At 43.1% G+C, this 144,179-nt stretch overlaps 6 protein-coding genes across 6 annotated transcripts; 2 read left to right on the top strand and 4 right to left on the bottom strand.

Annotated features, from left to right (window-relative positions):
- Nucleotides 1-33,251: 33,251 nt before the first annotated feature.
- On the bottom strand, nt 33,252-61,820 carry tent4a (terminal nucleotidyltransferase 4A). The gene is made up of 13 exons (XM_070556206.1): nt 60,821-61,820; nt 54,387-54,510; nt 49,801-49,847; nt 49,586-49,706; nt 47,334-47,441; nt 43,150-43,278; nt 42,739-42,952; nt 37,628-37,754; nt 37,442-37,545; nt 35,952-36,136; nt 35,672-35,833; nt 35,348-35,515; nt 33,252-33,575 (listed from the first exon to the last, which is right to left on the bottom strand). The coding sequence occupies exons 1-13, from the start codon at nt 61,600-61,602 to the stop codon at nt 33,429-33,431; spliced, it is 2,418 nt and encodes an 805-aa protein (XP_070412307.1). The 5' UTR covers nt 61,603-61,820; the 3' UTR covers nt 33,252-33,428.
- Nucleotides 61,821-65,983: 4,163 nt separating this feature from the next.
- srd5a1 (steroid-5-alpha-reductase, alpha polypeptide 1 (3-oxo-5 alpha-steroid delta 4-dehydrogenase alpha 1)) lies at nt 65,984-75,610 on the bottom strand. Its single transcript, XM_070556207.1, has 5 exons — nt 75,151-75,610; nt 74,553-74,719; nt 71,311-71,412; nt 66,262-66,412; nt 65,984-66,182 (listed from the first exon to the last, which is right to left on the bottom strand). The coding sequence occupies exons 1-5, from the start codon at nt 75,459-75,461 to the stop codon at nt 66,116-66,118; spliced, it is 798 nt and encodes a 265-aa protein (XP_070412308.1). The 5' UTR covers nt 75,462-75,610; the 3' UTR covers nt 65,984-66,115.
- A 689-nt stretch (nt 75,611-76,299) lies between these two features.
- nsun2 (NOP2/Sun RNA methyltransferase 2) lies at nt 76,300-88,122 on the top strand. The gene is made up of 19 exons (XM_070556034.1): nt 76,300-76,501; nt 76,901-77,058; nt 77,145-77,249; nt 77,330-77,435; nt 77,887-77,958; nt 78,059-78,143; nt 78,244-78,436; nt 78,740-78,814; nt 79,010-79,140; nt 80,728-80,801; nt 80,880-81,010; nt 81,493-81,589; nt 81,770-81,981; nt 82,070-82,162; nt 82,236-82,371; nt 86,182-86,262; nt 86,642-86,780; nt 86,986-87,025; nt 87,115-88,122. Exons 1-19 carry the CDS (start codon nt 76,433-76,435, stop codon nt 87,398-87,400), a joined length of 2,283 nt encoding a protein of 760 aa, XP_070412135.1. The 5' UTR covers nt 76,300-76,432; the 3' UTR covers nt 87,401-88,122.
- A 27,142-nt stretch (nt 88,123-115,264) lies between these two features.
- Nucleotides 115,265-130,234, bottom strand: ube2ql1 (ubiquitin conjugating enzyme E2 QL1). The gene is made up of 2 exons (XM_015955651.3): nt 129,548-130,234; nt 115,265-115,608 (listed from the first exon to the last, which is right to left on the bottom strand). Exons 1-2 carry the CDS (start codon nt 130,232-130,234, stop codon nt 115,477-115,479), a joined length of 819 nt encoding a protein of 272 aa, XP_015811137.1. The 3' UTR covers nt 115,265-115,476.
- Nucleotides 130,235-133,788: 3,554 nt separating this feature from the next.
- med10 (mediator complex subunit 10) lies at nt 133,789-135,102 on the top strand. The gene is made up of 4 exons (XM_015955649.3): nt 133,789-134,046; nt 134,133-134,216; nt 134,398-134,500; nt 134,685-135,102. Exons 1-4 carry the CDS (start codon nt 133,925-133,927, stop codon nt 134,778-134,780), a joined length of 405 nt encoding a protein of 134 aa, XP_015811135.1. The 5' UTR covers nt 133,789-133,924; the 3' UTR covers nt 134,781-135,102.
- Nucleotides 135,103-136,499: 1,397 nt separating this feature from the next.
- LOC107383178 (zinc finger protein 853) lies at nt 136,500-138,377 on the bottom strand. The gene is made up of 3 exons (XM_015955647.3): nt 138,103-138,377; nt 137,389-137,676; nt 136,500-137,233 (listed from the first exon to the last, which is right to left on the bottom strand). The coding sequence occupies exons 1-3, from the start codon at nt 138,272-138,274 to the stop codon at nt 136,551-136,553; spliced, it is 1,143 nt and encodes a 380-aa protein (XP_015811133.3). The 5' UTR covers nt 138,275-138,377; the 3' UTR covers nt 136,500-136,550.
- Between the last annotated feature and the right edge of the window lie 5,802 nt (nt 138,378-144,179).

Genomic DNA, 144,179 nt, shown 5'->3' with positions numbered 1-144,179 from the left:
TGAATTCTATCCACACACGCTCAACAGAACTTGTGTGACTTGAAACAGAGAACCGAGCGAGAGCGGACGAAAAATTCATCCCCCTTTTGAGTCGATTCGATTTTGGTCATCAGAGTTATGGGTTGTTATTTCTCGACCAGAGAGAGTTTTTCAGTTATCAGGTATGGACCTGACCACTTCGGCAAAAGTTTCTTAGCCAGTTTACCAGAGGTGGCTTTCTTGTGACCGGAATTAGGAGCAAAGATGTAGAACCAGGCCTCATCACCCATGTTGAGAGCAGAATGTGAGGCCTTCTGATCATGATAAGCCTTCTTGCATCCGCTGATTTCTCCAGATTTGTCTGTGCAAAAGAAAACGCTGCAGGCAGATGGTTCTTCAGGTCCTGCAAATACTGCTCGTTAGTGTGAAGCCTGATTTATGCTTCTCCGTCTGCGTCAGTGCGGGGACACGCAACGCCATTATCCGTCCTTGCGTAGGGCTCCGGCAGGCACGCAAGTACGTACGAAGTCGAGCCCACTTTTTTAAACATCCGTCGAACAAGACGGATTACGCAAGCTTGTGATTGGTCAGGACGCCACTGTTGTTTACAGCGCCGCCATTGCAAAGAGAGCCGAGGATAACTAGCGGCAGACACGGAGAAGCTTGAAGAATACCTCGCGAAAAAACTCTAAAAACATGAACGTTTCATCCTCCCGTGACTGGAGGAGTGAAAAGATGCGCAGCAAGCGTTTTATTTGTGGACGGAAATGACAGGAAACGTGGGTTTAGAGGTGGGGAGCGCATGAAGAGGTGGGAGAATGAGAGACAAATATGTCCGTGTTAAAATTCTCTTACATACACAAAAAACACAATATAAACACACGATCTTGGACCGATACATGACAGGATACCACAGAACAGCGCTACGCCCTCTGCTGTCCTGGCGGGGAATTGCTTTGCAACACTCTCCAGGAGACGGAGAAGTATGAGAGCAAAACGCTTCCATCAATCCGTGCGTGTCTGTACCTTGTGGAGATGACGGAGAAGCATGAACCAGGCTTAAGACGGAGCGGCACTGGGCTGAACGGACTGATACAGCAGGTGAAGAGGCAGGGTCATTTGTCTACCTGTCATCATTTCAAACGGGGAGACACCTGTAGACTCATGAGGAGTGGCCCGTATGGCCATAAGGACCCACGGAAGCTTCATACCCCTGTCTCTGTGATTAGAGGACACGTATTTCCTTAACATGCTGACAGCAGTCCGGTTTATTCTTTCCACCTGGCCGGAAGACTGGGGCCGGTAACCAGTGTGGAATTTGGCCTTGACACCCAACATCTGCTGTCATGGATTGTATCAATATGTTAATCAATAACCCATTTCCTATAGTCGGAGAGAGAAAGGAGACAATGATCAACAAGTCAAACAGTTATAACTGTGGCAGATGCACGAGGCAAAATGCACCGAACTTACGGTCACAGAGTTTATTTATAGAGAGGGAGAGATTGTGTGTGTGTGTGTGTGTGTGTGTGTGTGTGTGTGTGTGTGTGTGTGTGTGTGTGTGTGGGAAGTCAAGAATGCGTGTGTGTGTGTGTGTGTGTGTGTGTGTGTGTGTGTGTGTGTGTGTGTGTGTGTGTGTGTGTGTGGGAAGTCAAGAATGCGTGTGTGTGTGTGTGTGTGTGTGTGTGTGTGTGTGTGTGTGTGTGTGTGTGTGTGTGTGAGTGGCTTGTGTGGGTGTGTCTGAATGAGTGAGCATGCAGAGAGGCATAGAGCAATACATTTACATTCAGTTGATTGAGTCCATCATCAAGAATTAATAAACATAAGTTTTTCCATAACATCCGCCAAAGATGTCCCATCACTTCAGAGGTGAAGTGAGTTCCTCTATCCGAGTTAACACGTGCGGGGAAACCGAACCAGGAGAAGATGTGCTTCATCAAAAGGACAGCAGTTGTTTGAGCCGTGTCGTTAGGTGCCGGCAAACATTCAACCCATTTGGTGAATGCACAGGTCACGGTCAAGAAGTACTTGTTACCTCTGCTGGACTTGGTCAGGGGCCCCACCCAATCAAATTGCAGGTCTGACCACGGTGTGGACGGCCCCCTGCACAGAAGAGGAGCTTTGTGGATGGGGTTAGATGGCTGAAATTGACAGCAAACCAAACAGCTCTGGATGTAGTCCGAGATGTCTCAACGCATCCCCGGCCAATAAGCAACCTGGCTCAGGGTACTGAACGTGGCCTTGACACCTTTGTGCCCAGCGGAAGGAGAATCGTGAGCTTGCGCGATCAAACCCCCCTTAAGGACTCTGGTGCCACAAGAACAGGCGACGACGGAGGCTTGGAGACATGCATCAGCAACCCTTCAACCATTCTTAGCATGACACGAACGCGAAAGAGAGCACGGAGCTCAGGCATGGAGTCAATCTCGACAGAAGAAGGCAGATGAGCTGTCGGATCAGAAAGGTACAGGGCCATCCTGCTGATAGCAGGGTCCTGAGACTGAAGGCTGACAAGGTCGTTTTCAGAAAAGACAGGTTGAACAGACACATAACCATCGGATGGTCGAGGGGTGAACGCGTCAGCAGCCTGAGCTTGAGTCACGACACACACATTGGGTGAGTCTGACTGAGAAGACACATTGTCAGGGAGCCACAAGGGGTTGAAGGACCATGGGGTACCAACAGCTGCACCTTCTTTGGCAAAGTGGGCTGTCCTCTCACCTGAAGCAAAGCTTAAAAAGCAACTGCAAGCACTTTCAAACAGACTTCAATCTGCACCGAAGGGCCTTGAGTGTCTGTTAGTGCTTGTTTTTGTCTTCTTAAACTTTTGCTTTGCTTTTGTGAGTAATCCTGTTGTCTAGTAGCTCCGGTTTGGGCCAACTGAAAACAATAAGTGCAATCAGGGGCTGTGAACGAGCTGTTTCTCCCCTCCCTGAAAACACTCATCAGGTGATCTAGGTCTCAACCATTGCAATCAGCTGCTGCATGAACACCTGTTTCCAACTAGTAGAACAGCATAAGTTTGGTGGCATAACTGAAGCGTCAGCCCTTGTGTCTCAGCCCCTCTGGTGTGAAGACACTCCGGGGTAAAGACATACGTGTCTACCTGAGCGTGTCCACAGAGCAGGTGCACAGAGCAAACAAACTCGACCCAGACGCTACTCTATCGACACCTTGCAAAATGCGCCATTATCCTGTACCTGTGATCACTGGCGTCAGAGGAAGGTCACACACAGCAAACCACTTTCGCAACCTTCAAAATCTCCGCTCGCGAGTGCCGAGTGCCGGTGCCCACTTCCAATTTTAACCTGCACTTAGACACCGAGGGCTGTGGGTGTAAGTGGGGTGGTGCGGTGGCATCAGCTGGAATAGGCCAGACAATGCCCGCACTGCCCGCTCACCACAGCCATGGAATACACATCATGAAAACACAACACTATATTGGAGCAGGCGGAGGGAGACTAGGGGTCTTAGAACACCTCTGTTGTTGCTTGGCTTCTTGGGGCTGGAGGCTAGGAGGGAGATCTGGCCGTCTGGTTGGGGTCTGGGGTGGTGGGTTGCTGTGCTCAGCGTTGGGCGGGGGAGCCTGGTCATCAGCACCCCAGCGGAAAGGGTCAAACTCTGGTAACCGGTGATGGTTGTACCCAATGTGCAGCAGTACTGGGACCAGAGTGAATAGGGTGTGTATGGGGAGCATGAGTGGGTGTCCGGCATATATTTTTGTAAGTCTTGGGTTGTATGTGCATGTGTGAGCACGAGGGAGGGAGTGTGTGACTGTGTTTGTGTATGACTGTATATGTCAGGTGGGGCCTTTGACTCCTCCCCTCCAAAAGAAGTCCTGGGACTTCTTTTGATGATATAGATCTTCGTCCCCCCTCCCCCTGCCACACCTGGTGTGGAGTGTGGTGCCTTGGTCTGCCTGAGTGTTCGTGACTCCCGGGTCAGTGAGTTTAAGATTTTTGGCGTCTGCCTGATCAATCCCGGTGGGTGCCTGGTGGGGTCTGGGTCCCTGGGCTCTGCTGGGTTCCCGGCGGTGGTGGTCGCCCCTGGGTCCCGGGTCGCTGGGTCCCGGGCTCGGCTGGCTGGGGGGTGGGAGGCTGCGGGCGGGCCTGTGGGCTTGCCTCTGATATCTCCCGGGACTCTGCCGGCTGCTGGTTGTGGCCCCCCCGGGCGATACTCTGTGCCTCTCGAGGGGGGCGGGGGCCTTTCTGATTGCAGTCTCCCTGGGGTTCCTGTGTTCTGGGGCAGCGCCTGGATCTCTGGGACTTGGAGCTCCCCCCGTCTCCTACACATCTTTGGGGGGCAGATCTGTGGTCCCTCACACTCTCTATTGGACGCTCCTATAGAGAAGCCTTACATAAACAAGCGCGTGTACACACACAGGTGCTCACATGGTGCTCTCAAAAGTATGGGCTTGGGCACGTTAAACACAGGTCTTAAGACTATGGTGGGCACTTAATGCACTGTGATTTATTATCGTGATTCTTCAGTTAAACAATGTTGATTATATATTTCTTCATCAAGTTGACAAAGTGATAGCTTGATCTTGTTGTATTGTTGTTGTGTCCCTTTTTTTTTGTTCTTTTGCTTTTTTTTCTTGTCTCTTTCTACAGGTCTAGAAGCAGACTCTGGTTCATTATTGTTTATTTTTGTGGAACCCCCCCAACCCCTCTCTCTCTCCCCACCTTTTGTCTTTTCCTTTCTCTTTCACCTCTGACTCTGTGTCTGGTCGGAATTACAAAGCATTCAAAAACAATAACAATAAAGTTTTAAGTATCAGGCGTGACATTAAAAGCAGACGCTTTGATGCTCCACCTGAGAGTAAATCTGTAAGGCTTGTTACCAGCATTCAGACATTAATTCTGTTTGCTTCACAGCCAGACAGGACACGGTAAAGCTCGCTAAAACCAATTCCCCCCGAAGACATCCACCTGTCTATGGGACTTTGGAACTGCCAATCAGCTGTAAACAAAGCAGACTTATTTACCGCATATGCAAACCACCTGTCACTCGATGCACTGGCCCTCACTGAGACCTGGATCAAACCATGTGACAATGCTACCCCATCTGCTCTCTCAATTAACCACACTTTCTCCCACACTTCACGTGCATCTGGCCGAGGTGGTGGAACGGGCATGTTAATTTCCAACAAATGGATATACAGTCAGTTGCTACCCATCACTAAATACAACTCCTTTGAATACCATGCCATCCAGGTGACTGTACCGAAAAAAATCTTGTTGGTTGTCATATATCGCCAACCAGGTCAACTCAAAGACTTTCTCGACACCCTGCTCTCCTCTATTCCTGAGCACGACTGTCCCACAGTGGTCCTTGGAGACATGAATATTCACCTGGACAATCCCAGCTCATCAGGCTTCCTGTCACTAATGTCATCATTTGATTTAAAACTAGTACAAAGTCCTCCAACTCACAAAGCTGGAAAAGCACTCGACCTCATTTTCACCAGAAACTGTGTCATAGACACAATCTCTGTCACACCGCTGCATCTCTCCGATCATTACTTCATCTGTTTCAGCACAACTCTACAAGGGAGGTCCACTGCTTCCTCCTCAGTGGTCTCATTCCGCCGCAACCTCCGCAATCTGGCACCCAACCACTTCTCCTCTCTTGTTGCGTCCACTCTTCCATCTCCCAGCACATTCTCTGCTTATGAAGTGAATGAAGCCACCAAGTCACTCTGCTCCACACTCGGCTCTTGTCTTAATAACTTGTGTCCTTTAGCCACTAGACCTGCTAGATCCTCTCAGTCGCACCCTTGGCTAAATGATACCCTCCGGTCTCTACGCACCAATCTTAGAGCTGCGGAACGGAAATGGCGCAAAACAAAAGATCCTGGTGATCAACTGAAATGTCATGAATTACTGTCCTCATTCTCTGCCAGCATCACTGATGCAAAGAAAGCTTTCTACACTGACAAAATTCTCAGCTCTACTGACTCTCAGAAACTATTTTCAACATTCAAAACTCTGCTCAAGCCTCCTTCTCCACCTCCTACCAACAGTCTATCAGCTGACACCTTTGCCTCATTCTTCACTGACAAAGTGGCAGCTATAGAGCTCCGGGAGTTGACGTCACTTCTCCCGGCATGCAACAGTTCAAATCCAAACGGCGCCATATTGGCAGGCAGAAGCCCGCAGCTGGACTATTTTTTATTGTCAGAAAATTCAATCAAACGGGAAATATGGTAGATTCCTGTTGTGCCCCAGGATGCAGAACAGATGCGGACGACATAAGGAATGAGCCATCTACAGGATTCCCCAACATCCAGAGTGCCGCAAACGTTGGATCATTATAATAAAACGCGCTAGTGACCGGGCTAAAATGAAGCTGTGGGATCCCGAGAGTAAAGGTTTTCGCTTATGCAGCGACCGCTTCATATCAGGTACTTAAACCAACGTTTCCTCAACTGTGTATGGTATTTATTTTAAATGCTTTTATTATGATTCTTAGTGGGCTTCCTAAACTTATTTTGGCGTGGCTTTTTCTGTCTTATTACTCATAGCAGCAAGTAAACATCACGTAGAACGTTGCCTCGTGAGTTCTGCGTGCTGCCGTTTACGTGTTTTATGATCACAGCAATTAACCGGCTAAGCCGTATTTAATTTTTAAGCAATGGTTGATCAATTGACATAAAAAGCACTTTGGATTGCTATTATCTGTCTCACCGAGACGGATCTCAGACAGATCCTGAGACGCTCCTGCCTGACATATTTATTTTATTCACGGAAAAACAATCAAACTAGTGATTTCTCTTGGCGTTCAGTTTATACATTCAAACAGCACAGCACTCTATTTAAACTACTTACGTGTACAGTATATCTGTTATTTGTCCATCCATCCATTTTCATCCGCTTATCCAGAGTCGGGTTACGGGGGCCCACACATCTGGTTCTCACACACACCGAACAGTCTGGACTTTGCTTAAGCATAGTTGCACTACAAAGTCACTAAAATGTGGATTGCACAACTCTGGACATTATACATATATATATATATTTTTTTTTTTCTTTTTTCATTTCCATTTAATAGTTGTTCAGCTGCTGTTTTGTTTGATATTTCTATTTCTTCATACATTCTTATACATTTACATACTGTGTATTTTGTTGTACAGTAACTTTATTCTCAACTTCAACTTATATATATTTTATCTTATTCCTTATTGGAGTTATTGGAGAGAGGGAAAACTGGCTAAAGAAGAACCAACTTGTTGTTGATCTAGATCACTTATCTGAGGAGATTGTGAGTAAGTACTTGGGTGTGTAGACCCCATTTTATCATTGCTGCTGTCATGGAGATTCCAGAAACCCTTCTGGCTCATCAGATGATTACCAACCATATGCATCAGTAGCTTATCGGTTCTCACCCTACTTATTAATTGATTATCAAATTAAAACAACCATTAAATCGCAGGATTTGCTTTGATTAGACCTACTTTTCACAGTCTATTCCTGTTCAGCACATCTTGATTACTGAGCCAAGTTGATTATGTGAGGAAAAAAATAAAACATGAAAGCAAAAATTTGACTCACATGTGCTTTATGGTTGATTTAAAGTATCTTGAGGCAAAACTTGATGTTTTGGTTTAGACTCAGAAGACATCTTGTGTTGCTTTTGCTCTTGTTTCATAATCAAATGAATAGTTGTGACGCATGCTAGCCTGCTGGGTGGAATCTGTTGCTCGTCAAGACCATCGACATATAAATACTGGACAATTCATTTCCATAGGCTCCAATAACACGTTTTTGAGGCCAAATGGGAGATGACCACCACCACCATTTTGACCGTGTCACAGGTTCCGTCAAGCCCAGACAATTAATAATAATAATAATAATAATAATAATAATAATAATAATACATTTTATTTAAAAGTGCCTTTCTGGTCACTCAAGGACACTGTACATAAAAAAAACACAAATCATTCAGTAAGTAAACATACGTAAACATGAACAAACAAGGTACTCTAAAATTCAAAGCTGATATGTGTTTATGAAGAGGTGAGTTTTGAGTTGCTTTTTGAATTCTGTGAATGAGTTAATGTTCTTGATGAGAGGGGGAAGGGAGTTCCAGAGTTTGGGAGCGGTGCAGCTGAAGGCTCTACTCCCCATGGTGCTGAGAAGAAAGGAGGGCACAGAGAGATGAATGGAGGAGGAGGACCTGAGGGAACGGGACGAGGTGACGATGTGACGATGTGAACGAGATCTGTGAGGTAGTGAGGGGCGAGGTTATGGATGGCCTTGAAGGTGAGGAGAATCTTGTAGTTAATCCTGGTGTGCACTGGTAGCCAATGGAGTTGTTTGAGGATGGGGGTGATGTGATGAGAGATGGGAGTTTTAGTAATGATGCGTGCTGCTGCATTCTGAACCAACTGGAGCTTACGGAGGGTTTTCTGAGGGAGGCCTGAGAGAAGAGAGTTGCAATAATCGATACGTGATGTAACCAGACTATGGACAAGAATAGAAGTAGAGTGGACATCAAGGGAGGGGCGAAGATGATTAATGTTACGAAGATGGAAATAAACTGACCGTGTGATGCTATTGATATGAGATTGGAAGGACAGTGTGCTGCCTAGGATGACACCCAGACTCTTGACCTGGGTGAACTGAAGTAGTATCAACTGTGAGAGAGAAACTGTCAAATTTTGAGAGGGTGTTCTTGGTACCAACCAAAAGAAGTTCTGTTTTGTCTGTATTTAATTTCAGGAAGTTCGAACTGAACCAGGATTTTATTTCTTGAAAGCAGGTGATGAGGGAGGAGGGAGGAAGTGCAGAATTTGGCTTACTGGACAAATAGAGCTGGGTGTCATCTGCGAAGCAGTGAAAATTAATATTGAATCTGTTGAAGATATTGCCAAGGGGAAGGATGTATATAATGAAAAGGAGGGGCCCCAGGACAGAGCCCTGGGGCACACCAGAAGAGACAGAAGAGGGCTGTGAGCGGGAGGATTTGATAGTAATGAACTGAGTACGACCTGATAGGTAGGACTGAAACCACTGAAGTGGGATGTTAGCAATGCTGATGGAAGATAACCTATGGAGGAGAATAGAATGAGATATTGTGTCAAAGGCCACACTCAGATCAAGGAGGACCAGGATGGATAATAGACCGGAATCAGCAGCAACGAGGAGATCGTTAGTTATTTTGAGGAGGGCTGTTTCTGTGCTGTGAAGTGGGCGGAAACCGGAGTGGAAGGGTTCATAGAAGGAGTTTAGTGTCAGATGGGTGTGGAGCTGGGCAGCGACTATTTTTTCTAAAACTTTGGAGACAAAGGGTAGGTTGGAGATGGGGCTGAGATTGGTAAAAATGTTAGGATCCGAACCAGGTTTTTTAAGTATTGGAGTAACTGCAGCAGTTTTGAAGATAGAGGGAACAATACCGGAGGAAAGTGATGTGTGTATGAGAGCGGAGACGAGAGGGAGCAGGGAGGGGAGGCAGGATTTAACCAAGGCCGTGGGAAGGGGGTCGAGAAGGCAGGTAGAAGGCTTTGACTTGTGGATAATATCTGATATCTCAGAATCACTGGGAAGTTGGAAACTGGAAAATAACTGTTGGTTCGGGAGGATCATATGGGGAGGTAGGGAGGATGCTTTGGTTGATTGCACGGTGAATGTTTATTATTTTTTCGTTGAAGAACAGAAGAAGGGCGTTACAAGTAGCAGTAGAGCACATGTGTGGGGGGCAGAGTATCGGATGGCCGGTGAATTTTATTGATAATGGAGTACAATGACTTAGTGTTGCCTCGATTGGAGTTGATTAGACAGGAGTAATACTGTTGTTTGGTTAGTATAATTAAGTCCTTATACTGAGTCATATGATTTTTATATAGTTCTTTGTGAATGGTGAGACCAGTTTTTCTGTAGAGGCGTTCAAGCTGCCTGGATTTGGTTTTCAGCGTCCAGAGTTGAGGGGAAAACCAGGGAGCAGACTGACAGAAAGTAACAGAATGGGTTTTAACTGGAGCAAGGGAGTTTAAAATGTGAGCTAACTGGTCATTGTAGAGAGCAGCCAGGTCATCAGGAGAAGAGAGATTGTCCGGTAGCTGAATAGTCCGGTAGCTGAATATTATCAATATAGGAGGATAAAGTGTCGATATTGATGTCCTTTATATTCCTAAAAGAAATGAGCCGGGTTGGTTTGGTAAAAGAAAGCTGGGTTACAATATTGAAAGAAATAAAATAGTGATCAGTGATGTGGAGATCATCAGCTGCACAGTTAAGAGGGGTGAGACAAGAGCAGCACAGCAGATCCAGGCAGTGTCCTTTGGAGTGAGATGGAAAGTTGATGTGCTGATTAAATCCAAGGCTGTCCAGGCTGGATGAGAAGTCTTTGGTGAGGGGAAGATCGCTGTTGTCCATGTGTATGTTAAAATCTCCCAGCACTATTACATTAGATGAGAGTGTAGATAAATGAGTGAGCAGTTCAGAGACTTCTGACAGAAAGTCTTTGTGAGGTTTAGGGGGGCGGTAGATTAATCCAATGATAGTGGGGGTAGGTCCATTAAGTTTAAAAACCAAATAAAAGGAATTAAAATCAGAGACAGACACTGGCAAAACTTTCCAATTCTCGCGATAGATTATCGCGAGACCTCCTCTGCGAGAACCGCGCAGTTTGGTGAGGTAAACAAACCTGGGAGGAGTAGCGTCGTTGAGCTGGGAGAAATCAGCTGGCTGCTGCCAAGTTTCGCAAAGGCACATGAAGTCGATTCCACGGTCCTTGATGAGATCGTGAATGAGATGACCTTTCCCAGTGAGAGAGCGGATGCTGAGAAGGCCGAAGTTGACGGTGGTGCTGTCGCATCCATGAGCGTTAGCTGTCCTGGCGAGGCTGGCTAACGAGGAGTGATCGGCTGTTCGGCGGTATGAGTTCCTGTGAGGACGATGGCGAGTGGTGGACCAGAAAGAATTGATTGAAGCAGAGTTGTGGTAGTGGAAATTCCTGCGTGAGCCGCGGTGGACACATCTCCGACGGAGAAGATGAGAGATGTCCGGGTCGAGGTGCAGTGAAGCCGGTGGAGATCCAGGGCGGTGGCGAATCCTGAGGAGCTCAGCGGCAGTGTACTGGAGGAAGCCAGCAGCAGGTCGGTGGAAGATGAATGATAAAATCCAGATGAGTGCGGACCACACGTGAATAGCGTTGGTCCACATAATAGAGGTTAGGATTGATATAGATATCCACAGTCCAGTCAACAATCCGATAGTGTCAGTCCAACATCTAAAATCAAAGTTTACCGGTGAGCAGCGGCAGCCAAACGCGCCAGCTTTCACTCAATCCGGTGGGCGTGTTTATAAGGTGATAGTAGTTCCACAAAAGGGAAGAGAGGTGGAGCTGAGGGTGGGGCTGTAAGGCTGGGATCAACTGCCGACACCCGGTCAAACTAGCTACAAGCTAACCTGAAGCTAACCCAAAGCTAATGCGGAGGTGGGAGCTAAGCTAACGGAGGTAGCAACCTAGCTACAACCGGAGTTAACTGTGCACAACACCAGAGCTTCTGAGTCAGAGATACGCCGGGCTGACCGCTGGGTAAAACCGGGTGGAACACAGAGGTCTCCAAGAGCTCCACAAGCCGACAGCCGCACAGCAGACAAGCGCCGCTGCGAACTGAGATGCGCAGAGCTGCCGCTGGGGAGAACTGGGTGGTAAGGTTTCCATCCCAGAGCTCCACTAGCCGGCAGCCCGTGCAGCAGACAGAAGCCGCGATCAGACAGAGATGCGCCGAGCTGCGGGGAGGGGAGAACGGGTGGAAAACATCGGTCTCCCGAGAGCTCCACAAGCCGATAGTCAGAACCCAGCTCCACCAACATGTTATATTTCAACCCATCTTCTAAAGTGCAGCATTATGTTGAATGCACTGGGTTTTACCCTATTACATTTAAATTTCATGGTTAAACAGTACATGTTAAAATCTAAGCTCAGCTCGGCAGTGACCTAAAATGCATAAACATAATTTTACTTACCGACAAAAATGAAGTGGAGACTCCATGGACGCTCTATTAGTGCAATTAATGCCACAGCAAGTCATTTTGTCCAACAATTGCACAAAAAATATCCAAAAAAGAATTCACAAATGGGCCATTCCCATCTGTACCGGGTCGGCCCGGGCCGGGTAGCCCCAGTCGGCCCCAGCCTGGCCCGGTTGATTCCACACATCCTTGTCTTAAGCCCATGTGGGCTGATTCTACCCACCAATCAGAGGCTTGCTCTAATGGAAGGTGTGAATGGGCTGATTCTACCCACCAATCAGAGGCTTGCTCTAATGGAAGGTGTGAATGGGCTGATTCTACCCACCAATCAGAGGCTTGCTCTAATGGAAGGTGTGAATGGGCTGATTCTACCCACCAATCAGAGGCTTGCTCTAATGGAAGGTGTGAATTTCTTGTCAGCAGTGGGCGTGTTGGCCCTGGTCGGCCTGAAGCAGTACCCCTCGGGAAGAGGGCCGAGAATGAGCCTTGGTTGGCCCGGGAAAATTCCAGGCCACCCAGATATGTAAACAACCTACGCTATCCGGCCCGGGCCGACCCGGTACAGGTGGGAATGGGGCTAAACACAGAGACTCAAAATCCCGGAGCAGTTTCCAGGCCAGACCGAGGCTCTACTGAGGCCTTTCCACGGAGCTAGCTCTGTGGTCACGTGGGTCGGATGCTCATTAATTATACAGAATTTTAGGCTTTTAATACACTTAAACACAGCGCTGGCGCTCCGCACACGCACACCACGCATAGCGCGTAGGGCACCACGCCGGGGGAGGGGCACCAAAATGCAAGCTTATGAAAAAATAATATATATATGATAAAGACAGATTTCAATTAGAATTCAAATTCAAAAATACTTTATTAATCCCAGAGGGAAATTGATTAAAGAAGAAGATGTGTAAAGCAAGTTAACAGCATGTTTACAGAGAGAAAACAATACAAAAAGGAAAGGAGATGGACCGTGTCCACTTTTCACTCTGTCCGGGGCGTCCGGACTGGTTCTTGTATTGATGAAAATGCCCGGCTTTTCATCCAGGAGCAGGGATCGAATTATGGGGGAGCTGTATATCCTACACATCCAAGGGAGCCGGAAAAAAGTTTTCTACCTATATTACATCATTCATGGACTCTTTGGAGCAGAGAGCACAGACAGCGACACAGCGCTGTGTTGTTGTGCAGCGATCCAGGCTGCTGCGTCCAGCGCACGGTCCATTCTCAAAGTGGCGCAACCAAAAAACTATAATTAACACACGATCGTTCGTGTCCGCTCATGTTCTCTACTTTCTGTCTTATTTGTGCCTGGCGCTCTGCCGCTGCGGAGCTCATCACCTGTGCTGCGGTGATTTCACCTCACTGACGCAGCATCGAATCGCGCTCTCCGCTTTGTGGTCAGGAGATCCCTTTGATCTGCTCAGAAGTAACTGATGAGGTGAAAAAGTAAGAATCCAGGCAGCAGTTTTTCTGGAGAGTTTAGAGGAGATGCAGGAAGAAGAGAGACAGACAGGACAGGAAATAGTTAAATAAAAAGAAGAAAACAAAACAAAGTGTTGAAAAGTAAAATGTAGGAAGATTCATCTCCATCACACGTTTTTACCTGTATAAAACAATAAGTTATACACATGTAATATTTATACATCTGATACAGTTCAGATCACCTTCAAAACTCAGTCACACACCCAGGGCCGTTTCAAGACATTTTGGGGGCCAAGGCAAAATGACCCCCCCCCCCCCCCCCCCCCCCCACACACACACACACACACTAAATATCAATCCTACTTTTTGGAAAATAATAAGCAGTTTGTGCATACAAGAGAATTAAAGAGAATTTAAGGTGAAGCGCTTGCACATACTGTGTTATTGTGTTGTTTTTTCTGTATGTGTGTGTGTGTGGGGGGGGTACCACGAAGACTTTGTGCTTAGGGCACCAAAATAGCTAGCAACAGCCCTGCTTAAACAGAAGAGTGAGAAAAAAAATTCACCCCTCTCAGAGTTGTCATGAGTGTAAACTAGATCATTTAAACAAAAAACATGTTCTGGTGCCAGCAAGGCCGGATTAACCATATGGGCAACTGGGCAATTGCCCAGGGCCCACAAACTCTAAAGGGCCCAGGGCAGCAAGGGCACGAGCAAATTACTGTATCTGTAATCTCCCGCTTTATATTAAACTAGTGTGACCGTACGTCCTGTTTTCCCCGGACATGTCCGCTTTTCACTCTGTCCGGGATGTCCGGACTGGGGGTTCTTGATGAAAATGTCCGGCTTTTCATCCAGGAGCAGGGATGGGGGAGCTGTATATCCTACACATCCAGGGGAGTCGGAAAAAAGTTTTCTACCTATATTACATCAATTATGGACTCTTTTCAGCAGAGAGCGGCAGAGTGATGATCGGTGCGCAGCGCTCCATGCTGCTGCGTCCAGCGCACGGTCCATTCTCAAAGTGGCGCAACCAAAAAACTATAATTAACACACGATCGTTCATGTCCACACATGTTCTCTATTTTCTGTCTTATTTGTGCCTGAAGCGCTCTGCCGCGGCGGAGCTCATCACCTGTGCTGCGGTGATTTCACCTCACTGACGCATCAAAACGCGCTCTCCACTTTGCGGTCTGGAGATCCCTTTGATCTGCTCAGAAGTAACTGATGAGGTGAAAAAGTAAGAATCCAGGCAGCAGTTTTTCTGGAGAGTTTAGAGGAGATGCAGGAAGATGAGAGACAGACAGGACAGGAAATAGTTAAATAAAAACAAGAAAACAAAACAAGTGTTGAAAAGTAAAATGTACGTAGATTTATCTCCACTACACGTTTTTACCAGTAAAAAACAATAAGTTATACACATGTCATATTTATACATCTGATACAATTCAGATCACCTTCAAAACTCAGTCACACACCCAGGGCCATTTCAAGACATTTTGGGGGCCAAGGCAAAATGACCCCCCCCCCCCCCCCACACACACACACACACACACACACACACCACCACCACCCCACCCCCATAGCTGGGCTCCCCAGAAGCCTCTGTGTAATTCATACCCTCTCCAGCAGTATTAGTTATACAGTGTTTATAAAAGCTCCTCAGACATGACCGACATGTTCTAATATTATCAGATGAAAAACTAAATTATCAGACATGCTGTCTCATCTGCTTCTTTTCTAAACTTGTAAAAAGTAACAAAACCATGTGAAAGCCACTATTTGTGGATTCTCTGAAAGTTTACATGGAGTGTGTGACAACTTATTTTTTCAGTGATCCTATCGTCTAATCTTACAGCTGAAACAAGCATCCTTGATAATCTGTGCACAGGAAGTTTACCGATGCTGTAGTAAAACAAAAGGTATAATAATTTATTATTAATAAAACCTTGTTGCAGCACTAAAGCAGAAAAATGAGATTTTGCAGTAAATATGCTAAGTATTTATTGTTTTAGAGCCCTTTTATTGGCAGAATCTGATATTAATTTAGTTCTTACAAAAAAATGGGTCCAAGCATTGTGTGGCATTGCCATAGTGTGACGTCATAGGCACAGATCCCCTGTCCTCTTTTTTGGAAATGGAAATATGATCACCCTATATTAAACAAACTGTCCACCCAGGCTTTTGCGCTGCACAGAGAAGCTTCGCTGCCTATGACTGAACGTCAGTTGAGAGTCAGTCTCATGCAGACTGACCAATGAGGAGAGGGCCTCAAGTTAAGACCCTCTCCTCATTGGTCAGTCCACACGAGGTGGGTCAAAGGTTACTCTGGGCGGGTTACGTGATGTCAGGCATTCAAGTATTGAGTATATTTACTTCATATTACAGTAAAATATTCTGTATGTGACCATATTATGGTGATCCTTGGGTCGTGATGATGGGGCCCTTGAATATTGTTGCCCAGGGTACAACAAAGTCTTAATCTGGCCCTGGGTACCAGGCTGTAAACATGTTTATTTCTGCTGTGAAATTGGTATTTTGGGAGTGAATGAGGATTTGCTCGCTTCTGACACCAGCCCCTAGTGGATGAGGCTGGAACTGCAATTTTTGGTACTTCCGGGTTGGCCTCAATTTTTGAGCCGCATTGTGGGGGCTTGGTTAAGACTAACATCTAGAATGTGGCACCTTTCATATGCTGCAAGTTTAAAAAGAGCAGAAACCATGAGAATTGGGACGAGTGACTTCAAACAGAACATCTGGATAAATATCAGAACCACATTGAAATTCCTAGAAAAAGAAAAAGAATGTCTTCTGATTCCTATTGATAAATACAACAAGAAGAGCATGAACACTGAAAATTAAAGAAATAATAACCTGCTGAAAATAAAGTAAAATTTCCACCTTGAGAGAAAAAAGGGCTTCATCTCCCAACTGGGTCTCTCTCCTCACCCAGACATGATTAAAACACGCTGATGTGACTCAGATAAGTGACAATCAAGGTAGCGAGGCTTGCAAGAGAAAAAGTGACAAAAAGGGAAATACCAGCGCCAATTCTTCGGATTCCTCATTAACACAGCGGGATTCATTAAACATGATGCACAATGTTTGTCTCAATCAAACATGGCAGTTTGATGCCAAATGCCTTATTTAAATGTCCAAACTCAATTCCAAATCAATCAGGCTTTTAATTTCATTGATTGCTACCAGGCTTGTTAAAATGACGTTCAGCTGGGTTTCCTCGTAAAGGATTGTGAAGAGGACGCTTCCTGTTACTGTGAACCCTCTTGAGTAATCTCTGCAATGAAAATGCGTTACACAGTTGTTCTTGCATCCTAGTTATAAATCCACACTTAGTGGAGATGAGCACACACATCCAGAAAACTACAGAGCAAGATTGCAGTTAAATGCAAATTATGCTTTGGTGGCACAAGTGTCTGGTGGTGATGAAGAGTTACGCTTTGAGAATGAAAAGGCACCTGCAAGTGAGACACAGCTGCACAAACCTGATGGGGAGAAGGATGATGTGTCTGGTTTTCAGCATGGCTCAACTTCTCATTGTGAGGCGAAGTATTGGGCTTGGTGGCGATTTTGTATTAAAAAGAATATTTTGAGAGAAAGTTGCTGACTATAAGTCATTTTGACCCTAGATCCAGCATCCATGAAATATTGGGAATAGACTTCCAATTTAGGCAACACAATCCGTCACTTTCTCATTTATTCTGGAGCTCAGCATGAACAGATCCTGCATGTGTTGTTATCATAGCATTAACAGATTTAGCAACAGCAAGAAATTTGAAAATTACTAGTTTAAAAATCCCATGAATGACTCATGGGACTGCTAATGATTGATCTGCTGATATTCACAATCATTTTCACCAGACTGGGTCATCTGTGAGTGCTTTGGGATGGAGGTGGGGGTTACTTTATCTCCTGATGCTCTTTGAATCCAGTCAGAAAGATACATGATTTAATGTCAGTCTCCAAAAGTCCCCAGTAACACCAGAAACAGTGGCTGGATTTGTCACTCATCACTTGTTTTTTGATAAATATGGAACCTACATGGGCAAGCCGTATGGGTCCCACCAGGGTTTGTCCGCAGTTTCCATGGTGGCCCCACAGGGGTTTGCCCACAAACATTCTAGACCCTCTGAGTCTGGAATTCTTACAGTAAGTATACAAAAAATATGTATAAAACTACAGCCTAGTATTTTATCCAAAATCAGGAATGCAGAACTGTCAAGCACACAGGTGGCAGGAACAGCCAATCACACATTAGCAAGTATCAGCAATGTAGGGAGCCTAAGTTTCCTTCCTTTCCGGTCGCCTCACCGGTCCCTGGAAGAACAAATAAATGAATGCAAGTTAACAAGGCTAAAAGAGCTATTTTCTAATCTGCTTTGCCTTACGCCCTGGATCGCACATACGTTGTACTTCAATTTAATAAAACCTAATGATGGGTGTTTCGACCACGTCTCTAATGTACTTTGAGATTGATCGGCTTGTAAAAGTTTGTAATTAGCATGACTACACACCAGAGATCGGCACGTCGCACATCACCACATAATCTCCTCTGCCCCAGTGTAGCTGCTACTTACCAATCGGCCAAATTTATGGTGGTTCTTTCCTCCTGAAGGAAGGATTTGAAGTTTGCTGAACTTACAGCCATTTTCCCTCTGTTTTCTCCGCGTCTGGTTCGATGACGTCACTTTTGTGAGGCGCATTTGTAGTCCTGGACTTTTTTTCACACAAAACCTAAAATATCGTTCGCCCGTTTGAAAATAAGCACGTTCTTGGTATCAAAATGCTTCTTTAAAATTCACGCATATCATATGTGAAATCCATGGAACATAACAAGCAGAATTAGAAAATAGAGTGTTTAGCCCCGTTGACTCGCATTCATTTTTTCTTTCTTCCGGGGACCCATGGTTCGGAAGTAGATGGGCGTGACTTAGGTTCCCTATAGCTTATAGCTTATGGACGGTTCTAATGGGAAACGGGCTTCAACACAAGCGGTTATTCCCGCTTGATTCTAGTGCTCAACCAGTGTCTATTTAATATATCGTAATATTGTTTTTGGTCGGTGAAAATTTCAGGGGACAAAAATTGACTTTGGAAAAAGTGGGGAGACATGACCCCCCCCCCTCAAAATACTATGTCCATGCTGATATCTCAGTTCTGTTGTATATTCTGTGTCCCTTTTTTCTCCCTCTCTTTCTGCAGGTCTAGAATCTGTTGTGGTATGTCAGGATAACATTGCCACCATGATGTGTCTTTTATGCGTCGTGGAAGAATGGCAAGGTAAGAATATTGCGACATTTGTGGAGCAAAGCTTGATAGTAATATTACTGCAAAGCCAGACTTTTGAATGAAGATCACGTCTTCGTGCAAAGAGGGAGATATCATGATGACATTCAGAATGTCCACCGAGCCACGGCCGGCAACGATATTTAAATGCAAGCAAACATGGGGAGTTAATTTCCCATTTGTAAACAACATAAATTGAGATGGTAAACTGGAGCAATGCAAACTTCCCGAAACGTCTAGTTGTTTGAGCTGAAGCACAGATCACTAGACAGTTCACGGGGGCTGTTAAAGACAGCTAACCTTTGGAGCAGCTTGTGAAAAACCTTAAGGAGCATGGCTTCAATTGGGAACCAAAACAAATAACTCCAAGCTAAAAGGATGTCTGTGACAGCGCGTCGACAATGCAAAGACCACCTCCTTTATACCTTCATCACATAATCCTTTGTGAAAAACACACGATTACGCCACATTACCACCACTAGCTGACCACTTTTGAATGACCAAAGGCTCGCTGATGTCACCTCCGCTTTGTGGCAAAGTGGCGCAATTGTTTTTTGAAACAAGCTAATCACTGACTTGAAAAAAGTGTGTCCATTCAGCCATGCGTGATGATTTGGAGCACTGAATTTGTTTATTACAGCAACGGCATATGAGACACTTTTTAAAAACAGCATCGCTGTTTCCCATGTCCAGATTTATTACATTTATCATTGTGAAAAATTTCCTAAAGTTCACAACTGACTGGCCATTGAGTGCACTAGGAACCTCCCACCCCACTTACTAGAGACAGACGATTCTCTGTGGCAACCCCTGAAGGGAAAAGCCAGTAAGAACAAGAAGTAGAAGAAGATGAAGAAAAATAACCGGACATACACCCTTGAGGGATCCCTGCGACTAGTTTTATGAAATTTAATGCATCACCTGTGGACTAAATGTGTGTGCTGATTTGCACACAAAACCAAATAAAGGGGGTCCAGAGAATGTGGCATGCTAGGTTTAGTGTGTCCTGGGACTTTTCATGCAAAGTCGGACAGAGATCAGCTTCACAAACCATCCATTCAGCCTGGATTGCTGGAGCTCCGTAGACCAAATGTATCCCCTGTTTTCTTTATGTTTGATGTGTAAAAACAAGAATCTTCTAAATGAAAAGGCGTGATCATTATACTGACATAATTACAAAGCAATATTTTCTTCTCTGCATTATTTTTGCTCTTTGAGATTTGTCACCTTGAGTGCACTCAGTCCACCCTGAGCAAGTTTTGATTCTCGTTTCCCTCTCGTCTGTTACTCTGCTTCAGTTTGGCTTTGAGCTCTAAGCCATACGTCTCACCCTCTCTCACAGGCAGCTGGGTCACAGTCCCAAACACACTCTCATTTTGACCCCTTTTCTCACCTCACACAGCCAACACAAACAGAGCTTCAAACAACAGCTTCTATCAACTTCCCTACATTACTGTATTACTGAGAGTTGGGATGGACGTGAAGAACCTTGGGTACATTGTGATTTGACCGGCCGAATCCCCTCCCAGACAGTACAACTAAGCCAGAACAAATCCACCCTTTTAGACAGCAGATATCTCCTGGAGGCCAAGAGTAACTGAATGTGCAGGACGACGACCAAGTCTTGCATCACGTTGACACCTCTGTGTTTAGTTTTAGGCTTTCATCCACTGGAAAGACAAGGGAGCTCAGTCAATTAGAGCAACTGTTTGTTTCAGAGATTCTTAGCAGTGCAGGAGCTCCACCTGGTGTTCATTAGAAAAAACACAATTTTAACCCAGATAATGCCTCACTGGAGTTCAGCAGTTTTCAAAAATGCTTGAACTCTAACCAAAAATATAAATCTGCAACAAAAGCTATCAACGTACCATTTTCGTTAATTACTTCTTCCTTTTATTTCTTCATTGTATTTATTTAGTCCTAAACTTGGTGAATGATATTGTTTTAAAGAACCTGCTTTGTCATGTTTCGTATCAACAGGTCATGCAATTTTCATTCTTAACTGTGTTACACTATATTATGCTACAGCTACAATCTACAACTTAGCCTGGGGTGGTTTTGAACATCCTGCCTTTTTGTAAAAAAAATTCTTAAAATGTTTTGTAATTTAGAGATGTTATTTATTTGGTAACACTTTACAATAAGGGTCCCTTTATTAATGTTACATTATTAAGCAATTAATAAAATAAGTATAGAGACTACATGTTATGAAATCACAATTTTAATTATTTCTTCTGAATGGCAACAACTTTATACATTTTAACAATGGTTATTCTATTACAACAGGCTTTGATTTAACTGCTAAACCGAATTGGCTTAATGAACTAAACTCAATAGTAGGTTCAACTGGAATGCTCACTTCTGTGAAGTGCCTTGAGACGACTCTTGCTGTGATTTGAAACACATTTTTAAGAGTTGTGTTGACCACTCTCATAGTTTTACATGCATGTAATTTGGGACAGGCATGAAGAACTAGATTTGGTCTATTCTGTACCTTACCATTGTATATAGACAAGTGTAAAGTGTTTAAAACCAAGTCCATTGAAATAAACTTAATTCATTCATCATGCTTGATGGTAGAGAACTGATCAACTGAACATTTCGTAGGCCCAGGGCACTGGGACCATTGGTTTTGGGAGGTAACAGAAGACCAGAGCGGCCCCTGCTGGTCTCAGTTATAAGCTCTTCAGTGTTTGGAGAATTTAGTCAGAGTCATCGGCCCAATCCCAATACTCGCACTTCCACCCCTGCGCCCTTTTATTGCGCAATCCCGACCAGGGGTGCAAGTGCATAAGAGTGTCCCAATTTTCAGTTGCTGAAGTTGATCCCCCAAGTCTGCATTGATGCAATATTACCCACAATCCACTGTCACGGGACAAAAGGCTCAAATGCCTTTTCTGAAAATATGTATTTTCAAATGAAAGTAGTTAATTTTAGGATGATTAGTTGATGCTCTGAATGTCTTAGACAAATCAGCAATAATTTGGTTATTTGAAAGGTATTAATAAAGGTTCTTTTTTTAAAGTAGCACAGCGATCAGCAACCCAACAATGCTCCCTGTCCCAATTCGGCATTTGTGTTCCACGCACTCGAAGCCTTACTGTGCGCCTCCTCCAAGTGCACTTTATTGAAGACCATAGGGTGCGAGTACTGGGATTGAGCCATCCTTGTTGGTCTGTTTGGTGCAAAGCACTGGGGCCTGCAGGGCTCAGAGAGAAAAGATGGCCACAAAACACGAGATGAAGATCGTCTTGGCTCAGACATCATGGACACAAAAATATTCATCCTTAGAGTGTTCTGTGATTTAAAGAAGCACTAATTAGCAGGACACTGTTGATCACAGCACCTTAATAAACAGACTGTGTGACTCAGTGGGAATCTCTGAAGCTGTTCTAGACTGGTGTAGATTGTACCTTTCTAACAGAAGTTAGTGTCTGTATAAACCAAATCTACCAATCTGTTTTGTGGGGTACCCCAAGGCTCTGTTTTGGGTCTACTTTTGTTTCTACTATAAATACACCCTCTTAGACAGATAATTGATTCTTTTCATAATGTCTCCCATCGCCTATATTCAGATGACATTCAGCTGCACTGCTCTTTTAAGGATTCTTAGTTCTACAAACTACTACTAGAGTGTCTATTAGCTATCATCAGTTGGCTAGAAGAAAACTTCCTTCAGTTAAACTCTGAAAAAACTGAATGTGTGATCATTGCCCCTGAGAGCATGGTTCCCCTGATTAGTCTAAAACTTGGTCATTTATCCTCTGCCGTCAAGACAAACTTATGGAACTGGGTGTTGTTTTCGACCAATCAATGTCTCTTGAAGGTCACTCAAAAATGCTGGTCTGAAACTGTTTTTATCACTTAAGAAATATCTCCAAACTGCGAAGGTTGGTGTCAAAACATGAATTTAAAATGGTTCTCCATGCCTTTATCTCCTCCTATCTAGATTACTGTAACACACATTTCACATGTTTTAACAATATTCAATTCAATTCAAGTTTATTTATATAGCGCCAAATCATGATAAGAGTCGTCTCAAGGCACTTCACATAATAAACATTCCAATACAGGTCAGTTCATTAAGCCAACCAGAAAAAAAGTTTCCTATATAAGGAACCCAGCAAACTGCATCAAGTCACTGACTAGTGCCAGTGACTTTACAGCAATCCTCATACTAAGTAAGCATTTAGAGACAGTGGAGAGGAAAACTCCCTTTTAACAGGAAGAAACCTCCAGAGAATCCTGGCTCAGTATAAGCAGCCATCCTCCACGACTCACTGGGGATCGAGAAGACACACACACACACACACACACACACACACACACACACGCACGCACGCACGCACGCACGCACGCACGCACACACCAAGTAATGTTTCCGTGGTTACATTGTGATTTCTAAGTAAATATTCTATTTGGTGAGAGATGAACTTTATTGTATTTATCCTAGTGAATCTATAATTAAACGGATAAACTAGTAGTAGCACATTCAACGTCAAGGAAAGCAAAAAGTTATTATCAGGAGAGAGAGAATGTTTAAGTGTTTAGCAGCAGTGTGCTAGACGATGGCCCCCTCCATGAGGCCACCACAGCTCAGCAGAACATCACCGTAGCTTCTTCTGGGGAGAAAAACACTTAGAGAGAAAATAAAGTTAACAGCTGAAATAGCAGGAAATAATACAGTTAAAGAGCAGATTGTAGAAGAAAGTAGTAGAGTGTGGAAAGCGGTCGGTATGTCCTCCAGCAGTCTAAGCCTATAGCAGCATAACTACAGAGATAACTCTGGATAACCTAGCCTTTTAGATGGAGTCATGTTGGAGGCAGTGCAATAAAGCCCATGGCCTCCTTCAGTTGGTCCAGAACTCTGCAGCAATAAGGCTTCTAACTGGAGCCAACAAAAGAGCACACATCACTCCTATTCTAATGTCTCTGCACTGGTTAGCCATAAACTTTAGAGTTCATTTTAGAATCCTGATTCCTGACTATAACTTTCAATGCTCTACATGGTCAAGCTCCTCCCTATATCACTGAACTGTTAAAGCCTTATGCTCCAACCAGGTCCACATACCAGAACCTTCTAGAACGGGGGTGTCAAACTCAAATTCACACGGGGCCAAAATGAAACTCTGGGACGGAGTCGAGGGCCAACCTTGAAAAAGTGACGGCAAATTTGCACATTTTCTTTATCAACATATATGCAATTTTGAACCTTTAAATTTGGAAACAAGCTTATTTCTGCATTAACACTGAATGTGGAATAACCAAATTACACACGAGCAAGTCAGTTTTAAATAAAAGGCATCAGTGGTGTTCATTACTTTTGGTATAATCAGCATTTTTAAAACCTTTAAATATTTTAAATCTTTTCTCACGGGCCAACAACAAACTAAAAATATCATTTTATCTTAAATGAAAATGCAACATCTCATCTGTTAACTTTCATGTTTTGGAGCAGAAAAAGAGCATAAAACCAACATATTTAAAGCTCAGTGTCAAGGGCGTCAGTTTGTTGTCAGAATTGCTGGGGACAATAACCATACACTTGAGTGGGGTTTAAAAATTGCTGGGGACAATATAGGCTAGCACAGGGGTCGGCGGCTCTGTAGCCGCATGCGGCTCTTCCATCCATCTGATGCGGCTCTCTGTGCTTGTAAAATAATGAATGGATATTTAAATAAAAAGCTTTATATTTTACTGCATTAATTTTACACCTGTATGCCAATTCTAAATGTAAAGATTGTCTGCGTAAACCTGAACAGGTCCAACCCGGTCGTACTGTGAGACCGGGTTGACGTGTCACGCTTGTGCGTAATCATAGGCGCTTCCTGAGCTGGAGGATGTCAGATTCTGGGACTCTCCTCAGACGGCTCCTGGATGTGTCGCCACATTGGAGACAGGAACAAGCGCTATTCAGCCAAAGTTTCATCATCAGGGAACATTTTCTAAGTGACAAGTCTCTGAGAGACAGGGTTTGGAAAACACTCGCTTCAGTGGGAGGAACCTTCTCACATGCGCTCTGGTTCTGAGAGCCTGGATTTGTATTCTGAACAGTCTAAACATGTTTTTAAAAGAAACGTATGACAAAAGTGGCACCTGCTCAGTAAAACTACCAACAGGGTGAAAAATATCAAAATATTGTAGGCAGAGACGGGCTACAACTTCTGGATCATCTTTATATAAATCGTTTTATTGATTATCGTCTTATGAAAGATAACGTTGACGTACACGAGCGACCAGGCGTGTTGCAAGATTTTCAAAAGTGTGGGAGATGTTGTCTGTGCCTAAAATAATTTCATGTTATTCATCTTGCTAGTTTAATTTCCATAATAGCAGAGCAGGTGCGAATTTTAGACGCGTCACGCACGTCTCCGTTTTAAACATGTTTAAACTGTTCAGAATACAAATCCAGGCTCTGTCTCGTTAGATTGGTGTAACTAAAGTTTGTACTGAATGAAACTTTACATTAAACCATGTTGAAGAGAAAAGGATCCGATTAAATCGTTTCCCCTCATTTACAGTCAGTACAGTGCAGTACGCATGGCTCTGGGGTTAATCAAGTTTAGTTGTTTCTCTTTGCAACAATCTTCACAAGAAGGCAAAAACAGTTAAATGGCAGGTTACAGATATTTCTATTTGACTGTTTATTTTGACGTATAAACTCAAGGATGTTGGTTGTTTTGAAAGAATTACCCCGACGCACACTGATGCACATGGATGAGCTGACATTTTAATACGCACATCGCAGAGAACTTGATTCCCATCAGAACATCAGAGCTTTATACTGGACACTGTGTTCACCGGGGCTCGGAGCGCCCACGGTGGACAGTGGGCTGAAGATCTGTAGAGGGGTTTGCTGCGCAGCGCAGAACCACGGTGCATACGATAAGATTTCCTCCCACTGAAGCGGTCTGGAAACCCGGTCTCTCTGAGGAATGTGTCACTTAGAAAAATGTTCTTTTTATGAAATTATGAAACTTTGGCTGAACAGCGCTTGTTCCCGTCTCTAATATGGAGATGCATGACGCATCCAGTCTGAGGCAGAATAGCAGCTCAGAAAGCACCTGTAGAGACATTTGATTACGCACAAAGTTCATGTGGAGCAGAAGCGGTCGGGCCACGGCAGGTGAAACGTTCCTAGCCTACATGAAGTGAAACTGTTTAATTGTAACATTAATGTGTTACTGGACACGCTGGTCTGGTTGGTTAGACCAGTGTTGGAAGTGGAAAACACACACACACACACACACACACACACACACCAATTAAAATAATGTTGATAGCGTGGACTAGAAGACAGGTGATGGTTTACGTATTTAGATGATGATCAGGCTGCTGTAAAATGTAATCTCCATCCACATCCAGACACAATTATCCTCTATTCTTTCTCTATTTGCTCTGCTCTTGTCTGGGCTGACGGAGCTGACGGAGCGCGCGGCGCGCCTAACTAGCGGCTGATGCACATTTTACGCATTTGGAGAGGTGGGCTGGATGCTTTTCTTTTACTGGAAGATGGTCCACTTAACGCACGGGTGTAGACTACATATTAATGACAAATGAATGAAAATTAAATTGGGAGTTTTTACTTCATATTTTAGAAATAAAAATGACGGGGGAACACATTTATGACGTCTTTTTAAACTAAATTTTCTAGCGCGACCTGCCTGCTTCACTTAAGTCACTGCTTATTAAGGTCCATCCAGAATTACCGTGGCCCACCCAAAAATGAAAACCTGGCGCCACGCCTGTTCTAAACCTCTGCAGATTGTTGTTCTTCACTTGATCAAACTCAGACTTTGTACAGCTAATGTCAAGATGTAAAATTATGAATTCAGTCGAGCTCTTCCGTCCCTCCCTCTCCTGCTCTCCTGGAAACCCGACATCGGCTGTCAGAAGAGGGAGGTGAAGAAGGAGATGAGGCAAACAGAGAGAGTGCGACATAAAGAAACCAGACTGGAGTGGAGGTGAGCAAAACAGCTGGAAAAGTGTGGGTGTTGAATCCCCCACGGGTGCGACGCCCATGCGAGTGACCGGTACCGGCTGCTGTCACCTGTTGTGAGCAGCTCTCTGCTGTCTAAGGGTAGGCCCCGCCCACAACGCCGCGGCTGCTGCGGTGTTTTCTTTACTGTGGGAAACGGGTAATAATGGCTCTTTGATGGGAACAGGTTGCCGACCCCTGGTGAGCTGGTAAAACAAAAATCCTCATCAGCAGAAAGTGGGGGGGACACAGCTGCCAATCACAAATTTTGCCGGGGACATGTCCCTGGCATCTCCGGTTAAAATGACGCCTATGCTCAGTGTGCTCCACTGGTTTACTGTGATGCTCACCTGTTCCAGCCAGATACCTGCATCATGGGGTTGGTCTGAGCTGAGGAGGAGACTCCTGTTGTTTTGTTCATCTTCATCATAATAATGACAACATTAGATGACAACAGGTGCTCACATAGGTTTGTGCTGATGAACATGTCTGAGCTGCTTGAGCACGTTGTTGTGTGTCGGGGAGGATATGGCGTTTAAAGCGTGCCACAACCCGTGCACGCGCATTGGGTCCACAGCGCGCGTGTGAACGGGACTCGCGAGCGCAAATATACATGGCAGCGCGCGTGTGAACGGGACTCGCGAGCGGAAATATACATGGCGAGAGGTCATTTGTGCACTGAGAGGGAGCAAACTGTGTCTGTGAGCGCACAAGGATGTGCACAAGTGACAAACCTGCGTGCGCGCGTTGTCAACGAGCACACGGCAGAGGAAAACGTGCGCGCTCGGCAGCCTCTGTGCGCGCTCGGCAGCCTCTCTGTGTGCTCGGTTTCTGACTCCTGCTTGCTCGGCTGTAAGGGCTTTTGGCACTCTGGAGGCGTGGCCTGTGGCAGATCTTCTCTGTCCTCTGATTGGTTAGTTTACCCCGCACTTTACCCTCTATCTATATGAAAAAGTCTGATAGTCAGTAGTTGCTGGCATAGCTCAGCTGGGAGAGCGGGTGACTCTCGCCCCGGAGAATCCAGGTTCAAGTCCGAGCAAGGAAAATACAGTAGACGTCATGTTAATTTTTCTTAATTTCAGGTATTTTACAGTTGTGACCGTTCAACTGTCATTAAACGTCCGAATGTTTGCTGGGCAGTGTTTTAAAAAGTGCACATAAGCTAGATGGTTTTAACCATATAAAATTACATTTTTTGTGATACTGGAAAAATACATACTGAAATAAAACTACTGATTGAAAACTTTATGACTGTGGTTGTACAATATATGACTCACTAATACACTGCAAACTCCCTTAGAGTGGGGCTTCCAGAGAGAGAGAGAGAGAGAGAGAGAGAGAGAGAGAGAAAGAGAGAGAGAGAGAAGTTCTTGCCTCATTAATGAATTGTTTATTTTTTTCAGTATTTAATTGACAAATTATCCTTTCAAATAATTAATTGATGAGTTACATAATTGTCCATTTAGAATTGTTGAATGGACTGAGTCAAGTTTGGTGCACTTTATTTATTTCAAAACATGTTTTTTTTATTTTAATGATGCATATAAATAATTTAAATGTTAATTTAATGAAATATTTCTATTTTTTCATTACCTCACCCTTGTTTTGACAAAAACGGGACCTTGCTGGATAATATCATGGAGAAACTATTTGTTCACAGTACATGGCTCAGTGAGGATCTGTGTACCAAAGGAGGAGATACTCAGAAATCTGTCTGCAGATTGTTACAACCCAGACTGGAAGTGGTGGGCTGTAATAAGAAAGGAGACCAAACAGAGGAGTGGGGGTTCAACAACTGATTTATTTAACAAAAGTAAGGATTTACTAAAGCAAGTTAGTGAACAGAAAATGGCCATCTCAAGGTTTTACTCGGATGTCCCTCAGCAGGGTGCAGCACTGTTGAAGGTCATCTGAATGAAAGCTTGATATGCAGTTTCTTTATGAAATGGACAATTATGTAACTCATCAATTAATTATTTGAAAGGATAATTTGTCAATTAAATACTGAAAAAAATAAACAATTCATTAATGAGGCAAGAACTTCTCTCTCTCTCTCTGGAAGCCCCACTCTAAGGGAGTTTGCAGTGTATTAGTGAGTCATATATTGTACAACCACAGTCATAAAGTTTTCAATCAGTAGTTTTATTTCAGTATGTATTTTTCCAGTATCACAAAAAATGTAATTTTATATGGTTAAAACCATCTAGCTTATGTGCACTTTTTAAAACACTGCCCAGCAAACATTCGGACGTTTAATGACAGTTGAACGGTCACAACTGTAAAATACCTGAAATTAAGAAAAGTTAACATGACGTCCCGGACTCGAACCTGGATCCTCCGGGGCAAGAGTCACCCACTCTCCCAGCTGAGCTATGCCAGCAACTACTGAACATCAGACTTTTTTATATAGATAGAGGGTAAAGTGCGGGGTGAACTAACCAATCAGAGGACAGACAAGATCTGCCACAGGCCACGCCTCCAGAGTGCCAAAAGCCCTTACAGCCGAGCGAGCAGGAGTCAGAAACCGAGCGCGCAGAGAGGCTGCCGAGCGCGCACAGAGGCTGCCGCGCGCGCACGTTTTCCTCTGCCGTGTGCTCGTTGACAACGCGCGCACGCAGGTTTGTCACTTGTGCACATCCTTGTGCGCTCACAGACACAGTTTGCTCCCTCTCTGTGCACAAATGACCTCTCGCCATGTATATTTTCGCTCGCGAGTCCCGTTCACACGCGCGCGAGTCCCGTTCACACGCGCGCTGTGGACCCAATGCGCGTGCACGGGTTGTGACACGGGTATGACGCGATAGCGCGCTGTGGACCCAATGCGCGTGCACGGGTTGTGGCACGCTTTAAACGCCATAGAGGAGTGTTTGTCCGAGACAGCGGAGCTGCAAACACCAGCAGCAGACACTGGAAAAAACACAAAGGAGGGGGCGCGTCGGCTCCGCGCAAACGCAGCAAAGCATCATGGGAGTTGTAGTCTTTGCGGTAAAATCGGCCAGCGGGCCAGTTTTAATATTTTTTTATATTTATCTCTCGGGCCACATAAAAATGCTCCACAGGCCGCTTCTGGCCGGCAGGTCTTGTGTCTGACACATGTGTTCTAGAAGTTCCAAAGACCAGAAACAAAAGTCGAGGTGATCACTCCTTCCGTTGCACCCCGACTTTGGAATGATCTTCCTTTATCCTTATGCAGCGTCGACTGTCTGGACACTTTTACAAAACAGCTGAAGCCCGTTTTATTTAAAGCAGATTTTACGTTAATGTTTTTTCTTATTTTCTAACTCTAATTTGTACAAATCTCTCATTTGTTTGATGTTTTATAATTGTATGACTGTTTTTCTGAATTTAATTTATTTCTGTTTTGAGATCATAATGATTTAATGACTTTAGGATTTGTTGTTTTTTATCCATGTGAAGCACTTTGTGACTGTGATGAGTGCTATATAAATACAATTTACTTACTAAATTTACTAATTAAAAACTGAAATTCAGCCAGGTTTCCATGTGATCATGTTGGGAGTTTTTGGGCCAGTTGGGAATTATAGAGCAACACTTGCACCGGGGCCCAGCTTAACCATTCAGTGAGACCGATCTGTTCTGATATCTGAACATGCAGTTGCAGGTTTGGATGAACATCGGTACACCAGCCACTGGCTGAGGAACCTCAAGTCACTGGTCAGACTGGACATAACTATAACGTGAAACTAAGTCCAGCTCTGATGCTGCAAACAAATAATGTGGTGTCATTTTAGTCTCAGAGGTAAACGGGACTTTCAGGGTAACATTAGTCCATGGTTTTAACGATTTTGTAAAAACGAAACTTTTGGCATCATCCGTGGTTTTTCTAAAGACTTGTTTTGGTTTTGTGGTCAAATGAATAACAGCAATCAGGAAATTAAAAATAATTTCATGTCTTTTGAACGTTTACAGAAACATAACCCCAATAACCACACAGTGGCGGGCAGTTTTAGAGGGTTTATTAAAAAATAAAATAGAAAAAAAATATATTTACATAAAAATGTCAAAAAAGAAACAAAAAAAAAAGCTAGGCAGCAGTTCCGTCTGGCCACTGGTAGCCAAGCATCCATGATGAGGGGCCACTGTTCACATAAATCAGCCAGAACAACGGCAGCCACCAGTTTAAAATCCTCACTGGGTTGGTAGTGTTCCTTTGCATGTATATGTGTAAAATCCCAATGGTCCAAGTAGTTCGACATACCTGCTCTCCACTGCTCACATCATCACCAGTGTGATCAAGTAAAGCTAATGAGGCCATGAGCTCAACGGGTCATCATTTTACCATTAACCACAAAAACAGAGAGCAAGCACGGACTGCATCGGACCACTGAGATGTACAAATATCTGGGTCCCTACGGACTTCCAAATATGCAGGCAACTCTAGTCCTTCGCCGATTTCATCGATCACCAATTCAGATCTTAAATGCTGAGTCTCGTAGAATCACTCAAGGTCGCCAATTCCAACCATCTCATTTAAGTTTACTTTGAGCAAGGAATTCTGGGTATTTAATGTAGCATCTCGATCCTTTCCCAACAGGGGAAATAACAGATTGAGATGCCATGGATTTATTTAATTTATGTCATTTTCATGTCATTTTTAACACAATTTGATGATAGAAGGGACTCCGGTTGCAGTTCCGACTGACAGATCAGAGTTGCCGTGCTTCCGAGGAAGAAAAGAAAAATGGTGTAGCAGTGCTGAAAGGGTAAAACTTTAGGAATTGTCGTTGGACACTTTGGCCGCTCAAGTGCACCGGCAGAGTGCAAGTCGCTCTCTGGATGCAGGGGACTGATTAAAACCTGCTCGGGGTTCCTAATTCTCACACACACATTTTACAACATCACACACAATACACCAACCCAATCACATCCCCCCCCCCCACCACCCCCCCCGTTTCGGACATTTCACTGGTAAGATGTAAAAAACTAGACTTCCAAACATCTCGGGGCCTTATAGAAAACACAAAACAGGGTGGGGGGGTTGGACGGGACTGTGGTTCACGTGAGCTGGCTCGAGTTTTACAGTCAGTAACGTAACTCCAGTCCAACAATGGAAAGTAACCCCAAACAAGAAATAATAAGAGTGAACGTGGTAATTAAGAGTACACCAGTTGCATAGTAATACCACCAGCATGTGTAGCGTTCTGGTTGCGTCACAGCCTTCCACAGTCTTGTCTGTGTTTTTATGACACGGTGTGCTCGCGGGAAAATCCACACACACTACGTAAACACAAAGAAAGGCATTGCAAACAATTAGTGGAAGTACCTGGCAATCAAATATAAACAAGATTCCTGAATGGAATCAAAATATAATTCCCTTTCTCCAGGGTCCTTGGTACAGGAAAAACCCCCACCGTCCTCCTCCTCCTCCTCCTTTGCCCGTGACTACTAAAGGAGACCTTATCACTGAGTTGGCTCTGTTGGTCTGCACCGATTCACGTCCCTTCATCTAGACAGAGCTGAGGAGGTCTTAGACATGGAATATGTGGCTTTTAGTCCTTTAAACTCTAATCTTGATCTTTAGCTTTAGAAAAGCTGAAGGATTCTTGGCCCCAGCACTCCCACAACATGTCATGGAAACAGACGAGCACAACAAAACACGTGCATGAAGGATTAAAAGAGCGGGCTCTCCCAGGCCACCACCCAGAAGAGTTCGGAAGTTTTTTTTTAGTTTTTTTTTCCAAAGTGACTTTCAGTGAAGAGAAAGACGGCCAGGGCGAAACCTTTAAGGCTCCCGCCAACCTTCCAGTGCCTGACAAAAATGAAAATAACCTCATTTCTTTCTTTCTCTCTCTCTTTTCTCTTGCCCGTTATTTTTTATTTTCAACGATAAAATGCCAACTAAACATATAAAGAAACATGATCAAGACGTTTTTAACAAAACGGTGTGGAAAACCAAAAATGGACATCCTCAAAAACAAGAAGAGATTTCACACATAAAGGAGTTCCAGGTGGAAATGTAAAGGACGATCTTCTACCTTTTACTCAAACACCGCTACACTCTCCTCTCCTAATGACCTTTTTTAACCGTTATTAAAATCTGTGTCTCCCTCCAGCGTGCCTTCGTCTGACTCGACCGAGGGACTCCAGCTCCACTGGGACTACTATCCGCCCGTTTTCCTTAGATGCAGAAAAAATATTAAGCAAAGTTTTGCTTTTCTTTGCTTAATGAAACAAATCAGCGCATTTAAGGAGGAAAAGAAGGTGGAGGCTTTGATCTGGGGTCCATCTCAACGACATGCAGACGCACACGCCGAGATGCCATCAGCTGGAGAAACGTGATGTAAACAAGAGGTTTAAAACTCTACAAAAATAAAATAACTGTATAAAAGGCCTTTACATAAACACCGAAAATTAAATAAGCACTTCAAAAAAAAAAAAGGAAGAAAAAATACCATTGCACGATCAAAAAAATGGTTTTGTGTTTAATTGTGTTATAAAAAAATACTAAGAGTAACACCGAACCACAAGCAGCTTGGCTGCAGGGGTCAGGACGAGGTCAAGTGAAGTTGGCAACACCACCACCACCGAGTCTGACAAAAACAAACAAATATAAAAACACACAACAATCATGTGAAAACAATATGGACAAAAACATAATACTGAGAACATACAACCCCCCTCCCCTTTCCAAAAGTAAAAACTGCTGGTCTCTGAACCTGGGTCCGCCCTCCTTCAAGGTGAGTGAAGAGCCGCGGTTTGCAGCCAGAGAGGAAAAGGAGAACAGGGGGACAGAGGAGTGGTTTCTATCTGTTCAGGCTAACCGGAGGGCTCTCCCTCTTCCTGCGTCGTGTGTAGGTGCGGTTGTACTGCGCGTGTCCGCGGTTGGCCAGAACAGCACCGCTCACCAGCGGCGGGGTGTGGATGCTCTTCACATTAAACTTTGTTCCATTCTAAGTAAAGAAAACGAAGAGAGATTACAAAGCAATAAAAGATGTAGATTTAGTGATTAAATTATTTAGCAAACATACAGTGGGGCAAAAAAGTATTTAGTCAGCCACCGATTGTGCAAGTTCTCCCACTTAAAATGATGACAGAGGTCAGTAATTTACATCATGGGTACACCAACTGTGAGAGACAGAATTTGAAAAAAAAAAAATGCATGAATTCACATGGCAGGATTTTTAAAGAATTTATTTGTAAATCAGGGTGGAAAATAAGTATCTGGTCACTTCAAACAAGGAAAATCTCTGGCTCTCACAGACCTGTAACATCTTCTTTAAGAAGCTTTTCTGTCCTCCACTCGTTACCTGTATTAATGGCACCTGTTTGAACTCATTATCTATATAAAAGACACCTGTCCACAGCCTCAAACAGTCAGACTCCAAACTCCACTATGGCCAAGACCAAAGAGCTTTCGAAGGACACCAGGAAAAGAATTGTAGACCTGCACCAGACTGGGAAGAGTGAATCTACAATAGGCAAGCAGCTTGGTGTGAAAAAATTAACTGTGGGAGCAATTATCAGAAAATGGAAGACATACAAGACCACTGATAATCTCCCTCGATCTGGGGCTCCACGCAAGATCTCATCCCGTGGGGTCAAAATGATCATGAGAACGGTGAGCAAGAATCCCAGAACCACTCGGGGGGACCTGGTGAATGACCTGCAGAGAGCTGGGACCACAGTAACAAAGGTCACCATCAGTAACACACTACAACGGCAGGGACTCAAATCCTGCAGTGCCAGACGTGTTCCGCTGCTGAAGCCAGTGCATGTCCAGGCCTGTCTGAAGTTTGCCAGAGAGCACATGGATGATACAGCAGAGGATTGGGAGAATGTCATGTGGTCAGATGAAACCAAAGTAGAACTTTTTGGTATAAACTCAACTCGTCGTGTTTGGAGGAAGAAGAATACTGAGTTGCATCCCAAGAACACCATACCTACTGTGAAGCATGGGGGTGGGAACATCATGCTTTGGGGCTGTTTTTCTGCTAAGGGGACAGGACGACTGATCCGTGTTAAGGACAGAATGAATGGGGCCATGTATCGTGAGATTCTGAGCCAAAACCTCCTTCCATCAGTGAGAGCTTTGAAGATGAAACGTGGCTGGGTCTTCCAACACGACAATGATCCCAAACACACCGCCCGGGCAACAAAGGAGTGGCTCCGTAAGAAGCATTTGAAAGTCCTGGAGTGGCCTAGCCAGTCTCCAGACCTCAACCCCATAGAAAATCTGCGGAGGGAGTTGAAAGTCTGCGTTGCTCGGCGACAGCCCCAAAACATCACTGCTCTCGAGAAGATCTGCATGGAGGAATGGGCCAAAATACCAGCTACTGTGTGTGCAAACCTGGTAAAGACCTATAGTAATCGTTTGACCTCTGTTGTTGCCAACAAAGGTTATGTTACAAAGTATTGAGTAGAATTTTTGTTATTGACCAAATACTTATTTTCCACCCTGATTTACAAATAACTTCTTTAAAAATCCTGCCATGTGAATTCATGGATTTTTTTTTACATTCTGTCTCTCACAGTTGAAGTGTACCTATGATGTAAATTACTGACCTCTGTCATCATTTTAAGTGGGAGAACTTGCACAATCGGTGCCCCACTGTATTAATCTGTAATGACTCTTATTTATGATTTCTGTAGCCAATCACATCATAGAAAAAATAAATCAGAGGAACAAACTAAAACAAGTGTGTTCATGGCATCCGGCGCCTACCTTGTGTGTGTGGCTGGAGTGGGGGCTGGGCGGAGGCTGGGGGCTGGAAGGGGCAGGGACATGGGCTGGGGGGGGCAAGTGGAAGAAGGGAGGGAGCCCAGTGTCCATACACACCTGTCTGCCAGGCAGGGAGTGTAAAGTTAGACCACCAGGCAGTGAAACATGAGCCTGTAGGGATGAGAGGACAACGGTTTGAATCAGGATGATTTTATAAAATCTAATTATAAAACATTCCTACATATTTAATTTAGGATCCTACAGCTACCCAATGGACCTCTGTCCCTAAATATCTGCTGAGGCCTGTAGCCTTCACTGTGTACCTACCTGTGAACCTGGAGGAAGGAGCAGATGGTGTGCTCCCATGCTGTGCTTTCCGGTCCCCATGTTCAGCCCTGGTGCTAAAGCTAGGCCAAGCGGAGGGAAGGATGGATATGCTGGCATGGTAGGTGGAGGGAGGGGACATGGTGGCAATGCTGAATCAGAGTCCTGGAACAGCAAAGAGGAAAGATTAACAAAGCACCAAATCCAAACCCTGAATGTGCACAAAGAAAAACGTCATCCGGTTATCTGGAGCGAACAGCTGTAACTGTGTGTGACATCTTACGTTGTCCGATCCAGACAGCGAGGACACAGATGAGGCTGATGAGTGCTGCTGAGGGCTGGAGATGGACATGGGAGAGTCGGCACTGTGAGGAGACACCGAGTCCCTTTGCTGCTCCTCTGGACCCAAGACACCACTGCACTGCTCATAGGTCTCCTGCTCCGATACTGGCTCTTTAGGAGACAGTACTATAGGTGGAGAAATAAGACTGAAATCACAGCTCAACGCAAACTAAAAAAAGGTACAATCTTGAAGAACTCGGCAGAAAATGACTGGCAAACGGGGACTGTTAGCAACAGTAAAATATTTTACCTTAAAGGTGCAATTTGTAAGAATTCTACAGTGAAGTGATCACCAAACAGTCTAATGTCTTGTTGGAAGGACGGTAAAACTGAAACGGATTTCATTCTCAGCCAGCTAGGGGTTGACCATTTTCCTCCAATTGAAGAAACCCAAAGCCGAACGTAGATACTAAAGTGCAGACATTTGTAATTCGACACCGGCAGGCAAAAAGCTTCAGAGTTGTTTAAACAACCAAAGCCAGTAAACAGGAGCAACCCAGAAGTTTTTTCTTGTACCTCTAAATCCTGGGGCACACCGGAGGCGGAGGAGTCAAGTAGTCACACAGGATGTGCCACTGAGTGCTTTTTGGGAAGCTGTGCGATAGTCTCAGCATCACGCGGGACTTGAGAACAGAAAGCAGGAAGTGACTCTATTGTTTATAAGTGATCAGACTTGCTGTCGTGTTTTGAGACTTGAATTCATTAAAAATGGGTAAGTATGCTATTTATTTGAATATTTAACCATCAATAGTTTTTTAAAGTTATCAAAACTGCAGCTGGGTTTGTGCCGTAAAGCCGTTCCGCAACGTAATGTCTGTTGTAAAATACTCCAAAGTGTCGTAAACACAGTGTCGCTTGAGACAGAACCGACGCCTATCCTTGGCGCCTCGGCGCTTCTGTGACGTGGTGACGCTCCCCGTGTGCCCACTATCATTAACTATAATGGCTGCTATTTAAAATGACGGCACGGGCGCGGCGCGTCTGCCTCCGGTGTGCCCCAGGCTTATGACTCTAATATCAGGTAAAGCAGTCTAGAATCGTCGTTCAAAACTATAACAGCGAGCTAACAGCAAGAAGGCAAACAACCACGCTTCATGTAATGTCGGAGACAAACTACGGTAATGAGTGTAATAAGTGCTCTCTACCATAAAACACCAGATATGAAAATGTATTTATCTACTTATAACACCACTGCGTATGACTCGTTTTTGCTTGTCATCTGGAATCGCCTGGCAATGGTCCGTAACTGGAAACAGCCACGAAAGTCACGAGTGAGAGAGGAATATATTTGTCTTCAGTCTTTGCTTCTTGGACTGCAGTAACCACATTTAACCACAGGATGTCATCCTTACAAATTGCACCTTTAATTACACTACTTTAAACTTCTCATTTATATCAATATCATCTGAAAAATGTAGATAGGATTCGTACCTCTGCTGTCTGCTTGTGGTAAATCCTTACACCCCCATTTCTTAATGATCCATTCCCTGTAGTCAATGACCTCCTGGGTCAACCTAATTATCCTCCCCAACGTGCTGCACGAAGAATGGAGAAACCTTTACAAGTCAGTACTGCTCTAACACTCGACGCTCTTTAACAACTAGACTGAGCTCTCACCTTTCACAGTCTTTGTTGGGGTATGAGCTTGCGAGTGGTGTGACGGCATGGCTGAGCACAGTGTAGGCATAATCAAACACCTGCTTGACCTGCATGGCACCATACGAACCCCGCCCCACATCGTTACCTAGACGATTACAATTAGACAAACAGCTAAAATTAATATCTAAAATTCAACCTTTAAAAAAAATCTTAGCCATTTACATGGCAGCCACTTAAAGATGCATACATAATTGTTTTATGAACGAATCACAAGCTTCTGATTCCCACCATTAACGTTAACCACTGTGAAGTTTAGAAGATTGGAGATGTTTTAAGACGGCACCACGGCTCTTTGGGTTTGGCGAAACTTGGACTAGCCTGTTCCAAGATGGCAGCATTTTGGACTAGAGGCCAACAGAGCATGGTTGGTCAGTGGGTCTCCAGGAGTAGCGAATGGCTACTGGAGGCCTATGTGTGGCACAGCAATGGCGGCTGCTGAAGCAAAATCTTTTGCATGAGAAGTTTGACTGATTGGCTCAGAAACCTCTGCTCCAGTGATTAATCAATCAGACCCTGGGCCCCCTGGTACTGGTTCCTGACAAGAATATATGTCATGGCATAGATCAGGTCCTCGCAGTACTCCTTGCACTGCCAAAATATATCCTCTGTTGACATCAGTTCCCTGTCATCACTAAAAACAGAATATCCATGTGCTGTCGTTGGATGGAGAGTGTCGACTTTGGTGGCAGGGGGATCTCATTTCTGTTTTATGTTGATGATGTGGTCCTAGCTCCATCACACCGTGGCCTTCAGCTCTTGCTCGGTAGCGTTCAGGGCCAAATTTGAAATGGCTGAGATGAGAATCAGCGTCTCCAAATGTAAGGTCATGGTTTCAGACCGGAGTTAAGAATCTGTGGGTCTTGTTCGTGAGTGAGGGAGTAGGGGATGGACACGCGGATCAAGGCAGCATCTGCAGTAAATGCTGAACTTGAGGAAAAAAGCAAGAGACAAACGAAGCAGCATTGAGAGGATTCTCTGCTAGGGGTCCATGGGTTGGAGCTGCACTTCCCTAGCCTCACATGTTGCTTCCAATCAGACAGGACGTCTGTAATCCGCGAACGGGCAAATAAGAGAAAAACAGTGGGTCCCAAATGATCCTGCAAGAAGCTGAAGAGTGCAACTGCAGTGAAGACTGAAGAATATGAAACTGAATAGAAGAAAGGAAAATTAGAAATATGGAAGCAACAAAAGTGTGCCACGGTCAGTCAGACTAATTCAACATCGCTTATAAATACGGAGAGAAAGACGACTTGTTATATTCAATTATTTCAGTCCTTTGTGAAATTTAGGGTTCAAGTTGAATTTTTGGGCCTATTTAGAACTAGTATAAACTTTGTATGGAGAGGAGGTGGCGTGCAGCAAAAGAGAGACAATAGGAGGAGGCAGTACAGAGAACATCAGTGGGAGCTGGACTAGGGCTCTACTGCGATAGATCTGATGAGTGGGTGATGCTTACTTCATAAGTACATTTGTCAGAGCAACATGTCATTGAGTTGTTTTTGGTGTTTTTGGGTGGGGATGATGGGGGCTGCCTTTAAGCAGGCTGTCATGTGACAGGTCTTCAGTGAAGTAGGGCTGCAGCTATCGAATATTTTTGTAATCGAGTACTCTATCGAATCTTTTTTTCGATTAATCGAGTACTCTAATAAATTACCCTTTTGTGTTTGTAAACCATTATATCATATATTGATGAGCCAAGATGGCGTCGAGTATGGCTGCCTCGTCGCGAGCTCCACCAAGTTCCAACATTACACACTCCATACTGTACATTAATGCCACTGTTTTGCACATACCAACCTCTGTACATTTTACATCTCTTATCTTATTGTTTACTTTATTCATTTGTATACTTAGATTAGCCATTTTTATATTTTACTTGTTTTTACATTACTGTATTTTTGCACAACTCTGTTGCTGTGAAGCTCGCACACAAGAATTTCACTCGCATGTACTGTACCAGTGTACCTGCAGATGTGACGTGACAATAAAAGTGATTTGATATCAAATAGCATGTTATAATTATGAAAGACCTCTTAAAATGAGCAAGCAATTGCCAGTTATTCTTCAAGTTTTATTCAAAATTAGTTTGCATAACTTCAGCACTTCAACTTTACTTCACAGTAAACAAATGCATGTGCAAAAAATAAGTAAACAACCTGAGCCGATTTTCCCCTCGTGTGAGAATCTACTAGCCTGCAAGCCAGACAAAAACTAGGAGGATAACGCTGCGAGCGGCTGCGGCTTAAACAGAACCAGAACCGCTCACGGCGCAAACAGCTCGCCGGCTGTTTCCCTATTAACACACGTCCGTTTTAATTTCTACACTTTTTTTCTCACACTAACAAGGATTGCCAAAAGCATGTTTGCTGTGGTTTTCTCAAATTATACTGATCACAAAACATGTATTTACTTTCTTTCGTTTTCCTCCGCCACTCATAAATACCCGTGTCCTCCTGCAGAAATCCCGAGGGACAACGGACATCAATAACACAATAGAAAGTCCGACATATTGTGTAAAAACTGCTATTTTTAGCACATTTTAAGTCCGACGTGTTGCTACCAGATGTACGGTGTGAGCTGAAACTGAGTGCTACAAACGAAAAAGTCACAGAGTCCGCAGAATATATAGAAAAACAGGCTAAAATGCATTATCTTGTAGAGGCTCTGAGTCCGCTTGCAGAAGTGACATTTACAGGTGCTGCAGCATCGAGGATGTGGTGTTGTGCTAGGCTAAATCCATTTTACAGTATTTATACTGGACTACGTTTTCCGCCTTACGACGTGAAAGATGGTCCCACAACTTTGACTTTTTCTGTCTTTTTCGCACTCCACCGGGGTCCACGTTGTTAAGAGAAAGTTAAGTTATATTCGCTACTCGCGTGTGCATTCAGTCCAGTGGGCATGTGCGTCACTTATTTCGGTCCGGGTGAAACATGACCCCGGGCGATTGCAAAGCCATGAATTAATTAAATATGAATTAAACGAATCCTCGAGGCAGAGAATTTGACTCGAGGATTTTTTGTACTCGAATTATTCGAGGTACTCGAGGAATCGTTTCAGCTCTACAGTGAAGTATTAAATATGTCTGTGCAGACAGGAGACACGGAGTCTGGTTTGTTTATGTCCCTCTAGCCAGTAGACGAGGGTGCCAAGGTGGTAGGTGTGACATCAGAGGTGGCAGATAACGGACGATGAGGAGGATCAGCCGTGATCTGCTTTTAATCTCATTGTATTCATGTATAGCGAGAGACAGTAAAAGGCATTCTATCCGATGAGGTGGGGGAGCTGAAGGGTTTGATAGTGCAGGGTAGCGTCAGGGGAGGTTAGTTCCATAGTTTGTCAAAGAAGCAGGAGAAGTCGTTCAGGCTGTTGGTTAGGTGTGAACTGTTGGTTTCAGGACAGAAGCAGAGTTGTTTGAGCAGAACTATCGTGGGTTCTAGCTAAACTCGTGCTTCGACTCTGTCTCTGTCTCTGCCCCCACTGTGTAACGCTTCTCCTTTTCCTAATCGTAGCCTTTTGAGTTTGGCTGTGAACCAGTTTGTTATTGTTATTTCTCAGATCTGGTGCGTCTTAGTAAACAGGTATCCTCCACTGGTGTCATCACAGAAACCAAAGCATGGTGTCACGGTATCAGTGTGCCCATTCAGGCTGTTGGTGGCAATTCTGAAGAGCTCCCAGCCGGTGCAGTCCAAACCAGCCCGCTGATCCTCTTTAGCCTCATGGCTCCACTTCTTTAAACTTCTCATGACAGGCTTAGGGAGTTTTAATATCTGTCTCCCTGTGAGAATACGAGGACCGCCACATGGTCCGAGTGCAGCATGGTGAACAGCGTGGTGCGCACCACTTACCGTGGCGTGGCAGTGGTCCAAGGTGGCATCCTCTCTGCTTAGGTAGCTTATTAACTGTATGTTGGGAGATCGTAAGAGAAGTTTCCTTTGTTAAAGTCACTAAGGACAATAACTACGGAGTCCGAGTTTTCCACTCTACACGCTAAATCTGGTTGCCTAGTGACCACAGTGCCGTTAGCATGTTAGCTTGTGGTGGGACGTAAACACAGAAACGAATGCAGCAGAATCCAGTATCGATCCATGAAACCACATCTTGGTGACACAAAAGACGTCAGATGAAGAAAGTTCCCTCTTTCATCACCAGTAGCTAGAGTTTATCATCTCTGTTGTTCAGTGAACACTCGCTGGACAGAAATATATCAGGCAGCGGTGTCCACACACTGTGGCGGCAAAGGTGCACAGGTACTCCAACACATCAATCTCTCCTGTGTTTCAGTGTGAGTTTAAAGGTAAGGGCTAATGTCCAAAATGTTAGCAGTTGTAGCAAGAAAAGAGGAGAACAAGTCCGTTTGCATGATAGTTCTGATGATTATGAGCTCCTCCTTTGGGCAACAGGCTGCCAGAGTTACGGCAAAATGTCAGATTTAAGGGAAAAAACAACAAAAAACAAAATAAAGTACACCATATCACAGAGGCGACGATCAGTGGCACCATCTTTGTGAAAAAGGATGGACACCTTCCAGGGGAGGTTTTCCGGTCATGTGCTGCTGGCAGGAGACTCCTGGGTTCACCCATGACATTCTGGAAGGATTGCATCTCCATTTTGGCTGGGGAACGTCTTTGGGTCCCACGGGTGGAGGTGATGGGGAGACTGCTGGGGAAGCGGTGGTTTAGGCCTCTCTGCTTGGGGTACGCCACAACCCAAACCCAGATAAGTGAATAAAAACGGCCAATTGGACAGCGGAGAGTTTGTCAAGCCTGTTTGATGTTAACTTTTCTCCAGAGGACGATCAGGAATCTATTGACAACAACTAAGATAGTGGAATTCTAACTTTAAAACAGAAAGACACGACCAACACATCCGCTGAGCTGTAATCAAACCATGTAGAAAACACATTTGAGCATAAAGCCATAAAGCATGACTTGTGCAGAAAACCTTCACCCAACACTGAAATTCACTGAAGAGACATTAAACACGTTTAAAAACAACAAGAATTTATGAGCTTTTTAGAAAACCAAAACTGTGACATAAATGTGGTTCCAAACAGTAGCTAGACTGACCTGGATCAAGCGGGTCTTCTATGCAGAGCATAGATGGCCTGTTTCCGTTTGTCAAGGCCTTCATCATCTCCTCTTTGGATACATAGGAACCTCCATTTCTGATACGAATTCCCGTTTTCAAGTAGTTAAACTGGCGACCATACAGCTCAAAGAACTCAATCAGTAACACACCCAGGTTCTGATTAGGGTTCCTAGCATCGATACGTGGATGGAGCTGAAATGAACACAAACAGAGTTTAAATCTATTCAGGATTATTAAAGATGATAATCATTAACGTGATCAACCTACAATGCCAAAAAACAACTGAAAGCCTAACTAATAATCCTAAGAATATTGTCATTATTATAAGTGATTCCTTAATCAATGCTGCTACTTGTGATTATTTCAGTAGAGCAGTTGGATCTCTGTACCTGTAGAAAACTAATGACCATAAGGATGAGGCTGTAGGAGCTGATGCCACCAGTGAAGACTTCATTCAGGTCTCTCTGCAGCAGAAACTGCTTGAGTACAAAGATCAGGTACGGCAGCACTGGATACTTCTGAAAGATGAAGCAGAATAAACGTTAACACATGGCACAAAGGACAAAATACAAACGCTTCAAAACAAAAGACACATAACTGTTCTTAAAAGCAAACAAAGCAAACCTTTCATACTTTAGTTCACTGGTACTTCTGGTCCATCGATTTATAGAACCGAAATATCAGCAGCAGTACCAAAGTGTTAGCCTCGTAAGCCATCCTATATGTCAATATGGCCACCAGCCAAAGAAACAACCCAGTCTTTGAATTGTCTCTGCACACAATTAGACAGTCCTAGGACCCGCTGGAGCAACAACGTGACATACTCATCGTTATGGAAGTCAGTCGATGGGGCAGTCTACTATACACCATCGAAGGAGAAGAAGCAAGCCCCCTTCAGACAGGCCATGAAAAACGGAAATGTTCCGGACTCTGTCCGTAAGACCTTTGTGTCTGAATACAAACATCCGGATAACGTGTTCCGGAATTTATCCGGACGAAGCCCCTAGTAACAGGTCCGGACTTGTCACGGACAGGGTGGCTGCTTCAGACTGGTGAGGTAGAGTTCCAGACAAGAGGGAGGGGGAGGAGGAGGGGACCGGGTGACGCTGTGCGCACCTATATAGCCCGCTGCTGTAGCATGCGGCGAACCACGGCAGCTCGCCTCCTACGGTACCATCTAGACGCGCGACGGAGCGCTTCACACCGCTTCAGTGATTCCTTTAACCATTGAGCTTCCTCATCCAGGTCTCTTATGCGTCTTCGTGTGCGCAGAATTAAGCTTAAGCGCCTCGTGATTTTTATCTTGAGAGGCGCTATAGAAATGATATTTTCTTCTTCTTCTTAACATGAGTCCGATTCTCTCCCCCCACCACCCCCACCCCACCCCACCCCCCGCCGCCGTCAGACATCTGGAACTTTTCCCTGCTGTGTAAACGCAGCCGAAAGGACAAGTTCCGGTACAAAAGTGGTGTGTCTGAAAACACAGTTCCGGTTAAAAACCGGATTCAATTGTCCACAAATGTTCCAGAATGTCTATCTGAAAAGGGCTAAAGAAAAGCCAATGTCTAAATCGTTTAAAGTTGACGTCAAAGTCGTTTCAAAAGAGCGCCATTCCTGAGCCGACGCCATCTTTATAGTTTCTCTCCATTGCAGCTCTGGAGCTAAGCCCGTCCAACAAGCGTAGAGTGCTGTGATCAGCAAGACACGAAGCTGTTTGAGCCAATGATAGACCTGCTGAGGCTACGATGGATCGTGGTTAGACCAACCAGCAGAGTTAAATCTTTAGCTACGGTTGTTCTAGATTTCTGGGTCATCCAAGCGTCATGCTGCTGAAGGTTCTCAGTCATCCAGCTCACATTAATCCAAAAGGGTTCCAATAAAGGCAACTGGACCTCTTGGAGAAGAATTGAAAAAGCTCCTCGGATGAGAAGCGAAACATCCTCAAGAAACCAAACAAGTCCAGCTGCTTTCGTCTGAACCCTTTTGGACTATCAAAGGGTTGCACTTCTGATGCATTCAAGGGTCGAGTCAGTCGTGTTGATGCAGAAATGCACAGAAACACTGACAGCAGAGTTGAGGTTTATAAAATAACATTTGTATAAACTGCCAGTAAAAGTTTGGGAGACGGGCTACACACTTTCAGACCAGCCTTTATCTCACCAGTCGTAGCAAACATAAATTATATGTCTCCAATTAGAGGCTGTAAAGGAACAGTGGTTATTTATAACTTTTACAGAAAAATAGCAAAAAATTAAAAAATAATTCCTTTCAAGTAAATTAAGACAACCGAATGTGTTATTAACTATTCCAAAGGCCGAGGAAAGAACAAAACCTGGATCCAGGTCCAGGACTGAAGAACTCAACACTTTTCAGGCAGCAGCAGCTCCAGGCAGTCTGAACTGTAGAGCTTAGTTTATTTTACAAACACGCTTTAAATATTTAGGATCACATCTGGGACGTGACTAGCTGAAAACCTGACCTTTAGGGTGACCTGTAGGTGACATAAATCTGTCACACTCACATGATCACAACATGAACACTAGATGAAACCATGCTGAGTGATGGTGCCTCCAAGCTCCGACACGTACTCCTGGAGAATCAGATTACAACATGCAAACTAGCAATGGACAAAGGGAATAATCCCACAGCCTGCCGGAACATAAACACCAGGAATTCCTTTCCTGCAGGAACTAAAGCTGTACAGAATCACCTTCAGCAGGAGTTCTGCTGAACAGCTGAACAGATTTGGCAACATGGCATTAAGCAACACAAACACTGGAGATGTTTTAGGTTCTGCTCGTGCACAGTGCTGGGCGTGTTTCAGCTGACGGGGTGAAATAAAGCTGCAAATCTCTAACTCCTCTCAGATATAATGTTAAAACACTTTTAAAATATCTTTTTCATTTAAAACACATGCTGTTTTCCCACTCTCCTCCCAGATTACTCACCTGATCCAATTCAATCTCCTTTAACACAAATTTATGTGAGTCATGTCTTCGGATTATAACGTCCAACCTTTAAAGGTTCCTGAAAAAGCCGCTCATGCAAGCTACGTTTTGGATTTACGCAATTCAAAAGGTGCAACTGCCTTTCTTCAGGATTCATGATCTGACCGTTAGAGCAGAAATCTGGAGTCTTTTGTGAGTGGACACCACCTAGAGGCAGAAAAATGCATTGCAACCTAAGCCTCTCTCCCTACTTATGTGTTTATGGCTGGAAGCAACGCCGCTCGTTTGGGAACGCACGCCTCTAGCCAGCCAACAACTGAGGTCTCTTCTCTATGGGTCGTGGCCAGACTATTTATTTACATATATAACCCTCAGGCGGTACTTTAATTTACGATACTCTTGTGACCTTATAGGATAAAAACGTTCGCTAGTAAAAGTGGCTATAAAAATTCTTTTTACATTCATATTTGTTTTTGCTTTTTTCCCCTCATAGATCCGTTAAACAATTTCAGTCCTGCTCAAATCTATAAAAAAATTCAATTATTTTGAGGATTTAACTCTTCAAATGTCAGTTTGATTACTCTAGGCTGTAATTTATAAAATTATAATGAATAAATAAAAAATATTAAAAATTCATTAAAATAAAAATAAATAATAAAAATACACAAAAAACTCTGCCCCCAGACCCCCCCCCCCCCCCCACACACACACACACACACAAAAAAGTGACATTTTCTGTCAAGGGCATTTATTACAAGTTAGTATTGGTCATGTTATGAAATATAATAGTTTTTGTCTAGCAACAGATTCTAAAGTTACCACCCTCTTACGACTACTGAGGACAAAAACGTCCCATTGACTTCCGTCCAAACCACAGTTCTGATCCTGTAACATCTGCAAAAAATAATCACGCTTTCTGTGATATTAGGGTTTTATTTTGGAGAAAATTAGTAAATTTGTGATTTTTACTGTTCACCACCAAAGCCAGTCATTTCTCCATTAGTGGCACGTGCGAGAAACTCTAATCATTTCTTTAGATCTTCTGCTGTTTGAATAGAAGTCAAAAGGTCAACTTGACCTCAGACAAGTGGATAAAACACAGTTTCATTCTATTACTGAACTTTAAAGAGTAGAAAACTTAAATGTTTAGTATGTTTATGCACCTGGCTGTGGTTTGAATGGAAGTCAGTAAGACGTTTCTGTCCTCTAAGGTCACAAGAGGGTAGTGTTGTTTTCAAAATTCCAAATTGAATTTCTAAATTTGTCAAGAGAAAGGTTTTGTGACAAAATTTTGCACCAAATGCCGAAACATTGCTAAAACGTCATCCAAAGGAAAACAGAAAAACTGCCCAAATGGACTAAAACGTCGCTACTGATGCCTGAGGGTTAAGCTAGTTTGCCAGACTAACATAACTCCTAAATTGGTTAAATTTAATTGCTTCTGTACAAATGGGATGCTCAAAATGATTGGATGAGTTTTTTTTCCAGGAGTGTACATTTCAGAGGTGATTAAAATTATTCATTTTTTTTGACAAAACATTCAATCAACTGATTATTTTGGTTTTGAAGACCATTTTAAGCAATATGAAAAAAAAAATACTCTAAGAAAACATGTCCTAACCCACCTTTAAGTATTCTTTAATGAAGCTTGCTGCCTTGACTCCAGACTCCACGTTAAAACAGATGTCCACTTTCACCTCCGTCTCTCGGTCTGTCAGCTTGATGATCGGCACCTGAAGGGAAAATGGGTGAAAAGTTTCAGTAAGGACTCCAGTTTCCATCTGAAAACCTTCTGTGCAACATCTGCACTAAATTAGGTTGAATTAAGCCAATAACTGTGTTAAAGATCAACTTTACTCATATTTCTAATACATTTGCAGCGGCCTCCATTAGGAATGAATACATTGTAAGTCATTTTCTAGGGAACAAGCGCTCCACTGTGTCTATTTCAGGAACTAGAAGTGAGCCGGGTCAGAGCTGAGCTTCAGACGACAGGATCTGGAGTCTTATCTCCTGATACTTGAACATCTCACCTCTAGCTAACAGCAATGTGATGCTACCACTGACATTGAAGTTTTATATTTACAAATAACACAAGCCTGAGGAGTTCTGCTGTGTTGCCAACTGTTTTTGACTGAAAGTAGCTGAAGTTCCCCCCAAAAGTCACTAGATGTCGCCAGATGACGTCACGTGCTTATTTACATATTGATGACGTCATCACGCCACATTAGCGTTCGTTTTCTCTATGGCATCTAATATATATATATATATATATATATATATATATATATATAATAGGACTAAAAGGGAGGAAAATAAATACTATGTTATATGTTAAAGTTATTAATTAGTATGATTAAAATGGCCCAAATTGCTTTGATATGTACAATAAATTCCAAAACTACCAATAAAGTGGCATTAAAACAGATATGGTGTGGTGATCCAAACAGTTCTGTTGTAGGATATAACTCAGACCTCCTGCTCTCCTCATTCTCACAGACATTTTCCTAAAAAGCTGTTTTTTTACACCTCATAGTTTCTCAACTTCTCTGTTGTGTATTCTCTCCATCGTGATAATAACGGCGCTCAGAGCAAAAGGGAGCGGGTGTCTCATAGTATAACCATCCCTGTGTCACTGAAGGAAATTCAGATGAGCCACAGAGCTGCGTGTGTAAACGGGACGGTAGTTGAAACTCCCGATGACTTTATTTGCCAAATGCAGGAAAAACCAAAGTGTCTGACGGCTGCAGAACCAGAGATGGCAGGTTGACGCCCGCGCCGTCTCTAGTAGAAGCGTGAGCCTGCAGCAATATGAAAGCAGCAGACGTAAATCGGCGGTCTCCAGCTCTGCAGCTGTACTCTGTCTTCAGCGAATCAGACCGGCCGAAAACGGTTTATGATTGGTCAGTCCTCGTGCACATGCGCAGATTATCGTTCTCTTTCCTTACTCCCGGAAGAACGGCTCAGAGTGCAAACGGTTTCTTTGTTGCTAACCTGTAGGGAATATCTACATGAAAGTTCTACAGAAAGTAGCAACGGGTCCTGAGAAATGTCGCTAAGTTTGTCGCTAGGCGCTTTTTGGAAAAAAAGTCGTTGAGGGGGGTCAAAAAGTCGTTAGGAACAGTGACAAAGTCGCCGAGTTGGCAACACTGGGTGGAGTTGCTAATGCTAATGGTTAGCTTAAACTAGTTGAGATGTTCCCTGCTGTTTCCTGGAGGCTAAACAGACAACAGCCTTTCCAGTGGTGAGTCAAGATGGGGGAGTCCATCGATGTTAGTGACGTAGATCTGTCAGGATGTTCAAATCTTCGAGTTTCACCGTCTTTATTTCTATCAGAAGCTAAAGCAGGGGATAGGTGTAGGAGACAATTTTCATGTTCAGCCTGGATGACAAACTCAAAGTGACTATAATCAGAAAATTATAATTAAAAAATGTGTTTTCAGCTAAGTTGACCTTTAATGTGTCCGTCAGGAAGATTGCTGAAGCTCCTGGTGGTTTGCCTGACTGTGTGCACACCCCACAGGATGCAACCGAGTGACCATTTCCATTACTTTCCACTAGAGGATTGTCACTATGAATACTTCCACCAGAGCGGCTGCTCAAATTCCTCCGAGGAATGATAGTTTGACTTCAACACAATGAAGGGAAGCTGTACTTAGTTACTCTTACTTTCCAATTGTTTTCTTTAAAGAACATTTTCTTACCTCTAAGAAATCACATCACTTTCTAGACAAGAAAGTAGAATAAAAAGAAGACAGATTGTTTTTCATTTCACGTGAGCGAGAGCTATTTTTGAAAACTGGTTTGGTTTCAAGACCAGACCGTAGAAAACAAGAGCAGCATCCCACATAGCTACAAAAGCAGAGATTCTACTCACCGTAGCTTTGTCCAACACTTTAATGGATAACGGCTCGGCCACGTTGTGTTTAAGAAAAGCCTGCTCCAGCTCCTGCAGAGGGGGGCGATCCCACTTCCCAAACACAACCAGGTCAATGTCGCTGTGTGCAAACATAAATCAATTAAAGAGTTAACGCTAAACAAGAACTTTTAAAGAGAAGGATTTCTTTGTTTCCTTAATTAGAAAAGTCTTACCTCGTTGGGAGGTACAGCCCTGTGCTGAAGCTGCCAAATATCTGGACCTAATAAAACAACATTAGAGACTGTTCACTGAAGATCATCATATCTGATATGTATCTTTCTCATGAGTTTGACTGCAACCTTAAAAGGTTTGGGAGCATTCTTTTGCGCAACTTAATCAAGTAAATAACTAAATACTCCTCGTAGTGAGAATGACATATGTAGCGTCACGGTGCTCCAGCTATCATCAGCCAGGCATTCCGGGTTTCCGCTGTAAGAGGCCGAGTGCCAGATCGAGTACACAAAGGGTTTAAAAGGGCTGTGCTTCAGGGACTCTGAGTGAAAGGGAAGCAGAGGCTTTCCTTTTCCTCCAGTTAAATACGACAAGGACCAGCCAGGAATAACAAAGTGAAATGAAAAGGAGGCTGGAACAGATGAGAGACTTGATCCATTTACCTGACAATGTGGTTCTTAGTGGAAGTGGCAAACGCTGGCAGCCAATAAATCCCCACTGCTTGTGCTTTACGTGATTAAGTAATGAGCGGGGAATTCTATCGGCCCTGCATCGCTGGATGATTCCCACTCTTCCACTTCCAAATATTTATCACGACAAATTTAGGAACTAACTGATTAGCAATCACCTTGATCACTAAAATGTATAGCGTCAGTCATGAAGTTAGTGTGTAACCCTAGAGGTCTTCACTTTATGTGGGTTAGGGTTAGGTGTTCATGTTTTTATGCCGTTAAGGCCTCCTACGTTTTCCGATTAAAGATGTAAACAATTCTAATCCAGAGAGAAGCAGAATAAAACGTAATCTGAGGGTGTGTAGTGTAATGGTGTGAATATTAATTTAAGATGCTTAAATTAATAACCAAAGTTTATTTATTAAACAGAAGACTCAGTAAGATTCTTTTCATTCGACAAGCAGGAAATGCAACCCTTTTCTGTGTTTCGTTTCAATAGTGAGGCAAGTTTAAAAATGAAGAAATTTATTTACTAACAATTTTAAACTGAACGATTTGAAGCGACAATTATAAAAATGACAATTCATGGATGGCAATTTTAATGACAATCCTCAACAGCTTTGATATGACTTGTTTAAGAGCAAAACTGTGTTGGATGGAGCTAAAATTGAGATTGATGAGTTTTGAATACACACTGACGTTCCATTCCACCACCCTCACCGTACGGTTGGTTGTCAGGGTAATAAAAGCACGATCCATTAGGCTGACCTAATTTATGACAATTCTGTCACTAGAAACTAGAGGTTGACCGATAATGGGTTTTTTTAAATTATCGATACCAATACGTAGGAGACATGGTCAGCCGATGGCCGATTTGTACTGCCAGTTTTTATTTTCCTTGGCCGATACCCAGATATTTTGCAATTCATTTTCATGCTAAAATGCCACCAGTATCATCCATTGATGCTCAAAATGTCTGAAGCTAAATCAGTTTTTGAATTCATCCAACAGTTAAATCTTAACTTTGTGCATCACACAGTGTTAAAGTCAGAAACCTAAATAAAGTTAATTTAGAGTATTTATTAGGGATGTCCCATTCCGATGTCGGAAGTAATTCGATATCGGCCCAAAAACAGTGTATCGGATTATATTGGACGGCATCAAAAATCTGCGATACAAGCAGTCCATTAAGGTTCCCATTTTTACGACCAATGGTTAAGAAAAAATTGCCTTTTTTTTTAATACTTACTGTTATTGGCTCTTGTTCTCCGATTGAGTAATATCACTTGATCAAGTCTTTAATGCGATCCACACTACAAAACAGGCAACAGTATGTGCTGATATCGTATCAGATTGATATCGGTCAATACTGAAGGCTGCAATATCGGTATCGTATCGGAAGTGAAAATGTTGTATCGGGACATTTATCATGCAGATGTTATTAGTGAACATAAAAATACATTCAAATAGAATTCTGTAACAGCACCGGGCTGCCCGAGGATGTGTCTGACTTTAAACTGGCTTTACGAAGGATAGACATTGGCTGATGCATAAAAACTGTAATATCGGCCGACCCATAAATCGGTCTACCCCTACTAGAAACACTTTATTTCTTTTATCAGGCTTTTAAAACCAAATCCAAGCAGCTTAAGACACTGGTAAAAAAAATAAGAAAGGAATTGTGCAAACAAATCAAAGTTCCTGATTTCATTTTAATGCACAACGGTTCCTGCAGACACAGTAATTCAACTACAGGAATAGCAGCAGAGGTGCACAGGAAGTACACGCAACACAATTCACATTTCCACTTGTTTACAAGTGATGGGGATTCAATCAAAAACACGATTTTTAAAGCAGCATCGTTGCTGTTTTTGACCAACTTATCACCCCAATGTGGTCAGTGGTCTTGCCAATATCAGTAGAATTTCATAGAAAACTTCAAAAGAAAGCCCTCTACTCAGTTTTTTTTACTTAAGCCCCACCCTCATTTCCAAATATAGTCATGTGTAGTTTTATATTTAAAGACAAAACCAAGCAATAGACTACAACAGCTCCTATTTGCTGCTAAGACAAGCTGCTGCCATAATGCAGCGCACCTGGTGGGTTAGTAAGTAAGCAAGTAAGTAAGTAAAAGTTTATTTATAAAGCGCCGTTCGCAGATATGAATCACACAGCGCTGTACAACATGAGTAAAATCAGAGCAAATACCTCAAACCGATAAAAACGGATCATAAAAAACAATAGCAGTGACAAAATAGTAAACAAAATCAGGAGTAAAAACAAAGTCGAGGTATGAACAACGACAAAGCCATCTTTCGGAATATTTAGCGGGGGAACGCCTGGATGAAAAGGTGAGTTTTTAAATGTTTTTTGAAGACCTCTACAGTTTTGGAGAGACGGAGTTTTGAAGGCAGACTGTTCTAAAGTCTGGGGGCACTAGTCTGAAAGGCCCTGTCCCCTTTGGTTTTTAGTCTGGTTCGAGGAACCGCCAGGAGGTTTTGAGATGTGGATCTAAGGTTCCGAGAGGTGGTGTGTGGGGATAAAAGCTCAGCTAGGTAGCTTGGAGCCTGGTTGTTAAGAGCTCTATAGGTCAGGACTAAAACTTTAAACTGTATTCTATATTCTACCGGGAGCCAGTGGAGGGACTGTAAAACTGGAGTGATGTGAGCTCGTCTGCTGGATTTGGTTAGGAGTCTGGCTGCTGCATTTTGGATGGCTTGAAGGCGTGAGAGGGAGGTTTTGCTGAGACCAGTAAAAAGAGCGTTACAGTAGTCTAAGCGTGATGACACAAAGGCATGGATGATTTTTTCCAGATCTGCAGTAGAAACCAGTTTACGGACTTTTGAAATGTTTCTCAGTTGAAAGAAACAAGACCGGGAGATGGTTTTGACGTGTGAGTCTAAACTTAATGCTGGATCAAAAATAACTCCCAGGTTTCTAATGTTTGCCTTGGCTGATGGGCAAAAGGAGGCAATATCCTGCTCGATTTTTGGCTGAAGTTTCGGGGGTGCAGAGATCAGGGTCTCTGTCTTGTTGGCATTTAGAACAAGAAAGTTGCTGGACAGCCAGTTACTGATCTGGGTCAGGCAGAGTACAAGTGTGGCCAGCCTGTCCAACTGGTGTGGCATGAAGGACATATAGAGCTGAATATCATCAGCGTAGATGTGGTAGGAGATGTCTGGGAAAGACTGAATGATGCCAGCTAGGGGAAGAATATAGAACGTGAATAGTAGAGGCCCTAGAACTGAATCTTGTGGGACCCCGCATGTTAGAGAGGCAGTATCTGAAGAGAAGGTTTCTGACTTCACTGTGAATGTTCTGTTAGTGAGATAGGAAGAGAGCCAGTCTAGAGCAGAACCTGAGATACCAGCCAGAGCTTTTAACCTGTTTAGTAGAACGTTGTGGTCTACAGTGTCAAAAGCTGCACTGAGGTCTAGCAGGACCATGACAGAGCATTTCCCTGCATCAGCAGCCATCAGGAGGTCATTATGCACCCTTACTAGAGCAGTCTCGGTTGAGTGCTGCTTCAGAAAGCCAGATTGGAAGGGGTCAGAGATCTTTGACTTAGAAAACCAGGATCTGAGTTGGGTTTCAACAACCTTCTCAAGTACTTTGCTGATGAAAGGTAGCTTAGAAATGGGCCTAAAGTTACTGGTGGAGCTGGCGTCAAGGTTGGGTTTCTTTAAGAGAGGAGTCACTACTGCATTTTTAAAGTAAGATGGAACACAGCCTTGGCTCAGTGAGCTGTTGATTATAGTCAACAGAGATGGACTGATAGAGGCAAGGGACCCGACTAAAACAGAGGGAGGTAACACATCTGATGAGCATGATGAGAGTTTCATCTGACTGATTATTGAGGTTAAGTCATTTAGTGTGATTGGGGAGAAGGAGGTGAAAGACTCGGAGCACTGAGAGGCCTCCTCACTGATGGGGGGAGCTGGTGGAATGCTGGGTTCCACCCAGCATTCAGGTAGTTGCTGAAAATGAATGAAACATGAAGTGGTGTTGATTTAAACCACAAAAGTGTGTGTGTGTGTGTGTGTGTGTGTGTGTGTGTGTGTGTGTGTGTGTGTGTGTGTGTGTGTGTGTGTGTGTGTGTGTGTGTGTGTGTGTGTGTGTGTGTGTGAGTGACTTACTTCAGCATTGGGCCACAGCTCCTCAATTATCCTCTTTATTCGCGTCACCACCTCCTGTCTCATTGCTGCCTCCTCGGGCCGCGGCGACATAAAGTTGTAGAAGTCCACCACCTCTTCATGGAGTCTGGAGAGAAGGAGTTAGTGTCACTAAACTGGTGTCTGGACCAAACAGAGAATAGGGAGATCTCTGGACTGGACAAACGGGTACATTTGTTTGGACGATGCTTTCTGATGTTAAATATCAGCGTGTTTGTCATGCGTACTGATGTCATAACAAGTTGTCAAACATTAGTCCTTGACACAACTAGAACCAGATGTGATGAAGTCAGCTATGTGATTGACTCTGGTGTAAGAGCCATCAGGTATGATTTACATAAATAACCATGTCCATAGCATGTCTCAGCTCATCTTTATAAGGATTTGGTTCTACTTCACTACTACCGATTGACGTCTTTCTGCCTTTGCGTTCTGACAGTGTCCAAGTCTATGACATCACTACTGACAAGAGCTTCATAATGACTATGAGCTACGACAGTTAATTGAAAGCTCAGAACAACAAATTGGGCATATATTATGACTTTTTACTTAAGTTATAAAAGTTCTGAGTCTGACCCACAATTTACTCTAGTATAGCCGTGGCCTACGATAACCCACCAGACCATCTTTGAACGGATATATAGAATTAACAAAATAAATACAGAAAAAGGAGAATTTGTGAAGAAATAAAACAGATTTAATGAATGAATAACAACACATGTTCTTAGGGACTTTGTTACATCATCAGATTTATCACAGTGTTTCCCTTACACAGGCGCCCGCCATGGCTGAAATCCCAGCGCCACTACAAGATCCCAAATTTTATTGATTTTTTTTTTTGCGCCGTTTCCCGAAGAAGCAGTGGGAACTACTCCGTTGTTGCTTGTGATCACAGCCGGCAGGCAGCAAGGAGGAGGAGGAGGCAGGGCAGGGTGGTTACAGCCAGGGATGAGCCGGATACTCATTTCAGACGAGTATCCGGTACGCATAAAGCATTTTTGACGAATACGAGCATGAAATGAGCAAAATTCGTAAATATCTGTAATCATGCTGAAGGAAAATCCTCATTGGATAACTGACTGTCTTCATGCTCTGTGATTGGCCAGTCACATAGAGTGCCCGCCCCTCCCTACAAAACTGCAGCCGGGAGCTCAGTCTGTCCGGCCCATCCACGCACGCACGCGCGCGTGCACACACACAGACACGGATCTCTCTGTGCTTGCGTCACTATTGCTCACGTTTCTTCGGTACTCCCTAGGTTTTCTTCAGCTTGCCTCTTTTTCGGTTGAATATTTAAAGTTACTTTTATCATAGCGTACGTGGTGCATTTGACAAGACAGAGCTGAAAACGACTTGTGCATGCGTCGGTCACTGCCTGCGCTCCGGTCGGGTCTTTTTTTTACTATTATTTTAACTCTCTCTCTCTCTCTCTCTCTCTCTCTCTCTCTCTCTCTCTCTCTCTCTCTCTCTCTCTCTCTCTCTCTCTCTCTCTCTCTCTCTCTCTCTCTCTCTCTCTCTCTCTCTCTCTCTCTCTCTCTCTCTCTCTCTCTCTCTCTCTCTCTCTCTCTCTCTCTCTCTCTCTCTCTCTCTCTCTCTCTCTCTCTCTCTCTCTCTCACACACCTCAATCAACATTGTTTTGTTTAACTGTGTGTGGGAAAAATGCCAACAACGTTAGGAAAAAATCTGTTTAATCAAATTAAAATAAAAAAAATTAAAAAGTTTTGTCTGGTTCAAGTATTTTATATTTCCTAGTTCCTACTGCATGAGTTCAGATGTATTAATCCATGCACTTAAATATTAATGTTCTGGTTGAACATCTTAGGTGTGTTCTTGCTGTGTCTTTGTAAATCCATGCTTTCGTTCTTTTTTAAACACAGAAACAGTTTTGTTTACCTGTTTGTAGCTACGGTTTCGCCGACAACTGCCGGCTTCTTCAGGCTGACGCTGATGGTGGCGCGTCACTTCCTTCTCCGTTTATCTGCGGGCAGCAGAGGACGTTGTCGCCCTCTACTGCCCGCTCTCGTAACAGAACATTGCTTAAGAGAAAACCATATAATGGACTGGGACAGCACACGGATCATAACCACTGAACAACAAAAATACAAAAGATGGATCAAGGAAGCAATCGAGATAAGGAGACGTGGATGTGGGACCATGAACAGGGACGACGGAGTTTACACGCTGGACCACGCATGGGACTGCATCGTCGGAGAGGGGAGAGCGGGCAGTAGAGGGCGACAACGTCCTCTGCTGCCCGCAGATAAACGGAGAAGGAAGTGACGCGCCACCATCAGCGTCAGCCTGAAGAAGCCGGCAGTTGTCGGCGAAACCGTAGCTACAAACAGGTAAACAAAACTGTTTCTGTGTTTAAAAAAGAACGAAAGCATGGATTAATGTTCTGGTTTTACTGAAAAACTTGTTCTGTAATAGTTCCTTTACTATTGTCATCAAACATATTTTATCTCAATTCTGAGGCTGCTCTGTAAATAGTTTTCAAATAAACACACATAGCAACTTCTGATCAATCCATATCAATTTCAGATTTAAAATAATGTATTGATGTAAACCACACCCACTCATTTCCAAATAATAAATAAGAGGTGCATTCACCTGTGTATCTCCTTTGATCCGCATTAGTGATGTTTTCAGCACCAGAACAATGAAGCAAAGAAACAGACTCCTGAGTTTATGTTAATAATTTTATTTATTAGGTGCATCTGACCTGTTCTATTTTTCTCTGAAATGAGATCAAATCAGTGCTTCTATGGGTTGGCTCCTCTCTGCACTAGAAAAATTACTTTATTATAATGTTCATTGTAATGCTTCTTGATGTTCTTAACAAATAAATTAAATCAAAGATATTGGTCAATAATGCCAAATATGTAAATTTGTGTTTCAGTCATTTTTATACTGGCTTAAAAATACTTCATTAAGTCTAAGCAGGGGTGTAGAAGGTGTTTAATAGGGCCAGCCCAGTAATGATCCTGGACCAAAATAAAGGGGGCAGAAAGTCAAATAAAGGGGGGCGGAAGGAGATGGTTTTCCAGACGCCAAGAAAAATTAAATTGCCCCCCCCCCCCCCCCCCCCCCAAAGTGTGTCACTGAGAGTTTAAAACAAAAACTTTCTTTTGTACAAATATTGGTGTATTCACCTTTAATACTAGTTATTAAAATGCAACAGTTGCTGGATTGGTGCAAAGTGGAGTGCATCAAATAAAACAATATTAACGTAAAGGTGAGACGTGTCGTAATTCCCACCCCCCACCCACCACCACCACAGCTGGAAAAATTCCTAGGGGAAACACTGCATCATTACTATCTGAAATCTCAGAAATCTCATATTATGTTTGGGTCAAATCACTCACCCCTAATTCCATCAGTGACTTTCTGACAGGCTACAACCTATTTTGGCGGTTGGTGGGTTTGTGCCTTCTGCAGTTTGGACTCTGCCAAAAATTGTTTGCCAACAATCCTTTCTGTGGCATCATTACAACTGTGAGCAGCGAGTGTTTCAGTAACTACAAAGCAGATGGCCTCTTTGATACACCTTTCAATAATATTACTATTATATCAGTGTAAAGAACTGAAGGCAACTGCTGAAAACACTGAGCTCATGGCATTTAGGATGACGATTTACTCTAGTGTTGTCAAAAAAATCGATACCCAGATATAAATCGATACTAAAAGTGGTATCTAAATGAGATATTCCATCCCTGTGGTATCGATATTATGGACTATTATACACAGCCTTCTTCGAGTACACCGACACGCACGACAGCCAGATGCCTAAAGCAGCCTCCGCCTCCCAGACAAACAGAAGAAGACGCCGCATGGCTACATTACAAATTCCCACGCGAGTTGTCTCCGATCCAAGTTTTGTCTGCCAAATAAATAAACAAAAACATAAACAGCGAATTTGCGAGCCGCTTCACAGCCCAACTTAATTAGCATACCAAGTCCGACACGTAGTTGTATATTCACGCTTATGTGCTTAAAGGAAACTCCAGTTTATTGCAACCCGGACTTAATTTCTAGCATGCAGTACGTTTGTTTACTCACGCTGACAACTTTGGTGCTACGTGGATCCCCCGGGGTATTTAGATCCATCGGCGAATCACCGTCTGCGTATATCCATATAACGGGTGCGGACGGGCACCCATGGTGCAGCCTCGAAATAAGACATTATCTGCACCAAAACATCTCAATGTCGAAAGGTTTTGTTAGGAATCATTAACATGATTCCCCTGTTCGTTTGGAGCGAGTCTGGGATTTCTAGGCGTAAACAGACTAGCCGCGGCTAATCTAACCGGCGCTTTTAATGACGTCACTGGCGTGCGCCAATCTGTTTTTATTAAGATTACCGGTAGATGTACCTTTGTCCTACTGTGGAGAAATTCATTTTCTCCCTTTATTGACCAACAGAGTTGTTCAAAAGTACAGAACAAAACATATGGCATTACATCTTATGACAAAAATGCACCTTAAACAGAGTTTAAGCAGCAAAACATCACTCTGCAAATAGTGTATATATAGTGAGACAATTCATGACTTAAAGTGTTAACTTTCACCAGTTTTTGTATGCACATTTTAAAAAATGCTGATACTTGAAAGGTTTAAGCACTTAATACACTTAATTCTTAACATTTAATTTTTGCAATATAAATTGAGGAATGTTATTTTTTGAATAAACTTGTTCGATAAATTGGTGTTTTTAAATAGCATCGAAATCGAGTATCGAGTATTTTTTCAAGTATCGAATCGAGTTTGAAATTTTAGTATCGTGACAATCCTAATTTACTCCTACATGAATTTTCTCGTTATTAAAATCTGTGTAAGGCTTTCAACACCACAGCCAATGATGAGAAGAACAAACCAGAGTTCTTAGGACTGGACCAGCACCTGCCACAATACACTTTACAAGTGTCTAAGTGAAGACATATGGGCCATTCCCATCTGTACCGGGTCGGCCCGGGCCGGGTAGCGTAGGTTGTTTACATATCTGGGTGGCCTGGTATTTTTCCGGGCCAACCAAGGCTCATTCTGAGCCCTCTTCTCGAGGGGGTCTGCTTCAGGCCAACCAGGGCCAACACACCCACTGCTGACAGCAAATTCACACCTTCCATTAGAGCAAGCCTCTGATTGGTGGGTAGAATCAGCCCACATGGGCTTAAGACAAGGATGAGTGGAATCAACCGGGCCAGGCTGGGGCCGACTGGGGCTACCCGGCCCGGGCCGACCCAGTACAGATGGGAATGGCCCAATAGATGTCTGCAGCAAAGAGGCCCAGCAAGGAACTTGTTTAGGAATCAGCCATCTTCCTAAAATGTAACCTGTGTGCCTGGTGCTCTCGCCTGGTTCACGACACAACTGTGGATTCAAACCATATGCAACAAGAAGCATAATTTGCATGCAGCTGCTTTCCAACCAAAACACGCCATATGACAAAACTTCACCTAACCCTGTGCACAAACTTGAATTTGATGTAATCTCCACTTGTAACACATTACCTACTGGCAATATGTAAAAAACTAGTTTATTTTACTCAGCTGCTGATCAATACCTCATTTTGTGGAGCATTTCTTTATAAGAATACCGCTCCTTAAACATATTTATATATTTTACAAAGAATGAGATTTTTTTCCTGCATTTATTTTAGGTGCGCTCACATTTACCTTTACATAAATTTTAAAAGTGTTTTTTACTAGACAGTTTTAATTGCTACTAGTACTGACATTAATTACGGACTCAGAAATCATTGTTTATATGTTTTTATTTTGTTTTTTCCTCCCTTTTCCTCTAAAATGTAGTTATGAACATCGCAGCACTTCCGGTGTTGTACAGAAAAAGGTATCCCCGAAATGGAAACGTGTTTCTATGTTTTAAAAATGATCATATTATAAATAAAACTAGTTAAAGTCAGGATTACCGGTATATACGTCATTTAGGGGTTACTGCGCACTGTAAGGTAATAACAATGTATTACTGTTGTTTAAAGCGTTTCGGGGTCCTTAGTACGGCCATCTGTTTCCTGATCAAAAATAGGAAAAAAGTGCGTTTGCTGAATGCCCAATTTGCCATTAAATGTTCCCAACGTGTCCGTTTACCACAGTTGGGAAATTAAAATAAACACACTTAAAAAAACAGAACATGGTTTGTCACGGTTTTTTCCCCCTTTTACTGAATGATTTGAAATGTGCTGCCCACAACAGGGGTACCGTTTTAGGTACAACACCGGTCCTGTTCTAACACCCAAACGACATCGACCAGAACACGTAAAATGAAATAATACAAACCATCATTCACGTGTGTGTTCTCACGTTCCAAATTCTACTTTCATTCAACATTATTATCATTAAATCTGTAAGAGCCTGACAAAAATCGTAGTAGTTTAACTCACCCGAACAAGCCAGTATTGTATTTCCTCGTCTTCCAAGGTGTCCAAGTGTTCCCGCAGTTATCGTTAGTGCAGTTCGAAAGTAAATAATTGATTCCATAGGTGCTGGCCTTATTGTCACTTTTCCTCCGGCCCGGATGGTGATCGTGTGTCTGGTTAACAGGTACAGAGGGGGGTACCGGATGATGGTGTGTTTGCTCCAAATTTAAAGCTGGATGCTCATCTGGGTTAGGTTGCTGCTGATGGTGAAGGTTTACGTTACTGTCCACGCTGTCCCTCAAGCCCAAGAGCACGTTTCCGACGTTTTTGTTAAAGTTTCCCGTCACATTTCCACCCATAGTCCTTTCTAGTGAGCAGCTAGGACTATCTGTCCCGGATTCCTGGGAAGACGAGGAAGAGCAGGAGCCCGTTGTGGGGAGCAGGATTTTCGGCTCACCTGGATCCGCGATGTTTGCTGTCGTTAAAGAGTTTAAACCCTTTCCACTTGTACTACCACCGCTGTGTGGAGCACCGATCGTGATGCTGCTGTGATGGCCACTGCCCTTACTCAGGCTGCCTGTAACGCTACCGTTGCTGCTGCAAAAGCTCGATGCAACTGCGCTCGCCACATTTTTTAAAACATCCAGCGCAGCGTAGCTACCGACGCACCGGTTGTGGTTTTGATTGTGGAGCTGTTGTTGAGCAGAGAGCGCCCGTATTCCCTGAGAGGTCTCCCAGACGTGCATCCATAAGGCGTTTGCAGGTCCTTTCTGTTCGGGCTGAATCCAAGCTACCCTCGGATCCATTCAACTTCTCTCTGGTAGCCCCCTCCCCAACAAGTACTTCTCTTTAGCGAACCCGTCGTGATTCCGCGTCTTTCCCTGGACCGTTCGAGGTTCGCTACGCTATTCGGGGTTACGAAAATCGGTACAAATTACACATTTAACCGGTTAAGAACCATTAATTTACTGCTTCTCTTTACGCCGCTAGGCTGCAAGAAAGCTAAGGGAATATGGCGTTTCCTCTTCCAAACCACGCGCATGCGCAGTACTGAGGTTGTTTTTTTTAAATGATGACTGCGTCCCCTCACATCCACCCACTCGTTTTCTCCAGAGCCGGGGCACGTTAACGATTTCACACTCGATTAAAGCAAATAACATAAATATAAAACCAGGAAGCACGTAAAAGACCGGGCATCAATAACGAACAAGGAGCTCGATGTTCAGGGATCTTTACGGATAAAATAAGCCTGAAAAATAAAAGAGGATTTGTTCAAAGGGGATCCCCCATCCGCGCACCGTCACAGTCCTCCATCTGTCCAGTGGCATCCTCGCAGCTAGAAGGTACGAGTAGATTTAACCGCAATTAAACGGGCGCAATATGGACATTAACAAAAGTTGTCTTTTTTTCTGTGATTACTTCATTCACTTAAAATAGTAAAACCATGAAAACACTGCCGGTTCTGTTCATATACCAAACAAAAGATTAAAATACATAATGCAGTTTAAAGCACTAGACTAAAACGCATTAATAGAACAAATAATAATAATAATAATAATAATAATAATAATAATAATAATAATAATAAACGACTCTATATGTTTCAGTATATTATTGCAGTGATATTCAAGGAGCCACGTACAGCAGGTGGGATGGATCATTCCAGACTGTTTGCTGCTCCGATCCCAGGAATAGTAATCTCTCAACACTTAAAGCTGAACGATGGAGAAGCGATGGGCTACATGAAGCATAACTGGTCGTTCTGGGATTAAAATGCATGTAAAGAAGAAGGTGAGGAAGATGATGTCTTGCATAATGTTCAGGACCAATCTCTGCTCCTCAAGTACACCATGTGACCAAGGCAAGAAACCCCCTCCAACTGTGTGCCAGACAGGATTTTTACTGCCTTTACAACACAGCTGCCCACTGTTATAATATTAATAACAATAATACGTTCAATCACATTTATCTGTGAAACACCAGATTAGGAATGGTTCTTACATCCTGGTCAGATTTGCTTCTCAGTTAGTTTTACAGACTCATCACACACATTCTGAGAGCACACACACACACACACACACACACACACACACACACACACACACACACACACAGGGACGAAGCTAAATAACTCATCGCCATGCCCACAGGCACAACAGTTACAGCAGAAAGAAGAAGCAGTTGTCTGAGATTGCATGTGGCTTGAATAGCAATGAGGCTGCAGTAGGTTCCAGATGCTTAAACCATGTTAGTCACAAATTATTAACTAATACATACACGTGTGTGTGCTGACACGTTAGCAACTAGTTAACACATTATACAGCTAGTTAGGTATCCAGCATGCAGAACGCTGTTACAGAGCATCAGGAGAACATTCTGAAACTAGAACAGCAGATCTCACTGAATTTGTGTCAGAATGATTTGGCTGCTTCACGCCTGAGCGCAAACAACCAAACAGATGTTCAGACCTGACGATTCAGGCACGCTGATGAGAAAGTGTCATAGGCAGGGAAATATTTTAATTCAATTGATGAGATCATTAAAAACTGCTTAAATATCATTTTCAAAAACTGCTGGACATTTATCTCCATCATCTAATATTAGTTCAGTAACTAATTTCCAAATTTATTATTTTATTTATTTAAACATTTGTGTGTATTTCTTAATATTGAAAGCACCAGACTATGTAGCAATTTATTGCAAATATTTTTTCAAATATTTAATGATGAATACACAGATGAAAAATAGTAAACATTTTGACAAAAAGGACTTTCTCTGGCACCAATTTTGGGAAATTTTGTAACAAACTAAAGACAAATCAATGCAAGAAAAAGGATCAACTGTTGTCTTCATAGGAGAAAAAAAACTATGTACACATTATTTCAGTAAAAATAGGAAACTTTGGTTTATATTTTACCCACTCATATATAACAAATAAATGATAAACCATTTGAACATCTGGTTTTGTAAAGAAAGTTCAGCTCTAACAATAGATTTATTGGCAGATACCAGAGAAAAAACAACCATCACGCAAAAATCTAAATTTTGTTTTTCTCCCTTTTTTATATCATATCTTTCTTCTTGAACATTTTTAGCCCAATTCATCTTCTTCACTTTTATAAACTTGCCTTAAGGAGGCTTTCTAAGCTATTATGCACATTTCTGAACAGATTTTAACAATAAAACATACAGCTGTCAAATGTAAACAACCTCATATTAAAGGTTTGCATTAAATAAATTATATTATGGTGGTTTTTGAGCGACCCATCATCAGTTTAGTTTAGGTGTGAGATGGAAAACTAACTGCCGTTTCTTTACCATTATAGTGGATAAAACTGAATATATTGTTAGTCATTTACAGCCTGAACTATTTTATACAGATTTATAGTGAGAGGTCCCGGGTTCAAATCCCGGACAAGACCCCATTTATGTTACATCCTGACATGAGGTGTTAAAATGTGAAGGAGGGGGTACCAAAATAAACATGACAGTGGGTTTAACTGTCATTGAAAGGTTCTTAAAACAAGTGAGCAAACAGATGGAGGGCATTATAAAATTAATGCCAAACAAAATACTCTCAAAAATGTTAACATTAAAGACAACTTATCAACAATTAAAGCACCTGGTTAAAACTTGGTTAAGTTTTATAAAAACTGAAGGTGTTTCAAAACATGACTGAGTTGATAAAAGTCTTAAAATCAGAACATAGTTAACCTTTAAAATACCAAAACCAGACAGAATTAAGTTCACAAGTCAGTCAACTACATTGACATCAGAGGAATTACCCTCACTACAAGATCCATCTGGATCAGCTCAGAGATTGAACCATTTATATTAAAAACTCAGTTAAACTTAACATAGTTAAACTCATCAAATCGGGGGGGGGGGGGGTAAAACAAACCGAGGCCTGGAGGACAGCAGAACCGCTGCACTACTGCCTCCCAGACACACACAGCCTTTTATCCCAGGTGTGGCTCATTAGAGGGAATCAGGTCAGCTGTGCTCATCAGCAGCCTGGAGGAGAAGAGGAGGAAGGGCGGTGTCTGGCTGATCATCGGGGCTGGGTGATCCTGGCTCCTGGATTACCAGACGCCAGGCTGGTGGCAATAATACTTAGCATTTACAAAAAGGAATCCTTTGCCATCTGCCAGAAGATGAAAAGTATTATAGTCAAGTGGCAGCCTCTGTAAATACTGGTAGTGTAATATAGTGATGCAATTAAATGGGCTGTGGATAGAGAGGATAGAGGTAAGAACACAGACAGCAGGGATTTGGAACATGAAGGATGTTGCTCTACGTAGCCTCCTGTGACACAGCCATCAAGTTAAATCACTCAGACGCAGCACTTATTTTATTTATTGATGACACCACAGCTAAACACACATTTGTTTAAACATAGTACCCTTCTTAAAACAGACAAGACCATGGTTACTGCTGGTGTTGGAAAATAACTGGAAAAGAGAGAAATGAGGAGTCGTATGCAGAAACACCCGAACCTTTGACGTTCTTGGCTCACTGTTATTTAGTGTTGTATGTAAACTCGCTCGGGCTTTATTTCATAATTAATTAAAAAAAAACAATAAAATAATAATAAAAATAAAAAACTGAGAAACATTAAAGTTAAGGCAGTTGATCGCAAAGAAAAAGAAGCCAATATTCAGGAAAAGTCTTTACTCACACTGACATGTCATGACTCATGATAGTTGACCACAAAGCGATCCAACATAAAAAAACAACAAGACACAGATCAATACAAACATTTCTGTCTTTTCAATCATCACCATCCGTTCATTGTTAGTAGTGATACAGCTCGAGGTATGGTCCAAGTTCTCTGTAACACTTTTCCTTAGAGTTTCTCAAAAAGCCAAACAGAAGCGATGGGTTCAGGCAACCCTCTCATCCCTTTGTTTAATGCGTGGCTGAGTTACTGAGCACCGAGCTTGATCGCTGGCTGAGCAGTTTCCGTGTATCTCCTGGGTCAGAGACAGGCCCGATACAACCTCAGGTTTTTTACAGTTCCTCTTTTGTTCCAATATGGTTCCCCTAACAGGTGTTTGAAGATGGTGACTTCAGCAAAAACATCCCAAAAGAGAGCAGGAAATGTGGCCCACCATAATTTAGGGTCCCTTGTCTGTTTTATCTAAACTGCTCAAAGGTTTTCTAGAGTAATGACACACCCTGACTCTAACCATATGAAAATGCTGAATGTAGCATAATTCAATTGTAAATATGTAAGAAAGTGATGAAAAACAGAAAGTGTTTTCATCTTGGGCGCTGTAAACAAAAACAGCACCAGTTCTTTTCTCCTCCCGGGGGTTTCTAGATCACAAACGGAATCAGTGCCTTCCTGCTTTTAGGATAGTCCTCAAACTTATTGATGTACCATCTACAAAACAAGAAAAGCAAAGACAGTTAAAAGTGTACCCTCCCAATGAAAACCAACATGTGTGTGTTGGTATTCTTACTTGTGGTGAGCCATAGCCCTACTGGTGAGGACCACTGTGGTAAAGATGGCGAAAGCTGAACTGTGAATGGAGTGGGCGGCCAGAGCAAAGCCAGCCCACTCCGTTATCTCTCCCAGGAAGTTGGCCCCAGAGACATACTGAAACATTCCACCTATGAGGAGACAGATCAAGACTCAGAACCGGTCTGCTTAGCCCTGCGTGTCTTCAGCAAAGCAGGTGCACCTTGAGATTGTTGATTGAACTTTATTTTAAAAAGCTACCCGGTACAACAAACTTGAAGTTTTCGATGAAGCCTTGTTGATACATGTTATCTAGAAGAATATGAAGAAGAGTTTTGCTTTTATCAGCCAGCAATCTTGTATTTTACATCTCATTAAGTGTATCAGGACTGCTTCATTTTAACGATTACATATAAAAAAAAATAAAAAATTCATTGATCTATCTGTAATAGGGATGTCTAGATACAGACTCGAGTCATGAAAGAACTATCAATACCAAGCCTCTATCGAAGAGTTTTATGAGTTAGCTGTTTTTAAATTAGTGTAGCCATTGCTGTCTATGTATAAGTATGAGGAGTCAACTAAATCCTTTTATTTTAATTTCTGTAAAGAATTACAGTTCAGCGAGGCAGAATATCTTCACAGATTACAGGGTTTGTGTAGTTATGCCTGTAAACAGGTGTTTTCTGATGACCAGACTGCTTTAAAGGTTACAGATCGTGCTATTTTAAACCTTTGAGAGTAAATGTAGGCACAGTATATGATAAAATAGTTATTTTTGTAACCGGAAATGAAACGCTTGGATTCAGTCAAACCCCACCTCCACCCGTGTGAGCTCCACCCATTTATGGCCAATTTACCACAGAGACTTTTAAGATGCTGATGGACATTTCAGATTGGTAATTTAAAAGCTATTATATATTTTTATAGCCTATTGTACAGACAATATAAAAAAATTGTTCAAACATGATTAAACATCACGTCTGATCAACAGTTGTAGAAACAGGATATAAATGTATGTTGTAATAAAGCCCAACTTATACTTCTCCGTCTGTGTCAGCGTAGACACACGCAACGCCATTATGCGTCGGCGCAAGGGCTCTCCGACAGGGCTTTTCACTAGCCATCGAAGGTGACGGAGAACACAAGCTTGTGATTGGTCAGGGCGCTGCTTCCTGTAAATTCATCAACAGCACCATAGGGAGCTTAAGTCACGCCCCTCTACTTTTGGACCATGGGTCCCTGGAAGAACGAAAAATGAATGCAAGTCAACGGGGTTAAAAACACTATTTTCTAATTCTGCTTGTTTTGTGCCATGGATTTCACGTATGTCTGTGAATTTTAAAGACACATTTTGATACCAAGAACGTGCTTATTTTCGAATGGGGGAAACACTATTTTAGGTTTTTTGTGAAAATAAGTCCAGGACTACAAATGCGTTTCACGAAAGTGACGTCATCGAACCAGACACGGAGAAAATAGAGGGAAAAAGGCTGCAAGTTCAGCAAACTTCCCACAGGAGGAAAGAACCACTATAAATCTGGTCATTTGGTAAGTAGCAGCTACGTTAGGGGAGAGATTATGTGGTGACGTCACATATGCGACGTGCCGATTTCTGGTGTGTAGTCATGCTAATTACAAACTTTTACAAGCTGATAAATCTCAAAGTACGTGACAGGCGTGGTTGAAACACCCATCAATACTTTTCATTTATATTGCAGTACAACATATGTGCGATCCAGAGTTTAGGGCAAAGCGGGTTAGAAAATTACGTTTTTAGCCCCGTTGACTTGCATTCTTGTTTTCATTCTTCCGTGGACCCAAGAACCGACCGGAAGAGGAGGAGGCTTAGGCTCCCTATTGCCCCACCAAAAAGTAAAAAGATATTTAGCGGCAGACCCGGAACAATGAAAAAAGTCAGAAAATATGAAAGTTCATTCACCCGTGACTGAAGGATTACAAAATACAGAGCAAACATTTTATTCGTGGACCGAAATGTCGGGAAACATGGGTTTAGCGATGGCGACCGCATGAAGAGGTGGAGGAGAATGAAGGACAAATTCTTGGGCGCCCAGCGACCTCCCTATATCCCGTCTTGGTTTGAGAGGTGCCTGATGGCAGTATATTCTAGCTTCAGCTTTGCTACTATAAATGCCAAAATCCTCCGCAGGGTGCTGTGGCAAATCCCGTTTTGCAAACGCTATGGTCTTAAAAAACAACAACATTAGTTATAGCTTATTTTTTCTTTTGTTGCTGCCAGTTAAAGGAACTGCGCCTCAGCCTCTTGGTTTATTTCATCTTAATATTATACTCTCTAGAACAGGGGTGTCAAACTCATTTTAGCTCAGGGGCCACATTGAGGGAAATCTAGTCCCAAGTGGGCCGGACCGATAAATTAAAAACAACTTCAGATTGTTTTCTTTGTTTTAATACAATCCATATAAAACAAAGCTGGAGCCTGAGGACAGTGTATCCAAAATAGTACAACACCTGAAGTGTACTTGAAAATTTGAAAAACATTAAAAAATCAATAAATGAAAAAAAAAAAAACATTCCTTAGTGATTCAAAGAGCTTACAGATCACATGGCTAGATCAGTTTCATGCAGCACTTAAAGTATATTTGACTCATTTTACTTTACATCTTTTAGCTTTCACCAGCACATCAACATCAGAAGTCACATCCTGAGTGGCGGCCAACTTCAGGATGTGATTCAAGTTCTTGTGTGAGCCTTGAGCGCAGCTTTGTTTTATTTATACTCGTTACAGAGAAAACTTGCTCACAAAGATACGTTTATTTTCACTCTACATTGTAAAGTAGGGCTGTCGCAGTTGAGGAATTCCCCCTGCTGTGAGTCAGGGCAGCTCAATATTGTGGTGTGTGATATTATTGCACCCCGTTTTTATTTATGTACTTAGCAAATTTGTTTGTTAATTACTAAACTCATGGCAACATTTCCTTAGAAACATTGTGCTTACACATTAAAAAAATGTTAAAAAAAATGCATGGCCATTTTTAACACTTTATTGAATGCAGATCAAAGGGCAGTAATGGCACTCTCTGACTGAACTTAAAAACAACATTCAGGAGGTTTAACTTTGAAATGCAAATTTGGCTGCAACATCTAACAGAAATAAAAAAGTGCCCATTTTGTTTTGTAGTTTAAAATAAAGTATACAGAATGAGATGTCCCAGGAACTGTCATTTCACTTTCACACACAAGAATAACTGTGATTTATAACTCGGTCATGTCCTTGTTTTGCGCAAGGAAAACCAGCATGTTAACCTTATGCGGTTTGAGAGAGGATCTGAGAGGGGTGACAACATTTCCAGCGACACTAAAAACCCTCTCGGATGGTGCGCTTGTTGCGCAAATACACATGTACTTACGTGCGACTTTGGAGAGCAATGGAAATCTCCCATGGTTGTTGCGCCGCCATGTCAGAGGGTTTTCATTAGGGTCAATGGGTTCCTCCTGCAGGTAGCGAGTGAGCTCCAGCTCGGCTCTAACTCTCTTCGGGACGTTTGCAGAAGACGTGCTTGTCCGTGACTTCAGCAGGTCTCCAAGTGTTTTTTTTTCTTTGCCGCTGGTGGCAGCACTGCCTGCTCCAAGGTCTCTGGCTGGGCTGCAGCTGACGCACTGACACCGCTCCCTCCATCTTCCATGTGTACTATCTCCTCGATCAGCGCGGACGTTACCTCTCAGCATGCGCTGTCGTGAGATTTAATCAAGTGCGGTAATGGCGGTGGCACGTCATGCAGCGCGGTGGGTTTCTTAGTATCGCGATATGTTCTTCTTGCGGTTACCGCGACAGCCCTATTGTAAAGTATGAAAATAAATTTTACACAACCATCTTGCGGGCCAGATTTAACCCGCTTGCGGGCCGGATCCGGCCCACGGGCCGCAAGTTTGACACCCCTGCTCTAGAAGTAGAGTTTGCTGGGCTGTGTTAGTTTTATTGCTATTAGGATTTCCAGCCCATGATTTTGTTATTTTCAAATGTTGTAATAAAAACCATTTTCTTTACACAAGTTCCTTCTTGCCTTCCTGTTTTGCCCTCCCCGAAGAAGAAGGTAAAACGTAACATCCATTCACCATACTTGTTGCAGAAGATCAATCTGTTACTGATGTTTATTTGCGGAGAGAAGTGGTTCTTTGCTGCCCTTCTTGGCCTCAGGTCATCTTCCAAAAGTCTTCGCCTCACTGTGCGTGCAGATGCGCTCACACCTGCCTGCTGCCATTCCTGAGCAAGCTCTGCACTGGTGGCACTCCGATCCCGCAGCTGAATCCTCGTTAGGAGACGATCCTGGCGCTTGCTGGACTTTCTTGGATGGCTTGAAGCCTTCTTAGCAAGAATTGAACATCTTTCTTTGAAGTTCTTGATGATCCTTTAAATTGTTGATTTAGGTGCAATCCTAGTAGCCACAATACCCTTGCCTGTGGCCATTTTTATGCAACGCAATGATGGCTGCACGCATTTCTTTGCAGGTCACCATGGTTAACAATGGAAGAACACTGATGTCAAGCATCACCCTCCATTTAACATGTCAAGTCTGCCATTCTAACCCAATCAGCCTGACGTAATGATCTCCAGCCTTGCGCTCGTCAACATTCTCACCTGAGTTAACAAGACCATTACTGAATTGATCTCAGCAGGTCCTTTAATGACAGCAATAAAATGCAGTGGTAAGTTTTTTGGGGGCATTAAGTTCATTTCCGTGTCAAAGAAGGACCATGCAATTCATCTGAGCACTCTTCATAACATTCTGGAGTATATGCAAATTGCTACTATAAAAGCTTAAGCAGCAACTTTTCCAATTTCCCATATTTGTTTAATTAAAATTTTTGACCACAACTTTACATCCGGAAGTGTGTTATTAATGTTTTTCTTCCATTGCACAAAATCATCTATTCACTCACCAAGATTTATCTCATTGGTCTCTCAAAACAGTTTGGCTGGAATAAGAAATTCTTAATGAATGTCCTAATTTATGTAAATACAATTCTTATGGGCTGTGGATGTACAGGACAAAGGGAGAAGAAGCCTTACCTCTGGGAATCTTGTAGCCAGTCTCACCGGGCTTCCTCAGGTTCCTCAAGATGTGGTCTGAGTGTATATTCATGAGCCAACCAACCAACCAAAGGCAAGAGCCTGGAGACAGATCCGAGCTTGATTTTACACATTAAAGACAAGTGAAGCTTAAAGAAGGTTCATTTTAATGTTGTGATATTGTGTTTGAGGTTATAACTGACCTACTGCAAAGCTAATTTACCTTCATGTATGAATGATTACTTTAATTAGGGAAACAATACATATCTTCTCACTTGTCTGGGGTTGTGTTCTTTATTTCCACTATTTAACTGTCATAATAATAAGAGGACAGATGCTTTTTAACCTCACATCCACATTTTAAATGGTTCACTTTTGTAACGGTATGAAATGACTGTTTTCCACCAAAAGTCATCTTCCCCCTCTCCTCTGACACAGGACTAGTCTGCATGAGATTTGGCCTCAAGGTCTCATGCATTTGCTATAAACTGCTTCTTTCCAGCCCAACAGAAGAATGAAGAATGGACTCTCTCCTTTTAATAAATCAAAGAACTCTATTTTAATAAAGCTAATCAAACAAGGTGTTAGTCAATAATAAGATGTGACCAATCTGTGAAATCAAAATATTAATTACTTTATTATAATCCTATAGAATACAATAAGTAATATGACTTTAAATGTTTCCACTAGGACTGATCTCACGTAACGTTAAGACATGACACATTACTTCACTGATCCAATCAGAATCTGCCAGATCTGACGGAGGCGTGGTTTTGGTGGTGCTTGGTAAATCTGTCAACTTTTCATTTGACCATAAACCAAAACATCTGAAGTATAAAACTATGCCCACGTCATCTCTAACACCAGTTCAAAGCGTTCTAGAGAAGTTGTCGGAGTGGCCAATCCGTAACTCTCCTCTTCAGCCGAAAGAACCAACGACAAGCAGGATAAACCTGTTGCTGTTCCAACTGCTGTAACGGTTCCTTTCAGAATAAAAGCTGAACCATCACGACCCAGGTTTGGGTCTCACTAGATGCCAACAAAATTGTGGTGACCCGAGAGTATCTCAAGACTTGTGGTCGGCTGCCGTGGCTGTTTCTACAGGCTTCGGCTCCACAAGGTCAAGCTGGACCTCTACACCTCCTGATCTAGACGGGGACTTCCACTAAGGGTATGTAGACCGACAGGATGGTGTCTAATGTGTTTATGAATCTCCTAACCAAAACTTAGAGCAAAAACATCACCTTCAGTTCCCATCAGAACTAATCGCTTCTTCGGATTTGATGGTTCTGAGCAACATTCCACACCACACCATTCTCTGTCTCATTCACCTTAGTTACACCATACAATTAGTGTTAAAGTCAGTCTAGTTTAATTTGTTTAGTAATGAATCTTTAAACTTTTAAACTTGACTCTCTCTCTTCTGTTGTCTCTGAGTGAATATGAAGCTGTTATCTAATCTCTGCAATAAAAAGTTCCAATCTGCTGGTTAAAATAACCCAACAGATCCATAAGGTTGATTTCATATTTGCTATGGAATCTTTTGTCTTATGGCTTATTAATTAACATGTAATTTAAATCATTACACTTTTTAATGTAGATCTTAACACTGGAACCTGTATCCTATGCCTTTGACCTGAGAACTCTTTTAGAGGGCTCACCAACAGATGTAAGAAGGGTCTAGCTTTGCACCATGCAGAAATAAAAGACATTAATTATGAAGACAAATGTGTGGGTTTATGTTCAGGTTACAATAAAAGTCAGTTGCAGTATGTCAGTAGGCCTTTACTTAAGGCACCAAAATCAATATTTAGATTAATATTCACAATTGCTCCTACGCTGTTTATACTGGTTTTTAATGTTGGGCTGCACGATATTAGGAAAACATGCGACGCACGAAAACAGATTAATATTGCAATGACGATATGACTTGCAATAAATAAACAAAAGCTTAACTCAAGAGCAAAAAAATAAATAAAAAAGAAAGGAATTACAAAATTTAGAAATGACTAAAAAACATAAAAGTGGGAAAAGCAAAATTTGTGATCAAAAGATGAGAGGAAAGGGAAAAAGAAAATGAACAAGGAAAGGCTATCAGTGGATCCCGGGAAAAGCAGAATCCGGAGAAAGAGCAGAACGAAGCTAACAGGTGTTTGCTAGCCATCTAGATCAAGTGCTGTCCGCCTAGGGGGTGGGCATCTAACCTATAAGAACCCACCTGATTGGCTAATGGGTGAAGAGCTTCAAGCTTCCATTTGATTAACAAAATGCACCATGTGTAGCAGACCTTTGAGCTGATCATTTGTTGTTGTTTTTTTCTGTTCTTTGAAATTAGCATACTGTGAATGCCGATGTTGCGATGACGATACATTTGCGATGTATTGCGCAGCCCTATTTTAAAGAGTAAAAAATACATTTAAATAGCAGGTCCTGCGTTCTTTAAAGATGTTGAAAATAACATTAGGCATAATCACAAGCAATAATGCAAGCTATTGTCAAAGACTGACACCAAAGCGTTAATTCATTTAGCTAAATCCACTGAGCTATTTTTGGCTTTCCTATGGTCAGCTGACTGTCCTTGAGACTATAAAATGTAATCAGTTCGAACCAATGATTACTTTCACAGATTCTTATTAATATCTTCCCAGTAGTTTTGGTGATACTTTAGACAAACACAAACAGAATATTATGGTGATTAAGAGATATGCACGGTAGCTGCCGCAGACACCCCAAAACACAAATCCCATTCTCAGCCTTGAAAGACAACAATCTGTTATTTTTCATCCATCAGTATTCATTTAGCCTCCAGTCTTGATCTAAAATAACTCTTAATCTAAACTGCGATGTTTATAAAACTTGTGTTGAAATTTGTCTTGGTTTGGTCCTCTAGACGTCCTCAGATATGACAATATCAAATCAAATAAAAATGATTGAAAACATTTAACATGATTTAAAATGATTGAACCATTTAACATAAACCCTGTCTACTTTCTTTCTAACTAGGTGACCATTTTAACATTACATATTTGCACTGGAATTAGCCAAACTAATAATAAATGATGTAAAAATGAAATACTGATGAATTTTGTGCTAATCGCCAGATGAGTGGAGCCAAAGAGTTAGGAACAACTTTTAAAGCAAACCTTTTATTTTAAGAAGCTGATCTTCTTGACACATCAAACGACATAACAACAACAACAACATGAATTCCTAATTTTAGGGAGCAGGTGATGAACACCTACCTGCGATGAAGCATGGATGAGAGACCCAGTAAGCAGGATACTCAGCATAATGGCTCAGGTATCTGATCTGCATGTAGCCATTATAGATGCAGAAAACAAATGCCAAGGCAAAGGAGGCAAACGGAGTCGGTTTTCCTCCTCGAATTAAAAATGGGTAAATGAGGGTTCTGCAAAAGAGTGTTTGATAGATAATCAAAAGCACAATCATGTCAATAATTGCAAATCCTTGTAAAAGTGAAATCAAGATAAAACAAACATAAACAAAAGAATAATATTTTTATAAAACTGTCCAGATACATTTAATCCAGTCTAGGTCAGATTACATCGTGTGTTCATATATTTGTTTACAGGACTGTTCCTAAGGGTGATAGTCAGATCCATATGCAGAGTTAAAGCAGAGAGATTTAGTTCGTCAGGCTACATGCCACTTATGACACATTAATGCACCCGTTTATATATGTTTTATACATTCAGATTATACAATAAAATACTATTTATTCTAATGTCTTGCGTGAATATTTGTGAGAAAAAACGTTAAATAGCCCATCAGTAAGTCAGCTGAGCTATGGAGGACAGACTTGTATCCTTTGGAGTATACCTCTGAAAATAGTGGCACAAAAACATGGCGATGAGGAGCTGGTTTGGTAACAGAGACGTTTTAGCGGAGGATGTCCACAAAACCAAAGCCAAAGGCAGGAAGAGCGACGGCATCTCCTGAATGAACCAGGCGAACTTCACGTTGACGGGAAATCCATATACACTCGAGGCATAACGCCCATACGGGACGTTTTGGAAAAGTAAACTAAAGAAAGTGCAGACTGCCATAAAAACCATAAAGTACGCCATTAAATCCAAAATGTAAAGTTCATCCTCCTGCGAGGAGAAGAGCCGGGAAAGAAGAGAGTCCATAGCGAGTGGACAGGTTTTCCTGTCAAACCGAAAACCTAAATAACGCTAATGGCAGGCAGCTAGCTTATGAAAAAGTACACACAACATCCGGCACGAGGCTGATTTGACCAATCACAGTTTGAACCACTAAACGACAAACCAATCAGAACACTCTATTCCGTATATGTCGGTTTAGGATTTTTTACTCAAATTTGCATATTCAGCCAGTTACGCGTAAAAAAACAAACAAAAAGACATTTCTCTGGTCTTTTGGGGGTTGAAATAGCTTTAAATTTTGTTTGTATTTTCAAGAGTTTCACTACATAAGCTTTACACGTTTAGCCTTCAAACATCGTAAATATACTCCTTTTCTTTGCCATTATTTTTATTACCAGTATTGTTGTTGTTAAAGTTCTACATTTTGAATTAATCTACTTATTTGCATTTAAACTACAAAGAAGAAGAAGAAAAAAATATCATTTCTATTGCGCCTCTCAAGATAAAAATCACGAGGCGCTTCGCAAAAAATAGTAAATATATTAAAAAGCATTTAGAAAATGTTTTAAAAATATATAGGCAATTGGGATTTAAAAGAAAAAATGTTAAGAAAGAGAGAGTGAAGAGGAAAGAGGGAAATCAGTGGATCCTGGGGAAGGTGGAATAGGTGGGGAGAGCAGAATAAAGAAAATCGAATCTCACTCAGAACAAATTCCAGATAATAAAAAATAAAGATTAAATCTGCTTAATTTTTTTTACTAAATTTGTATGAATTTAATTTTGGTTGAACAACTCCAAGAATCTTTTATTTCGTCTCTGGCGAAATCTGTGGCTACCTATGAAAGGTCCTCATTCACGTGCGTCAGAAGAACACGTTCCGCTGCTACACTACAACCACAACATAGCACGTCTTCAGACCAGATTGGCTCTGTTCTCAGCGTCCTGCCACCACGATTTTCCGCAGGTTTTTTTCCAGAGTCGTCTGCTGTTCCAAAATGGGGAAACGAAGCAGGCAGAGGCAGAAAAACCAGAATGCTGGCAGGGACGACAGAGACAGCAACGCTGTAAGAGTCACTGCTGCTGTAGCAAATCATGCTAATGTCGCCTGCTTTGGTGCACATTTGTGTTTAAAGTAAAAATGGATGTTTGAGTCTATTTTCTGCTGTATTTTCGAAAAATGCAAAATGTTTCTCAGTTGTCTACCTGCTGTACTTTACAATTAATTACGATTTATGCATTGATGGCCCACCAGCATCAAACTCTGTCTGGTGATTATTTAATAATGTAGACATTCATTATGTCATGCAAGTTCTCAAATATTGATCAAAGCATTATAATACCATGAAATACACAATAAATAAGGCTGTTTTCAGTATTTTTAAACACGTTTTAGCTCCAGTTTTTCATAAAGCACTTACTAAATGGAGGAAAGACTTGCGTAAACACCTGTCTATGTGTTTCAGGGATGGGGAGCTGGCTATGCTGACATTGTTAAAGAAAACAAGCTGTTTGAGCATTACTACAAAGAGCAGGGTCTCGTACCTGAGGGAGAGTTTGAAGAGTTCATGGAAGCCATGAGAGAACCGCTGCCAGCAACCATCCGCATCACTGGATACAAGAGGTGAGCTGGACAGAGTCAGGATATCACAGGTAAACTATCACGGAGAGTTACTTTATATACATTTCTCCTCCTTGTCCACACTGCAGCCATGCCAAAGAGATCCTCCACTGCTTGAAGGAAAAGTATTTCAGGGATATTCAGGAGCTGGAGATTGACGGCCAGAAGATCGAGGCCCCACAGCCTCTTAGCTGGTAACATTACAGCATGAATTAGCATAAACGCACAGATGTAGCCAGGAAACATTTCTCAGGACTGCCACCATCATCTCCAGGTATCCCGATGAGCAGGCCTGGCACACCAATATGAGCAGGAAGATCATCAGGAAGTCTCCGCTGCTAGAGAAGTTTCACCAGTTCCTGATCAGCGAGACGGAATCTGTAAGTCAAAAGTAAAATGGAAAGGCAAATAACGAGACCTCCAAAAAACCGGTCTGCAGCTCTTTAAATATCTACTTAGACTTTTACCAACTTGTGCAAAAGTGGTCGGTCTCCTTGTGCATGTGTGGGTTTGGCTCTGCTTGCAGAAGACATCATTATCCTTAGCAAAGACTTGATCATCACCAGATTTTCTCCAGTGAAACTGTTTCTGTATTTTATGTTATTTTTTTCTCCAGACCAACAATCAACACCAACTCACTCCCTCTGAACATCTCCACCACTTTACCCATATTTCTTTTTGCTTCTGTGTATTCAGCAACAGCTTGTTGTTGCTTTGAAGCACTTTCAACCGTATTTTCAACAATATTTTAGAAATTATAGACAAATCGGGAAGTTTCAGCATCCAGCAGCACCTAAAAACTCCGCTTTTTCTTCTGTTTTATCTTTGCAGGGTAACATTAGCCGACAGGAAGCTGTCAGCATGATTCCTCCCCTGCTCCTGAAGATCGAGCCCCATCACAAAGTAAAACTTTCCCACTGTTTTCACTTTATACTTATATTTTAATTCTTTATTTTAAAAAATCTTTCATGGTTTTAACAGAGGAAGTTGCTTTTCTGTGCAGATCCTGGACATGTGTGCAGCTCCAGGGTCAAAGACGGCACAGCTGATTGAAATGCTTCACTCTGACATGGAAGTGCCCTTTCCAGGTGTCACATTGATTTCAGACTCCTCTAAATGCTACGATCTGGACCTTGTTCATGCTTAAAACGCAGAATGGCATTTTGATCTCTGCCTCCTCTCATTTAGAGGGCTTTGTGATCGCTAATGATGTGGACAACAAGCGCTGTTACCTGCTGGTGCACCAGGCTAAGCGTCTCAACAGCCCCTGCATCATGGTGGTCAACCACGATGCGTCCTGCATCCCTACTCTTCAGATCAACTCAGACGGCAGGAAGGACATCCTCTTCTATGACCGCATCTTGTGTGACGTGCCCTGCAGGTCAGCGCCCGACTCAAAGGAAATGTTGGATGGGAAAACTTTGTGTGTGTTTGGCTTGTGAGAAGATTTCATGTAACAGATGGTAACGAGGAGTTTATAAACCGTTTCATAAGTAATCAAATGCCTTTCTGTTCATGTTGCATAAAGTAGTCGCCAAAACAAACCGCTGTCTCAGTCTGATCAGCTGTAGAAGCAAACTGGAAGGCCTTTGTCTGGTTTTGAGTCAGTCGGACGTGTCTGTGGACGATCCAGATCCAGAGCATCTGTCTGAGCAGGTGCTGCTCTCTGCTTTGTGTTCTGCAGCGGTGATGGGACTATGAGGAAGAACATAGATGTGTGGAAGAAATGGACAACCAGCAACAGCCTGCACCTCCACGGGTGAGTGAACGGGAGGGAGGGAGGCAGAGCCTGTATAGCACCTGCATGAACAGGAAAAGGAGAGACGAGTGTTCTTGGGGCACAAATGTAGTTAATTTGGCAGGATTACAGTTTGTGTGTGTGTGTGTGTGTGTGTGTGTGTGTGTGTGTGTGTGTGTGTGTGTGTGTGTGTGTGTGTGTGTGTGTGTTCATCAGACTCCAGCTGCGAATTGCGGTGCGTGGTGTTGAGCAGCTGGCTGTGGGAGGAAGGATGGTCTACTCCACCTGCTCGCTCAACCCCATAGAGGACGAAGCAGTCATCGCTGCACTGCTGGAGAAGAGCGAAGGTGACCATCAACCCGCAGAATCACACTTTAGAGCAGACCTGTAGATCCAGATCTTTCTTTCAGTCGTCGCTACACAAATTGTTCTTTATAAACTCCAAAACATGTAAAAAAAACTGGTGAATTATGACAATGAGGTGTTTTAAAAACAGCATCTTTTTGGTATTTTGAGAGAAAAATGTTTGTGAAACTCAGCAAAATTTCTGTGAAAAGGCCAGTTGAAAATTCTGTTTGCTTTTAAGGAAAAATGATACCCAGCTCCTCCTGGGAGATCCTTAGCTGTTCCCAGCCCAGAGAAGATACGCCATTTCTCCCACCAGTTCAGGATATCCTCCCAGTTGGACGTGCTCAGAAATCCTCCAGAGGGAGGTGTCCAGGAGGGATCCTGGTTAGATTCCTGAACCGCTTCCTCCATCTCTTTGATCTGTAGAAGCACCTTTACTCTGAGCTCCTCACCTTAAGCCCAGTTCACACAGCAGGAAATTCAGGCTGACGCTCTTCTCCCCTCACTATAAAGGCTCTAAAGATAATCTTATCAGATTTTCCTGCTGTGTGTGGTGTTAAAGGCGCACTATGCACTTTTGCTTGCTTTTAGCACCTCCTAGTGTCCGTTATTAACTCTGTGGTTAAACTGAAAATGAAACTTATCTTCTCGCTGTGTGTTTGTCTTTTCAACACCTTAATCTAACAGCTAAAACGTTTCCTCAGCCTTCCTTAGTGTCTACAGGAGCAGTTCATCACTAAATCAAAGAAATCAGCTGTTTTCGAGATATAAACATGCGTTTTTCTGGCCACAGGGACCTTTGGGGGTCTGAGTGACTTTCTATTAACTCTGTAAAGAGTCATTTTACAGGCTCAAGAAATGATAAAAAATGTGAAAAAGTTGCATTAACCCCATTTAAGTCAGCTTTGATCTGCTCAGAAGCACACTGGGATCGCTCAGATTAAAAGTCCGTTTTCAAACATGTTGGATTGTCTTGGGCTGATTTGAGGAGCGTGATGCTTGTTGAACAACAACGTTTAGCCAATCAGAAAGCGAGGTAGCAGAAGCGTGTTGCACTCTCCTTTGCCATGTTTAACTCCGAAATCACATGTAGTATTGTGAAATTTGACCGAAGAATGCTAATTTGTGAAAAGGGTACCTGTGCAGTTATTGTCGTGTGGGCGGACACCACACACTGTAGGACCAACACTGTCAAGGTGAGCCCCCCCCACCACAGGAAGGGTCTGTAAATAAAGACCTTGGCCTTTGGGCTCAGTTCTTTCTTCACCTCTACAAACCAGAGCGACGTGCTGATTACCCACTACTCAAAGTTGGGCAGCTCTAGAGACAGAACATTCTCCTCCTTTGGGTCCTTCAGTGGTGGCGGAGCATCCTGTGGGGAGCCACTCAGACCTTGGGAGGAGGCTATAAGGAGTCCTGTAGAATCCTGTGAGCTGCTGATCTGAGAGAAGAAAAAAAGCCCGGGCTTTGATCCTTAGGGTCTCAAACCAAATAGTCCCCTCTACATGGAAACACCCTGAGATCTCCTCATAAACAGGATCTACTCAAAACCTTTCCCTTTTGTTTAACCGTCCCAAACACGCCAGGATCGTTGGAGCTGGCTGATGCATCAGCTGACCTGCCGGGACTGAAGTGGATGCCTGGGGTGACTTCCTGGAAGGTACGGTGGTCTACTCTCTGGCTGTTACTGTCCAGTTTTAGAGTGTTATAACTGTCCAATCTGAACTTTCCTCTGTAGCTGATGACCAAAGAAGGTCAGTGGTACTCTGACTGGTCAGAGGTTCCCAAAAGTCGTCACACACAGATCCGACCCACCATGTTTCCACCAAAAGACCCAGAAAAAGTGGCCAACCTGCATCTACAGAGATGGTATATACACACATGTAAAAGATACTTTAAACTTTGGTCTCTAAACGGCACACGCTGATCTGTTTTTACTTTATTTGCTGCAAAAAAGTATAAATTGGGTTATTTTCTTGGTTCCACATAGAAAAGCCTTGTAATTATTTTAATAAGCCAGTGGAATGGTGGGTTTTTAGGAGTCTGTACCTGCTGATAGCCTTGGCTCATCGTTACACTCCTCCCACTGGCTTGCCTCCTTCCCATAATGCATCAGTGTTATGTTTGGCCCAAGCAGGCATCAGACACAGACTTGGTCATGTTAAAGGAAGCAGATCAGTGGTCCTAATGTTATGGCTGACTGCTGGAGCCTCACATTGTTAAGGATGATGTCATTTCTGTTCTTCGATGCGGGCAGCAGAGGGAGCTGTTGCTCTGTCTACAAGTCTTTCTTTTTGGGTCATTATAAACCATCTTGTGTGTGTGTGTGTGTGTGTGTGTTTTATTGTCAGTATGAGGATTCTGCCGCATCACCAGAACACTGGAGGTTTCTTTGTGGCTGTGCTGGTGAAAAAAGCCCCGATGCCCTGGAACAAAAGATATCCTAAGGTAGTCCTCACAAGCACACGGATTCCTCTGGGTTTAGGGAGATTTATTCCTCCCAGGTGGCTCTGTCTGCGGACCCACAACACAACCCCCATATCCAACTCCCCACTGCATCACTTCACCAACCCCAGCTGGGTCTCTGTCTGTCCTTTATGTCCACCCCCTGCTCCTCTTCGTCTCCAGCTGAGGACGAACCCCTTGTCGAGTTCATCAGCCCAGACCGGAGACCCTTCAGCAGCCTCGTCCCCAGCAGACGCTTCCAGCCTCCTCCCTGAGGGCACCCCGGAGGAGGTGGAAGAAGACGGCCCTGGAGGAAAAACAGAAGTGGAGGCCGAGCACGAGGTGCCCCCAGGAGACTCTCAGGAGGCTGGTGGTAAACAAGATTCAGTGTGTGGGTGAGTCCTGTTTGTCTGATGAGCTAGTAAACAAAATAAATCTGTCAATTCTTTGAGCTCCTAACTGTTGTGTCATTTTGTGTGTCAGACCTCCACCTTCTAAAAAGTTGAGGCTGTTTGGGTATAAAGAAGACCCGTTTGTGTTCCTGACTGAAGACGACCCGGTCTTCAACACTATTCAGTAAGAGTCTGTGTGCCGATGTCTGGTCTTTAACGTTTTGACCCAGCAAACCAAAGTGTCTTCTTCTTTCCAGATCTTTCTATGATCTGTCCCCCAGTTTCCCTAAACTCAACGTGTTGACCAGAACCCACGAAGGCAAGAAGAGGCACTTGTACATGGTGTCCAAAGAGCTCCGGAACGTGCTGCAGAACAACAGCGAGCGTATGAAGGTGTGGAGCTTTTGGTTTTAGGGCGTTGATAAATCACCCCAAAGTTCCACTACCTCCGCGCCGCTCCGGCACGAACTCCGCAGCAAAAACGGTCCCGTTGTAGTCGATCAGAGCTGTCCCACTACTGCGGCCGTGCGGCGCAGTGCACCGCCCGCCACGGCCATCCGGCAAAAATAGGATCGATTCTATTTTTGCCGGACGCCGGAGCACCTCCACAGTCAATGGACAGGAATCACAACGGCCCAACAGGAAAAGGAGCAAGCACAACTTCCGTTTTTCACAATAAATCGATAAACAAAAGGCGTTTTTTGTTTCATATGTACAGGTGTAACAACTTTTAACTATTGATGGCGGTTAAACTTTAAATGCACAAAAGTAAGCCATAAATACAGTTTCCACTATCAAAGTAGTCACACTTTGTTGATCCAAACACTGCTGATCTCTCAACACAAATGATGGGCAGATTAAACAGTTCATGCCGATGCTTCTCCCACACAACGGGTGTTTGGATCTAACTTCCGCGTTTATTGCTCGGACTGTATCGCAAGATCTTGAAAATCCCGCGCATGCCTGTTTGTGCACCTTAGGTCTCCGCACCGGAGCGGAGCCGTTGTAGAGCGGGTACCAAGAAAAATTGAGTTCGGAAGCGAGTGGCTGCGGAGGGCGGGGGCGGAGCGGAGGTAGTGGAATCTTGAGGTTGGTTTGTTTGGTTTCTGCACATGTGAGCAGTGAAGGTAGCATAAACAGGTGGGACCTTCTTGTATCCCAAAATCCCTCTGCTTCTCTGCCAAGGCACACCTGCTCGTGTGTGTGTGTGTGTGTGTGTGTGTGTGTGTGTGTGTGTGTGTGTGTGTGTGTGTGTGTGTGTGTGTGTGTGTGTGTGTGTGTGTGTGTGTGTGTGTGTGTACAATACAGATGCTGGAAGAGAAAAGTGATTATTTGCTGGCTACAGCTTGCTTGGCGTTCTGTCCTTCATAGTTGCTCTAAGGAGATAATTTTGTGGCCAGTAGCCAATAATTCTAGAATAAAAAGGCATTTTTGTATTTTTTATATTCTTCATCTGCATAAAACCTAATCTAAAAGTGACTAAAGCCAAGTGAGGCTCTTGCTTTGGGAGCTTGACGCAGCAGTCTTCTGGAGCTCTTACTACAGCTGTTCATCAAAAGCTTCCAGGTGTCGGATGAGTTGTAGTACAGATGCACCGATGTGAAAACCTGGGTCGATATTCATGTCCAACATTAACACTACTGTTATGAACATTAACCCGTATTTACCTATATTATATGTTAGGATTGTGTGATTGGACGATCTTATCGCCCATCGTCCGAGCCCTTCGCCAATCTTTATTTTCTTTTTGATGACGATGAAGGGTTACCTCCTCCTCAACTACATGCAGCTCAGACCCGTTGTGGTGCAGCACGTTGTTGATTGACACACAAAATAGTCTCTGAAATTTGGAAAGCAATGATTTCTCACATGAGAAACCCTCTTGGTCTGATTCTGCAAACTCATTAAGAATGATTGTTATTGGTGAAGCTCTCATGCATCGTTTGTCAGGCCCACAACATGTCCAAACATCACTTTTGAGAATATATCGCCCAACCTTCATATATGTTTATCTCTTTAAATATTCAACACATTGTTAAAACCACCACATCACTTAAATTATATCTCTGCTTTGGGCACCACATCACGATCACAACAATAGTGAAGTTTGCACCTATTGCACTGAGGCCAAAGGGTAAAAAACGACTAGAGTCGTGTGACGTGTCGTGCATCCCTAATTTAAAACCTAACATATCCAGAGTGCACGTTTTACAGAGGCTGCAGGCACCCGTTTAGATTTGGTGGTCATTAAAACGTGAGAGAAAACTAAAGATAAATTATGTAGCAGGGAAGAAAACAAAGAAAATCAACTCATATTAAAACAGGATTCAAAGATGATGTAGATGAATAAAATGTATTAAAAACAAAAAATAATTATCATACAGCCAATGAGGTCTTATTACAAATGAAAACACACACACACACAAAAGATTTAAAGAAAGTGATTTTAAATAGACTGAAACTGGCATTCTTTACTGATATTAGAATTAAATACATGCTTAAAGTCCCACCTACTCAGATAAGGAATACGTTTAAATATTAGTACATACATTAGTATGTAGACACCAAGAAAAGAACTTCATTTTTCTACTAGATTTGTCACGTGAACAAAATGTTGACAAAGAGCAGAGATGCACTGAAATATCGCGATATTTAGTGTTACAATACCGAAGCAATGTTCTAAAACAGTGTTATGTATAGTTGTTGGATTATTTACTTGCAAACATTTACCGTATTTTGTGTGGTGCATTGGAACAGGTCGCCCAAGCAGTCACTTGGTGCCAAAGCAATAAACTCCAGCTTAACATCAAACACACAGGAACCCATAGTAGACTTCTCACACCCTCCTGCTCATAAAACACCCGTCCTCATTCCCACCCAGCCCGTCACTGTTACAGAGTCGTCTAAATCTCTGGGCACAAATGTTAGGAACTCCTTCAGATGGAGACGGCACTCAGAACAGACTTACAAACAAGTTAATAAGAGTATTTTTTCTTAGACAACTAAAAACATTTAGAGCAATACGCAGCATCCTTGTACAGTTCTATACCGCTATCGTTCAACGTATACTCTCCTCATCCCTACTAGCATGCATGCATGGATGGATGCATGTATGGATGGATGGATGGATGCAATTATGTATGTATGGATGGATGGATGGATGGATGGATGGATGTAAGAAAGCACAACTTGTGTTTTTCAATTTGCAAAATAGCGTGAGGATGATGTGTTCTGAGGTTAAAATGGGACAAATCTGCTCTGAGGAAGACTCATTTGTATTGAAACATTAGTTCTGCTTGCTCTTGTAATAAATGATTAATGATTAGAGTGCTCCAGCCTTGCTCCTGCTGATTACTCTCTTGTCTGGACAAAAGGTTACAGTGCATTTATTACCAGCAGCTACTGTTTATCTGTTGCATAGTTATGACAAACATGTCAGGGTGACCCAGTCTCATTGTAACACTAAGAGCTGTTTCGTTTTCAGAGAATTCCTCCCAGATTTTCCTTTCATATCCGTTGCCACGGTTTCTCCTCTGATAACCCTCTCATTGCTGCTTGATGTAAAACGCATTCCTCTACAGACACCAGATTTAAAACAGTGGTTTGCTACAAAATAGAGATTTTCTGGAAGCTGAAGGCTTTAATCAGCTCTGATCTGTGTGATCTCTTTGGATGAAGGGATTTTCATTTCTGCAGCGAGTTACATTTTTCTGCTTTAATGCAAAGCTTGTTTAATACCTTTGCTTTGACGGCCGCGTTTGACGTAAATTAGCCTAATTTCTCTTTGCTTGTAACTTTGAAGGGTTGAGATTTTCAAATCACAGGAACTGCTGCGTGGAACGCTTCTGCTGCTGTGTTGTGCATCCAGTGAGACGGGGGCTTGTGTTACATACATATTACGCATCTAGAAGTGTGTGTGTGTGTGGGGGGGCGCTCTGGACATGTCTCTGGTCCATCACATGGACACAGACAGGACAGCTTAGAGTCATTCACTAACCTGACACACTTTTGTGACCTGTGGGAGGAAACTGAAGCACCTGGAGGCTTTCTGCAGGGACTTCTTGTGCATCCATGCGGGGAAGTGCCTGCAGAAAGACAGTGCAGACGGGATTTGAACCGTCGATCTTCTGCTGGGAAGCAACAGTTCTTCCAACTGCGCCACCATGCAGCCGAGTTAAATGTTAGATTCACTGTTTTCCTCAGGTCATAAACACGGGGGTGAAGGTGTGGTCTCGTAACAGTGATGGAGCGGAGTTTGGCTGTGCCTTCAGGCTGGCTCAGGAGGTGACACACACACACGCACACACACATGCACACACACACACACACTCACACTCACTCACTCACTCACTCACTCACTCACTCACTCACTCAGAGACAGGCAGAGACAGAGAGAGAGACACAGAGAGATTTGGAAGTGATTTCTTCATAAACCAGCAGTTTTTACACATCGTCTACAGTTCGTTGTTTGCAAACAGAGCGTTAGATCTTCTCTCTAGGATCTTAGCCACCATAGAGCCCGGCTGCGTAGTTCAGGTGCCAGGCTGCAGGATTCACTCTAAAATAAGATGATAAATTCATTTTCATGCTGAGTGAGGCTGTAAAGTTCCTAGCTGTTGCATTTGCCTTTGGGTTGTCATCCACATGCCCTCTGCCTTTCCAGGGTATCTACACTCTTCAGCCCTACATTCGCTCCAGGATAATCAGTGTGAGTGTAGAGGACATCAAAGTGCTGCTGACGCAGGAGAACCCCTTCCTCAGCAAGCTGGAGGACAACGCTCACGCTCAGGCCAAGCAACTGGGTATGTCCCACCAGGCAACAATAGAAACATGGAAATCACATGCCTATGATGCTCAAGCTGCCTTATACAGAAAACAAAGCTTGAACTGGTCATTGTAGGATTCTGTTGAACACGATTGCACATAACAAGCTTCTGTAGAGCAGCCATGGAAGGTTTCAGCCACTTTGAGGTTCTTAACCATCATTATGGAACATTTTTTCCTCAGGAATGGGCAGCATCGTGTTGAAGTACATCCCAAACCCAAAGTAAGCTGTTGAATCATGTTTTATACAATAAGTGGTGATCATGTTCATGGGTAAACCTCACACCTGTTCATCCTCTTGTTTGTCGTCAGCAACCCCTCGGAGCCTCAGTGTGCCATCCAGCTGTGTGGCTGGAGGGGAAAGACGTCCATCCGAGCCTTCGTCCCCCGTAACGAGCGCTATCATTACCTCCGAATGCTGGGCGTGGAGGTCTTCAGGGACAGAGAGGGCTCGGGGCAGAAAAAGAGGGATGGAGAGAAAGAAGGGAAGGAGGAGGAAGAGGTGGCAGTGGAGAATGAGGCAGAGCTGGAGAATGGCGCTGAAAACGAATCATCAGAACCAACGACCGCCTGCAGCAACAAAGAGACTAAAAGCTAAAGATTTCGAGGGAAGAGATGGAACGACGGACTGACGTGAGCTCTGCGTGCTGCTCTCCAGTCAAACGCATGATGCAGTCCAGCAGTATGACCCGCCCAACTTCCTGCTCAGGCGGATCCTCCCAGTCAGGATCGACTCCTTCAGGTTTCCCTTTTTAGCTCCCATCCAGGAGGCAGCGTTTTAGTTAGGCGGCTTGTTTTATTTTATATATTTGTTTGAAGTTTTAACAAATGTTAAATGATTTTCATTCTTTATTTTCTGCCTGTTCATTTGGAGCGTTGCGCCATCTCATTTTCTACACTTGTAACCAAAGTGACGTTGGTGAATTGATTAAAATCATAAGGCTGGCTGCATTCAGACCATTTTATTATCAGTTGTGTAAAAACATGAATGAAGCATTGATCAGAATTAGAAATAGGTGGAGCTCTAGCTGCTGTCTTAAGCAGGATTTTCATTAAAAGATAGGAGAAATAAAAACTAAACCTAAAAACCAGTACAGACCATTTAGATGTGAGTCACAGCAACAGCCAGTGCTAACTGGTTTGTAGTTTCTGCTGGGAAGGAAACTTGTTGTGAGGTGAACTTGTTTGAAGACAAACCTTCACTTGACGAGCTTCTAAACATTCCTGGTGACGACATGCAGAGAAACCTTTGCTTCACGTCTCCAGATGCACTCCTGCTCAGGAAAACTGCACATGGAAATAAAAAAGGTGCTTTTTGAAGTTGTCTTTTTTGTAGTTTTTTTTAATGATGCAAAACGAACACATAACCACAAGACTAGAATGAAAGTATAATAATTCCACCTGTCATAGAAATAAATGTAGCATTAAAGAAGTTATGGAATAAATGAAATCTAACTGATTAAATGACAAATCTGCTTTTTCTTGGCTTCTTGGTTTTTGGTTGGAATAACATTTTAGCTGTACTCAGTTAGTTTTGATTTAGTTTTTTGTAAAAAAAAAAGAAAATACTCATTTGTGGATGGCTTCCTGAATGGCCTCAACCCCAAGACATAACTTACATCTAAAGGATTGACAAGCTAATGGCTAGGCTGAGCACGTCATAGACCCGATTAAATGGTCTGCATTTGATGTACCACCTTCTAAAGTCCTAGAACCCCCCAAGGCACTTTTAACCATAGTCATTCACCTTTGCAGGTATGCATTCACACACTGGTGGTAACGAGCTACAATGAAGCCACAGCTGCCCTGGGGCTCACTGAGAAGCGAGGCTGGCGTCACCGGTCCCCTCTCACCACCTGCAGCCAATGTGTCCAAGGACACAAAAACAGCAACAGAGTGAACGGGACTCAAACCCGCAAACTTATGATTACATGGCAGTCGCTTGACTCCTTTGCCGCCATTGCTCCATGGCATTCATCGGAAAAAGACTCCAACATTTTACTAACCTGACAAGCCATCCTATATGTCAATATATGGTCTGGCCACAACCCATAGAGAGAACCTGATTGTGGGGCGGAATCTATGGTTGTCATTCGAACTACCTGTGCACACAATTGGACAGTGCTAGGACCAATCAGAGCAAAGATCAACATGACATATTCATCGCTATCAGACATTGGGGCAGTCCACCATGCCCTGCCAAAGGAGAAGCAAATACATCATCCTGCTCATGTCTCAAAGCATTGGTGTAAATTTGCTCTTGACATTGGTGGGGACGTCTCACACTGGTAGGAGAGAATGTAATTTACCCCTTTCTGCACCTCTAGGGTAACAAGACACGTAGTGGCTTGTTTGTTAGCATTAGCGGTCAAATTATTGTTGGGGAACAGTTGGTCATCAATTGGTATCGGTGGGGACAGGTCACCTCCATCTACGCCTGTGTCTCTAAGAAAAGCCCAAGTTTAACTCGTCCAAAGTTGATGCCAATGCTGTTCCTGAGCTGATGCCATCTTTGTAGTTTTCCTCTGGTTCTAAGTATGTTCAACGTTTCTCTACAAACACTGAATGCTGTGATTGGACCTAGCTGAAATAGTTTGAGTCAATGGTAGACCTGCTGAGGCTACAACTAGACCAACCTGCAGAGCGGAGTCATTTGCTATGGTTGATCTAAGCCAACATTTTATATCATTTGATTTAAATGTGAATAAATGATTAGATAATGTGAATATTTTGTGGATATTTTGTCGGAAAAGTTGCACTGCTGCCAAATTTGCATCCTGGATGCACCAGAAGAGCTATGTTTTACTACTGTTGGTGATCTTTACACCCTTAAATAATCATGTTATGCATAATTGTTTGTAGGGATGTAAGAAAACATCGATATGGCAATATATCACAATTTTATTTTCCTGCAATTTTATATCGATAAGCAATGAATTGAATTTTTGGAAGAATTTACGTGCAAGCATCTGTGTATTTTCTTTTCTGTTGGTCCAATTTAAACGTCAACCCCTAGTTGGCAGCAGTGTGTCCGACTGGCCGGCTGGATACTGGGAGTTGAGCTGTCTGTCCAGATCGTGAAAGGCTGGGTGGTGCCCAGAAGCCACTGTCTCCATTCTTCCAGCGCCCATTTTATGGCTAGCAGTTCACGATCGCCCACGCCATACTTCTGCTGAGTGGTGGAAAACTTCCTAGAGAAGTAGGCGCAGGGATGGAGTCTGTCGTTGGGCCCGCCTTGAGACAGGATTGCTCCGGCGCCGACGTCCGAGGCATCGATCTCGACCACAAAGGGTACAGTAGTATCTGGATGACGTAGGACAGGGGCAGACATGAACCGGGTAACCAGATGGCGGAAGGCCTGAATGGCGTCTGGCGTTAGACGGAACGGTTGGCCGGGTGGGCTTGGTCGGGTGAGGTGCAACAATGGTGCTGAAGTTCCTTGTAAAACCTCAGTAAAAGTTGCAGAAACCCAGAAAACTCTGTAGTTGTTTCAGGCTCGTTGGAAGGGACCAGTCAGCGACCACCTCGACCTTCTGAGGGTCCATGGTTATGCCTCGATCCGAAATCATGAAGCCCAGGAATGAGATGGTCCGCTGGTGGAAGGAGAATTTCTCGGGCTTACAGAACAGGTTATTGTCCAGGAGCCGGGTCAGGACGGCACGAACGTGGTGGAGGTGTTCGGCCTCGGTCTTGGAATAAATTAGGATGTCATCCAGGTAGGCAAACACCCACTGGCCCATCATGTCACGGAGGACAACATTAATGAGGCATTGAAAAACAGCAGGGCATGACCTGGTACTCCCAATGGCCGGTGGGTGTGATGAACGCGGTCTTCCCCTCATCCCCTGATTTGATGCGGACCAGGTTGTAGGCGCTCCGGAGATCCAGTTTGGTGAAGATCCGCGCTTGGGAGATGGAGTCCAGAGCAGTTGTGAGGAGCGGCAGGGGGTGACGGTCCCGGATGGTGATCTTAATAAGACCCCGGTAATCTATACAGGGACGAAGGTCACCCTCCTTCTTCTTCACAAAGAAGAAGCCTGCGGCACCCGGGGACGAGGAGGGTCGGATGAAGCCCTGCTGGAGGGCCTGGTTGATGTACTCATCCATAGCTCTGGATTCAGAGGGAGAGAGAGAGAAAAGGTGCCCTCTGGGAGGGCTGGTTCCTGGTTGCAGCTTGATTTCCATATCATAAGGGCAGTGAGGCGGCAGTGTGGTAGCGCACTGCTTGTCGAAGACTGTGGCAAGGTCTTGACAGGCCAGCGGCAGATTGGGCGGTGAAGGTCCGAGTCCGCCAGCCGGGCGGTCTGCCATGGGTGGAGGAGAAGAGCGGTGGGCCTGGCACTGGGTCCCCCAGCCTAACAGGTGGTTCTGGGACTAGGAAATCTGGGGGTCGTGGAGACGGAGCCAGGGGAACCCCAGGATTAGAGGAGAGGAGGGAGTGGAGATGATCAGGAAATGGAGGGTCTCCTGGTGGCCTTGGATGATCATCTGGAGTGACTGGGTTCGGTCTTGGACAGGATAGGGCTGGAGAGGTCTGCCGTCCACCGAGATCACCGGAATAACCTGTTCCAGGCGGTTCATGGGCATCCGTAGGCGTTTAGCCAGATCCACATCAATGAAGTTGTCTGCGTCCCCCGAGTCCACCAGTGCGTGCATCTGGTGTGAAGTCTCACCATGAAGAAGGGTAACAGGAAGGAGGAGTCGGTGGGGAGAGACAGGGGCAGAGGATGACCCAGACTGAGCTGCCCCGATACTCAGTGGGTGCCTTTGATTCCCGGCCGTAACGGGCAGTCCAGGCGGCGGTGGTCGGGGAGCCACTATAGGTACAGAGACCCTCGCGCCACCGTCACTCTCTCTCTCCCGGGGGGAGGTGGCCTAGCTGCATTGGCTCCTCGGTTGAGGTGTGTCCTGGGGCTGGCGTTAGTAATGAGGCAGAGGTCCAGGAGTTCTGAGTGGGCGGGCGGAGGACCTGGGTCGAACCAGAACCCGCTGGTCGATGCGCAGCGCAAGATCGGCTACTTCATCCAGGGTCTGAGGCAGTTCTCTTCCCGTCATCTCGTCTCAGATGTAAGTTGCCAGCCCCTCTAAGAAGACAGCCCGAAGGGCTGAGTCATCCCGCTGGAGTTTGGCAGCGATGGTGCGAAACTCTGACACATAGGTGCACATCAAGCGTTCCTGTTGGCTGAGTTTTAGGAGACATTTCTCAGCCCCCACCTCACTACTGGGTGGAACGAAGATCTTCCTGAGGGTGGCCACAAAAGCAGCATAGTCGCTGCAGGCAGGGGATTTAGAATTATAGAGGGCGGCGGTCCACTCCTGAGCACGTCCAGAGAGAAGCGAGGTGAGTTGCGCCACCCGTGGGGAATGAAAGTGGGGAATTTTCCTGGTTGGCACTCATATTGCATGTCGAGGGCGGCAAGCAGGCCATCGGGGCTCCCATCCACCCCATTCCACTTCTCCGGAAGGCTGAGCTCCGGCTCCTCCTTAGGCGGAGTGAGGGCTTGCTGCTGGAGAGCATTGAGGGATGTAGATAACTGAAGGGTGAGGTCGGTAAGAGAATTCACCTTGGTGTTGAGCCGATCGACCAAAGCGTGGAGCTGCGAACCTCATTCTTTAAACGCTCAAACTCTGCGGGGTTAATGGACTCAGTCATCCTGTCAGACTGGCCGGCTGGATACTGGGAGTTGAGCTGTAGCGAGCCTGGCTTTACAGAAACGGAAGTGCTAGCGTCGGCGATACACCGGCTCGCGGTTTGATCTAGAAATCCCCGAGCGTCCGAGCGTCAATGAAGTGACACGGAGATGCTGGGTTTTCCAGAGGTAAGTAGTAGCGCTTACTGTGAGTAGACAGTTCGTCGGATGGATAGGTTGATAGGATACTCTGATCATGGATCTGAAGAAACGATGACTGTGTGTTGAGCTGGAGAGGCGACTTCAGTATATAGTCGCGATTAGTGACAGTGTGATGTGGGGGAATCCCCGCGAGGAGCATGCTGGGAGTTGTGGTCCAGGGTGGAAATCGGCTAGCTGGAAGAGGCTGGTTTGGGGACTTGGGCTCTGACACAGTGTGTAATGGGTTTTGTTTCCACCACTGAAATGTAAATCCTTCCACTATGGTTCAGACACGGTCACGTTAAACATGCTACATATCCGTTTGGACTGTTTATTGAATTTTCCTACAATAATTCAGTCTAAAAAAATCGCTGATGTTGTCTGACTGAATGTATCGCAATATATCGTTTCGTCTCCCCTGTATCGTGATACATATTGTATTGCCAGAATTTCACCAATACACATCCCTAATTTTTTAGAATGTAAAGGTTTATAAAGTAACATGAAATAACTGAAATGTTGCAGACTGGATCTACTTTAGGACAACAATAATACGTGGGTCCCTGCTGTGTTTGGAGTCGTTGTTAACTCCCTTTTGTTCCTACAGCAGGGGATGAATTAATCATTTCTAACTTTTACACAGAAACTTACTTTAGTGCTTTTGCTAGTCCCTGCAGGGATGTGAAACCACTGCAGGACAAGAAGGACAAAGACTCGCCTCTGCAGTAGAGCATAAGCTCATTAGTTACCAGCCTCAGAAATCTTTGCTCATATCAGAGTAATCTAATTACTCAGTGTTCATGAAGCATCAGCAGTCAGGATGTGGCCTTCACAGTCACATATGTGCTGCCACAATGCCTGAAACACCGAGTTCTGAGACTGCAGAAGCCAGAAATGATTTAAAGACGAGCTCACAAATAAAATCTGACTTTTGCTCCTCATATTTCTTCTGGATATTGTTGCCGATTGCCGCAGCAGCTTTTCTGCACAGTATGGATGGACATTCTGTTTCCTCTTGTTTATTAACCAGCCCTACTGCCATGACAACAGCTGTCATGACAACCAGCCCCCTCACCTCTCTCAGAGAGAACAGAGGGACCACAGAGAGCATCCTGTTCATCTTTGCTTTCTTTCTCTTTTCTTCCTTACATTTATACCACATCCTCCTCTGTCCCTTGTTGTCTCAGTTTGTGACCTCTAATGCGCTGCAGCAGCTGTGGAGGTTCAGGAGAGCACCTGTCATGTCCCTTCACGCCACGCAGCCAGTGATACATCCAGTTGAAAAAGGCAGATCTCTATAAAAAGAAGACTGTTGCTGAGGATATACAATAATTCTGGTGTAAAAGTCAGTTTTTCCATTTAGTTCCCAAACTGCTTCCAGTTGATGCAAATGAGCGAGCGAGGACCATGTTGAAGAAGGATGTGAAAATGAATCCAGCACAGCTCAGAATGAGTCAGTGAAGAATGAAGAATGGGAGAAATCGGCTCCATTCTTTCAAGCTGAGGAGAACATAAGACAAAATTGTGAGATGATGGAAATGAAAGCCTGGGAAGCACAAAGGTAGATGAGCAGATGGAGGCTGGGAGAATGTGCAGGGATGAATAAAGTGAATTGGACAGATATGGAGAGGTTTGGAGATAAGGCAGAAGCTGTTTCACACTCAGAGGACTGTGTGTGCGTGTGTGTGTGCGCGTGTGTGTGCGTGTGCGCGTGCGTGTGTGTGTGTGTGCGTGTGTGTGTGTGTGTGTGTGTGTGCGTGTGCGCATGCGTGTGTGTGTGTGTGTGTGTGTGTGTGTAGCTTAGCCTGTCTGGGTGGTGAGTGTGTGTGTTGGAGCTTGAGTGAGTGATGACTTTTGCCTTTTAGCCTGAACGTTAAAAGCCTGACGTCAGGTCAGCTGAACTCATACGTTAACTTTATATGTTCTTCCATTCTTGTGAATCACCAGACCTGCTGTGTTTCTTTACTCTTCCCTTCACATCTTACTGCTCTTTAAACCCCATCTTTGAAAATTCCCATTTGCCAACTCCTTCTGTATATTTGATGTACCATAACAGCTGACGCTGTGCAAATTCAGCCCTTAATATTGTAGCGTGATGAATTGTCCATTTCTGACCTAAAGGCCCTGCTCTATGTGCTCTGCCCAAGCAAAACCATACGTTTCTGGCACAAGCCTAATCTACAAGACACGGGCCAACACCACTCATGCTCTGTGCTCTTATCTAAACTGTTGCTTCCTCGGACAGCACAAGAAAGAAGAAAGAAGAACTCTTTTAGAAACAGAACTTTTCTCTTTAAATAATAATCAAATACCTTTGTTAGTACAAATAATCATGTGAAGCTTAATGTTCAATCAATCTGTGAAATGAGAATATTAATTACTTGATATTATAATCCTATGATAGTATTTTAATAAGTAATATAACTTTAAACTAGACATTAGACTGATCACATGTAATGCTAAAAGTCACATGACACATTTCCTTTTTCTGATCCAATCAGAACCTTCCAGATCTGACACGAGGCATGGTTTTGTTGGTGTTTGTTAAATCCCCATTTGTGTCCAATTCTGATTCAACAGTAAATCAAAACATCCCAATTATAAAACTATGCCCCACGTCATCTTAACTTGAGTTCCAAGCGTTCTAGAGAAGCTATTGGAATGGCCAATCCGTAACTTTCCTCTTGAAGCCAAAAGAACCAAACGACAAGCTGGATTAAATCTGTTGCATGTTCCACCTGCTGCAACGGTTCCTTCAGAATAAAAACTGAACCATCACAGCCCCCTTCAGGGTCTCGCTGATGCCAATAAACTGTCGTGACCTGGGAGTAACTCAAGACTGGAAGGGTCGGCAACTGCTGCATATCTACAGGCGTCGGTTCCAAGAGGATCTAAAGCTGGACCCCCGACATTCCGGATCTAAACGGAGACTTCTGTTGGGGTACGTAGACCGACAGATGGCGTCTCAATGTGTTTAAAGTTAGTCTTGTTTAATTTGTTTAGAAATAAATCTTTTAACTTTTTAAACCTGACTCTCTTTCTTTCTTGGAGTTGATACGAAGTGTTGCTCAATCCCTGCAATAAAAAGATCCGATCTTCTGGTTAAATTTATTCAAAGATCCTTTAAGGTGATATTTCATATTTTATGATATTTCACATTCTATGGTTTCTACTTAAATGTAAGAACATCTTCTCTACAATGTCTTTTCTCATTCTGCAGTTTAACTTATTCGACCTTCAAAGAATGTATGATGTTGATATTTTGATGATATGTTTGGTGTTCATTTTGAATGTAAGCGTAAAAAGGACAGAATAGCGTTTCTGAAAATATTCAGAGACTGAGGAAAGGTCTGATTTTCTGAGGCATCTAGAATAAAGACAGAGAAAAATGGTGACCACTCCCATCAGTCGTGTGATCCTGAGAACATTCATGTTTGTTTCTCAGCCAAGGAGGTAATTCAGCTTAGGCCTGGTTGACTCATTCCTCCCCTTCCAACATTCATAAGGACACACCCGACTTCTGTAATGGCTCTAAAGATAATCTTATTAAATAATCCTACCTTGTGTGGTGTGGTAAGAATATCTGGTCGGCTTGAATGCATGTCAGGACCACTTTGTTCATAAATCAAGAGCAAACCTGTTGGATTGTTTTTGTTTGATTTAAGGACAAACAAATGAACTGCTGAGTGAATGTGATGTGTATCCAATCAGAAGCATGGTGCAAGCACCTCCTCCTTTGCCGTGTTTGTTTATTTTGAAGTCACGGTTGATCTCTAGAGGTTTTGCCTGATTTTGTACGTAGTATTTTCCGTGTGTCCAGATATCACACACTGTGCTAAAACCTATCTCCCTGCCTTTTTGTTGCCATAAATGGAGGTCTCTCATGTTTTGAAAATCATTCAAAAATTTTAAAACCTGCCTTGTGAACTGCAATTTCGTCTCAGAGGACAAGATGGATGATAGAAAACATTTTTACAAGTGTGGAGAAAACTCTCACGGAGCTCTAAATATTGATACGACTGCGGTAGAGGAGTTAAGTGTCTGCCCCGTAACCAGAGGGTTGCAAGTTTGAGCCCTGCAGTTGTTGTGTCTTTAGGCCAGACACTTAACCCACCTTGCCTGCTGATGGTGGTCGGAGGTACTGGTGGAACCAATGCTCAGAGAGTGGTTCTGCCCACTTTGAAGCAAGCAGTTGTCCATCCATTGTTGGAAAAAACTGAACTGGATCCCGTAAATCTAGCAAAATACGTCTCTCAAAACTCTCTCTTCTCTCTAAATTGTTAGAGAAGGTCGTATATTTTCAGCTGATAACTTTTCTGGACATGCATGATTTTTGGGAGACGTTCTAGTAGGGGGCAGCATGGAGCTCTACAGCATGCATCCAACACTACACCATAGTAGAAGTAAAGATTACTGTTGTTTACAACATGGCATTCCAGCATTTTTTAACAGCGTCCTCGTCTTTTCCGACAGTGCGAGCTATTTCTCTCCAAGAATTATTAACAACATGTTGATCACGGTGATCTTTGAGAGCTGAATCATACAAATGTCTGTATTTACGAACCTCTGCCATACTAGTTCTTGCCATTTCGCCACGTTTTTCCGCGTCCGACCGTCCGCGTGGTTAGAAAATTTCCGAGGTGCGCGGTGCGGAAAGTTTGGGCCGTGCGGAGGCGCGGTGGAGGGGCGTGGTTGTTAAAATGACGCAACTTTTACGCGCGGAGCTGTGCGAACCTCGCGTACGCGTCAAGCATAAACCAACCTTTAGAGTGTTGTAGAACTCTAGAGGGCGCTATGTCCATCACAGGCCATTTACCGTGTGTTAATTGACAGCATGCCACAGTGAACTGCAGAGGTCTTGAACGAGAAAGGCCAAAAATATAGCAAATGTAGATTTTTTTTCTTCAAAAATGTAATTAATCATGTTAAATAAAATATTTTAAATCCTATGAACTGTTTACAATTAATACTTGTGTAATTAAACATCTGGCAAAAAGATCTGACAACAATTAAGCATCAAACTCTGAAAACAAACACTTGTTCTGTTCTCCACACCTTTGGTTTCAGCAGTAAAAAACTTTTAAAAAGGTGTTAGTGGATTTCAAAAGCTGCCAACGAACAAGGAATTTGATGTGCAGTTTGTTTCCAGACTTTTGTGATCTCGTCAGATCAGAGAAAGCCATCTTCAAAGTCTAATGGGGGTGAATGTGGCAAAACCATTGATCTGCAGTAGTTCAGACAAAACACTTTACAGATCTGAGAAACTAAAATAATAAGGTCTTTATGGAAGGGTTTAGCTGCCCAGCTTTTCAAGGCTCTGTAATAAAGAGACACTATGTGTGCAAGTCACTATTCGCAGTGTCATCAAAGACTGTCTAGTTTTATTTCTTGTTTTCAACACTTTATTCCACTCTAACACACTATTTCATTTCTATTTGCTGACACAGGCTAGAAAAAAGACCCTTTCATTCATTTTTTTTTGTCTTTTTAAATTGAATCAGACTTTAAAGTTTTTTTATTTAACTTAGCCTCATCCTGACAGAAAAGTATTTAAATGCTCATTAGGACAATGTGCTGTCAGATTAATGCTCACGTCTGAAAAGCTTCTAAAAGGATCTTATTGGTGTCATCTTGAAAAAGCCAGTTTCCATTTTTAGACAGATTATTGACAGCTACAGTGGGATGGCTGCTGCACGTCCACTGTAGGTGGAGTTGCTAACAATAACGGTTAGCTTCTACTAGACAAACTTAGCGCTTAGTTCTCCTGGATGCTAAACCAACAACAGCCTTCCCCGTTGTGACTTGCGAGTCGAGATAGGTGAGTCCATGAATGCTAATTTTTAATGTGACTTGGAATTAACTCGCTTTTATAATCCAAGCATGTATCAGCAACAGTGAACACTCATGTATATTATTTATATGTGCAGTGTGTAAGAATGACACCCTGTGGTCAACTTTGGGTACTGCAATCCATTTTTCTAAACAAAAAGTGACTTTAGATAGATAAATAACATTGAGTTGTTGGTAATTGAAAAAGTGGCTTTAGATATTTTTAGAGGCGACTATTTGCTTCTGATTCACTGTTTGCACAGTTAGCTCAGTGTTAGCCTGTAGCCTTTTTCACTTGAAATTAGAATAAAACAATAAGATGCTGTGGCTTTCTTTTGGGTACAAGAAATAACTTATGGGTCGCTCCTGTTCAATGGCTTCAGTTCTTTAAACAACTCTGGAGCTTTTTGCCAGCTGGTGTCAACTTACAAATGCTGACACAGCAGCGCTTGCTGGCGCAGACTCAGCAACCCCGTGGGCGTACAGACAGCCAACAGTAAATACGTCCGTCTTTGACCTTTTTACAAGGCCGGCTGAGAAGGGAATCCGTTTCAACGTAACACTACGACATTATTGAGACATTAGACTGTTTTGAGATTACTTCCCAGTAAAATTATCATATATTGCTGTTTATCCTTAACAATCAGACATTTACCCAGATTGGCTTCTTCATTACATCATTACATCGTGTATCATTTATTCCCTTCATGTAGGTTTGTTCAGACGTGTAGTAGCGCAGCCTGAATAAATACCTTTTTAACAACATTCATGTTATAAAAATCATCCTTCATGCAATCAGAGCTTACACGAACTTCAAAAGATTTTTGGGGGATCTAAAAAGAGGCCCTCTTTCATCTTCTTCGGTTCTTTCTTTCTCCTCCTCCTCCTCATCATCATACCCCTTTTCTGCTTGATGCTCTTGCATAGTTTATGCCCTGTGGCACTCAGTCTTGTGGAGATGCATACATGCCTGGGATTATACAATCAAGCTGTTACGCAACACTAAAAAGGACCACTGGAGGCAAATTCACACACACACACACACACACACACACACACACACACACACACACACACACACACACACACACACACACACACACACACACACACACACCTCTTTAAAATTCACTGGTAAATCTCTGCTGCTGGTGTGTATTTGTACCCACGTGTTTACGTGCACGTGCACCCTGAGTGTACTGTATCAAGGTTTCGGGACAACTTCCTTCGTGGACGTGGCTTAAATGTTTTCTCCCATCCTCCTTTGCTTACCCTACATTGTAACAGGTAATCAGGGGTGGACTGGCCTATCTGGCGTTCTGGCAGTGTCCCGGTGGGCCGCTTAGCCAAGTGGGCTGCCTGCCCAGCTTGGGCCGACACTACTCCACAGTTGGTGATCTGCAAAACATTAGCTACATGGCAGAGGTGGAAAGTAACGAATTACATTTACTCACGTTACTGTAATTGAGTAGCTTTTTTGTAAATTTATACTTTTTAAGTCGTTTTTAAAATCTGTAGTTTTACTTTTACTTGAGTACGTTTTTAAAAAAGAATTGTAATTCGCTACATTTTAAATCTTATCCATTACTGAGTAAAAATGGGCTTAATAAATTAAAAATATTACGTGTAATCTGTTTCTTATTCATTTCAATCCTGTCAACATACTTAAAGTTCAATTATACGAGTCTGTCGACACAAATTATAGTATTTGTAAGGTATGTATTACTAAAAACAATTCTTGTTGCATCTTCTATCGAAACTTGATTGCCAGATATATTAAATATGTGTTAAGTATTTGTCATTCAACAGGTTTGATCAATATGAGAAGACATCTTGACCAGATGGCAGAGGCTGGGGCGGAGCAAGTCAAGCAACAGTCATCACATCTTACCCTTATCTTTGTTTAAAAGTGCTTTTCAGTCCATCGGTCCAAGCGTGCTCTCTATAATTAATGCATCTCTGGTCTCTGGTCAGGCCCCTGCTTACTTTAAGAACGCTGTAATCCACCCGCTTCTTAAAAAACCGAGTCTCGACCCCTCTCTCCATAGCAGCTTCAGACCCATCTCCAAACTTCCGTTCATCTCCAAGATCTTGGAAAAGGTTGTGGCTAAACAACTCACAGCTGCTCTTGATGAACATAACATCTATGATAGCTTCCAGTCAGGTTTTCGTAGAGCTCATTCTACTGAAACAGCTCTTCTTATGGTCTCTAATGACCTTCTGACCCACAGTGATGCAGGGGACTGATCTGTTCTGGTCCTGGGGGGGGGGGGGGGGGGGTGTCATTCAGGGAAAAGTCATGGGCTTGTGACTATAACCTAATTTATGTTACTAGTTTGCAGTGTAACTGCCTTTGTACTTCAATATGCATATTTGTTCATTTAATTAAAAAAACGGCCACTTTGACATTTATACCCCATTGTCTTTTTTTAACTATTCAGAAGAGCCCGTCCTTGCACAGTCAAAAATGTAACTAAGTAACTTTTACTCTGACTACATTTGAAATAAGCTACTTTTTACTTTTACTTGAGTACATTTTGAGGCATGTAATTTTACTTGTAATTGAGTAAAATTTCATGAAAGTAATTATACTTGTACTTAAGTACAACATTTTAGTACTCTTTCCACCTCTGCTACATGGTAACTCGAAGCTAACAGAGTTTTCCAGGCGTTTTTATCAAGAAAAACGCAGTCGAGCGATGACGTAGGAGTTAGCATGTAGTTAATGTCTTGCTGATCTCCGCCTGTGGAGAATGAGCTAATCTGGAAGTCCAGGGCTCTCGGTAGCAGCGGTCCGACCCTGCTTGTAATTCATCAGTCCCAGTCCATGTTAGACGTCACATTCGGCCTAGAGACGAGTCCGCGGGCGGCAACTCCCCCCACCCCCCCCACTCTCCCAATGGAGTAAGGCTGACGATTCGTAAATAAACCAGGGCCGAATTTTGGTCCCAGTCCACCCCCGCAGGTAATGGATCCAGTTTGGGCAAATAAGTCCCAGTAATAGTTCCAGAAATTTCCCAACCAGCCCGTGCTAAGTAAGGTGTGATTCCTGCAAGGCTCTATGCAAAGTGGTGCTGGTATTTTACATGTCTTCTTTTCTCCACAGCTTGCAGCATGCAGGCTTTTACTTTCTGAAGCAGAAAGAAAATAAAGTTTGTGACATCCTATAAAATATTTGAAGATTTATTCCACACATGAAAGGGGACTCAAAAAAAGAGAAAGTGAGGCAATTGTGTCAGACTATGACACCCAGGGGCTTTAAAAGGCATGCGCCAGTCTGCCTCACACTCACTGTAATAAGCACACGGTGTCCTCGCCACCCTGAACCAGTGCAGACGCGTCTCTCGCTGCTGCTGTAGAAGACAACAGTTAACAGGTAGAAACAGGTGAGTGACAAACCAGGTGATTTAAACTGGAGAAACTCATTCATGGCATTCTTTAGTTGTCACAGGTATATTTTAGAATCATTTTTTTATCTGGGGACAGTTTTTTCCTTCACAGCAGTTCCTGGACAAAGTTGGGTCAGTGTGTCAGGATGGTGTTTTATCCACCAGTTCCCTCCTTTTACTGGTGTCACTAGCCTTGTTCCAACTGTAGGAGACATTCGAGAGGGGAAAGGTCAGTGGAGCCCACAAGGAGTGGCCAGGGGTGGCCATGGCTGCCCCCAGGAAATCGCTGTTAATGTTCACTCAAACTATAAAGGGATCTTGTTTATTCAGGACATAACTGTAAAACAAAATAAAAATAATACAACTAATGAGTAAAGAATGAATCAGAAAATAAAAAAATACACGTTTCTGCTGCTCACCACTTAAAAAAAGTTTTATCTCCATAGTTTTTTGTGAACACAGCAACAAGTGACTTCAACAAAAAATAAATAAATACATTTTAAAATACAGCTAGAAATAACATTTTAAATAACTGAAATGTATTTTTCTGAAATGTTTGTAAAAATTAAGTTAAATGTTTTAGATATGTACTGTTTTTTTTTTGTTTGTTTTTTAAATAAAAAACTAATAAAGGAGCAATGCAATACATCACCACAGGTTAAATTCTCCCAGAGTTACCACAAGGACCAGTTCTCACATCTCAGGCTTGTGAGAACCGAAACCCGTTTGCCACAAATATCTGGTAAAATTACCCTGAAGTTCTGAAAAGGGCCTAATGTCAGTTACTTATCGCGGTTTGTCTTCAGGCTATGATGCATCTTATACACAAATTTAAAAAAGGTTGATATTGACCCGATAATAAGCAACCTATGTATCAGTCTGTTAGGATAAGCGTCTAAATAATGACCAGAGGTGTTCTGCACACATCTGCAGTCGATGTAAAAGGTCGTTCATCCAGAAAGTGTACGGATATTGGACCGTTTATGTTTTGTTTTCAGTGAATGAGGGTTTAGATGATTCAAACACTGGGATTTCATGTAAGAAGTACATGCAAGGACTCAGAAAGTTCTCCGAAACCAAGGACCAGTACGGTCCGGTGACACACCACACAACAACAATAAAACCTCTTTTGAAAAATAACTTTTTAAAAAAGTTTTTTCGTGCATCCCAAGTGGACAGAATCTGGCTCCAAAAGTAAAGAGATTTTTATCAGGAGGTTACTTTGACCAAATTTAGCTTAGTTTATCTTCAGGTAAGAAAGACACTTGGCAGGAAACTGAACATTGATTCCCATTTCATCCAAAAATAAAGTCCTGGAAGCAAATCCTTGGTGTTAGAAAAAGGACAAAGTAAATCTTTACATTGTACTCTGCAGTTTATCTTGGCAGGATCTTCTTTGTCAATAAAACGAAAAAAAGGTTAGTGCAGCAACGGGACCGATGAAGCCGGACGAGCGAGAGAGGAGAGGAAAGTATGATAGAATGATGAGGTGAAGGCTGGGGCTGTGAGGTAAAGAATGAATGAAAAAGAGAGATGGATGAGGTGATGAGCAGGAATACGGGGGCTGGAGGGAGGAGGGAGGTGTGTAGGGTGAGAGGGTACAAGGCTTTATTTAGTGCATGCCTGCAGGTGTTGCCTAGTAACAGAGAGGAAACAGATCGAGGCTAGAAAGCAGCAGAGCACATCTCTCTTTATCTTTTTTCACTCTCTCCCTGTTCTTAGCCTTAACCTCCCTCTCTCTCTCTCTCACACACACACACACACACGCACGCACGCACGCACGCAAGCACGCACACACACACACACACACACAATAAACACTCCATCTGTGTGTGCTCCTTCCTCAGACTGCCACTCACACTCAGCGAAAATAAAAAACCCGTCCCTCATTAGCAGTCAGGACGACTTCTGTCCTCCTGTCAGAACGACGACAAGGAAAGGAGGGCAAGGAGAGGCAGGAGAACAGGGATAGATGAAGTGGAAAAAGAAGACGAGGAGAGAAACCACAAACATAAATCACGACCACCGAGGTTGTTGCCTTGGCGTTTGCTGCTTCACATCGTGCTTGTCTCTAAAGGTGTTCTGGACAGGTTGTCTGCAGATGAAATAAAACCACCAAACATCCACCCAGGCTCTGATCTCCGGAGAGCTTACGAGATGATTAAAGCAAGCAGAAGAATTTCTCACTCACTTTTTTCTTTTAGACCAACAAACAAGTGCCGTACAGTTTGATCAAGCAGCACTGAAAGATGTTTCAGCGCCATAAAATAAAGTTATATCCCTAAACCCCTTCTGAACACAGTGGTGACGTCACTGGGATTATCCTTGAGAACGGAGAGGTCGTCTTGGTGTAGGTCTCAAAATTAAAACTTTATTGACTTTAAAGGCCACCCTGGGTATTATTGTGTTATAAAATAAAAAGACTGGGAATCAGTGCTGCAGCTGTTAACGTGTGCAAATGAAAACAAACTAAAAACACACGTCTGTCTGGAGAGATGGCTTCTTCTGAACGTTGCCTGTAAAAAAAGAGGCTAAAAATACATTTTTCCCACATGTACTGTGTCATATAAAATATTTATAGCCAGCTCTGGTGTGCTTAGAAAGGCAACGATGCTACAGAAGAGAGAAAGTAGCTGCCAAAGCTCCCTGTAGCTTCCACCTCAGCGCCAGAACTTACATCAGAGGTGGCTGCAGTTTGATAGGGAGGAGGATGAGCTTTACTCTGTATTTAACACACACACACACACACACACACACACACACACACACACACACACACACACACACACACACACACACACACTTTTCACTGCGTGTTACCATAAGTATGAAGCTTAATACAACATTTTAATTAGATGCACGTCAAAACTCATGACTGTATGGCTGTTTTGGTCCATTCTTGCTAACATGCACATTTTAGACAATCACACAATCTTGATGAAGAGATGTGATGTGGTTAGTTTTCTGAGGTCAGCTGGCTGCTCTGGCCATCTTGAAAAACTCCACATGAAAACAGTCTCAAACTGAGGCCTAGTCCACACGTAGCCGGGTTTTTTAAAAACGAATATCCGCCCCTCCAAAAACTTGCATCCACACCACCTCGTTTTAAAATAAAACTCTTTCCACACGTACCGAGATAAATACGTTGTTATGGACATGCCAGACCTGTAGGCGGCAGTACTTCCCCCGTTCTTAACCTCGTCCTTCGTCTGTGGTCTTCCGCAAGGAGCAGTAATTCCGCTTGCAAAAACAAACAAGCAAAAAGCGCTTGGACAATTGATAAAGCGAGCGCAGCTCTGAGGGCATCCATGCTGTCGGCTAGTGTAAACACAGGTCGCACACGTGATGTCAGCATTTTTTGTCGCGGAAAGTGACATTGAGGACCTTAAAACTCCGGTTTGTTCGTCCACACGCAGACACCCAAAACGGAGAAAACGCAGATCTTCACTTTGGCCGGAGTTTTTAAAAAGATCCGTTTTCGTGTGGATGACAGGCCAAAACGTAGAAAAATATCTACGTTTTGGCAGATCCCCGGCTACGTGTGGACAGGGCCTAAGTTTCAAACTCTGGCAGTTAACAGGTTTAAGCGTTCTTTGAAAGCGGCAATCCGGAGTTTCCCCCAGAAATTATGTAAGATTTTTTAGGAATCTGTAAAAGTGACAGTTTTAACCTGTGCTGTGATACAATAGGCAATGCGTCTTGTGTGTGTGTGTGTGTGTGTGTGTGTGTGTGTGTGTGTGAATACACAGCATATTGTGAGAATAATGATTTTTTTTAGCTCTGCTGGCTATAAGTGCACGTTCACAAATGAGAGATAGCTTCCAGCTGTAATCATGGAAGTAGGGAGAGAGGCTTAAGGTGCAGTACATTTTTCCACCTCTAGATGGTGCCCTTTAAGGGAAAACTCTGGATTTCTGCTCTGTGTTTTGTCTCCAGACAGGTCAGAGCTGTTTTGGAGACAGGTGTGAGATCTGATGGACGTTGGGCTGGGTTCAGCCTGGAGGCAAATTCCATTTGTTTATCTGATCAGATGTTGCAGGACAGATAAATGCAGAAACAACAATGGCAGCTCAGCGTCTTTCCAGCTTTGCCTCAAGAGAACTTTTGTTTTAATTTTTTCAGTCTACATTTCACACAGGTGATCAGAAGAAGCCAGAAACATTACTGATGGTCCTCTCAAAGAAACTTTGTCTGTCAAATGACACAAAGTGGCCTCGGAGGCTTTAGCACTTCCTTTATAGCAGCTTCAATTTGGCCAATTTGATTAGTTATGCTTTTGATTTTTCCGGCACATATTTGCATATATAAGAAACAGGGACCACATTGTGGAGGCAACAACTTAAGCATTGAGATCCTCAAACCTCTCATCCTCCGGAGCTGTCTGCATCCACTGCCTCTTCAAGCGGGTTCGGGTTAGAGATCACACACAAGCATGAGGAAAGAGGCAATACTATGCAAATGTCAAGCTCGTGTCTCTTCTCAATGTTGCAACTCTTTCATCACACTAGTGTTGCTTTTAGAAATCATCATGCAAAGTCACGGTCATCTTTCTTCATTTCTCTGCTTCTGAGCTTTTAGAACTGTCCCTGTACCTCCAGGGGATCAAGTTCTGTCTCCCAGCTGAATAATGAATGTTTTGGTTCTGTGGTTCCTCTCAAGGATTCTACGGAAACACACTGACACACAGAAAGAGCATTTTTGGTTCCTGATAATTGATCAGAAAATGGTACTTGTTTGCTTTCATCAGAGCCCACTGTGGCCATCGCATCTCACTGGTTTGTTATCATTTGTGTGCTCAGTCTCTCTGATGAGCGGCAGGGACACATCCAAGAGACACAATCCAGAGCGCTTATGGATTAATTAGCAGAGACGTGCCCACAGCTTGTCTCTATAGAACATACTTTTTATAAATTAACATAAATAATCTCTTTATTTTAGTTTATTCCTGCTGAAAAATATATATTAGCACAAACTAAAAGTTGTTCAGTCAGCTTTGTACAAGTTCTTATTTTACAAAAATAAAAAATCCTGGGATATTTTGAGACAAATAAAACTAAAACACAATAAACCCAGTTTCCCAGACATGGATTAAGACCAAACTAAGCTTATTTTGCTTGAGATTTTAATTAAATTTCCCTTTTATCTGAGGATGAGAGTTAATCTTTACGTTTAGAAACTGTTCTGATAAAGAGGGAGTTAATGAGCTTTAGAGGTACAGGTAGGCAGATTAGGTTATCTTTAGACAAGCTGTGTTTTTTCAATTCAAGTCAATTCAAGTTTATTTATAAAGCGCCAAATCACGACAAGAGTCGTCTCAAGGCACTTCACATAATAAACATTCCAATTCAGGTCAGTTCATTAAGCCAATCAGAAATAATGTTTCCTATATAAGGAACCCAGCAGGTTGCATCAAGTCACTGACTAGTGTCAGTGACTTTACAGCAATCCTCATACTAATGTGCAAAAAGTGCATGTTAAATTAAGTGTGCTAAGCTATAAAGTCCCGCTGTTCCTTCCTGCACCCCTGTGATGTAGACATGTCCTCGGGACTGAGCTGACTGTTCCTCATTTCAGTAGTCTTCCTGTTTCGTTTGATTTTGCTCCCTTTGTTGATATTAGGGCTACAACGACAAATCATTTAAATTCATATAAATACTTGTAGCTGAGTTTGCAGCAGCAGCAACCCTATTTATCACTGTCTACTTCAGTTTAAAAAACTTTTATCCTACGACAAACGCAATCTGGAGTCATCTTCATATCTATACAGATTGATCACTGCATTGACATAACGTTTTGTTTGTTGTTAGGAGAAAAGTGCTGTAAATGTGAGAACCCTCATCAGTTCCGCAACACTAAGGGCCGTGACGTACTTGCTGTTGAACCTCACGTTGGTGCAGGCATCAGGCTGCGTCTTCGTTCACATACTTGCTGCTACACGGCACTGCGCTGCATGTAGTACTGGAGTGTTCCACTAGCGGGCGAACCAGAAAATTCAGGGATAGAGAGCCGGGTTTGTGGAACAACCAAAACAAACATGGTGTCAATAAAAGAGATCAGTAGCTGGTTAATTTTGAGAACACGACAAAAGCGGCAGTATCGTAGATGGTGTGAAAGATCTCTAAACCAGAGAGGGCGTCACCATGGTGAGTGTGTCTTGCTCGTTTTCTCAACTCCACCTACTGGTTAGTCGCACATTGCAGCGTTCAGATGCGTCGCGTTAATTTCTTTCGCACAAAGAATGCTTTAAATTAACGTGTGGCAACCATTTTAAACACACGTTCGCATCATTAAAAAGCAAGTATATCACGGCCTTAAAGCATCCTGACAATCTTCTTGTATACAGGGGCGGTTCTAGGAGGGGTGTAGGGTGGGCCAGTGCCAGCATAATAGCAAGCTTGGGCCCCCCTGTGGCCCCTTGCCGAGAGTTTTTTCAGACTGTTAATGATTTTTCTTTTGCTAATTTACCCGTTTCACACTGAAAGCATCAGCGGAGCGAAATGGCAGTGGAACATCGCTGCTTCAAACAGAATTCAGCGTCCAGCAGTGATGCGGCAATTTCCAGGTGCGTCCCAGAAGTGGCGCGCCGCGGCAGGATATGATAAAGTTCTATTTTTGCTGCGAGCCGCTTCTGGGACACATCAATTTCCACAGTTAACATAGAGCTAGACAGGAAGTCACACAGTTTCAGTGTAAAATCCCCGGTAATTTTCAAAATAAAGGTACTGTGGCAATACACTTTCATAAATATGAAGCTTGCGTGTGACCCAACGGCTTATTTACTCACAAACATTGTTCCAGAAGAGCAGCGGTGTGCTTTTCATGGCTTTATTCCTGGTAGCGGAGAGGAACAACATCATATCATCAAACAGAGCTAAAGTAATTTCCTTCTTTTTGGTTTAACAGTGCATTGCATAAACAAACCGTGACCTGAAGTCTTGAAGGATTTTGTGATCTCGCAAGTTCAGCAAAGAGCACAGCAAGGAAGTCGTGCCGCTGCCACGTCTCTCCCACTGCGAAAAGGACCGCTTTAAAGTTTGCGAGTAAAGTGTTTCGCTGCCGTTTCGCGCCACTGATGCTTCCAGTGAGAAAGCGGGTTAGCCACAGTTCCTTCTAGCTACTCCTCTTCATATTTCTGTTCATGTTTAGTTTATTCCCTCTTCATGTATTTATGTTTTCATTTATTGTATTAAACCTCGTGTTTTACTTTTGCCCTAGTGATCAGTTTTTCCTTACTGAGCTTCTCCTTGTTTAGTTTATTTCTTTCAGTATTTAGTTCCAATATCATCTTGTTTTAGTTGCTGTGTTTTCAGTTCTCCTCCTCTTGTGTTTTTGTATTTTGTAATACCAGCTCAATTTCTGCTCCCTGTCAGTTCCTCAGGCTGCCTTCCTGTTTTGATCTAGATGATGCTCTTTCAAAATAAAAGAAAAAGATATACCGCAAATCCTCTAATATTGGCCTGTATTCAATTAACGGCCGGGTATCATATTTTGGCCGGTGTCGGAGTCGGCGGAGGTGAATAATGGCCGCTATTTTATTGTGGCCGGGTGGAATGTGGTATATTATGTCGATGGTGGTAACAAGCAAAGGTAACTCATAAGGTGAATATATATGAACCCAGGTAGCGGTTTTTATTTAGGATTGAGAGGAGCTGCAGGAAGATAATAAACAAACAGGACAGAAAAATAGTCAAATAAATACAAGTAAGTTTTTGTACCTGGTGGTTGCAACAAACAGACACCATTGAAGGTAATCAGAAGTGAGGAACAGAAAATGAAATAATTATTTTAATGTTTAGAGCAGCAGGAACTCCGAGAGGCTGCAGGCGCATCAGTGAGTTTGTGGCCGCTGCGCAGGGGGAGGGGGGAGAGGGCTGAAGCAGGGGGAGGGGGGAGAGGGCTGAAGCAGAAACCACCGTAGTTAAAAGAAATGTGTTTAACTTTGAAAATGTGGGCGCAATTTTAATTGTCAAAAACTCCAGCGAACCATTAGTTCATTTTGCTCAAATAGAAATTGAGGTCTGCCTCTAATTCGGGTCCTCCTTCCAATAAAGGCCTGGAGCTTGATGAGCTTGAGTCAAATACAGGCCCGGGCCTGTATTAGAGGATTTACAGTATTAAAAAACATACACAACATTACAACTCTAACTACGCTAAATAAATAACATTTAAAACAATAAAACACAGAGTTTAATTTTTTTTCTCAGTGTAGCGATGGGTGGTAACAATTCAGCCTGTAGGTGTAATAACTCATGAACCACTAGAACGAGGCTAAAGCTTGAGATTCTGTGAACTTTTAAATGTTTCTGAGGAACAAAATATAGATGAAAACTAAAAGGAAATAGTTTTTTCATAAAAATTTATTAGATTTATATCAGGCTCTCAAAAACTGACAAGATCCAGAAAACACTTCAGACCTTCGCCCTCTCAGCGCTCAGGTTTTGATGGGTTTGGTGTAAATAACTTGGATCAAATTAGACACAATATCAGGTCAACTGTTTACATTGTCAGGTGTTAACCTGTATTTATCCTCCATTTGTTGGAGCGATGAGATCAGACACAACAGGACGTTTTGTCCCAAAACGCCTGAACAGTTGGTACATTTCCATATTTGCTGCACATTTTCAAGTCCTTGTCCCAGGCCCAGTTTGGCTAAACACCCTCAAAGTCTCAGAATGTGGCTTAAACTTAGTACAACACAAGCTATAAAATTCAAACCCTCCTTTAGTGAGACAAAAAATGAGTTGCATCTCAACATTTGGGTTGAATCTGCACCAAGTGTGTTTAAAGTCATTTTACTGGGAAAAATCATTCAAGTCTAATCTATATTTCCATGGTTTCCTGCATTAAAAACAAATTGAGTCAGTTTATGTATTAAATACATGATTATACTGAGATTATGCTTTAATTACTTGAGCTTTTGTGAGAAAAAGCACACAGTCAGGATAGACCTTTGGTGTTTGGTTGTGACTCCAGATTGTTGGAAATCCTAAATACATTTTTCTAGAGTAACTCAATATTTTATGATTTTTGGCATTTTATTTGGTGATTTTGGATTAATTAATGTGTTTAGACTCACCTGAGTAACACTTGTCATTCACCCATGTCTAAATCAGAGCTTTCTTGCTTTTTCATTGATTGCAAATAAAAAAGTGCTCCTACTAAAACCAGATTTACAAAAGTGAACTTGCCATCTAAATTCAGCTGATGGGTTTTAAAATCAGAAACCAGAGATTTGGAACGATTGATTCCATCTGTCAGCATGCTTCAAGTTCAGCTGAGGCTCCTATCAGGTTATAGAGCAAGTTTACTGAAAACCCGTTTTTAACTTTTTATTTTTGAAAATGATCGGTCACTCTCAGTTTCACACGCAGGCTGAATGTAAAAATAGTTTTCCACCCCACTTCCTGCTTTAGCTGCTGCAGTAAAAGTGACGGGGGAATGCTCAGATCAGAAATGCCAGTCAGATCTATGTCACGCTGAAAATTAGCATTCAAGGACTCCCCCATCTTGACCAGTGGCTGTAGAAAAAAATCTGGACTCACGGTGGAGTTAGCTGTTGTTAGTTTAGCGTCCAGAAACAGCAGAAAACATATCAGCTATAGAAGAAGCTAACAGTTAGCATTAGCACCTTCACAACACAGCAGAACTCCTCCAAACTTTGTTGAGATAAAACTTCAATGTTTCAGAGCACATGGACTCAGTGGTAGAGTCACGTTGCTGTTAGCCAGTCAGAGGCGAGATATCCAAGTATCAAGAAATAATGGCCCAGTCCCAAAACTCTCACCTCCACCGTTGCGCCCTTCAAATGCACGTTCCTGTCTAGAGGTGAGGAAGTTGACCACGCCCCTTTTGCACACTTGATCTGCACTTTGCTTAAGTCCATACTGATGCGCTCTCCAGTGAATGGCATTACCCACAATCCATTGCTGCATATGACTTTTGAGAAGGCGGAGCAACGGCTGAAGTGCTCTCTGAAAACATGTATTTTCAAATGAAAGAAGTTCATTTTAAAGTAACAATGTATAATTTATCTGGCGATAGGGGGCAGTACATACCTAAATCATTGCAAGCAAGTAGTATTTTTGTGTTTGTGTAAGACCTTGCCAACGGATGGCCATTAGGGTCAAAATTCCCTGGGAGCACAACCTCCAGCAGAATGACAAGTACATCAGACTGAAGCGAGTGAAGAAGTAAATATTTAAAACAACATCAATGAATGGTAAAAGTTTTTTAACCATTTCTTACAAATCAGTAAATACATTTTGTCCTCACGGGCTCCCGTAGAAGGGAACATGGCATCTAATAAAGAGTCGCTTAGAGACTTAGACCCACTACCATGTATTTTAGACCCAATTTTGATGGTTACATGTTAGAAAGCTGCCGATATTTTTCAATGACTAACATCTACTTCCTGAAACAGGAGCGCCTGAGCTTCTCCTCCCCCACAGAGATCCAATCACAAGGCATGTACTGAAATGAAGTGAACTTAGTCTTTAAGATAATCATTGCTCTGCCACAGATGGAACACAATCCCCACTAAGCTGGAGAAACAGTCTGACAAAAGCGCGCCTCTGGAGTGTTTCATCCTGTTCCTGCTCAGCGTTTTTCTGGGACAAACGGAGGGACCAAGCAGGGGACACAGCAGCCTGAAGCAGGTCATCAAAGGCGTAGCTCATAGTTGGAATGGGAAACAAGACCACCAAACCAGTCCAGTTTGAATAAGCTGTAACTTTTATTGCACATTCCTGTTTGGTCTTTCAGTGACCTTTCACCCTTTGAACGTTTAAGACCTCGGTTGTGACCAAACACTGAAGTGGGACAGAGCTGTCCACAGGAACTGATAACTTGACAGGTTTGATTTGAAGCACTGGGAGGTCGTACTGATCCCAGATCTGTCACTAAGCATTGCCACAAGCCAAATCAGTGAATCGAGCAGGACCAATGGGGAAGGGACAGTAGTGACATCGTGGAGGACGAGGATGTGCTCCCAGGAGTGAGGGAATGTTTTTCCCACTTTGCTCCACTCCTGGAATTCTTCATTTTAATCTCAAAGCTTTCTAAACATCTGTCTGTCTTTGCTCACTGAACCCCCCCACAAATAAACACACCTTCCCCCAACACACGAATACATCTCAGTAGTTTTTTTTCTTCGTTTTCTCGTGACAAAACCTGCAACATGCTTCAAATCATCGTTTTGGCAAACCACAAATAAATTAAAACACAAACATTCATAAAACACAACGTGACATTTCCAGGACATTTTGAAGGAAACGGAAAGTCCATACAGTACGGAACTCAAGATCAACGCAAGATTTTAAATCAAAACAAGAAGAGAAGCATTTGCATTTATCTTTTTTCCTCGTTTTTCTTGCTTTTCTTGGAAAAAAAGGTTGTACAGTAGCTAGCTACCAATCACATTTCACATGCAGATATAATACAAATAATCAGTTCACCCAGATAGTTTCTGCAATCTACCACTCTAAACTATATCACAAAATTATTCTGTTGAAACCAGCAAACACTCAAGTGTTGAGATCTTTTGTCTTAATAATAATTCAGTTTACAGTTTTCTTTGTTGACAAGCCAAGAGATCACTAAACGATCAACCCTGAAATGACTAGCCAGATCCAAAGAGCACTAACACACTTCCAAATATGATCAAATACCAGATGGTGTTGCTGTTTTTGTCTCTTTTTACCAGTTTTTTTTCTTGAATGACAAGTGTGAAACATATCCGCCTACACGTGCACGGACAGGCGTGTCATCGGCCACGAATGCAACGCGAGCGGAGCTTTGAGGCTGGGTTTACAGGTGGTGTGCAGCTCAGAGACACGAACGACCCGCTTGGTGATCACCAAGGCGCTCCGCTGAGAGCTGAATGGCACAAAGGGAGTTGGAGCAACCCCACCCGCCAAACAAGCTGGGAGAGGAAAGTGACGACACGTCAGGTTTGACGTCCTCCATCCTTCTGCTGCTCTTTTCTAATGACGCTCTGCTGAAATGTCAGGCCAATTAGCAGCCTTCCCTCTGACATTTTACTGGCAAATAGCAAAACAAACTGGGCTAGTTTAGTCTGAGTAGACAGAACATCCGCCGACTGCAGCTCTACTGTTAATATTAGACATTAATAAAGTCCACCCAAAGGTTGGAACTGGAGAACTCTGCAGCAGGTAGAGCAAACCATATCTGTCTTCAGCTATTTTCCGAGCCAGCTGACTTTTCCCCAGGAGCAGCCAGCAGTGATCAAAGCTCACGCAGTTTCCTTCTCCTCTCCTCCCTGCTGCTTTTAGCGCTCCTAACAGGCATCAGTCAGGAGAGCTCTGAGGCAAACACTTGTTTAAAGCACCTCTCCATCCTCAGCAGCGCTCCTGACCCTGTCTGTCGTTATTCTCAGGTGTCAGCGCAGCCATCCAGGTGAGCGGCGGCGAGGCCCAGTGTGCGCGTCTGGAGCACGGCTCAAACTTTTCTGTTTTTAGAACCGGCTGGAATATTTAAAAAAAATGGTTTTAGGTCATAACTGGACTCATGTTACATTACTTTGAATAAAGAGCTAACACAGACAGTGGAACGAGGTGGTTAGTAGTTTAGCTTTAGGCCGTAGTGTCATTTCACAGTATTTTCTTTTTTTTTTACTGTTTAAAGGGTTGTCCTCCTTGCTAACACACACACACACACACAGGGTAGGGCTAAATCAAAAGAAGATGACTGTCATTCTCAGTATCATACACAGGCTCAGCACAACATGAGGTTTTTTTTCTTCACTAGGAATCGATACCTACAGCGAGCTCTAAATTTAGTCACAAGAGACAGAAAGAGAGAAACAAAGCTAGTTTTAGAAAGAAAGAGAAAGAAAGAGAGCACAGCTCCACGTAAATTACAATCTTTATGTTGCATTGAACCGTGAGCAACGGCACAGTCGAAGGAAAGAGGAAAATGAAGTATTGAATGAGTTGGTGTAAACGCCAGCACGCTGCTCGCCTATTAAACATTAACAGCTTCATTTATATGTAAATGGCTCGACAGCTACAGGGACGGTCGGCTGTGACGTTCAGAGGAGTAAAGACTGATGGATGGGGTCAGAAGAGAAGGGGAATGAGTCTCCTTCAGTCAGTTTAGTCTTTCACAAAGGTGGAAAAAGTCCACAAGATCCAATTATTCAGACTGCACACGCATGGGTGTGCATCAGGAAAGAAAGAAAATACCACCGGAAGAAAATAACACAAATAAAAAAGGTCCAGTAACAGTGATGCACGTGCACACACTCCCAGCTGGTGAGGTGACGGAGTCATACACACGCATGCATACATCTCGCTCCCAGGTCTTTCCAAAATTAGGGAAAGAATCCTTTTGCAAGAAGAAAGTCTAATCAAATAGTTGCTTTTTTTGTTGAGTAGTTACCGCACGTCAACCCTCCGAAAGGTTGGAGACGTGAATGAAAAAAACCCTAGAACACACAAACCATAAACCGGAAAAAAGAATCGTAATGAAGAAAAGCCTCGAGTGAAAGAGCCAAAGGTGAAGATGAGATCATGTTGAGTTAGCGTGGTGGGTTGGTTTGCGTGTTGGAGCTAGCTGGGGTTTCCACTCCGGCTAGCAAAGGGGTCGGGGGGACGTCGTCTCGGCACTCAGCCGTCGGAGATGGGCGGGGACACCCAGCCGTACTTCTCGTGGGTCTTCACCAGCGACTTAAAGGTGGCCTCTGCTTCTTTACGACTGAAGGCTTTCTTGGACTTGCCTGTTTTCCTGCATATACGACCCTGAAGGAGACAGAAGCAGGAAGACAGGGAGGTTACGACCGTGGACAGGTAAAGAACTTTAAGGGTTCCAAACTCAAGTTCCTAAATTTAAAGCTGCATCACTGATTAACAATCGATAACTCGGACTGAACATCAATAACCTGTTCTGCCTGTATCATGAAAGTAACTACCAAAGCCATCACAGCAACCTAATGCTAAAAGTGACTACTTGATGTCTCATTTTGATTAATAAATAGTTAAAAGCATGAAGATAATTAGTTTACTAGTGTAAATACTACAGAGCTCCTGTGGAAAACCAGGACAAAATTAAAGGGGACACATTATGATTTTGTTCTTAAGTTATAAAAGCTTTATGGTTGATACCAAACATGTTTATAATAATAATAATAACAACAATAACAATGCAATTAATTTATAGGTGCCTTTCAAAACCCAAGGTCACCTCACAAAACATGAAAAAACTTACACAAAAATAAGAATAAGATAATTTAAACAATAGAATTACAAAGAATACACTATAACTTATGAAGTTCTTTGCTGAAAATCCCTCTCACGTAAAACAATTTTTTCATTTATTCATGACAGCTTGAGTACATTCTAGACTGAGTCCTTTCAGGGCTCTGTCACTTTAAGAAAACCAGCTGGAGCTGGCCACACCCACCATACCACACTCAGGCTGCTATAGGCTGAGAAGCTCCGATATATGGGAAGGGCTCAGAGAAGAGCCGCTGCTCCGATGGCAGGAAAGCATGTGAGAGGTGGTTCTATGCTAACACCCCATTTGTGACATCACAAACGGGGACGGCTTGTTTTAGGCACATCATTCCTAAAACCAAACACTGACAGAAATAGACTTCATGTGTTTATTTCATGTTTGGAATGTTTATAAAGGCAGTGGACTCACATGGCTGTACAAAAATATGAAATAGGTGAGTTTTGCGTTATGTTTATATCAGAGAATATATTTTTTTATTTAGTTTTAAGTAAAAAAATAATTCTTTAATTGTCTTCATCTTTAAAAGATGCTAGAAGCACAATGTTGTTAGCAGTGTCAAAAACATAATGAACATGTTGAGCATCTTTCTTTTATTGCCACTTTAGAAATAATCCCAAAATAAAAACCAACACGTCAAAATATTACCGTTTGTCATCGGTGTGCTGTCAGATCCAAAGAAAGATGGCTGTCAGCAGCGTTATCAAACTCATTCCCAGTTTAAATCTTTTCAGGTCATTCATATAAAGATGGAGGCCCAGCCCACACACACACATTGATGAAGTTAATGGTGAATGCACTGCTGCAGGGGAGATGTTGGCAGGACAAGTGGTCTGAATGCAGACTGACTAGTATCAGATCAGTGATTAAAGGCAGGGGATGAGCTTTTAAGACGTCAGGTTCAATCAGAAGTGAAAAACCACCCTCCAGCATGCTGGGGAGTGGAGTGTGGACCAGCAGCAGCCACTGCGATACGTGATGTAAAGGCTGTGCACACGGCATCCGTGCATATATAGCCTTTTCATGCTCAGTGTGAAAAGCATGGCATCATCAGACCGTTCACCCAGGCAACACAACACTGAAGCCCTCCCTCCATCCCACACAAACCTAATAACACACGTGGGAGGAGTTGGTGGGAAAGACAGAGAAAGGGAGGTGCAGAAATGGTGATGAAGCTGCTTATTTTGATGTTGTCAGCGGCGCCAAAGTCTTTCTTCAAGAACTTTACGTAGGAGGGAGACAACTGCCTTCATGCTAGAGAGACTAATGCTGGGAGACGTCCATGGCCATGACAACAGAGGAGTGACAAAGATGTGATTCAGACCAGTGGCACTGGTTGTTTCATGTTTTCAAATCGCTCCCGAAAAGCAGAGGAATCACAAAAGCAGGGGGCAAAATGAACACGCCCGGCCGGTCCACTGGTCATTCTGTGGCGACACATCAATTCTGATGGGTGTTGACTCTGTAAACAAGAGTAATGCTGGATTTGTTGGGACACACTGTAGCGCTGCAGAGGAGGTTTTGTTTGGAACCAATACTAATGAAATTTCCTCCGAGGGTTTGCTCCTCTGAATGCTGCAGTGCAGAAAAACAGCCGTTCAGTCTTACACAGCTAAACGACACACCGCCATTCCTCAGAACTCTTCTGCTGGCGTTCAGCAAAACAAATGTCAAACTGACTCATTATTCCAAAGCTGAAAACAAAACACTGGTTTTCATGTATTCGTGATACATAATCCACTTTCTGTCTGTCTACTGCACAAGAGACCGTACTACGTTTTTACTTGTAATTATTCTTGTGTGATTATGATTCACTGGCTCTGGCCAAATAAGTGCTAGCTTGGATCAGCTTCGTTTTATTAAATAAATAAAAAAAGAAAATAACTGATTCTTATTCAGCTCAGATAAAAATCTCATTAAAAAAATCTAATTGAAAATGAAAGCAAGTATTTGGTATTTCCCTTCTGGGCTAATTCACTCTAAGAAATGAAACATTGAATTTACTAAACCAAGTTAGGTCAACCGATTTTACTAAACATAGTTGCTTAAATGTAAAAAGTCATACATATTTACTTTTAACAAAACAATGCATAACAATGTATATTACTCTTTACATTTAAGCAACTAGGTTTAATGGAACCAGCTGACCTAACTTGGTTAAAGGTGAGTGACACCCTGTGGTCATTCTTGAGTACTACACTCAGAGTATCAAAAGAGTCCGCTCTGAGTTACGGTACAAGATCTGCTCGGGTGCAAAATCGGGTCGGGGTCCTTCGACTGCCGATGACGTCAAAGTACGGCAAACCCACTCGGACAAAATACACTACACATCTATACTGTTGGAAAGAATTTAGCAGTTTCGTCATTAAAATAATGTTTCTTAAGACGTAAGTTTGTGTTTATAATGGTATTTGTAAAATAAAACACTATATTTTATTCATAATGTTGAACTCCTCTTTGAGCACATCCCTTGAAGAATCATAGGTATTAGCAACACCTGTGAAATTGTATTTGAAGGAAAGAAGTGTGTCCCGTTTATTGAAGTATTTTGTGTTTAGAGTTTTTGACGTCTTGTCCATGCGTAGTTCAGTTACGCTCATAGCTGCTAGCCAAAACTCTAGAGTTAAAAGTTTTCTGGGTTTACTAAAATACCTGTCTGTACTTATTTGATTGATGGTAGTTTTACTTTCTAATGTAATCATTTGGCACGTTTCTAATTCATAATTTGTAATAATGTAATCGGCGATATTAGCATTAGCATTCCTATGGGTTTTTCCATGTATATTAGCATTGCGCTTACCACTCGCTGCCAAATTGCAACCTTTGCGATTAGAAAATCTCCTTTTGTCACATCGCAATTTAATTGCACATGCAGTTAATCGTTCAGCCCTAATATACATGCAGCTCTATGCTAAAAGTGTATTTTCAAAGAGGTAATGATGGATTTCTTTGTAAAAGTTGTCCATCTTTCCAACAGAAAGATTTGCCTGGACCAACGTAACGTGATAACAACGTAACGTGATTACGTAACTTCCGTAAGGTTCATGTTCAGCCAATCAACTACTTAGACGTCATCGGCAGTCGACGGGCCACGAGCCAATTTTGCACCCGAGCAGATCTTGTACCGACACCGGATCAAGTGCCAGAAGATTCTAGATGCCGAGTCATGCAGCAGATAAATACATTTCACTGTAATACTTAGTCGTTGGTAATTGAAAAAAGTAGCTAGAGATTTTTTTAGACGTGACAATTTTTTTCTAATTCAACGTTAACATTGTTAGCGCAACGTTAGCACAATGTTAGCCTTTTCTTTACTCTGGGTGTTTCTCAATGTCAAGGCGCCTGTCCTTGCAAGGCGATGTCTTGCGAGGCCAGTCATCTTGCTTAAGAGGACACTGTCCTGTAGACCAAGCCTAGGCTACAAGACACCTCCCATTTATCCTTGCTCAGCTAGCTAAACAGCTAACAAACAGAGAACAGACGCCTTGGTAGAACATGAGCATTGGAACACCCCTTGGCAGTTCCTGATGATGTATTTCCTAGGCAACTGGGATGGGACCAATACATCAAGGCGAGGAACACCCCAATTGAAAAACACCCCAATTAGAGTAAAACAAAAAGTATGCCGTGGTTTCTTAGGGGTACAAGAAATAACTTCTGGGCGGCCACAACACTGCTGCTTTTTGCCTGCTGGTGTCAAATTACAAATGCTGACACAGCTGCATGTGCCAGCGCAGATTTGGCAACCTTGTGGGCTCAAGTATGATTGGTTCTGGAACCAGGAAGCATAGAGGCAGTAGTTGGCACGGTTGGAGTTTGGTAGTGCTGGATGGCGTGATTTCAGTCTGGAACGGGCGGTGTAGTGTTCACATATAGATCCGAGCGACTTCTCAGGAATGCAGAAATTCCCGAGCCTGTGGGTGGCGCTTAGCATGCGCGGAAGGTCCGCTCCATGAGCTGTGTTGCTTTTGGAGACTCTGAACCACATTATTTTATTAATTTGCTGTGTGTGTCCTCATAATCTTGTGCCACACACACACGCACGCACACACACACACACACACACACACACACACACACACACACACACACACACACACACACACACACACACACACACAAAGCTATTCTTTTCTCCCGTTCCCACACTAAGGCAGCTCCAGAACAGCAGCTCCATGCTACAGACAGTTTACTCAACAGCGTCCAGCATCAAAATGAATGGCGCATGTGGGAATCCCCCCGCTGGCTCATTCTTCTCGCAGATCGGAGGCGGTAGGCGTAATTTCAGCCGGCCAATATGTCCGTAGTATTGCCTCGGTCCCAGTCTGACCGCGGAGGAGAAGGTCTGAGAAAAAGAGTCGCCTCTGCACTGAAAACGCAAATCGGACCTGTGTGCGAAACCAAATTCCGGTGCCGTTAGATACCTCTTGGGGCCGTGCCGACGCTAACGTGTAAGCACCATAAGACTACGCCCCTCTTAGATGTTTTTAAATTGGGAAAAAACTGACAACCCCCAGCCGGCTGAGAATGAAATCTGTTTAAATGTTATCTTCCTCCCAGCATGATTGAGACATCAGACTGTTTTGTGATTATTTCACTGTAAAATTCTTACTTATTGTACCTTTAAGTGAATTCAACATTTCACTTCTTACTCCTAGTTTCCACTGGATGTGAAAGCATTGCCAAATGGTCGCGAAATATACTTTGCTGGTAATTAGCTGCTGTTGGGATTAATGAACGGGCTCCTTCCACCGGCCACTAGGTGTCACTGTTTGGATGCGTCCCAGAAGCGAAGAGGCACTTAAATTACGTTTCAGCTCTAATTTTTATGCGCTTTGCTTCTAAAACACATCTAACTCTGAAGTTCAGATCAATTCAGACAGAAAGCCAAACCCGAGAGCAGTGTAAAACATCCAGAAAAAGTATGTAATTTCCTGTGAAACCTCTATAGCTGAGGTAATCAGAACTGAAAATAAACCACAGACCTTTTTGGATTTATACAACTGTCTTTCTACTTGCTTGTTATCAAGCTACTTTCCAAAATCACACGCGGTGTTGCAAATCTCCCGCTATTTTGAGGCCTCGCGGGACCAGCAGGGTGGAAGGCTTTCGCTCCCGTGTTGCATCTGAAATGCTCGTGGTTAGACGGGAACTCGTGGGTTACACGCCGCTCTGGTGGAAAGGAGGTGTTGGGGTGTACGATGGTGATAAAACACAGGAAATCCTACTTAAATTTAGAAACACACACCTTTTATTTTTCTCCAATCTGGCTCTAAAAACCTAAAAGTAGCCATGACTGGTCAGAATGTGCAAAGTGCAGAACAGCTGTTCTGTTTTTAGTGCCAAATGACCCGGTATGAAGATTTTATACAAATCTATCACAAATTACCAGGACAGGAAATAAATGTAACATTTAAAGGAAACAAACACTTAAGTTAAATATGCTATTTTTAATGAGTAAATCTGAATTTTCCCTTAATAACATTAGCTTTTTCAGTCATTAGTTCTTGTTTCCGGTGGGATATTTTATTGGAAAATTCAATATTTGCCCGCATCGCCTCTGGTGGTGTAGTAAAATGTCACTTTGCATTTCTATTTTGGGGTTAAAGTGATGCAGCGGATAAAAGGGGATGAGGTGATAACTGAATGATCTGGAGATTAGGGCTGCAGTTTCTATTCCTGTAGCAACAGTGGCCTGGTTTCATCGTGGAGCTTAGAGACGCTCACACACTTCCTGTCAGCTTCTCTCTCTGCCAATAGGAACATTCTGAACAGCTAGCGCTGTTACTTAATCAGGTTTTCTTTCAGTAGAAAAGGTGAGTTCCAAAATGTTCGTCAGGGCAAGTCAGTTCATTTAATCAGGAACATTAGAGTTCAAATAAATCAAGGTATCTGCGCCAAAAAAAGACAGAACAGGAATAGCCTCGTGAAAGATTGCCTGAGTTTTACAGCTGTGAGATCTGGAATGAAAAAAAGAAAATTTGCCACCTTGTGCTTTCTCTTTACAAAAATGACTGGACATTATACTGGAGACTGGATTTCTGTTCCCATTTCTGGCCCAAAAGGAAATCCTCATATTTTACCAGAACCCATCACAGGGAAAACCCCGAACAGGATGCCATCTAAAAAGCTCTTCTTCTCACCTCCTCAGTGAGGAAACACAGCTTATTTTAGCTAACACACACAGATTACACACTATTCTCTAAGCAGGAAAATCCAGCATCATTAGTAACAGCAGCTGTGTGTGTTTGCTGATGATGTATCAAAAGAATAGACGGGGATGTGCGTGCGTGCATGTGCTGTCGTGGCTTAACCCTGGGCTGATTCTGTGCCCTGTCAGTGTTTATCTGCCTCAGCTAAGCGGTCGCTCAGTCAGAGGGAGGAGTGGCTGCTGGGTAATTGTGAGAACAGAGTTCAGTCAATGGGCAGAGCGGGGAAGGCCCCAGTGCATGTAGGGAAGCAGCTCTTGGGGTCAAGTGGGGTGTGTGTTACATAACGCAGACATGTACTGTAAGGTTCAGGACAAACAAACACAGATCAGTGCCATCGTTGGATCAGCAAGAAGACTCCATGGTTTGGTCATTAATGCAGCAATCTGGAGTTTTCCCTCTTTCAGGAAATGTGTTTGATTCATTAGAAATCTGTAAAAGTTATAGTCTTACCCTGGACTGTGATATAATGTAGGCAATACGTCAATTTTATTTTTGCTAGGCCCACCCCACATCCTGTAACGGCTTCCAATTTGAATTAAGCGCAGATCAACATCAGCCAACAGCGTTAGACATCTGCTTATGTACAGATGGCAATCACAGAGTGGGCGTGACGCTGCAGCCATACCTAGACTGTAGACACACACACACACAAACATATACATATATATATATATACATACATACATATGTATATATATATATATGTATATGTTTGTGTGTGTGTATATATGTATACATATGTGTATATATGTATATATATGTATACATATATATATATATGTGTGTGTGTGTGTATATATGTATACATATATACACACACACAAACATATACATATATATATATATATATATATACATACATACATATGTATATATATATACATATATGTGTATATATATATATATATAAATATATAATACATATATATTATATGTATACACACACATGTATATATACATATATATATATGTAAACATATATATATATATGTTTACATATATATGTATATATATATATATATATATATATATATATATATATATATTTTTTTTTTTTTTTTACCACGACTACTAAACTTTATTTATATAGTGCCTTCACATGTCCCAAGGACCAAACAAAGCGTTGCACTGCAGAAATAAACATAAAATATAAAAACATATAAAACCTCCAGCTTCACTGGCTGCCAGTTAACTTCAGGGTTCATTTCAAGATCCTGGTTCTGGTCTATAGGGCCTTACATGGACAAGCACCATCACACATTGGCAATCTTCTCAGTCCTTACACCCCCAGCAGGTCCATGAGGTCCAGTGATCAAAGCCTACTGGTTGTGCAGCGCACCAGGCTAAAGACCAAAGGTGACAGATCATATGTGAATGTATAGTCTGGCCTCGACCCATAGACAGAGCTCAGTCATGGGGTGGGAGCTATGGTTGTCTTTCAGACTGTCTCCACGAGCTATTGGACAACGAACAACGTGACGTACTCACTGCTACAGTCCACCATACACTGTTGAAAAAGACACAAATACATCCTTTTTCTACATAATGGACTGAAGTACCTCTATCTGCTCTTGATTCAAGGCCAAGTCTAAATAGTCCAAAGTTGATGCCAAAGGTGTTTCAAACAAGCCACCATCATCTTGGTTGTTCCACTCCGTCGCATGGTCCCGCCCACCAAACCAGTCAGTGTTGTGATTGGCCTAACACAACACTGATCGGGCAGACTGCGGAGGCTGTAATGGAGTATGGCTAGATCGACATGCAGAGCAACATCCTTTCTCTTCAGCTACTGTCCGTCTACATTTCTAGATCCAGAGCATAACACAGGATATTTGAAAATGATAACAAGAGAGCATTTAGGATACAATTTGGTGTTCGCTTGTGCGTCACATTATTGAAAAATAGAAGCTGTGTTCCGATCTTCATAGCAAACAAGATTTGTGGAAAGCTCTTACGCACAAGCATTTTCCCTAACTTAACATGTTACATAAAATTGTTGTATTAGATGAAAGTTACACCACTGTGAGCTGCTAGCATTCGTTTACCAGTTGTGTAATCTGAGTGTTTATTGTACTCTTCAGAGCAAACTGATGTTCAGAGACTGTTTCTGAGAATCTTCTATGCTTACGTTCCATTCTGAAGCATAATTCCTGATTATTTAATGAGGACGTAATGATTTATGTTGATGTTTTTACAGAAATTTGGTGAAGATGCTTCAATTTGCCACACTGAATTTAGGAACCTCCTGCTCAAAGGCAAACTATGCAACTTTTTCATTTTTTAAAATAATTTTCTTGAGCCAGTGTGTGCTAAAAAGACTCTTTACAGGGTCAATGAAAAGTCCCTCAGATCCCCACCATTCTTTGTGGCTAGAATATCACTCTTGCAACTTCAGAGTGCCAGATCAGTCCCTGTTGGACTTAGTAAAGTGAAGATCAGTCCCTGTTGGACTTAGTAAAGTGGAGCTGACATAGCTGGTGCTGCAGTCTGCTTCCAGCACGTTTCCTGCATGTTTTAGATCATGAACACAGCTGATTTGTATAATTTAGTGATGCATCACTCCTGTAGACACTAATGAAGGCTGAAGAGACATTTCTATCATGCCCATCTGGTGACATTGAGGGAAAAAAATAACTTATGGCCACGAGATATTAATGCATGGGAACGAGTTTTTAACTCGTTGCCACGACTTATTAATGCGTTCCGAGATTTTAATACGTGGCCATGAGATACATTAAGTATGTCGTGGCCACGTATTAAAATCTCATGGCCACGAGTTACTATTTTCCTTCAATGTCACCAGACAGGCACTGTACACATTTCAGCAGTTAGATCAAGATGTTAGACGAACACACAGCAAGGTGAAGAGGTTCACTTTTGGTTTCACTAACAGACACTAGGGGGTGATAAAGCCAAAACTGCTTAGTATCCCTTTAAACCTGAAGGTGCCACACCCTCATCTTCCTGCATCTCAGTCCAGCCTCACAGAATATCCTCATTTAAAGGTACAACAAGTCATAACTTTAAAGTCAAATAATCACCCCACCCCCACCCCTCGACGGCCGAAGCCGCCAGACTTAACTCATTTTCTGGGGGAAACCCTGTACATACTTTTACCTGTTTTGTGGTGTGGAATGTATGAAAGGCTTGATCAAGTGATATTACTCAATTGGAGAACATGAGCCAATAGCAGCAAGTATGAAAAAAATGACTATTTTTTCTTAACTATTGGTTGCAAAAATGTGAATCTTTATGGACTGCTTATATCAGAGATTTTTGACGTTGTCTAATATAATCTGATACAATGTTTTTGGGCCGATATCGAATTATTTCTGATGTCCGATATCGATGGTGACATCCCTACCTGAATTCCTACCCAGAAAAAAATTGCTGTGTTTCAGTGAAACTCCGCCCACGCCCGCTCTGACAAAACGTGCCGACAACAGCGTCTTAGGCGAGTCAGTTGCTGCACTGGCTATGGTAGTCAAGTGGTTAAGGACGCCATTTTACTGCAGCATTTTAGTCTGTGTAGTCTGCTCACCACACATGGACTCACACTTGGTATATAAACAAAGAAAGTAAAAAAAATACCGTATTTTCCGGACTATAAGCCACAACTTTTTTCCCACGCTTTGAACCATGTGGCTTATAATGAGGTGCGGCTTTACTGAAGATTTTCCTTCACCTGCCACCAGGGGGCGCTGTAGCAGAAAGTGAAACAGGTGGAAGTCAAAAGTGGAAATGGAAGAAAGTGCTCATTTTAATTTAGCACATGCAAGCAGCCGGCACCACGAAGGATTTTTTTCAAATCCATACCCCCTCGTCATGGTAACTACACGTATGAGTTCATATGATGTCGCATTTAAGCTGAAGGCCATCGACCTGGCAGTGAAGGAGGGAAACAGTGCTGCCGCACGTAAGCTTGGCATGAATGAATCCATGGTTCGGCGCTGGAGACGGCAGCGGGAAGAACTCATTCAAGCCAGCTTCACCCAGGGATGATGACAGCAACACGGACAGCGACACTGACATCGCCACAGAAAAGGTATGTGACGAAGCTCCTCTGAGGCTGTTCAACTCCGACACTGAAGGAGGACTTTAATGGCTTTAGTGCGCAGGAGGAAGATGAGAGCAAATGACTTCTTCTGGTAGGCAAGTGTGTTTTATTTACTAACCAGGCATGTTTTGTTTCTAAACATGCAAATTACCAGTAATAACGTGTCAGTTCTGTTTTTATTTTATAACCATCCAGAAATATGAATGCTATCAGTGCTGTTTTCTTTTCTAAACTTGCAGGCACGTTCACCCGTGTTAATAATGTGTTTTGTTGAATTAAAACAACAACGAAAAACCTCCGTGTAGCGTCTTTCTGTCTAATGATCTTATGTTATGGCCGTACATGCGCTGTGCGCCGGAGTCCTGCATGTGGCTGCTGCGCCGCGGCTTGTGTTTGAGTGCGGTGTGTGTGTGTAGAAAACCTTTTTTTGTTGGTGCGGCTTATATTGAGGTGCGCTCTATAGTCCAGAAATTACGGTAATAACAGTCCTTACTTTTTAAACAGTTAATCAATAATGGATTGAAAATACATTACTGGTAAGTGTAGTTAAAAAAGAGAAGAAATAAAGAGCTCAGACCGGAATGCAAACCTACCCATAACTGAGTACCAGCCCAGCACTACAACCACCCAAGTCTACAACATAAAAGCAGTCACCTAAGCTACATACTAGGGCTGGGCGATAAATCGAATATTTATCATTATCAAAATTTCTGAGTCTTATCGAGATCATTTTTCCCACGTCCATAAATTTGACAATAAAAAAATGATAAGATGTGTGCAGGTTGGCAGCGTTCATGTCCCTTTAAGAAGCTGTACCACCTCGAGTCACGTAAAAATGTGACTGAACGTAATACGTGTGACAGCCCCATCTAGTGGACAACTTTTGTTTCTGCGCATACCTGTAGTTATCGTCCATTTATCGTTATCGAGGTGAAACCCTCAATATATCGTGATACTGATTTTAGGCCGTATCAACCCTGTGCCGACTAGAGAAGACAGGTTTCAGACCAGACCAGGTTCCAGGAGAGGAGAAGGGCCTGATGACGAGACTGGTTTCCACTGATGCTTTACAGGATTTTCAAAGTCAAACTCAAAATTTTCAGTTCTAACAGGAAATTGCATGAATGCAGCCAAAAATGCATTTGTGTTTTTTTTAATGAGTAAATAACAATATCACCTGGTAAAAAGCTCCAAAAAGTGGATTTTCCATGCTATGGCCCCTTAAAACTGCCCTCAGTGTGTCATACAGTTTTAATTTTGTTTTGTGTGATTTTCTTTGTTGAATGTGTTACATAAATAAACTTTACTTTTATTTTTATTATTATTATTTACCTATTTTTAATGACCTTAGCTGGTCAGAAAGAGACCAGAGTAAAATTACAGAGAGGTCTAATCAGCATTAATTAGACTATCCTGCAGCTCCATACACTGGTGGTGCATAGTTAAACACAACTGCACAGACACACATCTGCACTGATCAAATGACTAAACTGGATTTGATTACAAAGACACCTGGTGAGTTTGCCTCTACTGTCTACCTGCTGGAGATGGTTCATGGAGACAGAAAGTAAATTATTGCATTTCTGTCTAATTTTAATCCTTAAAGCGGATGTTTGGTGCCCTCTGCTCTATGAAAAACTAAAAATATCACCAGATATGGACTTCCTCTCATCTGCATGTGAAGGCAGTGTTGACTCTCAGCTTAGCACCATGTCACCACATGTATCCTCGCACACTAAAAATAGGCAGGGAGCTACTAAGCAGGGTACATCGCCATTGTCACAAGGAACCAGCAGCAAAGGACAAATAAATATATTCGGTGTGTCTAGGTATATTTATATATAGGCCTGTGATGCACAGCAGGCAAATAGATCTCCCAGGAAAATCAGGACACCACGAGCGCTGACGTGGATCCAAAAATAATGAGACAGAAATGGACAACTGAGGAATAATTAATCAATATGTATTCCATTAGCAAACAAGGAAGATGCTGCACCATAATTAGGGAAGACTGCAGAGCTGCTTGCTCATCTCCCCTGTGCAGCAAATCAAGGCTAAACACACACACACACACACACACACACACACACACACACACACACACACACACACACACACACACACACACACTTCTCTCTCTCTTTTTCTAAAAAGTGAGGACATGTTTCAACACGACCTCTCTTCATGACACGTGCCTGGTGACCACAGCTGACTCTGGGATAATATTCAGTTATATCACTGAAGGTTGAGGGGGACCCAGTGACAGCTTACGTAAGGTCTGACAGCACAGCGCCACCATACAGCTGATGTCAGAGACAAAGAGTCGAGCAGGGAGTGAGAGGGGGAGAGAGAGGAATGACGGGCATATGGTGGAGAAAATGGGCTTTTAAAGCTGTGATTGCCCTCTGGGTGGACAACAGGAAAGCTCTGCCATGAATGCATGCAAACCTGCAGCCATTTTCCCTGGAACCGCATCTGAGGATGTGCAGAACAGATTTGACAAGATTACATAATCCAGACAGCCTAAATCACTCAGGACAACTGTAGGCTACCTGCTGTCTGGTTGTCTCCATCTGTCTTTCCAGCCATCCTCACGTGTTGCTTTATTTCTCCTTCAGAATAGTCCAAAGGAACTATGGATACTGAGGAGGAACAGGACTAGTCTTTGTCATGGCAGCAAGCCTTTGTTATCAGATGTTGCTGATTTATGGAGGTGAGAGAAGACGAGCACAACACAGCGAGGATACAAAGGGCTGTGCTGCGTGAAATGGCTGCCGTAAAGTCAAGTTTACAGTTTGCTCAAATCTGAAGGCATGATGGAGCCTAAAACACACGTGACCGTCATCAAGCGGGCAGGAGAAACGTCAGTTTGATGAAGTATTTTAAGTTTCCTGTAAAAAATTAAAACTACAAACTATTTAAGGTGTTTTTACGAGTTCAACCCAAAATATTTTCGGAAAAATTTAGCTAAATTCCACAAAATATTGATGCTTATTTGTTTAGATCAATAAAATAATAATAATAACCTTCTACATTTCCTATTTTCACTCTAACATGGGCCAACTTTAGTTTAGGGAACCATAAATCCAGGTTAGGCTTTAATGTTACATGTTTATAAATGGTTTTATGCATGGGTCAGGTATGATGGTCCAAAGACAACCCCCCTCCTCCCCTCACCTGTCCTTTTACGAGGCTGGCAGCAAACTGCCTCATGACTGCCTCCACCGTGTAGGCGCTGGACCATCCGCGGGGGGTCAACAGCTCCATGCATATGGCCCCGCCGTCCAGCACGTAGCCGTTCTCCAACCGGGGCGTCAGAACCCGCATGAACGGCGGTGAGAAGGGGAAGTTATCTGGGAAGGTGACGTTGAGCAGAATGAACTCGGTGCTGGTCTCCTTCATGTCCTGCCACAGCGCCGAGTCCTTGTCTACCTGGTGCAGCTTGACGTTCCAGTCATACAGGTTGTCCTCCACCAGCTCCACCGTGATGAAGTTGTCCCCTAACCTCCGGATCTCCTGCAGCTCCTTCATCAGCCTCCGCGTCCGCACCTGGGTGCAGTGCTGCCGGTGCGGCGCCAGCGGCGTCACGGAGGAGGCACTGGTAGCTTTACTCCCGCCTCCTCCCGTCTGCTGCTTCTCCTTCGCATCCTTGCCCTGCTTGTCCTTGCCGTGCTGGTCCAGCTTCCTCGCCTTGATCTCCGGGGTACTCAGGAGGTTGGTTTCGTTGGCGGTCTGACAGTGTTTGTTGGCGTTGTTCTTCTGGTTCCCTTTGGTCCCCTTTAGCGAGCCCTGATGATGCTTTGGGTCCTCTGTGTCTCGGTCGTGCAGACGGATCAGACCGATTTTCCGCAGTAGGGTGGCCATAATTTATCTAGACGTACACGTCTCCGCTGATCACCCCGCTCAGGGGCGAGACTCTCCCGTTCTTTCCCCTCACAGACGCGACCTTTACGGATGCTGATAGAAACCCTCGTTATACCGCAATCCACCCCCTCCGTTCGCTGCAGCCTCGCGTTAAAGAAGCGGGGGAGCCTGGGCCGATTTTCTCCTCAGCGCATCGTCTCTGCGCGGTTCCTCTGGAAGCAAAAGCAACAACAGCACACATGAATAACATTCACCACCAAGCAACGCCTAACATAACATTTTTTGCCACAGAGAAGAACGATTCCGGCTTTTTATTTTTATTTTTGTTCGTTATTTTCTCAAGTGGACAAGACTGCGACTGTTCCATGATAGGACGATGCGTTTTTACGCAGAACAAATTAGGAGATATATGCGACAGCAGAGTAAAAGGGTGTAGACTATCAGGATTCACGAGGAAAATCAAAGGGAGATGATGTAAAGGCTACATAAAGGACACTGGGCTAAAACTGACACAAATAAAGCGGGAACACGGGCCAGAGATGGAACGTGACATTCATTTACGCCTAAACGAAACAACTTAAAACCCCATGAGTGATGCGTGAGACCAATTTTACATTAAACTATCCGGAAGGTCTACCCTGTCTGATACCTGTTCTACCTGCCCGGTGGAAGTCTGCTCTCCTACCGTGGACTGGTGAAATTCCGAGTACGCGCGCGCTGTGTCCTGTTATGTCGCCCGGACACCGATCCCGCTGCTGCGTAACACGATCAATGGGCTCCACCACCATCCAGTGGACCTACCGTCGGTGAGAGCTGCAGTGAGGAGGAGGAGGAGGAAGCGGAGGTGGTGAAAAATGTGGAGGAGGACCTTTGATGTGCGTCTGCAGCTGCGGCAGCTCCTGCTTTAAAGCAGCCGAAGACGAATCCATGTAATCCCTCTCCTGCTCCTCCTCCTCAACTGACTGCCCCCTCTTCAAAATAAAAGCACGTCAAAGCAGACCACGCGCTCAGTGTTGCCTCGTTACACATTATTAACGTTGAGTTGGTTTTTCCTTTGTTTTCCTTTAAATGTGGATCAGAAGATTATTTACTGGCCATAAAATCTGAAAATAGGAATAAAGATACAGCGGATTGTCCAGTAATTGGAAGGTTGCAGGTTCAATCCCGTCTCCGGACAGAGAATTCTGCTGTTGTGTCCTTGGGCAAGACACTTAACCCGCCTTGCCTGCTGGTGGTGGTCGGAGGGACCGGTGGCGGCTGTGCTCGGCAGCCTTGCCTCTGTCAGCGTGCCCCAGGGCAGCTGTGGCTACATCGTAGCTCATCACCATCAGTGTGTGAATGTGTGTGTGAATGGATGAATGATACACTGTAGTGTAAAGCTCTTTGGAGTCCTTACTCTGAAGAGGCGCTATACAAATGCGGCTCATTTATCATTATCATGTATCCCCTTTCTTCTGCACCCCCAATCCAAGCCTCCAGAATACAGGAACATGCAACAGAATTTAGTTTCACCATTTCAAACCGTTGGTGGCACCTTTTCTGCAATAATTCCCAACATAAAATACCATATAACGATTTACTATGCTAGTTTGCCATTTTTATGGTGACAAATTAAGCAATTGTTAATTTTCTTGTTTTATTCTTAACATAAAAATCACAGCAGCTAGCACCACCAACAATCTGGGGAAACCCCCAAATTCAAGAGGTCAAAACTTCCAGAAACCAAGGTTTGAATTACGGGGGAGCTAAGGGGAGGCTGGCTCCCCTTACATGGTGATGGGCAGGGGCATTGCCATTTTTTCCTGTAGTCGCTTGGTAAGTGTAAGGGGCTGTTTTCCTTCACTGGCGTGGACCAAAGAGTGGGGAGAACCTAATCTGGCTGCTGCTTTAGTAACCCCAAGCGAGCAACTGACATCGACCATGGTGCGGAGCGAAGCTCCCTTAAGCTGACACACCAAGGGTGAGCCCTAAATGTGCCTTGCCCTCTGCTATGATGCAAAAATAAATAAATAAATAAAAGTCTTCTTCTTGTGCTTTTATTGACTGAAAAAGCTAACTGCTAGCCTATATTAGCTAGCTGCACATTAAGCATGAGGAGTGCTCCCACTAGTGCTGCTACCCACATCAACAAAACTGCTTCAGGTCAGCAGAGTGCTGTCCAATGTTAAGTTGCTCACGTTTCTCGCTCAAGAACCACTATCTTTATTGTTGCTTTAAATTAAATTTGCAAACACAAACCGAATGTCACCTTCTCTCCGTGACATGAGGCTGCTTAGCTCTGACGTTGTTTCTTGTTCAGCTGCTCCGAGCTGAGAACACTGATTCGTGCCCCATATGTACAAAGGGGGGAAGGACAGTCAGAGGGCAGTTTGATGGATGGGTTATGATCCAATTATAAGAACAGGATGTTCACAATGAATGGATAAGCTTTTTTCTAGGACTGTACGTTTCAAGACTAAAATTATTATTATTATTATTATTATTATTATTATTATTGTTATTATTTTAAACATTTAATTTATTCATTGCTATTTGTATAACATTTCAAGCAATATGGCAAAAAATTAAGCTTCAGAAAACCATCTCCTATGGCACCTTTAAGACAAACCTTTATCTATGGTTGACTAACTACCTGTGGTTTTGAGACCTTAATCTTGTGTTTTATTTTGAAGGGCAAGTATTCATGTCCTGTTTAATGCGTTTGAGTTTGTTCCCCCACCCTTCTTTCTTTGAAACAGTGAGGCTGACAAGACATGCCCGAGCTTGTAGTAACTTCACCATGTTCATTTTGGTTTTAGTTTCTTTTTTATGTTGACAGTAAAATCTGCACCTGTGTGGTTAAGAATGACTTTTAAGGAAAAATAAAATCCCAGATGTAGGCTATTACATCGTCTTTCAAGATGAACACCACCATGGGGCTTAAAAAACCCACCAAATATATCATCAAAACCAAGTGAAATGTGCTTTTTAAACCATTCATGCATTGGTTATCATTAACATCAACAATTCTATTTGAACTTTGTTTGAGATAAAAACATTCTCTTCATAAAATTAATTTTGGAGGATAACGTAGTGGAACACTTACCTCACTAATGTATATATTATAAGTTCATTATTCTAATAATAAGGATCATGTCACTCCTTATGCTGCACTATGAGCGGAGGGGTATGGAGTGACCATATATGTCGATAGGAGTGACACTCTAGAAACAAATGTAGTGAATAGATGCAAATTGTCCATCAGCCCTGAAGAAAGTAGTTTTTGAATAGCAGGTAGTGATGCATGAAAGGGATGAAAAAGACCCTGAGTCACCAGGGCTCAACCTCGGCGCAATTATGATTAAAACTATTTTGAGTTTAGAATGTGACACAGTGGAAATTAACAAAGGTTCATATATATATATATATAATTATCTCATGTGTTTTTTAATTAATGTGTTCAGTAAACGTAACCTTCCTCTGTTAAAATAAAGGCACCGGGGGCGACTTGAGACCCATCCAAGATGGCAACCGGCCACTATGTGCGACATTACGACGACTTCCGTTGCAACCCTGGTAACACTTCCGGGTAAGTGTCCGTAAACTGCAGCTGATTATTTTAGCTGTCGTCTGCTAACAATAAATGGCGACTGTTTGGTAACGGGTGTTTTTAAAACGCTGAGGTTCATTTATTTCGATAAAATAGTAAACATGGCTGAAAAATTTGATAATCTCGAGGAGCATCTGGAGAAATTCGAGGAGAATATTCGACAATTAGGAATCATTGTTAGCGACTTCCAGCCGAGCAGCCAGGCGGTTCTGAATCAGAAGCTGTGAGTTCTGTTTTTCCTCTTTTTAATTCAGAGTTCCGCTAATACACGTGACGCTAATATGCGGTGTTTGACTTTTGATTTTCTAGAAATTTCATGATTTCTGGGCTACAAGACATCGAGAAGTGCCGACAGCAGCTTCATGAGATCAATGTCCCTCTGGAGGTCTTCGAGTGAGTCCGGTGTTGTAACTCAGTTTCATCACTTTACCTTCTTAATGTATATATTTTGTGAATAAACAACGCCATGCCGTGTGTAGTAAATCCTTATGTTTACTTGTAGTCCAGATGTAAACATAAAAACAATACGTGGGTCCATCACATATCATCTGACATTGAAGCATTGTGGTTGAAGGTACATTGACCAAGGCAGAAACCCTCAGCTGTACACCAAGGAGTGTCTGGAGAGAGCGCTGGCGAGAAACGAGCAGGTCAAAGGAAAGATAGACACCATGACGGTAAGGGATTAGTCTAGATCAGCTGCTCAAAGTATCTGAAAGGATAAAAAGCACCATGCTAATTGCTTTAATGTGAAATGTTTTCTAGTAGATTATTAACCTTACCAGTTTATTTATCCATCATCAGAAACACAATTCCAGTTGTATTTACTGTAAATACTGTTGTATTTCTTTTGCTCTGCAGAAATTCAAGAGTCTCTTAATTTCCGAGCTTAGTAAGGTTTTCCCGGAGGAAATGTCCAAGTACAAGGCTATCCGTAGTGAAGATGCACCCTCCTAGCAGCCGCTCTACCTTCCACCCATGCAGGCAGCTTGCTGACACATCTGGTCATTTTCTTGTAAGGCAACACAAGAATAACCGATACACTTGTTTATACCACCTGATCAAATGGACTGTGTTATTTTTGTTGCAAAGGTAAACAGGATTTTCCTAACATTTTCGACCCTCATTTGTAAAACACCTTAACTCAGGTTTCTTATGACTTTAGTGACGAAATTCGAAAGTTGTTAATTTTGTGCCTCGTCACTCGGAAGGGTCAAATTAATCCAGACTTTATTCGTAAAGTTTTTGTACAAAACTGTCATTAAATTAACTTAACAAATGTTTTGTTGTTTTTCTTCTTTCATCTGTATTTCTGAAAGAAAAAGAAAAGTACTTTTTTGGTTAATTTTGGTTGGTTTGGTGCTGAATGACATGTTGTGTTTAGAGCTTCAAATAACACTGGACAGATGTTTAGACTTTCCAGTGTTCATGTTTTGAAAGCAGCAGTTTTAGTATGAAAACATTTACGTTATTTTTTTCATGCTTGACAATGGAAGCTCATATTATGGAAGCCTGTTCCCGCCACTCCGATAAAACACCTCATAATCATGAGGTGCTGAATTAAGAGATCATGAGTTAACAGTCACGATTATGAGTCATTAAGAAATGGCGTCTCATAATTATGACTCGGCTATTCCAAATAAGATGGCTAATAGTATCTAATAATTATTGGATAGCTAAGTCATAGTCATGAGATATCCCATCATTGAGAATATTTCAATATAATACTGTCAATTATAGCATAGCTAAGGCAATTATGAGATACTATCATAATTATAGGATCGTTAACTCGTTCACTGCCAGCCGTTTCCTGATCAGAAAAGCCCTTCTCTGCCAGTGTTTAAGAGTCACAGAACGTTGCGTGCTAGGATGATGTCAACGCCAAAACTACCAAAACAAAGAGTTGACTCACCTCTTACATCAGGAAGAATCAGCGCGTTTCAAACGTTATCCTTTCTCATAACCCATCGTCGAATTGTGATCGGCAGAAGCGTTTCTCATTGCTAGCTTTGTATGTGTTTTGCAAACTGTTGTATGTATAAATGTATATTGTCAGTTTAGCTTTAGTTCAAGGAACTTGTAGCAGAAGAAGTAGGCTACCGGTGAGAAGCTCAGCCAGGAGATGCACGAACTGCTGCTCACTGAAAGCTCTGTTCTGTGTTACAGAAGAAAATAAACCCTTATGGCACCGGAATAAACGTTGTCATCATTCCGTGTGTTACATAATTTGTCTTTTTTTTACAGCAGCGGCCCAAAACGATCTCCTAACATAGATATTCTGCTTCCTGATCACGTGACGTGCGACGTATGTGGATGAAGATCAGCTTTAGAGCTGGGATGTTTCTTCTCACGGAGCGGGGACTCGATCCGATGCCCACACAGTTAAAAACAAAACAAAAAACGGTTTAATTTAAAATGACGACTTGTGGTCAATGGCAGTTAATGAGTTAAGATCTAATAACGATACAAATTATTTTAATCAGAGTGGCAGGAATGGACTTCTGTACTTTCCTGTAATTATTTAAAGTGGTCTAAAAGCAACATTTGAATATTTGTGACCCACTCGACACGACCCATGACTCATTCAAGGATGAATTAAGCACTGTTTAGGGTGTGAGTGTACGGGTATGTGCTTGTCAGTTTCCCCAGTCACCACACAGACTGGAGAGCAGCAGAGATGTTCTGGGACAGTTTATTGATGATAAAAACTCCAGACTCAATCATCGTCTACAAACACAGAGCAGACTTTTCTCCCGTGTGAGTTCCCATGTGTCTAGTTAAGTGACAACCTCGAGAGAAACCTTTACCACATGTCTCACACGAATACGGCCTTTCACCCGTGTGAGTTTTCTTGTGTCTAGTCAAGTTTTTACACTGAGAGAAACGTTTCCCACAAGTTTCACATGAATATGGCTTCTCGCCTGTGTGACTTCTCATGTGTCCATTTAAATCGCTATAGAAATAAAAACGTTTACCACAGGTTTTACATGAAAGCGGCCTCTCACCTCTGTGACTGCCTACGTTGTTTCTGCGATCTCTCGTTTGTTTGCATCTTTTATTCTGTTTCAGTTTATTGTTGCTGCTTGATTCTGAGTTTTCATCCCTGCATCCATCCCGATCTCGATTCTCAGCTTCAGGAGACATCAAACACGAGAGCTGGTTGTTGCTTGGTTCTGGTTCATAGCTGTCTGTTTCCGCAGAAGGAGAAGTCACCATGAAGGTCACATATTCCTGCTTCAGAATTAACTGTCCCTCAGGCTGACTGATGCAGAGTTCCCGCTGTTCCTCTTTCATCAGTGGAGGCTCTGGTTCCTCCTGATCCAAACTGGAGGTCGTCTCGTGGCTACAGAGCTGCTGGTCAGTCAGAATCTCCTTTTTCCAGAGAGAATGCTGTCGGAGTTCTGGAAGGGCTAATAGACAAAAGAACATTTGGATTAATGCGACAAAGGTTATTTTATTCTAATCATCTGATACGTCTACAGTAATTGACACTGAGAGGAACACGTTCACAACATGTTTAAGGTTTTGAACACAAATCCAGTTCGTCCCCTTTACTCTGACTCACTGAGGTGGTGAGTTCTGTCCTGGTTCTGGATCCCAGACTCGGGAAGCATTGATAAAAGGCGCTGGTGGGTGTTTGGTTTAGGTTCATCCTGGTCTCTTTCCTCATCAGTAGGAGTCACATCGGAGGTAACCAGCTGCTCTTTATCCTGTCTGATGCAGAGTTCCTCATGTTCTAGGATCGGTAAGGGTTCTGGTTCCTCCTGGTCCAAACTGGAGGTCCTCTCCTGGTTCCAGAGCTGCTGGTCAGTCAGAACCTCCTCATCTTTCCTGACATAATGCAGCGGGAGATCTGGACAAACAAAATCCTGATTGATGTGACAATAAGAGAGAACCATTCACTCATCTGATGCATCTAAAGATGTTCAAGCAGACCTTAAGCTGAAAATGAGCACACAGTTCTACGTTCAGAAAGGAAAACAGGCAGAGGGGTTGTCTGTCTGACCTGATGCAGATCTGGACAGATTCAGTAAGATTTTAATTCTTAAGTATCACCATCCAAATTCATTTTTCCATCCATCTCTAAAAGAATATAGTTTTATTATTTAATATCAACATCACGGGGGTTAAAATTGTATTTGAACCCCATTTTACCAAACAAAATAACTTATTCGTAGAATTAGGAGTTTAATTGGTAGTGTGGGGGTTTCAAAATCACATTTTAATAATTCTATTCCTCCAAATGCGACAAATATAAATGTCGGAACTATGCCAGAACCTGTTCTGCGTAAGTTGATCTGTTGTTTCCAGCAGACCTCCAGCAGTCTGTGCTGACGATCGATCTCTTCTTCGTAGCGGACGATGGCTTTTTCAAACTCTGTGAATATTTCTTCAGCAGCAGCAGATAACCGCTCTCTGATGAACTCCCTCAGAAGCGGAACTGAAGACATGTTTACGGCAGAAACTCATTCACCTTCATGTCCAACATCAAAACAACAAGCTAGCTTCGCTAACGTTCTTCCCCCGGAAGTTGCTGTATTTTTTTCAAAGCTTTATTTAAAATTTGTCTTTACAACCTGGTTACATAATTTGCACGACGAAAATTGGTAGAGTTCTCAGATATATACAGAATAAACAATAGTGGGAGAAATTATAAAATTATATATATATATATATAATTTTATATAATTGTATCTACTTAGTTTTTTAGTCTATTCTTGTGCAGTCGAGAAGTTTTTTTTTCCCCTGTGTTCGGATGCGAAACTCGGTGCAAAACAACTGACATGACCGCAACGCCATGCTGCCCCTTTGCCTATAGCCAGGACCAGCTGCTGGGGCTAAGACAGCACAGCCATGCCGGTGTTCAGCTTGAGATCCCCGCGGTGATCAAGAGGAACTACCGTGGCTGCAGAGCGGGGAAAACGCGAAGACTGAGAAGAAAAAGATTCCGTCCTGCTCTCCCGTCTGTGGTTACTGGCAATGTCAGATCGCTGGTTAATAAGATGGAGGAGATCGCGACGCTAACAAGGACAGAGAAAGTTTTCCGAGAATGCAGTGTTATGTGTTACACGGAGACATGGCTGCACAAAAACATCCCGGACCAGGTGGTGGATATAAACGGATTTACGTGTGTGAGAGCGGACAGGGACTCGGGTAGTAGTGAGAAAAAGAGGGGAGGTGGACTCGCTCTTTATGTTAACAACCGCTGGTGTTCCCCCAGTCACGTTAAGGTGAGGATGGCTGTGTGTAACAAACACATAGAACTGTTGGCGGTCGGTCTCCGACCAAATTATTTAACGCATGAGTTTTCCCTCGCCATTATCATCATTGTTTACATCGCTCCTGATGCCAACGCTGCGCAGGCGTATGACGTCATCAGCTCTGCGACAGCGGATGTACTAAATCGTAGTCCCTCTGCGTTTGTGGCTATAACGGGCGATTTTAACCACACGAACCTCTCCACTGTTCTACCTACATTCAAGCAGTATGTGGACTGCAAAACAAGGAACAATAAAACACTGGACCTGTTTTATGCCAATGCTGCTGAGGCATACACCTCCAGCCCTCTCCCTCCCCTGGGCAGGGCTGATCACAACCTGGTCTCCCTCCAGCCCCTTTAAGGTTGGTTTATGCTTGACGCGTCCGCGAGGTCCGCACGGCTCCGCGCGGAAAAGTTGCGTCATTTTGCATCATTTTAACAACCACGCCCCTCCACCGCGCCTCCGCACGGCCCAGAATTTCCGCAACGCGCACCTCGGAAAATTTCTAACCACACGGACGGATGGACGCGGAAAAACATGGCGGACCGGCAAGAACTAGTATGGCAGAGGTTCGTAAATACAGACATTTGTATGATTCAGCTCTCAGAGATCACCATGATCAATGTTGTAAATAATTCTTGGAGAGAAATAGCTCGCACTGTCGGAAAAGACGAGAACGCTGTTAAAAATGCTGAAATGCCATGTTGTAAACAGTAATTTTTACTTCTACTATGGTGTAGTGTTGGATGCATGCTGTAGAGCTCCATGCTGCCCCGTTCAGTTTGGGAGAATATTGGCTCACTGCAGAGACGAGCCGCACGAACCATAAGAGCTGCGAGTTGTGAAGCGCGTTCCATCCGCGAGCCGCATCACCGCGCGGAAAGTGAATGCATCCAGCATAAACCAAGCTTTACAGACCTGCCATCCAGAGACAACCTGCAGCCACAAAAACAGTCACAGCATGGACAAGGGAGTTGGAAGAGACTCTGCAGGGATGCTTTGAGTCAACGGACTGGGATGCTCTTTGTGATTCCAATCAGGACAATATTGACAATCTGACAGGCTGTGTTACAGACTATATCAACTTCTGTGTTGACATGGTAGTCCCCCAAAAAACCATACTGTGCTTCCCCAACAATAAGCCCCGGGTTTCCAAAGACATAAAAGCAACCCTGAACAAGAAAAAAAAGAGCTTTCAGAAATGGTGACAGAGATCAGCTGAAACTGGTGCAGAGGGAGCTGAAAGCCAAGATTGCTGAGGGTAAAGTCCTACAGACGGAGGCTGGAAAACAAACTGCAGGAAAACAACACCAGGGAGGTGTGGAATGGAATGCGGGCTATCACTGGCCTGAGACAAAAGAGAGGTGTTGGGATGGATGGGGATGTCGAAGTGCTAACAACCTAAATCTACACTTCAATAGGTTCGACTGCCCAGTGTCTCCTGTCTCCACAGCCAGCTCTTCCCATCATCTCCTTTCACCCCCCCCCCTCTCCTGCCCCCTCAGATTGTCTCACCCTGTCCCTCTCAGCAGATGACATAAAAAAAAGAATTGGGCAGACTCCACTCCGGCAAAGCTGCTGGTCCTGATGGTGTCAGTCCCAGGGCCCTTAGGTGTTGTGCTTCCCAGCTGTCTGGAGTTTGACAACGGATCTTCAACATGAGCCTGGAGATGTAGAGAGTTCCATCACTCTGGAAGACATCCTGCCTGGTTCCTGTCCCTAAAAAGATCAACCCGTCGACCCCCAGTGACTACAGGCCAGTGGCTCTGACCTCACATGTCATGAAGACGCTGGAGAGACTCGTCCTAAAACATCTGCGGCTGCTTGTGGAGCCTTGGTTGGATCCCCTGCAGTTTGCTTATCAACCTCGTATCGGTGTGGAGGATGCCCTCATCTACCTGCAGGACCGGGCATATTCTCATCTGGACATTGCTGGGAGCACTGTGAGGGTCATGTTCTTCGACTTCTCTAGTGCCTTTAACACGATCAGACCATCACTGCTGGGGAATAAGCTCACGGAAATGCAGGTGGACGCCCCACTTGTAGGTTGGATTATGGACTATTTAACAAGTAGACCACAGCATGTCCGACTGACGAGCTGCCGCTCAGATAACATCCTGAGCAGCACGGGGGCGCCGCAGGGGACAGTCCTATCACCCTTCCTCTTCACCCTTTACACATCTGACTTCATGTACAAGTCTCAGTCTTGCCATCTGCAGAAATTCTCTGATGACTCTGCCATCGTGGGCTGAATCGGGGATGGTCAGGAGGTGGAGGACAGGAGTGTGGTGGACAGCTTTGTTGAGTGGTGTGAGCAAAACCACCTACAACTTAACATCACAAAGACTAAGGAACTGATTATGGACTTTAGGAAGCAGGCCCCACCTCCTACTCCTGTCACCATCAGAGGGGCTGACGTTGAGATCGTTGAGGACTACCGGTACCTGGGGGTTCACTTGGACTGTAAACTGGACTGGACCAAGAACACCAATGCTATCTTCAAAAAAGGGCAGAGTCGGCTTTTCCTACTGAGGCGGCTCAGGTCCTTCATTGTTGGGAGGAAAATGCTGACCATGTTCTATCACTCGGTGTTGGAGAGCATTGTGTTCTTTGCAGCTGTGTGCTGGGGCAGTGGGGTGAAGATAGCTGATGCCAGCCGGCTGAACAAGCTGATTAGGAAGGCTTGTTCTGTCCTGGGTGTCAGACTTGAGAACCTGGAGGAGGTGTCTGAGAGGAGAATGCTAAAAAAGCTTCTCTCTATCTTGGACAACCCCTCCCACCCCATGCACGCCCACATGATGGACCATCGAAGCACACGCAGCAAAAGACTCATTGCCCCTAAATGCAGAACTGACCGCCACAGGAAATCCTTTGTACCGATGGCAATAGGATAGTTTAACTCTTCCTCACCCTGTAGGTGATTCTCCTAATACTGTTACCTAGGCTATTCTGTTCCATCCCAGACCGTGCAATATTACCCAAGAGTTCTGATTGTAAATATGTTTGCATCCCTTCATCATATCATATGCTGCTACTAGTACCCTTAATTCTATTGCACAATACTCTGATCATTTTCGAAAATCGCCTGCACTGATAGCCTAATTACTTATTCACCAGGATACAGTCATGTATTTTATTGAGCTATCTGAGTATTTCTCTTGCACTATCCTATTGTATACTACTGTACACTTTTTTTTACTGTATATATTGTATATCTTATATCTGTTTCACCTGTTCCTTTGTCTCTCCAACTGCTTTGAGCATGTACATGACACAAGAATTTCCTTCGGGATAAATAAAGTTGTTCTTATCTTATCTTAATTCGGCCATTTCTCAGTGCCACATGCCAAAATTCCACTGTTTCCTTATCATAACCCATACAAAGGAGACTGCTGGTGTCATGGTCTGAGGTGAGTGGTTCATTCATGACCTCTGAGTGCTTAATTGCAGGTGAGTGGCACTGAGGAGCGGGCAGCTGCAGCCAATCTGTCATCTACCAGTTGGTTTATAAAAGGAGCAGGGAGATGACATCACCTCGCCAGATGATTGCTCACTTTGGTACACTCCAACCTGCGATCACAAAGCCAACTCTCGAATTTAGAAACCTTGCACTTGTCTTGAGCTTTAGCATATTTGTAATTCCTGTTCCCTGTCTTCAAGTATCCTCGCCATCACCACCTCGTCAGCCATAACCACGGATTATCTCACTGGACCACGTCTCCCCGTTCAACCTGACTGACCCGCTCTCAGCTACTCACCCTGCACTCACCTTCGCTCATCTGGATTCTCCTCTCAAGCTCGACCCTCACCTCAGGCCTGACCACTTCCTCGTCTTCCAGTCACTTCCTACTCACCTCTACACCTTCAACCTCACTCGGACCCTCTCTTCACGTTGACGGCGCTCCTTCAGTTACCCTTTCTAATAAATATTGTTTTACCCTTTTATCCAATCTCAGAGTATTATTCTGAATGTCCTGGGTCAGGAAACTAAACCAGAACATGACAGCTGGAGACTGCTAGGCTACGCTGACCTATTCACACACAGAGTGTGGCCTGACACTTTTCCAAAGTAAGATAGTTGGCTGATTCTTCTTGATAAATCTGCTAACTATCTGACGCTTGTGCATCTGTTGAATGCCAATAAAACCTTGACCATAAGAGTAAACCAAAATAATATTTAAGCAGAACGTACAGAGACACCCCTGATAGGAGTGACGTTGATGTTCTGGTCATAAGCCTAAATTACACTATCATTAGAAATAAGGTAGTATTGTGCGGGGTCCTAAACTTTCAAAAGTACTGATTGTGCCTTTTTAAATGATCATCTATGAATGACCTGGTTCGCTCCCTCGAGCAGTTTCTTAAATACTACCATTAATCAATGTCATTAGAGATGATCCAATATCATCAGAAACATTATCTATTGGAGATAGATTTCTAGGTTACCATGGTTTATTCGTTATGATGACATTAGACATCTTACCCCCAAATTCCACTACCTCCGCTCCGACACGAACGCCGGAGCAAAATCGGTCCCGTTCTAGTCAATCAGAGCAATTCCACTACTGCGGCCGTGCTCCGGCAGTGCGGCGCCGTGCGCCGCCCTCTGTTCCGGCGTCCGGCAAAAATAGAATCGATCCTATTTTTGCCGGACGCCGGAGCACCTCCGCAGTAAATGGACAGAAATCACAACCGTCCAACAGGAAAAGGAGCAAGCACAACTTCCGTTTTTCACAATAAATCGATAAACAAAAGGCGTTTTTGTTTCATATGCACAGGTTTAACAACTTTTAACAACTATCAATGGTGGCTGAAGTTTAAATGCACAAAAGTAAGCCATAAATACAGTTTCCACTATCAAAGTAGTCACACTTTGTTGATCCAAACTCTGCTGATCTCTCAACACAAATGATGGGCAGATTAAACAGTTCATGCCGATGCTTCTCCCACACAACGGGTGTATGGATCTAACTTCCGCGTTTATTGCTCGGACTGTATCGCAAGATCTTGAAAATCCCGTGCATGCTTGTTTGCCCCCCTCAGGTCTCCGCACCGGAGCGGAGCCGTTGTAGAGCGGGTAGCAGTAAAAATTGAG

This window comes from Nothobranchius furzeri, chromosome 11, assembly GCF_043380555.1.
Source record: "Nothobranchius furzeri strain GRZ-AD chromosome 11, NfurGRZ-RIMD1, whole genome shotgun sequence".
Lineage (NCBI taxonomy): Eukaryota > Metazoa > Chordata > Actinopteri > Cyprinodontiformes > Nothobranchiidae > Nothobranchius > Nothobranchius furzeri.
Note: the sequence above shows the minus strand (reverse complement) of the source record. Positions and strands in the feature narration are given on the sequence as shown.

What these genes read in the sequence shown, in the direction of transcription:
- tent4a (XM_070556206.1), bottom strand. Translation starts at nt 61,602, where the DNA reads ATGGATCCGAGGGTAGCTTGGATTCAGCCCGAACAGAAAGGACCTGCA. An exon ending in GGGCTGTACCTCCCAACGAG is followed by an intron (nt 49,707 to 49,800) that starts GTAAGACTTTTC and finishes GTTTGCACACAG; the next exon opens with CGACATTGACCTGGTTGTGT. An exon ending in AAGTGTTGGACAAAGCTACG is followed by an intron (nt 47,442 to 49,585) that starts GTGAGTAGAATC and finishes TTTTCCCTTCAG; the next exon opens with GTGCCGATCATCAAGCTGAC.
- srd5a1 (XM_070556207.1), bottom strand. Translation starts at nt 75,461, where the DNA reads ATGGACTCTCTTCTTTCCCGGCTCTTCTCCTCGCAGGAGGATGAACTT. An exon ending in TTGTGCCACTATTTTCAGAG is followed by an intron (nt 74,720 to 75,150) that starts GTATACTCCAAA and finishes ACTCTTTTGCAG; the next exon opens with AACCCTCATTTACCCATTTT. An exon ending in TGGCTACAAGATTCCCAGAG is followed by an intron (nt 66,413 to 71,310) that starts GTAAGGCTTCTT and finishes GTCTCCTCATAG; the next exon opens with GTGGAATGTTTCAGTATGTC.
- nsun2 (XM_070556034.1), top strand. Translation starts at nt 76,433, where the DNA reads ATGGGGAAACGAAGCAGGCAGAGGCAGAAAAACCAGAATGCTGGCAGG. An exon ending in CGCATCACTGGATACAAGAG is followed by an intron (nt 77,059 to 77,144) that starts GTGAGCTGGACA and finishes TCCACACTGCAG; the next exon opens with CCATGCCAAAGAGATCCTCC. An exon ending in AACAGCCTGCACCTCCACGG is followed by an intron (nt 78,815 to 79,009) that starts GTGAGTGAACGG and finishes TGTGTTCATCAG; the next exon opens with ACTCCAGCTGCGAATTGCGG.
- ube2ql1 (XM_015955651.3), bottom strand. Translation starts at nt 130,234, where the DNA reads ATGGCCACCCTACTGCGGAAAATCGGTCTGATCCGTCTGCACGACCGA. An exon ending in CCAGCCTCGTAAAAGGACAG is followed by an intron (nt 115,609 to 129,547) that starts GTGAGGGGAGGA and finishes TGTCTCCTTCAG; the next exon opens with GGTCGTATATGCAGGAAAAC.
- med10 (XM_015955649.3), top strand. Translation starts at nt 133,925, where the DNA reads ATGGCTGAAAAATTTGATAATCTCGAGGAGCATCTGGAGAAATTCGAG. An exon ending in GTCCCTCTGGAGGTCTTCGA is followed by an intron (nt 134,217 to 134,397) that starts GTGAGTCCGGTG and finishes TTGTGGTTGAAG; the next exon opens with GTACATTGACCAAGGCAGAA. An exon ending in GAAAGATAGACACCATGACG is followed by an intron (nt 134,501 to 134,684) that starts GTAAGGGATTAG and finishes TTTGCTCTGCAG; the next exon opens with AAATTCAAGAGTCTCTTAAT.
- LOC107383178 (XM_015955647.3), bottom strand. Translation starts at nt 138,274, where the DNA reads ATGTCTTCAGTTCCGCTTCTGAGGGAGTTCATCAGAGAGCGGTTATCT. An exon ending in GATCAACTTACGCAGAACAG is followed by an intron (nt 137,677 to 138,102) that starts GTTCTGGCATAG and finishes TTGTTTGTCCAG; the next exon opens with ATCTCCCGCTGCATTATGTC. An exon ending in GGACAGAACTCACCACCTCA is followed by an intron (nt 137,234 to 137,388) that starts GTGAGTCAGAGT and finishes TTTGTCTATTAG; the next exon opens with CCCTTCCAGAACTCCGACAG.